Genomic DNA, 144,179 nt, shown 5'->3' on the forward strand with positions numbered 1-144,179 from the left:
GGAAGTGAAAATGTGTGAGGCGGACACGAGAAACAGCTGAGGGTTTGCCCTTTAAACACAAACTCAAAGTAGGTGCTGGAGACTTTCCATCCTAATTTTGCCAACGTCAGATTTACTCCACAATCTCTCAGGGTTTTTTCCCCCCACCAAGAAGCAACTTTCCAACTTGGTCACGCAAAGTCTTGGAAATGGGATTTCCCTCATATTCCAAGCATCCACTCATATTCCCTTAAATCACAGTCTTAACAGACTAAATGGACGGAAAATATTGCCCCTAAACACAGGCCAGAGAGATAGACGTGGGGGCCATCAAAACCGTGGACAACTCTAGACCTAGGTCATAACAAGTATGCGTGATGGTTACTAATATCAACCATTTCACAGATGAGGAAACTGAGTCACCAAGAGGTTAAAGAACTTTCCCAAGGTCACACAGCCAGTAGTGGCAGAACCAGGATTCATATCCAAGCATCTGGTTCTTAGAATCTGTTTGTTTGTTTGTTTGTTTTTGCCATGATTCTCTACTGTGTAAAAATGGCAGGTTGATAATTTAGTCCACAAGTATGGGCAAGAAAGGAGCAAACCAAGGCAAGGACTCTCAGATGAAAGAGAGGTTCAGGTGAATGGGTATGACCTCAGTACAAGCCCTGTGGTCATAAGAAGTTGAATGTCAGGAAGTGCTGGTAACCCAGAGAGTTAAACAGCAGGATTGAGAAAGGACTAGGATCTCGGTAAGCAGGGGTCTCAATTCAGGCAAGAATTGTGTGGCAGGTACAAAGCCAAGGTCATCTCATGAACTAGCCTTTATCTCAAGATAGATGCCCAGAAAATGAGCAACCAATTCTTCATGAACCATATTGGAGATATAAAGGTGACAGGGTGGGCTTCCCTGGTGGCGCCGTGGTTGAGAGTCCACCTGCCGATGCAGGGGACATGGGTTCGTGTCCCGGTCCGGGAAGATCCCACATGCCGCGGAGCGGCTGAGCCCGTGAGCCATGGCCGCTGAGCCTGCGCGTCCGGAGCCTGTGCTCCGCAACGGGAGAGGCCACAACAGTGAGAGACCCGCGTACTGCAAAAAAAAAAAAAAAAAAAAAAAAAAGTGACAGGGTACCTGAAGTTTCTTATAGTTGAAAGATCCAGAAGGCGAACGGAAGGCAAATACCAGGAGTTCCAAGGACAAACCTGGTAAAGCTACATACTGTCTCCAGGCCAAACTGGAGAGCCTGCCCATCAGAGAGGCAGGCCTGCATAGTGGTTAGGACCACATTCTCTAAGACTGAACTGCCTGCCTGGCTTCCCAGCTCCTCCACTTACTAGCTGTGTAGCCTCAGGCCAATTGCTGAAGCTTTCTGAGCTTCATTTTCCTCACTGGGCAAACAGGGCTGTTGTGAAGATTACATAAGTTAGCATAGGCAAGGCTTAGTTCAGTTAATGCCCACTACATAGTCAGCACTAAATCATCCTGGGCAGAACAGGCAAAGAAACCAATACGCAAAGGAAGAAAAAGAAGGGGAAAAAACAAACCAAACTCACACCAGCGCTATCTCAAATGCAGAAGCAACAACATGGTTCCAAACGCTTGCCACCATGGGTATAGAAGTCCCAGGCATGTTAGGAACTAAGTGATCAAATGCGAAAATATCAATAATACCTAACCTGGGGTGTTGTAAGATTACAGATAATGTAGACTGGGGGTAACAGACCCAGATGCCTTCAGGGGTTTGAAGAGGCAACAGTATAGGACAGCAAGTCTCCAGTTTGGATGTGCAAGTAACTTCTGGAGGGCTGGTTAAAACAAGGGCTGCTGAGCTCCACCCCCAGAGATTCTGAGTCAGTGTGTGTTGAGGGGGGTTGCCTAGAAACAGCACCTCTAACAATTCCCAGGTAATGCCCCAATGCTGGGTCCCAACCACACTGTGAGAGCCACTGGCCTAGAACAATAAGGAATGGTGAAACTGGAGCACTGAATATTGCCGTGTAGAAATGTGGCCTCGAGTTACCAAATCTTCAGATGTTTGAAGGAAAAGTCTTGAGCCTGGAATTCTTTGTGCTAGAACCCAGTGCCTAGAATGCTCTGCAGCCCAAACAAAACATGGCAGCCCTTGTGTGACTCCACGTAGAACATTCAGGAAGGGTGACAACATGGGAAGAAGTGGCCTGGGTCCGTGCAGATGGTGACAATGACGGGAGGAAAATCAGCCAGAAAGAAGGACAAGTGGGAGGCTGATCAGATTTAGGACTTAGATGCTCTGCTGCTGTTATAATGTCAAGAAAGTTGAGCAGCTTGTGTTTTTGTCTGAATTTAGAAGCAAGTCTTCTTGAAGACAGTATGTAAATGTGATAAGAGAAAAAAAAAAAAAAAACAACCCTGAAAGCTGTAGATAACATTCTAATAAAAAGAAAGAGGTGGTAGGGCAGGGAGAGAGAGAGAGAGAGATTGAGGAAGGGGGGTAGCATCCTAACCAAAGCACACCTGTCATCTTTTAATGAGAATTTCTGGGACGCCACGTTAGGGATCTGAGAGCGCCAAGCTCCATTAAAAAGATTTTTTTTTATTCTAACTTCCTTTTTTTTTTTTTTCCAAAAAGGCTTTCTGAACACCAAGAAATGCAAGAGTGTCAAAAATACCTCCAGAGATCCAGAAACTTGTTTTCATTTATGCAGGTTTCCCTGAATAGCACTTGCTAATGCAATTCTCTAATTGTTTAAAATATTAATTAAATGGAAGTACACATTTGATTTCTACCGGAATCTTTCCATCGAACCAGTATCATCAGGCTTTTTTTTAATTGATGATCTAATTTCCCATTGTTTTTATGAGAAATATTACCCTTCTGACAGTCAAGGTCTTTGTGTTTTTAACACAAGACGTAAAAATAAAAATTTTTTCTCCAAAATGAAAGTTCAGAAGGGAGAATTTGTTCACATTTTGCTAATCAATTCGCTCAGATACACAGAAATCTCTATTTTGTGGGTTTCTTTTAAAATTTGCATCATTTAGACCAGTTAGAACTAAAATCCAATGATTTCTACTTACCACTTTAATTGAACATTTTGATTAAAATCAGTTCTATACCAGCTAAGTTCAAAGTCCAAACTACACATTTAAAAATGGGGGTTGGTGAATGTTTCACGGTAAGGATTTTGTTTTGTTTGCCTTATGTTCTATATTAACAGTTTGGTTTGAAGGTAAAGATGTAGACCTCAGGAGTTTCCTTCCAGAAGTGGGAATTGAAGGCAGGCACAAAAGACGATGCCCCAAACCCCAATCAGGGAGCTATTTGTAAGTCAAACCAAGGGGTCTGAGAATCTGGTACCACTAGTTTTAGGAGATGGCAAATGATCAGTCCTCCAGTTATCAGAGGACACTTTAAGGTGTGAAGAATCGATTATACTCAATATACCTCAGCGGATAACGGGGAGTTTGGTTAAATTCAACCAGTGCCCTCATTATGAGCACACTTGGCTTGTGTAAGAGACCCAAGGGCAGGGCCTAAGAATCACTGACTCTCAAAGTGGCCTTAAAAGTCATCTCACCCACACTGTTGTCTGTCTCTTTTTGATTGCGACTTATGCCGTGACCACATTCTAATTCTGAGCCCCTTCCTACTCATTAAGTTGACACACGTGCGGCTGTACTGTAATCTCTGATTCACTTAATTACCTATGCTGTGCTCAAGATCCGAGGCCATATACATCAATCGACTTTTTTAGATTCTTTTCCCAAATTCCTAACACTAACACAACATTGGAAATCAACTATACTCCAACAAAATTTTTTTTAAAAATCCAAGGCCACAGTGACTGTCTCCACAGGAATAAGATTTCCGGGGGCTTCCCTGTCCCCCTCAACATTCATTTTCATGTTGCCCTCATCAGCTCTCCTGGACACTCCCATCTTCATGGAATGTTCTCCACGCCAAGCCAAGAGGCCTTCAGAATGGGCCATAAACCCAAATCATAGCCATGGGTGTCTCCTGTCGAGGCGGTATCCATATCCTTTTCTCCGGGGCTCAGGTGTCAGTAGAAAGAATCCTTGAAAACACCACCTCCTGGTCTTCAGTCTCCTACCTAGGAAAGATGTCATGGTCCCCAGCAATGCTTCTCCCCTCTTCCTGCATAGATTTAAAATGACAAAGCTCATAGTACAAGATGGTAAATGTCACCTTGTGGCAAAGATAGTCAAGCTCTAGGAATCCGGTGCATCTTCCTCTTTGATTCTGGCTAACACCATCAATTAATGAGAGCTTAGAGGTGGAGAAGTGACTGGCCCTGGGGCTCAAATGGGGAGTAGAATTCTGTGGAACAGTAGGATGGGAAATGATCAGCTTCCTTATTTTTGCAGTGAAGAGACTGAAGTCTAAAGTGGTGCAAAACAGACATGGCTCTCATCCTTGTTGTACCAGTTACAAGCAGGGCTACCTCGGGAGGACGGCTGCAGCCTCTCTAACTTTATTTACTATTCAGCAAAATGGGGAAAATGATCATCGCCACATAGGGTCACCGTGCAGAAGAAACAAGAGTGTCCTTGTGATGGGCCCCAAGCACCCTGCGCACGCAGGAGATGCTTACAAAGGCAGCTCCTTTTTCATCCGCTTATCTTTTAAGTCAGGGCACCAAGCAGTAAAAGGACCATCTCTTGGAAGCCAGATTTTGGAGCTAAATTTTGGTACTAATACCTGTGCTATTTCACCTTTCTGAGCTGTGACTTTCTTGCCTGCAAATGGGAGATGCGAGGTTCACCTCACTTACTTGACACACAGCACCAGCACAGGGTGGGCACTTGATCAATGTTTATTCTTTTCTCCTTTGAGCTCTTATCCTGGCTGTGGTATGCATCTCTATGTAACCTTGGGAGAGTTATTTAACCTTTCTGGATATGAATTTTCCTACTCATAAAACTAGGGGATTTGACAAGATTCTCTTTGAATTTCTTTCCAACTCTTACATTCTATGATTCTGTGACTTTGAGCCACCCAAGGGATATGGTAATGGGTTACGTTACACAAAAGGCTCTGTAATATGATGAGCTGTAACACTGGCTTCCAGCAAACTCTCCCGCTCTCCCCAGCAGAATTCCCTATTGTTCTACGTGTAATGAATAATCCAACACAACACATGCTCTGTCTGAGCCCTGCCCACGTCCACACTCGGGGCCAGCCAGAGGCAACACTGTAAGGCTGAAGAAGGCTGCTGTCAACATCTCCTCTTCCCCCGGCAATGCCCCTGCCCAGGTGAATGGATTCACTTGCTTGACATCACCCACCAAGGACAGTATCTCATGCTCTGACGACTTTCTGCTCCCACAGCAGCCTCGAAATTCCCCATCCTTTTGTTCCGTTCCTTTGGGACCCAGTGTGCTTCCTGCTCATGTGATGAAATGATTGATTTAAGTACATATCACTTGCTTTAAAAGATACAAAGGTGAACAGGACAGAGTGCCTCTCCTCAGGAGCCTTCAATCTTAAAGTGAGGGGGTCCTGGGGCTTCCCTGGTGGCGCAGTGGTTGAGAGTCCACCTGCCAATGTGGGGGACACGGGTTCGTGCCCCGGGCCGGGAGGGTCCCGCATGCCACGGAGTGGCTAGGCCCGTGAGCCATGGCCGCTGAGCCTGCGCGTCCGGAGCCTGTGCTCCGCAACGGGAGAGGCCACAACAGTGAGAGGCCCGCATACCGCCAAAAAAAAAGTGAGGGGATCCTAACGCACGATTATCAATTGGAAAACATCAAATACAAAAATGAAAATAAAGAACGTTCTTTTAGGAAAGGAAGAGAACATTACTCCCTGAAGTGAGAAGGGAAGGCTTTTGAAAGGTGGCATTTGAGCTGAACCGCAGGTACAGGTAGAATCTGGTAAACAATGACGGAGAATAAGAGCATTATGGGCAGAGAAAAATTATAAACAAAAATATTAAGTCAGAAAGTATACGGTGAGTTTCAGAAACCGAGGATAATCTGACTTGGCTGGGTTGCATGGAAAGAAGCAATGCATGAGGTTGCAAGGCTGCTTGAAAGCCTATCATGAAGTGCCTGGGAAGCCAAGGAAGGATTTTTTCCACAGACAATGGAGAGCTGTTGAAAGTCACGGGGCGAGGGTGTGTCTGGGGAGCAAGGGTGGAGGGGCAGGTCAGAGATTTCCATGAGAAGCTTAATCCCGGAGCTATGCTTGGGAGGACCGGAGCAGAGACATGCGAAGTAGGAGGCAGGCCAGAAGATGTGTAAGGGATCAGGGGAGAGAGGATGAGATCTGAGACTCAAGGAGCAGCCAGGGAAATGGAGACGAAAGTGTAAGTGGGAGAATCAACACGCCTGGGCTGTGATGACACAATGAGGTCAAACGTGTGAGAAAAAGAGACAAAGGATCAACACCTTGATGCCCAAAACACAGAAAAGGGAAGTCAGACAGAAGACTGGGTTTGGGTGGGAAGACCGTGAACTGGGTTTGCCAGACATTGAGTGTCGAGGCCCTTGGGGTAACCAGGAGAGGTGTCTGGGCCCGAATTCAAAAGAGGAGCAGGGCTGAAAGCCCAGACTGGAAAGTCAGCTGAGCACAGTGAAACGGCCGCAGAAGCCAGGAGATTGATTAAGTTTGTAACGCATGCATTGCGAGAGAAGGGATGGGCGCCAAGCACCAGGCCTTGGGGAGAGCTACACGGATGAGGCTGAGGGAGGAAACAGAGAAGGGGTGTGGGCACACGGCCAGAGTGAGCACCGTGGAAGAGCAGGAAGCAAGGGAATTCCAGGATGGGTCAGGGCTGGTGGGTCTGCTTCCAGGTATGTCTTCACTTTAATCCAGAAATAGTGCCTTATCCTGCAGCTCCTGGGTTCCTCTGCTGGGGCAATTATTCAGGACAGGCAGCCCTACCGCCCCTCTCCTGAGAGACTCAGCCTTGCTCTGGCTCAGGTGGGAGTCCCAGCCTTTGTCAGCCCCCATAGAACAACTCTGTGGGTGTTCCCATCGAACAGCTTTAGTGGGTACAAAGAGAGTTTCCTTTCAACAGAATCCCTCCTAGAAGAGAATAGCTTTGTCTGTAGGAAGACCTCAGTGCCCACAAGGAGTAGGTGAGGTGCCGCAGAGCTTATTCACGAGCAGATGGGAAGACATCAGAGGGTGAACGGAAGCTGTTCTGCATAACAGAGGGGGAAAAGATGAGAAACTCTTGAGGGCAAGCTGGAACGGAGAGGCTGAGGTCCTGAGATGGGAGTGGAAATGAGGAAAAGGAATCTACAAGCTACAGTAAGGCTGGGCCCAGGGATGGAGGTGGGCTGGTGGGCAAAGGACATTTTAAGAATTGATATTACGCAGAGGAACCTTAAATGCATATCACTAAGTGAAAGACGCCAATCTGAAAAGGCTATCCACTGCATGATTCCAATCACATGACATTCTGGAAAAGGCTAAACTATGGAGACAGTAAAAAGACTCGTGGTTGCCAGGGGTTGGGTCGGGCAGGGGATACATAGGCAGAGCACAGAAGTTTTTTAGGGCAGCAAGACAGTTCTTTACAATACTACAGCGGTGGATACGTGTCATTATCCATTTGTCCAAACCTATAAATGTACAACATCAAGAGTGAACGCTGGGCTTCCCTGGTGGCACAGTGGTTGAGAGTCCGCCTGCCGATGCAGGGGACACGGGTTCGTGCCCCGGTCTGGGAAGATCCCACATGCCGCGGAGCGGCTGGGCCCGTGAGCTATGGCCGCTGAGCCTGCGCGTCCGGAGGCCACAATAGTGAGAGGCCCGCATACCGCAAAAAAAAAAAAAAAAAAAAGCGTGAACGCTAATGTAAACTATGGACCTTGGGTGATAATGACATGTCAATGTAGGTTCACCAGGTGCAATAAAGGTGACACTCAGGTGCTGGGTGTTCATGGTCGGGGGAGCTCGATGGGGAGAGGGATGCATGGGAACTCTGACTCTCTGCTCCACTTTGCCAGGAACCTAAAACTGCTCTAAAAAATAAAACCTAGTTAAAAGGAAAAAATTGATATTGCTTCCTTGCAATACTTGTTTACACTGCTGCTGTGTAAACCTCTCTTCAATCGATTCTTTCTTCCCTGTCTCCCAGCCCTCCCCCACCAAGACTTTATCAGAGTATACTGAAGCCAAAACGTCCTTGGCATACGTGGATTTCTTTTTCGTCTTCTTTACTATGTGAGAAACTAGTGAAGGGGCTAAGTTTTAGGCACAGAGATAATCCTTGCAAGCCCGGAATCCAGGGGACAGAGGGGACTAGGAGAGACCAAGTCTTAGAGAAGTTACAGAAGTTGGGGGAAAGTTTGTGTTTTCCCCAATGCTGGAATTGGAAGGGTCAGGCACCCCTACTCAGACCTCAAGCCCAGGGAGTCCTCACTGACAGCCTGGTTCCATCTGGAAGGCTCCAGGCTGGCACAGTTCATCAGCACTGCATCTTACAATTGCTGTGATTCTGGAGAACAGGCTGGAATAGAGGAAAGGGCACCACGTGAACTGGGGATGGGCAGACAAGTCCCTTATCTGAGCTCTGCCATGACCACCAGCTTTGACCCTGACCAAGTGCTTAGCTTTCATGGTCCTCTCTGCTCTAAAAGTCTCCACTTCTACATCAGGACTTCCACCTTTCTTTGACACTTCCAAGAGAAAAACATGGTTGGTAAGCAAGTGAAGCAGGATGCAGTCAGCAGGCTTCCCCACCACCGGTGTTATTGAATGTCAGCCTGTACAGCATTTCCCGCCAGAAACACAGGGCTTCCTTTGCTTAAGTGGCAAACACGGGTCCCGCCTGCCCACTCTGGAGGGTTGACGGCGCCCCCAGTTCACCCTGGACCGCTGCAGCAAGTGATCACCTGCGGGCCCCTGCAGCTGCCCGGCAGGCTGGCCAGGGAAGAGCCCAACATCCCTCTGTGAGGCCCAGGGCAGCAGCAGCCCTGTAAGCATTGTGCATGGCGAAATGATCTTCCCCGACTTTCATTAATCTCTCCAGGGCCCCCTGAGGTCAGAGATGTTTAAACAGCAGTGGAGGTGGAACCTGCTCACCAGGCCAGCTCACTCATCTAACTCCCCCAGGGCCGCAGCTGTCCTCAGTCATGGCCAAACCACCAGGTGAATGCACGGTGAACAGCAAGGTGTGCAAATATTTGCCTTTATTCTTGATCAAATAAATCATTTTTCCTTGCCCTGAGCTCTAGGAAAACCCAGCAAAGCTCCTGGACCTGCCCAGGAGCAGAGATTTATGCACATAAAACATACCCTGCTTAAAGGAAACTCAAGGCTGTAGAGGAAGTCCGTTTTTACACACACACAAATTACAACTAGGATCTCACAACTTTGCTTTTCCAGACACACATCTTCGCAAAGCATGTCAGCCTTTGCAGAGCAATAGGTGATGTGATGCAGGGAAATAAAATGTCTTCGTGTGATGGGTTAACATGAGGTTTAGTCTTCAAAACGGCTTTGCCATAGTTATTCGGGGCCATGTCTACCATGCGGAAGTTGCTCAAGGATTTCACGTTTTCCAGAAAGTCCTGAGTCCTGGACCCGCGGCAGTTGGTAGAGCACAGCTTTGTCCCCTCCCTGCAGGAAAACCAAGGCCAGCATTCCTAGGACACCCTGGCAACCAGAGGAAGCCCTGCTGTGCTTCTCACATAGTGTTCTAGATCCTGGCGCCTGTTTTGATACCTTCCAAATGACACTAGGTGAGCTAGAGAACAAGGGGAAGACGTGTAGTCAAATTGCTTTGTGGGCTTCATCTTTACCAATTGTGTGAGATGACTTACTCCAAGAAAGTTCCACTGTTGTCTATTTTGTGCCACCACCTTTGATTGAGTGGGTTTATGTATTCTGGAGCAGTCTCCTACTCCTGCTTCAGAGTGTACAGGGCAGACACTGTGTGGGAATTCGTGTGCTTTGTATGATTTTTTAAATCCCAGCTCTTCCTGTTTTCCCAAATGGATAGTGCAAGCCTGCTGCCTCGGCTTCCTCCTCCCTCTTCTGGACTCTTCTAGAGAAGGAAACGGCAATGATCCACTGCTGAGCAGACACCAACACGTACGGGTCCAGCCTAGATGTGGGTAGCCTGTCGCTGGCACCAACATAATGAAACCACCCACCAAAGCAAGGACTCCCCACACTTGACACAGGTCTGGTCCACGATCACTGCACCAGGGACAAATAGGATCTTCTCTTAGGTTGTGGTTTTAGAATACAGCACGCATCTTACTTGGAACTACATACAGCCATTCTCCACCATGAATCTCCAGCATCCTCAAACCCAAAGAGCTGCTTGGGATGCTCAGATCACTTTACTACGAGGAGATAAGAAGCAGGACACTGGGCCAGAGCCTTCCTTCTCATGCACATTTAATCACTGGTGTCATAGGACTGGCACTCTCCAAGAGAGACGAGTCCGCTCTCTCCAGACCACAGACATTCACCCAGGTTCTCACACTTAAAATTACATTGCCCCATCTCTTTCTCAGGCCCCATCCTTGTGATAAATCTGTCAGAGCTGAGTCTCTAGATCCTTCTCTGACTGGATTCATGCTCCTCCACCAATTCTCTTCACCTCTTGCTTTCTCTACATCCTTACTCTGGTCTCCTCCAAACCTTTTCTCAGACACCTCATGTCTGCCTCGGGGCCAGTGGGGCTGCCTGGCTTCTTCCCTTTCAGCTTCCTTCTAAGTCATTACAAAGTGCCCATGTCCCAAACCCACACTGGCTGCAGCATACTTAAACCATGTCTAGCTACTCCAAAAAAGAGAGGACGGTGATACACCTACAACACACTGGGGAAAGTACACTGATAATCCAGGACAAGTATGGTCATGGTGGAGACAGGCGGATAAGATCTGTAATTATTGAGCATCTACTATGTGCCAGATACTTGTTTAAAACCCTTGGGGCTTCGCTGGTGGCGCAGTGGTTGAGAGTCCGCCTGCCGATGCAGGGGACGCGGGTTCGTGCCCCGGTCCGGGAAGATCCCACATGCCGTGGAGCGGCTGGGCCTGTGAGCCATGGCCGCTGAGCCTGTGTGTCTGGAGCCTGTGCTCCGCAACGGGAGAGGCCACAACAGTGAGAGGCCTGCGTACCGCAAAAAAAAAAAAAAAACCTATTCTTCTTAGACCTGGCAACAGGCAAGTGAGTTAAGCCGTGTTATCTCTACGCTACAGCTAAGGATTCTGAAGTCTCGGTGAAGCTCAGGGAGCTGCAGAAGACCACGCACTAGCCTGACCCAGGTCTCTCGGACTTCTTGTGAGAAATTTCAGCTCACGGATAGGGCACTGGGCCCTCCTCCTCCACTTGACTCCCTGCAGTTTTTCCTGCTGCCCCTGTCAAGTCATGCCTTTCATTCAGGTCAGAAATATAAATTTAACATCCCACAAAATCTCTCACTGGTGGAGGTGGACACAAGGAGCAAACATGAGAAAGCTCACTCTTGAACTTTATATTTTGAAATAATTATAGATGCACAGGAAGTTTAAAGATAGCACAGAAAGTTTCCATATACCCTCCACCCAGTTTTCCCCCATTTGAACCCATAAGGTTTTATATGCAGTAATTGTGCTACTGGTCAATTCTAAATATATCCTAATTTCCATTAAGATTTCTTCTTTGTCCCATGAAATATTTAAAAGCACAATTTTAAATTGCAGACATATGGCATTTCTTAAACTTATTATTTTTCTTACTGATGTCTAATTTAATTGTATTGTAGACAGAAAATGTGGTTTTATGCTATTTTTTGATATCTTCTGAAATTTGCTTTATGGCTTAGGACATGGTGAATTTTTGCAAATGTCCGTGTAAACTAGAAATGAATATATAATCGCTAATTATTAGGTACAGAGTAATGCCCTTTGTAGCTTAGAGCTTCGGGAGATATTTAAGTAACCTATGTCCTTATAAATTTCTGTCCGCTTGACCTAATACCACTAGTGATATAAAATCCCCTAAAGTCATTATGGATTTGTCCAGTCACCTTGTAACTCAGTCAGTCTTTGCTTTTATATATTTTTGAGACTCTATTATTATTTCCATTTTTATATATTTCTGAAGAAGTGTTACTTTTAACATCCCATAGATGCCATCATTATGCCTATTATTCTCTTTGCCTTAGAAAGCATTTGTCCAATGTTAATACAATAGCTTTCTCTTGGTTAGAAGATGTCTTTTTCATCCTAATATTTTCAAGCTCTCCGTGCCTTTGGGTTTTAAGTTTGTCACTTGTACACTGTGATGGACTTTTCTTTTTTTATTCACTCTCTCAATATCCACCTTTCAATGTATGGGCTGAGTCCATTTACAGCGAGTATACAAACTGGTTTTCATATATTCATTTTTACTATTCTATAATATTTTGTGCTTCCTCACCATGGTTTTTATGCTTCTTAATGTTTCCTTTCCTATGTTCTTATATTAATCAATTTTCCTTTATACTTTTATTTCCCTCAGCTACTTAGAAGTTACATATCCAGTTTCTATCTGTTCACCCTCAAAAATTTAACATGCCTACTGGGCTAAACAAGATCTAAAGCTAATCAGTAGCTCTACCCTCCTCCTAAACAATTAGATGGACTCAACTCTTCATTGCGATCAACCCCTTTCGTCACCTCGAGGTTGTAGGCCCGCATTATAATTCCTTCCTTCAGGTGTGAGGCACGGGATCTGTGGTCACCACGTCTCCTGATGTGTGAAGCTGGTCGGAAAGAATAAAATCAACATGCAGAGAGAAACTGAGATGAGAGACAGGAAAATTCTGACAGAATTTGAAATCCTGGCTCCAGTTGTTGCCAAACTTGAGCTGCAACCTTGCCCTTCCTGTGGTTTACTTAATCCAACTGGGAGGAAAGCTTTCTCATCAGTCTTAGACCAAATGTCCTGGGCTTCCATCTGATTGGACAACTCCAGTCACATGTCTTTTCCTTAACCAATCCTCTGCTCATAGGGGCGAAGTTTTACTGGGTTAATTGAGGACGTGGAGAGTGGTATTTTCTCCTGGATGACATCGGCCACATGGGGGAACGATGGATCTCACACACACACACACATACACGCACGCACACACACACACGTGCATGCGCGCGCGCACACACACACACACATAAATGAAATCCTAAACCAATCAGTCAGGAGTCACCTGACCAGGACTAGTTAGGTAATAGGCCTGACAGATTCTTGCCATCCCCTAAAGGAAAGTGACCTTGCAATAACCAACCCGCTCTTTTGCCTAGCATAACTTCCTTGTTCCTGCTCCCTTCTGCCTACGAAAGTTTTCCATTATGTGCAGCTCCTCCAAGTTCCTTTTTGTTAGATGGGATGCTGCCTAATTTGAATCAATTTTTGCTCAAGTGCTTAACATTTTTAATATGCTTCAGTTTATCTTTTAATAGGTAGAAGTCAGACTCTGAGTCTGTTGGGGCAGAAGGATGAGTCCCTGATGGATCATGGAGCTGGCAGCAGCCCTCAAGTGCCCACCTCAAGAACTCGTTAACAGGAGACAGAAGGAGACTCCTTCCTTGCTTAGTCATTGGAGTTCGGGTTTTTCTTTTCTATGTAGACAAATCAAATCCCTCCAATACAGATGTCACCAGCCTATAAATCATGGAAACTCGAGAGTAGGGAGTGGAAGAAAGTGCCAAGGGAGAGGAGATAGGAGAGGACAAAGGGCCTGAAACACCTATATTTAATGGACAAACAGAGGAAGAGATGCCTGTAAAAGAGACTGAAAAAGAGCCAAGATGAGATTGTTGAGAATGAAGAGGGTAGATGTCCAAAGAGGGCCAGAGCAGGGTGTAGGTAGATGAAGCCCTCCCTCTGTTGTGGGTTCCTGTTCAAGGGGATGAGTGAAGAAAGGGCCTCAACAGACCCCAGGGATGAAGAGCTCAGGTCCCCCACAAGCCAAACACTTCAATGTCAGGAAGGCTTAAATGGGTAGAAATCTTGTCCTTATACGAAGCTGAAATCTGCCTTCCTGTGATTTCCACCCACAGCCTCCTGAAGACACACTGAATAAAATCCCACCCTTGACTTCAAGACAGCCCTTCTAAACACTGAAGATGACATTCTTGTGCTTCTCTCCTCCCAGATGAAGATTCATTAATTAACTCTCAAATATTCATCACATTACTGGAATCCCAGGTCTTTTGCAATGCCGGTTCCCCTCTTCTAAATGGACTTTTACCTTGTTAATATCCCTGAGTAGGCACAAACTAAGACAGGCTGATCAGTCCTGCAGACCGTCACCTCCCTGGACTGGCACTGTGCTCCTATTAATATGGTCACCATGGCATGGGTTTCTTCTGGAGCTGATCAGCTGGTAGCCTACATTGAGCTTGAGGCTTCTGTTAAGTCAGCTCATCCATCAAAGACAAATATGTTGACATCTTTTTAAATGACATCCAACCTCTGCAGAAGTAGGCAGAGAGATTAGATCCCAAAAGGCAGTTCAGAGATGTCCCCTGACAGCACTGGGTTACAAATCAATTTTTTTTAAATAAATAAATTTATTTATTTATTTATTTATTTTTGGCTGTGTTGGGTCTTTGTTGCTGCGCACAAGCTTTCCCTAGTTGAGGTGAGTGGGGGCTACTCTTCGTTGCGACGTGTGGGCCTCTCATTGCGGTGGCTTCTCTTGTTGTGGAGCACAGGGTCTAGGCACGTGGGCTTCAGTAGTTGTGGCATACGGGTTCAGTAGTTGTGGCTCACGGGCTCTAGGGCACAGGCTCAGTAGTTGTGGCGCACGGGCTTAGCTGCTCTGCGGCATGTGGGATCCTCCTGGATCAGGAATCGAACCCGTGTCCCCTGCATTGGCAGGTGGATTCTTAACCACTGTGTCACCAGGGAAGTCCCTAGAAATCAATTTTAAGCTCTCATCTATAGTTTCAGGGTGAAGCAGCCCTTAGATGACTCCAGCCTCATTAGCAAAGCAAATGACACATGTCCCACAACTATCCAAGCATCTGAGTTGCCTACTTCCCTTTGGTGACAAAAGACAGTTGGCATTAAAGAGTTTCAAGGAATGGTGCTGGGGCAATAGAACACGAGATGCTCTAAAAATGTCTCCTTCAAAACCATATTCACAGAAACTGGAAGAAACTCTAGAGGTTTACCTAGAGAGGTTTACAGAGGCATGAAAAGACCACAGATTTCATAATCAAAAGATGTGGATTGGCTTCCTGGCCTTACTACAAGGGAAGCTGTGTCATGGGCACACTTAATCCCTCTCTTGGCCTGAAATCCTTTATCTACAAATAGAGATCATAATATCAGCTTCGCAGGGCCTTGTGAGAACTAGGAATGATGAGAGCGCCTGATCCAGTGATAACCGCTCAGCAGACGGTAACCGTATTAGCATTATCTAAGCCAGCCTTCAACCTTGGCGAGAAGTCACCTCTACGATATCCATACTTCACGAAAAAAACCTTTCAGAGTTTCTAGTTATTAACTCATACCCGTCATTTCTTAAGTTTTCTGGAAATCCGTTTTCCTGAACCGGCCATAGAGCTCTGGCAGGGGCCGTCGTGCCTTCAATATTACAAACGACAAGGCAGCCTGGCCACCTCCCCCCAGGCTCCCGTCACCCCCGCATCCTCAGACGACGCCCATTCATCTTTGGGAAGTCCAAAGCAGCAGCTCCCCACTCTTCCCCCACCCCCACCCCCGCGCCGGCTGAGCTACGAAACTGCCAACAAGGCAAATCAAGAATTCATGACAAAGAGCTCGGCTTCTGGGAGTTTCCAGACTATAAAAACAGTTTAGCTCGCATTATTCATATGATCCATGAAGCCCAAGATAAAATCAGCAAGGCAACCGACAATTCTCTTTGTCTGTGGATTTGATTTGTCCATGAAAGAGCCACAGATGAAGAAGTTTCATTCGGAGAGTGATTCCAATAAGGATTTGATGGGAAAGTGATGCTCAGATTCTAATCAAAGCAGGCAAAGGTGCAGTAGCCCCCTCCGTGGTGTGCTTCTGGCAGGTCTCACCATCCAAACAAGTCAACCCAAAGCAAAAGGCTTCCGCAAGCCTGAAAGTGCATGAGAGATCCACTCTTTCAACCTAAATGCTAATCTTCATTAAATGCTAATATTTTTTAGGACCTGACACATTTTGCTTAACAAGCATTTCCGCCTCTAGATAAAGTATGTAAATAAATCCAGGAGTCATTCTTCACTTCTCACTTTTCCTCACCTCCTACATGCAGTCCGCCAGCAAGCACTATACTCCTTACTCCCAAACAACGTCCTGCGGCTGCCACTTCTCACCACCTCACCTCCACAGTCTGAGAGCATCTCCCCAGCTGTGTGCAGTCACCTCCTGGCTGCCTCTGCTCTTGGTTCATTTCACACCCAACTCAGAGTATGTTGTCAAGAAAACCAGCCTCGTTCTTCAAACCTTCAGGGTTTCCCATCACCCTGAGAACAGAATCCAGTTCTGCCGGGGTCCTCGGTGCCCCAGTGGCCACCTCTCCCCCACTCCCGTCTCACCTCCTGCCACCCGCTTCCCCTGAAGCCCATGCTACCTTGCCCACCTCTCTGCCCCCCAAACACGTGGAATCTTTTCCCCTTTGGGACCTCCGCCTTTGCATCCCTTCAGCTTAGCGCCTTCTTCCCCCAGGTCTCATCAAGTCCTGCCTCAAATGTCACCTCCTCAGAGAAGCCTTCCTGGACCAGCTAACCTGACCCTTCCCAACTCTATCAATCCCTGTCTTCTTTGATATGCTGTTTTATTTTCTTGTATGTCTCCATTTCCTTGCCATGATCTGAAATTAGCTTATCTGTCTGTGTTTATTGCTGATGTTCTGCGACCCTCCTCAGCTCTGGAAATGAAAGACGCAGTAGAGCAGGAACATTTTCTGTCTTGGCCTCATGGCTTCCCTGGGCCTTGGGGTGGTACCATGCAGTGGAGGAGAGATGAGCTCTAGGGTTGAAACTCTGTGAGTTCGGATTCTAGACCCATCATTTAGTGGCTCTGATACCCCTCTGCTTTTAGGTCCCATGAGTGCTTCAGCCACAACCCCAATTCTTTGCAAGGATGTCTCTATCCAATCCTTACTGGGGCCTCATGAAATAGGCAGGAACATGTTATTAGCCCATTTTATATGAAACAACCTGGGTCTCAGAGAGACAAAGTCCAAGTTCACAGAGCTATTCATCAGACAGAAAAGGGAAGAACCAAAGCGCAGGAGATGTGGGCTCGTGGTTCCATGCCTGGTTGTTCTTAGGATATTCCCATTTCCAAGCCCCAGAACATTCATTGAGATGGGTGCTGAGGACACAGAGATGGATTAGACATCAGTCTGTCTTTGAGGAGCTGACAGATCTGGAAACAGATCTGTCATTGGGCCGGGCTTCAGGGAGCCAGGCACAGGGGCTGGGGGGAGGGCACCTCACTGGGAATGTGTGGTGTTAGGAGAGGCTTCCCATTCCAGCTGAAATTTGGATTTGGCAAAAGATATCAGGGGAGAAAATGCTGTCCCAGAGAAAATAGCCTGTGGCCTAGACTAAGACTGGGGACCAGGGCAAAAGTATCACAGTCTGCTTGCCGAGTTAATCAGCTCAGAAGATATATAATTATGCGCTAAACGGCCATCCTCCTCTCGATGCAGCAAGTGCTAGAAGGGCAGGAACTGAGTCCTTATTCACGTCTGAATCCCCAGGACCCAGCAAATACCTGCTACTGAATGACAGCAACAATAGCAATAATAGCTAACGTTGATGGAACGCTGACTATGGGGTGCTTAACAAATGTTCCTACTAGCAAGGGCTCAATAAACTTTTTATTTTTTATTTATTTATTTTTTTGCAGTACGCGGGCCTCTCACTGTTGTGGCCTCTCCTGTTGCGAGGCACAGGCTCCGGGCGCGCAGGCTCAGCGGCCACGCCTCACGGGCCCAGCCGCTCCGCGGCATGTGGGATCTTCCCGGACCGGGGCACGAACCCCCGTCCCCTGCATCGGCAGGCCGACTCTCAACCACTGCGCCACCAGGGAAGCCCAATAAATATTTATTATATGAGTGAGTGAATGGATGAGTAGCGAGAGTGGTGAGACAATGTTGGACAGTGAGACAATGCTGGACCCTCACAAGGTCATGGGTCAGGGAAGGGGGGTAGTTCTATCCAGAAGGCAGTGCGGGGGGAAGCACTGCCAAGGGGCTCGAAGCAGAGAGTGACATGGTTTGGGGGTCACTTTTAAAAGTTCGCTGTGGCTGCTACGTAGAGAATGGAGTGGAGCAGAGTGAGAGAGGAGATGGGGGGCGGCAATTGTATACCTTGCAGGATGAAGAGTGGGTGATACTAGAACCATGGAAATAGGCAAGTACTCTCAGAGCTGAGTTTTTAAAAGGAAGAAGATGGTGGATGCCATAAACCATAGATCAAAATACGAACAGTCCCACTGAATAAAAACACCTGGCATTTCTTGAGAGCTTGCTCTGTGCCACACACTATTCTCAGCGCTTTACACCGATTAGCTGATGTAATCCTCGAAACAACTCTATCAGACAGATACAGTTACTCTAGCCAGGTCACCCCGTCAACACCCAAGTTCTAACTAATAAGCTATCTTCCCGGACTGGCCTCTAGTTATGACTTCTGCCGCTCGGGATGAAAGCAACCCTTTATTTCATGAATCTGTCGTCCTACGTGAACGAGGTTCAAAGACAAGGGAAAGAGAAATTGGACCTGGAGGATGAAAAGAACTGGAACCAGTGGACAGGACCAGCTTCAGGGCTATGAACTCAGGTGGTCCCGGAACTCAGAAGGGCCCCTAACTCAAAACAGCCCTGAACGTGGTTACTTAGTTGCATGCACAGCTGTCACTGTCTTAAGATTCTAAATAACTTTTGAACAAGGGGCTCCCTATTTTCATTTTGCACTGGGCCCCACCCACGATGTAGCCAGTCCTGCTGCTGGTGGATATAAGTTGCACACAGCAGATTCCAGATCCACATGGAGAAAGGTTTCTTTTTTGTGCAGAGCGATTGAATTGTGTCCAATTGCGACCTACATCTTTGGTGCGTATATTCATGCCAATGCGGCTACACATCAGAGATGTTGTAGAAATAATTTACTCTTCAGGTAGAGGGTTAGACTAGGTCATCTCCCCAGAACGATCCACATCATTCAGAGTCATGACAGCATCTCAGATTACAGCAAACTGCCTCCTGTGACCAGTCCTTTGCGGCTGAGGATTTTAGCCAGGGGTGTGGACCAGAATCACTTGGCTGAGATGTTTTTCAAGATAAATGTGCCCAGGCTTTACTCAAAACATTGATTCCAAATCTTTTCTTTTAATTTTTTATTTATTTATTTTTGGCTGCGTTGGGTCTTCGTTGCTGCACGCGGGCTTTATTTGCGGTGAGCGGGGCCTACTCTTCCTTGTGGTGCACGGGCTTCTCATTGTGGCGGCTTCTCTTGTTGCGGAGCACGGGCTCTAGGCACGCAGGCTTCAGTAGTTGTAGCACGCGGGCTCAGTAGTTGTGGCACACGGGCTTAGTTGCTCCGCAGCATGTGGGATCTTCCCGGACCAGGGCTCGAACCCGTGTCCCCTGCACTGGCAGGCGGATTCTTAACCACCGTGCCACCAGGGAAGTCTCTTGACTCCAAATCAAGGGACTTGAGTGTGACTGGGATGCCGATCTTTGGAAATGCTCTCCTGGTGATTTTTAAAGGCACCCCTGATTAAGGACCACTCCTAACACAGAGGCTGTCTACGGCTCCTGTCCATCTAGACCCCACTTAAAAGGCACACAGCGCTTTGTTCAGTGGGAAGGGAGTACTGGGCACAGATACCAAGTTGAAGCTCATCAGTTCTTAGATCTTTCGTCCTGCGGTGAAATTACTGCTACACTGAACCTGCCCTGCCTCTAACATCTCAACTATCCAACCCCCCGAACGACTCAACAAAATAGGAAATGACCCCAAAACTTAAAAGGAAGATAGACCCAAAGAAAGAGCATATTTGATCAGTGCCCTCTTCACCACCTCTTTGCCACAAAAAAGCCAGAAAACCCTCTGCCTTATCATCCTATAGACCTTTCCTCCTTCAAGTTTCTTCATTATAATAACATTCTCCTGCAATGGATTAACAGAGTCATGTTGCACGGGTTAACAGAATTCTGCAGGGTCTCCAGAAATAGCCTAGAACTACAGAGAACTGAATAGAGCAGGCGGAGGTAAAAGTTGGCCAGCTTAGTTACCCCTAACCTACATCATCTCAGCAAACTCAGGTGTCTACCCACTGCCGTATATGAGCAGCCACCATGTTAAAGTTTTGTCTCTTTCCAGAAAAATGCAAACAATGTTTTAACGCTAACGGCCACCTGCTGTGTTTTTCTTTAATGTGATTTGAAACAGTACCGTTGCAAATTACATGAATCATCTGTAAGTTTAGAAATCGGCGCCTAATACTCACTGCCTGTTCTGAATGGTAAATAACGTTTTCCGGTTTTCATGTGAGAATCACTGCCAGGAACCTCTTAACTTGATGCCTTGTGATCCTTGAGAGGTGAGCGTGAAACTACTTGCTACACATCGCAGACACACAGAGACCCTGTCTGCATGCTGCAGAACAACAAATGGTTTAGTCAATTCTATGCAAAACTAAAAAGTCTCCCTGGACCATGTGAAACAGCGGCTTGCAACTTGGAAGGTGTTATGGACTAGATGTCTGTGTCCCCTTAGTAAGTACATCTTGAAGCCCTAAGCTTCAGTGTGATGGTATTTGGAGGCGGGGGTTTGGGGAGGTAATTAGATGAGGCCATGAGGGTGGGGTCCCCATGATGGGATTAACACCCTTGTAAGGAGAGACACAGAGAGCTTGCTCTCTCTCTCTCCACCACGTGAGAACACAGTGAGAAGGCAGCCATCTGCAAGCAAGGAGGAGGGCTCTCACCAGGAGCCAGATTGGCGGGCACCCTGATCGTGGACTTCCCAGCCTCTAGAACTGTGAGAAGTAAATGCCTGTTGTTTATGTGAGGTTATGGCTACTGCAGGCAGTGAGTTACCTGGAGCTAAGGCTTAAAGTGGGAGCTTCTTACAGAAAATTGCAGAGGAGAGTTTAAAAGAAGTCGGAGAAATGAGCAGAAATAAGCACGAGTCCTAGTAAAGGAAGCCAGAAGGGGATGCTAAAAGGGACCCCCAAAACTCATGAGGCCAGAATCTGGAGCCATGGAGATAACAGCGAGGGCCACACGCTGACAGTGAACTACAGAACATTTCCTGTCATGGCTGGCCTTCTAAAGGGCCAAAGACGAAACAATAGTCTCTTAGAGTCTGACCCACCCACTGAAGTTGGTGAGATTGCCCTACCCTAGCATGTCATGATTCTCTGCTTCTTTCCACATTCTAACACATTCACACACACGCATGCACATATACACACACAGTGTCCCCACTACGTTGGACAGAGCTATGAAGCGCCCTGGTTTCACACACTGCACATCGGCACACTTCACCAAGACAGACCTTCAGAGGAATCTCTCCATTCTTCTCCTGATGACCCGACAGCTATTCCCCAATCCTGGCACTCATCACCACGCGGTAGCAGGGTGGCCACTCAGGGCTGTTGGACATATACTCTCGGGGCCATGTCCACATACATCACTGAGGTAATCAGCACCTTTTCTGCAGTCCTGTTCCCTGACGCCTGTCCTTCGGTCATTAACCTTAACAATGTCAACGGTGCTCACAACTCCAAGCCTCAATTAACTCACAAGGCAGGCTGCCCTCAGAGACGGGAGCAGTCAGGCCATAACTCAGCCTGGGCACCCACAGTCTGAACTGGATTGTCCCCACCAGTAGGGAGAGCTTGGAGAAAAGCAGAAAGACAAAAGGTATTGGCCTTCCATGCAGCTGTTGTACCAACCTGGTGCCAATATAGCCAGATTGACAGTAAAATACTTCCCTAAGTAATGTGATCATTTGGGGCCACATGTCATAAAAATATAACTAAAACAGTAGAATCAAGGAATAATGATTATCAAAGATTACCTGCTGTCTTAGAAAACTGAGGGACAATTGGAATAGCCTCTGGGTGAATGTCACCCATCCTAATGCACTGGGCTGGACCCCTCATGATTGATCTCTGACCCTCTGAAGAAGCACACAAGCAATTTTAGTATTCTGATTTTACACATAAGAAAACTAGGTTCAGAGACTAGTTTGGCCAGCACCGTGATCGTGGACTTTGCAGCCTCCTGAACTGTGAGAAGTAAATGTCTGTTGTTTAATGAGGTTATGGCTAGGGCAGGCAGTGAGTTACCCGGAACTAAAGCTAAAAATGGGAGCTTCTTACAGAAAATTGCACCCCAACGTTCACTGCAGCACTAGTCTCAATAGCCAGGACATGGAAGCAACCTAAATGTCCATCAACAGATGAATGGATAAAGAAGATGTGGTACATACATACAGTGGAATACTACACAGCCATCAAAAAGAACAAAATAATGCCACTTGCAGCAACATGGATGGACCTTGAGATTCTCATACTGAGTGAAGTAAGTCAGAGAAAGACAAATATATGATATTGCTTAAATGTGGAATCTAAAAAAAGGGTACAAATGAACTGACCTACAAAACTGAAATAGAGTTACAGATGTAGAAAATAAACTTATAGTTACTGGGGGGGTAAGCAGAGAGGAGGGATAAATTGGAAGACTGGGACTGACACACACATACACACTACTATATATAAAATACATAACTAATAAGGACCTACTGTACAGTACAGGGGACTCTACTCAGTACTCTGTAGTGGCCTATATGGGAAAAGAATCTAAAAAAGAATGGAGATAATGCATTTATATAACGGATTCACTTGGCTGTGCACCTGAAACTAGCACAACTTTGTAAATCAATTATACCCCAATAAAGTTTTTTAAAAAAAGAAAACTGCAGAGGAGAAGGTTAAAAGAAATCAGAGAAATGGGCAGAAATAAGCAACTTGCCCTGGATTGCACAGTAAATAAATGGCCAAACTGAGTTTTTGAACCCATGACTATTGTGGTGGACAGAATAATGTCCCTCAAAGACATTCACATCCTAGCCCCTGAAACCTGTGATTATGTTCCCATAGCAAAAGGGAATTAAGGTTGCTGATCAGCTGACTTTAAAATAGGGAGATTATCCTGAATTATCTGAGTGGGCTCTGTGTAACCACAAGAGCCCTTAGATGTGGAAGAGGGAGGCAAAGAGTCAGGGTCAGAGTGATGTGATTTGATAACGACTCCACCAGCCACTGCTAGCTTTGAAGATGGAGGAAGGGACCGTGAACCAAGGAGTGTAGGCAGCCTCTAGAATCTGGAAAAGGCAAGAACACAGACTCTCCCCTAGAGCTTCCAGAAGGAATACAGCCCCTCTGACACCTTGCTTTAACCCAATGAGACCCAAGTCAGATATATATCTTACCAGAACAGTAAGATAATAAATTCATGTTGTTTCAGGTTACTACGTTTGTGGTGATTTGTTACAGCAGCCACGGAAGACCAGTACTAGCATCCAAGTCTAAAGTCTTTTTCTCTTCATTGTGACCACAGTTAGTTTTCTATGACTGCACAACAAATGACCACAAACTTGATAGCCTAACAGCAGTTTTACCTCCCAGTCTTGTAGGTCAGAAGTTTCGCAGCATGGATGGGTTCTCTGCTCGGGATCCTTCAAGGTCAAACTCAAGGTGATGGCTGGCTGTATTCCTTTCTGGAGGCTCTTGGGGAAGAATCTATTATCCAGGTTCTTGGATGATTCAGGTTCTTGGCCGTATTCAGCTCCTGGCAGTTGTTGGACTGAGATTCTCAGTTCCTTACTGGCTCTCGGCTCCTAGAGGCCACCTGCATTCCTTACCATGTGGTCCCTTCCATAGTCAACACCAGCAGCAGAGAAGCTGCTTTGCATGGTGTCCCTCTCACTTCAGGAAGGGATCAGACTCAGGCCCACCCAGATAATCTCCCTACTGATTAAAGTCAACTGATCAGGGGTGTGAATTACAGGCAGACCTCATTTTATCGTGCTTCACAGATACTGCGTTTTGTACAAATTAAAAGTTTGTGGCGACCCTGCAAGTCTATCAGTGCCATTTTTTCCAACAACGTTTGCTCACTTTGTGTCTCTGGGTCACACTTTGGCAATTCTCTCAATGTTTCAAGCTTTTTCATTAATATTGTATTTGTTATGGTGATCCGTGATCAGGGATCTTTGATGTTACTGCGATTCACTGAAGGCTGATGGTTACATATTTTTTTATCCATAAAGCATTTTTTAATAAAGATATGTACATTGTTTTTTAGACATAATGCCATTGTACACTTAATGGACTACACTATAGTGTAAACATGACTTTTATATTCACCAGGAAACCAAAGAATTTCTATGACTCACTTCATTGTGATGCTCATGTTATTGCGGTGGTCTGGAAACGAAAGCACCATATCTGCAAGGTCTGCCTGTACATCTACAAAACCCCTTTGTCATATAGAGTAGCAGAACTATGGGGATAATATCCCATCACACTCAGGTCCCACCCATACCCAAAAGGAGGGAATTATGCACCAGAGGGTGGAAATCTCGGGGGGCACCTTGGAATTCTGCCTACTACAAACATGTATTAGCATATATCAGCTGAGTTCACCATGCTTTACTCCATTACCTTTCTAGGTGAACCATGAAAAACTTTAAAAAATAAAAACACCTGAAGTCAACATTGCCTTGCCTACCAACCCCATTCCACACCCAAATCTCCCACTGTTTTCTCTCTGTGTTTATAGCACTATGCATGCACCGTGTTAGAAACTGAATAATGTTAAGAGCTAACTTTTATTGAGCCCCAGGTTCTGGTCTAAGAAACATGTATCCCCAAAAATCTGTGAGGTGAGTATTAATACCACTCCAATTTTACAGGTGATAAAACTGAGGCACGGAGAGGTTAAGTAACACAATTGCTCTTAATTATGGGGTAGAGCCAGGATTAAAAAGCAGGTCATGTAATTCCAGAGCCAAGCTCTTCACATGTTGCTAGTTTCTTAGCAGGAAGAGGAACCCCGGAGGACGCTTATATTTGTGGATCTGGGGTTGACCGCACTGACTCTGGGAATTTCTCCAGTGTGAATATTTCGTTCCTCCTTTGAGAAACAAACAAGTTCACAGCATGTTCTAAGAAGCCCAGGGAGTAAGGGGAAGATCTGACATAGCCATATCTCCAAATCCAATGAAGAGATACCTCCACCCCCCACCTCCTGCCCCCAGAGTTTCATGCAGGAAAAGCACAGGGACACCTGGTCACACACTTTTAGCAAAAGCCAGCTGTGTGTCACCCCACACCAACCACGCTGTGAGTGCAAAGGGGAGCACAGAAGAGGCAGCAGGGATTTTGCTAACAAATAACGTGTGTGCCTCCCTCCCACACAGGAGGTGGGGCCGCGTCAGGAAACAGTGTGGCCGTGTGCTTTTCCAGATCTATGGTTTCATCGTCTTTCTTAGGGCCCCTGGTGTACTTAATCTATGGAGGATATATTAGAGATTCATCTTCGCTGTGCAGGGACAATCCTGGTGCTGTACTAGTAAGAGCTCACCTGTTTAGACCTGGGTTGGACTTTCAGTCTGAGGGCAGGTGCCACGCCCTGCTTTTCTTTTTATCATCCTCTGTATCACACTTAATAGGGGCTCAATAAAATTTGTTGTTGGTAGGTTGACGTTGTTCTCAAGGGCCACAGAGCCTCCATGCTGCATGTCCTGTTTTTGACAACTGTAAACATGTCTGTCTAGATGGAACCACCTGCTTTGCTCTGCAGGGTCCTAGAGCCATAAAGCCCTAGTCTCCCCTCCCCTTAGTGACTCCCTGTTCTCGGGCAGTGGCCGTGATGGCGCCTCAGCCTTGTGAGAATCATTAAAATCTTCGTGTGCTTTTGATGCTACACCTGACGATGACTTTGTTCCACTTCAGCAGATCTTATGTGATGGGCAGGCACCCAAAGGAATCCATGAGACTCTTCCAGCAGCAAATTTTTTCAAACTATACACGCCCTCTACCCTCATTATCTCCAATACAACCCAATGTGGGAGATTGACACAGGGAGGTTCACCATTTGTAAAAATTTCTATCATGGTACTGAGTCATTCTCAGCAAACTCACCCCCGCCCCATGCACACACACACAGATACAGTACCAGGTTGATTATTCTAGAATCATGCCAGTGATCATTATTAACAAACAGAGAGCTGACACTTCATTCCCGCAAAGGTCAAAATGGAAATTCAATTTAGGAATCTGCGTTGTATCAATCTTCACAGAACAATCTGAAGGGAAACAGTTGAATCTTCTTGGCCTTAAATTACTTTTGAAAATGAGCTTAGTTGGTAGCCAGCATTCTGAATTCATTCAATTGCTATTTTAAAAAATAGTCCCTTTGTCACCTTCACTAAATTGAACTTTTCTTTTTTAAAAGAAAGCTTATTTTCCAGGAGCACCTAAGTTTTCAGAGTTAGTTAAGATTCCATATAACTTTTCCACCCCCTCTGTGAGTCCCAGATATTTAATGTTTTTAAGATTTAATGGATGTAACTCGCTAATCAAATTGGGTATGTTTGGCTCCCTGTTTCTTCCTGGTGGTAGAGGTTACTGGCTGCCTTCCAATATCTTTTCTCTCCTTCTTTCCTAAGAAGCTAAGTTCTCATTGCATTATCTGGAATGCAGATGTGATACTGGAGCTCTAACTGCCATATTGGAACGAGAGGAAAAGGGTCACACACTAGAGATGGCAGATGGAGTCTGGAGCCTGATAACTTGGAGAAGTCACCACTCCAGCCCTGGACTACCATATCCAGACTACCTTAGCTTTAGAGAGAAAGAGTCTTCTACTTTTCTCAAGCCACTCTAATGTTGGAGTTTTCTATTACCTGCAGGCAGTTCTAATAATAACTGATACAAATGATAACTTCAAACATGCCTTCCAGCTTAGATATTCTAGAATTCCAATGTGTTTTTTCTTATTTTACCCTTGGCTTATCATCACATATCAGGGAAAATTAAGCTCAGAGAGGTTAAGTGTCTTGGCTAAGATGCCACAAGAACAGAACCTGGGTCTTTTTTGACAAGTAGGTCTTGTGTTTACCAATGCCTCTGGTGATAAAAAGCTTCAAATGTCAACCCACAAACACATTACCATTCATCTTGACATCAACTCCCCTAATGCTTTTGCATTTGGTTTTTTAGAAAAATGCAGCTTGCTAAAAGCTAAATTATCAGAGCACACCATCAACTAGAATAGCGCTCAATGGTATTCCCATCCATCATTTCTTTTCCGTTAAACTGGTGTGCATCGATTGCCTAGTCTAGAGAATTATGACAATCAATAACTTTCTTCAGAGAAATAGTGGGTGAGACTAAAGAAATTAGCTTATTTTGTAGTGGACAGAAACAAGATGTCAATCAAACCCCTTAAACCTGACCTCAAGTAAGTACAGATGCCAATACGAGAAACATCTAAGTCATAACTGCCAAAGTCACCCTGATGGGAGAAGACTAGCGCTCACACGATGACTAGCTGTGAAGAGGGCATGAGACACAGGATACCTTGTCGTAGTAAGACCTCCTGTCCTGTGGGACACCTCAGAGGACCACCCAGGAGCTCTCCGCCCCCACTGCCACACCTGATGACATAATCCATGGTCTGACAACCACTACTGATGAACAAGTTACCCCAAAACCTAGTAGCTTAAAACAACCATTTCTCACAATTTTGGTGATCGGGAATTTGGGAAATGCTCAACCGGAAAGTTCCAGCTTGGGATCTCTCATGTGGTTGCTTTCAGGTGCTGGCTGAGGCTGCCATCATATCAAGGCTTGATGCGCCTGGACATTCAAGATGGTGCATGCGCATGGCTGACAGTTAATGCCAGCTGCTACCTGGGATCAACTAAACACCTACGCATGGCCTCTCCAGCATGAGGGTCTCAGCGTAGTCAGACTTATGTGACAGATGTCTTTCCCCAGAGAACCATGAGGTAACTTAATGGCCTTTGGTGAGCCAGCCTCAAAAGCTGTAGGCCATCGCTTCACTGCATTCTCTTGGTTGAGGTAGTGTCTTAGTTGTATCAGCCCATCCAGATTCAAGGTGAGGGGATTTAGACGCCATTTCTCAATAGGAGCAGTATCAAAAACTTGCAGTCTTTTTTTGACATCTCTTTGCAGGCCAAAGTTGGGGCGAGGGGGCGTGAATGGGTTCCAAAGTAGAGAAACAAGGGAATGGACTTTGAAAAAATGTTCACTTAAGCTGAATGGCTTTGTTTCTCACAGTGCTCTGGTGTTCTTCCAAGCTGACTTTTCCTTATTTCCTCCTCAGCTTCAACATATACTCTGCTCTGTTGTGTCCATTAACTCCGGTCCCACTTGACTGTGCTTTGGTAACCTGTCATGGTTCCCCAGGCCCTCCAACCCATGTCACTCATCTTCCCTCTGTGTAGCACAGGCCCATTACTCAGCTCCAGGTGGGACATCTGTCTCCTTCAGACAGGCCACCGTCTTAGTAAAGCCTGCCTTCAATGTGTCTTCAAAGCAGAAAGTGAAGTAGACCCCGAATGCAAGGCAGAAAGAGTATTAGAAAGTCTTTGTCAGGCTGTCAGAGTCCATACTGCTTTGCCAGGTAGAATGCATGTAGGAACCAGAGGAGCAGCAAAGAAATTCCATCCTCACTGAGATGTCAGTGCATAGAAGGGACAGACAACATGCAGGCAGAATTCAAGGACATCCTGTGATTGCCCCATGCGGCTAGAAGTTACAACCTCCGTGTGAATGACATCGCCTCCAGGGTTAGACTTTGGCTTCTGAGTCCCCACCTTGATCATCCCCTTGCCTCCATTTCCAGACTCACCTCCCACCACCTACCAAGTTCTCCACGCTCTACCAAACAGAAACAAATCAGAGCCGTGCACAAGGAAGGAAGGATCAGAGAAGCTGTGTTCCCAGAGAAGCTCAAAATTCCCCTGCACTAAACAGAACCTTTGAAAAGCCCAAGGCTGGGCTCACACAGTACCAAAATACTTCAATGTGCTCATCCATTTGTCCCTCCAGTGCATTGGGGGTATGCGGTGGGAGGAGTGAGGACACCAGGGAAGGCTGGCAAGCTAAGTTAGCAGTTTGCCTTTCTTCAAACAAATACAACTGAACAAAATCCTTGATGCTCAATATTAAAGTTTATCACAAATAAAGAAGTATTGCTCTACAAATCATAGATGACACTGTCAGTGCTCTGCCCAGATCCCTTTGAATCCTTTTGCTTTTTCTTTGTGCCTCCACCCTGGCTTCTGGATTCCTCTGTTTGAAATAGCCAGCACTTGCAGCTCTTATCACAAGATGTCGGTGGGCTACCAGAGGTGCCCACCTGGACAGAGAGTGGGTCTGCCTAGGAGCTTACCCCCACCCCCACCCCAGGGGGCTCTCAGCCAAAGGCTGGAAAGTGTGGGAGAATGAAAGCCCAGTTTACCGCCTCAAGACAGAGCAGACTCCGAGGTGTATTTCACACTCCAGAACTCCCCTGAGGAATCAGGCCGGGACTTTGCTTGAAATTGCACCCCTGTGTAGCTCCTTCCCCTTCCCTGCTTTGATTCTCCTATTTCCTTACTGATTCCCCCAGGGGCACATCCCCAATAAATTATGTGCACAACATAGAGAATCCTAAAGATGCTACGAGAAAACTACTAGAGCTAATCAATGAATTTGGTAAAGTAGCAGGATACAAAAGTAATGCACAGAAATCTCTTGCATTCCTATACACTAATGATGAAAAATCTGAAAGTAAATTAAGGAAACACTCCCATTTACCACTGCAACAAAAATAAAATACCTAGGAATAAACTTACCTAAGGAGATAAAAGACCTGTATGCAGAAAACTATAGGACACCGATGAAAGAAATTAAAGATTATACAGACAGATGGAGATACACCATGTTCTCAGATTGGAAGAATCAACATTGTGAAAATGATTATACTACCCAAAGCAATCTACAGATTCAATGTAATCCCTATCAAACTACCACTGGCATTTTTCACAGAACTAGAACAAAAAATTTCACAATTTGTATGGAAACACAAAAGACCCCGAATAGCCAAAGCAATCCTGAGAAAGAAAAATGGAGCTGGAGGAATCAGGCTCCCTGACTTCAGACTATACTACAAAGCTACAGTAATCAAGACAGTATGGTACTGGCACAAAAACAGAAATATAGATCAATGGAACAGGATAGAAAGCCCAGAGATAAACCCACGCACATATGATCACCTTATCTTTGATAAAGGAGGCAAGAATATACAATGGAGAAAAGACAGCCTCTTCAATAAGTGGTGCTGGGAAAACTGGACAGCTACATGGAAAAGAATGAAATTAGAACACTCCCTAACACCATACACAAAAATAAACTCAAAATGGATTAAAGACCTAAATGTAAGGCCAGACACTATCAAACTCTTAGAGGAAAACATAGGCAGAACACTCTATGACATAAATCACAGCAAGATCCTTTTTGACCCACCTCCTAGAGAAATGGAAATAAAAACCAAAATAAATAAAAGGGACCTAATGAAACTTCAAAGCTTTTGCACAGCAAAGGAAACCATAAACAAGAAGAAAAGACAACCCTAAGAATGGGAGAAAATATCTGCAAATGAAGCAACTGACAAAGGATTAATCTCCAAATTTACAAGCAGCTCATGCAGCTCAATATCAAAAAAACAAAAACCCAATCCAAAAATGGGCAGAAGACCTAAATAGACATTTCTCCAAAGAAGATATAAAGATTGCCAGCAGACACATGAAAGAATACTCAACATCATTAATCATTCGAGAAATGCAAATCAAAACTACAATGAGGTATCATCTCACACCAGTCAGAACGGCCATCATTAAAAAACCTACAAACAATAAATACTGGAGAAGGTGTGGAGAAAAGGGAACCCTCTTGCACTGTTGGTGGGAATGTAAATTGATACAACCACTATGGAGAACAGTATGGAGGCTCCTTAAAAAAGTAAAAATAGAACTAGCATATGACCCAGCAACCCCACTCCTGGCCATATACCCTGGGAAAACCATAATTCAAAAAGAGTCATGTACCACAATGTTCATTGCAGCTCTATTTACAATAGCCAGGACATGGAAGCAACCTAAGTGTCCATCAACAGATGAATGGTTAAAGAAGATGTGGCACATATATACGATGTAATATTACTCAGCCATAAAAAGAAACGAAATTGAGTTACTTGTAGTTAGGTGGATGGACCTAGTGTCTGTCATACAGAGTGAAGTAAGTCAGAAAGAGAAAAACAAACACCGTATGCTGACACATATATATGGAATCTAAAAAAAAAAAAATGGTCATGAAGAACCTAGGGGCAGGACGGGAATAAAGACGCAGACCTACTAGAGAATGGACTTGAGGACACGGGGAGGGGGAAGGGTAAGCTGGGACAAAGCGAGAGAGTGGCATGAACACATATAGGTTACCAAATGTAAAACCGACAGCTAGTGGGAAGCAGCCGCATAGCACAGGGAGAGCAGCTCCGTGCTTTGTGACCACCTAGAGGGGTGGGATAGGGAGGGTGGGAGGGAAGGAGATGCAAGAGGGAAGAGATATGGGGATGTATGTATGTGTATAGCTGATTCACTTTGTTCTAAAGCAGAAGTTAACACACCACTGTAGAGCAATTATACTCCAATAGAGATGTGCATATGATCCCTTGAGCAAGGGCTTCTTTGGGGGGCCCTTGAGCTAAGAAACTCATTAAGATGTAAACTCAATGCTTCTTGCCCCACTCTGGCTAGGCACTGTGGACACTTCAAAGATGGACACGCACTGGGGTGGGGGGGTCTGGGCTCACCATGGGAGAGACAGGGAGTCACGATACAGAGCAGAATATTATGGGTACCACGAGTGGCTAACCAGAGTCATAGATCCTAGGTAGATGATGAGTACAAAACTGGGCTCAGAATATGGAGCTGCTGACAAGGAGAGTTTTTATGGAGAACATAAATCTAATGAGAGCCTTGAATGAAGAGGAGGGTAGAAGGCATTCCAGTGGAATGAATTAAGGTGCATTAGTCAGGGTTCTCTGGAGAAATAGGACTAACAGGAAATATATGTAAGGTGAAGTTTATTATAAGGAATTGACTCCCGTGATTATGGAGGCTGTGAAGTCCCACGATCTGCTATCTGCAAGCTGGAGACCCAGGAAAGCCAGAGATGAAGTTCAAGGCCTGAGAGTCAGAGAGCCAATGGTGGGGATTCTAGTCTGAGTCTGAAGGTCTGAGAACCAGGCGTGCTGAGAGCAGAAGATCAGTGTCCTAGCTCAAGCAGTCAGGCAGAGAACAAATGCATCCTTCCTCCACCTTTTTGTTCTATTCATACCCATCTATTCATGGATTGCATGATGCCCACCTACAGTGGGGAGGGCCACCTGCTTTACTCAGTCCACTGATTCAGATACTAAAAGAGTCATGTACCACAATGTTCATTGCAGCTCTATTTACAATAGCCAGGACATGGAAGCAACCTAAGACAAATACTAATGTCTTCTGGAAACAGCTTCACAGACACACCCAGAAATAATATCTAACCAGACAGTTGGCCATCCCCTGACCCAGTCATATTAACATATAAAATTAACCATCAAAGAAGGACATAAGCGGGCTTCCCTGGTGGCGCAGTGGTTGGGAGTCTGCCTGCCGATGCAGGGGATATGGGTTCGTGCCCCGGTCCGGGAAGATCCCACGGAGCGGCTGGGCCCGTGAGCCACGGCCGCTGAGCCTGCGCGTCCGGAGCCTGTGCTCTGCAACGGGAGAGGCCACAGCAGTGAGAGGCCCGTGTACCCCAAAACAAAAACAAAAACAAAAAAGGACATAAGCAAAGATATAACAATAGGAAAGAAAAGCATGGATCAAGGTTCTAAGAGCCTTGCACGTATTAAGCATCTCAGCCTCACTCCAACTCAGTGAGGCAGGGGCTATGCTCATTCCCATCTTACAGAGGTGAAAAGGAGGCACAAAGTGGTGAACAACTTGCCCACGCCACACATCTGGTGGTAAAACCAGGGAGGTGAACCCACAGGTAGACCCAGCCAGGTTGATGCCACGGGCCACGTCTTAGCCACCACACCCAGCTACCTCTCTGTGCAGGGCAGTCTGCCTGGGAAAGGAGCAGCAGAGGTAAATGTTGTTGGAAAGAGCTACTGAGACTGAATTGTGAGGTGTCTGTGTGTCAAATACAGTTGGAATTTTTATACCTCATTCATTCAACAAATATTTACTGAATAACAACTGTGTGTTGGCTTGGTGGGGAAATGGCCGTACACCAGAAAGTCATGGTCCCTTTTCCCCTGGAGTTTACAATCTTATCCAACGAGGTACTTCCCCAAAGAGGGAACAGAAGGAGCTGAAAAAGCATTTTGCTTCCCAGATTGATGCAGCAAAACAAAATTAGAAGGAAAGCTAAAGTTATTTGGGGATCATTCTTAACGTGTCCTTTTTTAAGTTAACTAGGTCAGGGGAAAACAATCTCCTACCTTCTTAAGGTACCTATAGACCTGGAGCAAATCACACTGTGGATGGGTTAAGGTACTGCTGGCTATTGCAGCAAAAACAATTTTTTTTATGGTTTAGTAAAAATGAAGTTTATTTTTGACAGATGTTCCTGGTTGGCCAGCAGCTTTCCTCCATGCAGTGATTCAGGGACCCAAGCTCCTTCTCTTTATGGTTCTGCCAACCCCTAAATTCTTCTCCGCATCCTTATCTGTCTGACAGTAAAGGAGAGAGAGCATTAAAGAAGGTACAAGTGTTTCTTAAGTGATATCGGTCAACTTTGTTCACGTTGTGTTGGTGAGCTAGACTCATCACATGGCCACACCCAGACACCCCAGTGGGCCATGTGGCTGCTTCTGGAAGTCACTTCCCAGCAGTAACTCCACACTATGGAAGAGGAAGCACAAAGTTTGGTGGAAAGGCTAGTCATCTCTGCCCCACACTCTGTTCTTTCCTCTACCCTCACACTGTACTGAGACATCATGTTCAAATAGAATCAATTCCAGGAACACTAACTTCAAGGCCACCTTGAATGTGGGAAAGAAGCCACATTAGGACCACATTCAGTATTGGAGCAGAGTGGCTGGAGGCAAATTGAAGGAATAGGAATTTATTAACCGTAATGTCCAATTTTTTAAAATAAATTTATTTATTTGTTTATTATTTATATTTGGCTGCATTGGGTCTTCGCTGCTGCACGTGGGCTTTCTCTAGTTGTGGTGAGCGGGAGCTACTCTTCGTTGCAGTGCACAGGCTTCTCACTGTGGTGGCTTCTCTTGTTGGGAGCACGGGCTCTAGGCATGTGGGCTCAGTAGTTGTGGCTCACAGGCTCTAGAGCGCAGGCTCAGTAGATGTGGCGTATGGGCTTAGTTGCTCCGCGGCATGTGGGATCTTCCCAGACCAGGGCTTGAACCCATGTCCCCTGCACTGGCAGGCGGATTCTTAACCACTGTGCCATTAGGGAAGTCCCTGTTCAATTGTTTTTATATGACCGTCCCCTAAGCCTACAGTTGATAGAGCCATCTCCTTTACATGCTACCTGCCTGACATACTTCTCCAATGCCAACAGCAGAGATAGACCTAAATTTTGAAGTCTGGGGAAAACTCCACATTCACCCACACACAAATGCTATTTTCTAGTCTGCTTTTCAGACTCACCCTGTTTGAGAACATCTGAGTTCCAGCTGAATACTTGGAGAGCTAAGGTCTAAGAATCAAGATGGAGGAGCATTAGGGGAAGGTACAAGGAGGCCTTATTTTAATAAGGGAGGACCCTAGACTGGGACTGCCTGATGTCTCCTAGCACACCTTCTTTGGAGGAATTTAGATCCCCCTTCCTTCTTGCATAGGGGGCCTGCAGATTGCGTTAGACAATTCCAGAGGCAGAGAGGATCTTCAAGATTACCTATTCCAAAGCCTTTATCTGATAGATGAAAAACTGAGGCTCAGAGGGGTTAAGTGACTTCCTTGAGATCACACAGCTTTGAGTGGCAGAACCCAAGGATGAGCAAACAGTGGGGTGTCACAGACATGGGGTTTGCACTCGGTAAATATAAGTGTCCATCTTCCCTCGGTTTGCCCAGCCTTCTCCCTGTCCTAGCTCATCTCTCCTGCTTCTTATCCAGGCTGATATGACCAACTCTGCAACACAAAACTGTCATTCTGCTACATTCTGCAGAATCTGCTAACAGAATTGTAAAGGTTTATCTCAACGTACACATCACCTTCCTGTCAATTTCTCTGGCAAGGGAGCCAATAATGGATCTTGTCACTGCCAACTCTATCCCATACCAGGGTTATTTGGAAGGGTTGAATTCAGACAAATAATCAGCTAGATTGAGTCTCCTTTTACTAAAGCTCCAAATCATTTCATTTGTGCATACCTAGTCCCATTTCACATTCAAGCTGATTTGGACAGACATGACCATGATGGTTATTGCCCAGAAGATACTCAGGTGTCCTGATCATATTCCAAGTAAACCAAAAAACTGGAGAACCACGTATCAGGCACCAGTTGAAATAACAAGTCACCCAGTGGAACCTCCACCCCAGTTTCATTATGACTGCATCTGCAAATCCGAAAGTGAGGCTGGTGGGGAGGAAAACCCGCAGCTGTTTTTCAAGAAATTAATTTCTATCCCTGCAGTGATCAGTCCTGGGTAAGTGAGAGAATCAAATTATCTAAGTTACTTCTGCTGGGAAGGTTGACTGCTCTGAATCCTGATGAAAAATAACACAATGGTGCTATTTAATTTAAAACCTCCGTCTGCTTCACTTATAATTCATAATGATTATACTTCGCGTTTATGTACTATCCAAGGATCACAGAGAACTTTGATGGCATAAATGATTCATCCTTGGGACCCTACAGAGAAGCAATGCTGGCCTTTCCTTCTCCACAGGACAGTGAAAAGGGAGGACAGAGCCTGGTAACCTGGATTCCCAACTGACTTTTCAACACAAATCAACACTCCCTCTCTAGTTATTTAGAAGTTGGCATCAATTCTGGCCAGACTAATATATTACATAAATGGACATCATGATATCAGGAGTGTAACAGATATAAGAAGTTATGGCTTGCAAATGTAAATCAATAAAGACCATGGGCTTTCAGCCATTTCTTTCTGAGAAAAATGTTTCTATTGCTTCCAGCAGCCTGGCCAACATATGATAGCCTTCTACAAGAAAGTCTTAAATGTTGATCTAATGGGTTCATGCATTCCAGAGACAGAATGAACCGTGTAAAAATAACAATAAACACGTGGTCCACACTTTACAGTTTACAAAGCACTTTTGTATCTATTCCCTCATTTACATACTCCTCTCTTGCATTACCTTATGTGCTTTGCACTCCTGGCTAAACGCAGTGCCCAGCTGCCCTCACTGTACTACATGTGCATTCACACGGCTGCAGGGCCCCTGCAGAGAGGGTTGGCTTTACTCTGCTCAGTTACTAAGTCACCAAGGGCCGCACCATTAGCCACCTTGGCCCTTCCATCAAAGGTCACATATCTCTCCTCTATTCTGAACCAAGAAAAGAATTAATAATAATAGTGTCCGTGCTTTGTCAAATGACTACTCCACAACAGGCAGTTTGTCAGGGCTTCATACACATTAACTGCTGATACAGTCCTCACCCCAGGCTCGCCAAATGTAACACAAAGGCAGTAACTGAGGCATCGACTTGCCCAAGTTCAGAGTTTGGTAAAGGGTAGAGCCATTCAGATCTTCCCCAACGCATAGCCCGTACACCTCGCCCGGGAAAATCAGGACAAGGTGGACTACATACTCGAGAGAAAAGTAGCTACCAGATACAGGCAGACACCAGTCCTGCCAGCCGTGCTCTTGCTTGAGAGCTTCTGGAAACGATGTTCTCCCTCCCTTGGGGGTGACGCTGCTCTTGAGGCCCTGTGTAGTTAGTGATGGACTTCGCAACTGCTGGTACGGCTGCATTAACAGGAGAATGATATCCAGAATAAAGGAGGACAATTACACTACAGGCCCCATTCTTCTGAACAGACATAAAACATCCTACCTAACTAAGAATGGTAATTTCCCAGAACACATTCGGAAGAAAGGGACTAACCTAACGACATTTAAACAATTTGACACAAGGGGGAAAGACCAAAACAAGCTGTAAGAGGAAATTAGGCAGGGTTGTGATGTCTGTCTTCAACTATTTGATGGGATGCCTTAGGGAGAGAAAGCAGACTCGTTCTGTATGTGCCACAGGATAGAACGAAGTTGGAAATTAACAGGCGAGCTGGTTCAAACCCCTGCAAGAAATATGACCTCTTGGACCTCCTGCTACTGATGGAGTAACATTAGCCTCTACTTCCTAGCATTGTTATGACGACTAAATGTGATAATGTATCTAAACGTTTAGCCCCGTGTCTGAACACTGTAATCTATTAGTCATTACGAGGCAGGATCCTTTGCCTTCGAGAGAGAGAGAGAAATGTCAGAAAGTGAGATTTCTTCTCAGGACTAATTTTAGGCCAGATATTTTGAAAAACAAACACAAAAACAGCTAGCCTAGCTGTGGGACAAGGCATTTGATTCTCTTCCTTTCTGCTCCTTCACTGCGTTGAGAAAACAGCCACTCATCTTTTCAATCAACATCTCCCCTCCTTATCTCTCCCTGCTCCAGACTAGGCCCCTGTTACCACAGAAGAATTTCTGAGTCTCTAGCCCTTTAAATAATTGCACATTCCCAAGAACAAGGAATCATTTGTTCTGAACATCTTCCCACAGTGCCTCGTAGCTGAAAGCTTTCTGCTCCACCTTCTGCCTCAAATAGACCATTTGGGATGAAGGGAACAGCCCATTGGGTAACAGACCCTCCAAACCTCAGGACCCCAACAGCCAACTCAGGTTTCCAAGGCACGCTGACCAGAATCTAGCTGGCTTTCTTGGTCTCACCTTCTGGGTCACAGGAACGTTGGTTTTTTGTCCTAAAAAGGGGGATGGAGCGGTGGAGAAAAGCAGAGCCAACAGATGCTCAATGCCCATGAAAAGCTGCTTCCACTGCCCACAGCTGTGTAGCTCCATAGGAAGGAGACTGCCATGATTGTGTGGGGTGACAGCACTTGGGCACCACCGCTTAGTGCCTCCTGTGTGTGGGAAGGACCCAGGCAGCCCCCAGAATCTCGGCCCATGCAGGGGAATGTGTTCCTGGCCAGAGAGGGCCTCCCACCCCGTGAGAAGGCCGGCTGAGGTAGGCAGCACAGATAGATGTCAGGACAAACTGGGGCCCGGACTGAAGGAGAGATGCTGGCTGCTGGTCAACCTGAGAAAAAGGCATTTGTGCCCCCATCCCCCAGCCAAAACAAACGTCTGGCTTGTTCCCCAAACACATTGGCCCTTGTGCTCCTTGGGCATGGAACGCCTTGATCCCTCCCACTCTGTCTGCTCAAAAAGCTGCTACTCTTCCTGTTAAGCTCATAGATTTTCTCTTTCGTGTGACTGTCTTGGATATCCAAGCAGAAATAATCATTTCCTCATCTGTGAGTCCATGGCATTTTATCCATACTTTATCTGATGGCCCTAAGAATGTTGTCTTAGACATAATTATCTATGCGTCTGTTTCTTCCATCAGACTTAGATCTCTTTGAGGTCAAAGTACAGTTTAATTGTCTATGTATCTTCAAGTTTAAATGTGAGAACCTAATTATTTTTGTTTTCCTTTCCCCACCCCGCCAGACTATAAGGTCTATATGGAAGCAGGAGCCATGCCTGGTTACCTGCTTATCCCCAGGATCCAGCTTAGCACGTGCATTTATTTTCTGAAAGACTGGACAGATAGATAGAGGGAGAGATGGGTGGATGGGTGGATGTTTGGATGGATGGATGGATAACGGAGGCATTATAAGAATGGAACCAACAAAAGTCAGAGAAGAAAACCTCACCACTGACACTTGGGATGAAGGGTAGTGTGTCCAGAGAGCCTCACAGAAGAGGGGTTGTCGGTGGTAAGCCTTTAATAAAAAGTAGAATTTTAGCAGCTAGAGTAAGAGAAGGAGGGCTATTCAAGCATGAGACACAGATGAGGGAAGATGCCACGGGGAGGAATGTGTAGAGCAGCAAGGACTCCTAGCAGCTGGAATGTCTAAGAGACCACAGAGGGGGTAAGCTGGGAATGTAGGATTCACGTGTGTGTCACACGGCATCCCGAGTGTCCTGGTATAGAAATTGGACTGTATCACACAAGAAGCAATAGGAGATGCCCAAGGGTTTTATTTCTGTTTTGTTTTAGCAGAAGTACACATACAAGGCATTGTGTTTGGGGGCTAAGGCATTAAGTCATCTCTTAAAACACATGACTGAAGCACTATAGCTGTGGATAGCCCATTACAAGCTGTTGGGGCCACGATTTCCCAAACCTGCTAAGCCACCAGGTAGATGAGAAAACAAAGCCGATAAGCTCTGAAGGCCAAGGTGAGAAGATGAAGCCTGGATCAAGATTTGCTGCCAGCCCGCCTGGGGAGAGGCCGGTGATTAAAGAGGACGGACGGCAAGAAGGGAGGGGAAGAGGTGGCCTCACAAGAGCTTCATCTGGATGGCGGCTCGTCAACCTGGGATACCAGCTTTTCCAAACCACAACCAAGACAGATGCCGTGCAGAACCCAACCTGGGCCCTGCCATTTGGATGCAGGCAATCAAGGCCACGTGTCTTATCCCAGTAGGTTTGTAATCTCCTTCCCTCTGGGAGGTGTCGGCATCTGAAATCTCACTCTTCAGCACCCACAGACACACACATGCATCCAGCTGCCCATTCTCATTGCAATGTCACTTCGACTCTGGGTCTACTTCTGGGGACACGTGCTCCTATTCTGGGTAAGGAGGGGCGACCAAAGAAAGGAGCCTTTCCAGAATGGAGACACCCAAGGTCCCACCTACACATCCCCTCGCACCTATGGGACCCCTGCTACGCACTACTTGCGTCTGTGGCCCTCTGCTCTTGGAGACCACACTACTCCACCAAGGGAAGAGGATTAGGGCTGTTCATTGTTCTGTTTTGATGACAGATGAAGTAGCAAAGTGGAGAGCAAGGCAGAGCCCCCTGCATGCTGCACAGTTTTCTCCTGCTTTGATTCCCTTCTTGCCTTTCCTCCCATCCAGCCTCCATCCTCTCTCTCACCCGTCCTTGCAGAAGCTGAGTGCTACCCTCTCCACGCATCAGTGGGATAAGAGCTGCAAACAGACACTTCTATCTGCTGCTTCTCACAGCCCAGTCTGTAACATCGTTACCTCCATGGTGCCCACAAAAGAAAATGAGGAGGTAGCATGATTGCAGCGATTCTAATTACCGTATGCTAATTGGGCCGCCTTCAGGCTTGCAGGGCGGTGCCGTTTCCCTGAGATGGAATGACAGAAGCCCCTGCACTTGCCTCGCTCTACTTATTCTCCTGTTGCTTACAGAACATTCTGTACCAGGCAGCAGCATGCACAGATACCCCAGGCAGGGAGGAACCACAAAGATGTCTGCCATTGGATGAAAAGGTCCACGTTCCGTGGGACCAAGGCAGGTGCTCTAACCCGAGTCCCTGTATATTGGGGCTTTAAGGATCCCTGAATGCGCCTCAGCCCCCAGGGTATGCAAATTTCCATATATGTACATATATGCATTTATCTGGAGGATTCAAAGCTTTCTTTGGCTTTTCAAAAAGCCCAGTATCTTTTTTTTTTTAATGTGAAAATGATTGGCCTATAGGGAAAAGTGTCTAACTTATCAACATTTTCATTTATTCTCTGCATACTCTTGGGAGAAGCAATCCCCTACATCCCCGCCTCCAGCATCCCCCACCAAAAAAACAAAAGAGAAAGAAAAAGAAAAGAAAGGGAGGATGTAGATTGAGATTGAAATTAGAACAGAGTCAACAATCAAGGGATCAGGGCATTACAAGCAAGAAGCCCATGTCCTCTCTGCAGGGCCAGAGCAGAAATGATTTGCAGCTACATTACAAAAATTAATTTAGTTCAACCCATTTATCTCTTGTCAGGCTTGTGACCTCTTGGTTCAAATTCTAACCAATTTTTTTTAACATCTTTTTTGGAGTATAATTACTTTACAGTGGTGTGTTAGTTTCTGCTTTATAACAAAGTGAATCAGCTATACATATACATATATCGCCATATCTCCTCCCTCTTGTGTCTCCCTCCCACCATCCCTATCCCACCCCTCTAGGTGGTCAAAAAGCACCGAGCTGATTTCCCTGTGCTATGCAGATGCTTCCCACTAGCTATCTATTTTACATTCAAATTCTAACCAATTGTTTTTAAACATAAGCTATACCTTTAATTTCTTGCCTGGGCTACTGCAATACCCTCCTAATTGGTCCACCTGTATCCACGCTTTTTATTTATTTATTTAACTTCCCAATATAGACAAGAGTTGAAAGAACTGGGCAATGAAAAAACATGTACCCACCCACCACCTGGATTTGACAATGAACTTCATACTACACTTGTTCTCTCACATCTCTATCCATCTATCCAGCCTCTTCCTATGCATCACACCTACTTATTCTTTGTTGGTGCTGTTGGTTTGGGTACCTGTCTCTCTCCTGCCTCCTTCCATTTTATTCCCCACACAGTAGTCAGTGATCTTTTTGTGGTATATATATTCAATGGGATACTACTCGGCCATAAAAAAGAACGAGATTTTGCCATTTGCAGCAACATGAATGGACTTGGAGGGGATTATGCTTAGTGAAATCAGAAAGACCAATATTGTATGATATCACTTATATATGGAATCTAAAAAATATAACAAACTACAGTAAGTCCCCTACATATGAACGGGTTCCATTCCAAGAGCGCATTCATAAGTCTAATTTGTTCATAAGTCCAACAAAGTTAGCCTAGGTACCCAACTAACACAATCAGCTACATAATACTGTACTGTAATATGGTTATAATATTTTTCACACAAATAGTACATAAAAAACAAACACAAAAATAAACCGTTTTTAATCTTACAGTCGAGTACCTTGAAAAGTACAGCAGTGCAGTACAACAGCTGGCACACAGGGGCTGGCACTGAGTGAACAGGCAAGAAGCGTTACCGACTGGAGGAGGGAGAGGAGGTGGGAGATGGTAGAGCTGAAGGATTGTCAGCAACAGGAGACGGAGGGCAAGCTGCAATGTCACTCATGCCTGACATTGATGGAACACACGTTCACATCTTTGAAACTTCACAACTTGAAGGTTCGTATGTAGGGAACTTACTGTAGTGAATATAACAAAAAAGCAGCAGACTCACAGATATAGAGAACAAACTTGTAGTTACCAGTGGGGAGGGGGAAGGGGGAAGGGACAATATAGGGGTACGGGATTAAGAGGTACAAACCATTAAGTATGAAATAAGCTACAAATATATATTGAACAACACAGAGAATAGAGCCGATATTTTATAATAACTATAAATGAAGTATAACCTTTAAAATTTGTGAATCACTATATTGTACACCTGTAACTTATATAATATTGTATGGCAACTATACTTCAATAAAAATTTTTTAAATTAAAAATAAAGAAGTCAATGACCTTGTGGAAACAAATCTGATCATATCCCCACCTGAACCCCTCCTGTGGCCCAAAAAGGCTTCACTGGGCTCAATCTGCGACAATGCAATGATACAGGCAATTGAATTCAACTGTGTGTACAACTTACAGAGAAGAGTGCCAAGTGTGTTCGCTATGCCGCATTAAATTGAAGTGCGTAAAACTGGTTAAGAAAAATGTTAAATACACAACACATACGAATAGCACATAAGCCACAGACAAAGAGTCTTTTCAATTAAACCTTCCACTGATTATAAGTTAATGTTTTGGCTTTAATCAGAGTTCCCATGTTGCATTACAGACTAAATATGAATATCCTTCCATGGCAGCTAGAATTCCAGATGTTTCAGATTTGATGAGAAAAAAAATAAAAAATCTCTGTCTTGCCATTGTTTTTAATATGAATTCAGTTCATTCATCCTGCCAAAGCAGTGCTGCATTAGGACAAAAGAAAACATGCGTGTGACTTAAATGCCACTATCACCTTTAGACCAGAATAGGCATCTGCCCCGGAGGTTTCAATATGAGGGTCAGGGATTCGTGCCTTCCAGACGATGCTTTGTCAGGCCTCTGCAGACATTCAGAATGTGATGTGATACAAGTTTTGATTGGAGATATATTAATAGATAAGAGTATGTCACAGGACTTTGTTGGCATATCATTTTATTATTGTTATTATTGAGAGAACATGGAAAAAAAGCTTCCTCCGACAGACTGCTCTATGCACTGCTGCAAACTGAGTCCTGCCTCTGTTCCTGAATTTCTCTGTTGACAGCAAGTCTGGCCAGTCCTATGGGGCTCCCATCCATACCCCCCAGGTGGACACAGAGGAGAGGTAGATTGCGCCCAACAGCCATGGAGAAGGTGGATGGCACATGAATTTGACTTGAATGTCCAGGCGTTAATTCTACCAATGGCTCTGTGGGGTCGGTTATAGGCCTGGACTCACTCTGGGGGTCAGCCTCTGGGGCACCCACCAGTCCACAGTCGACAAAGGTGCTGTGTGATGAACATATTCCTGCTTCCAGGTGCTGTGGACAAAACGAAAGCCTTGGAAAGCCCTGGCCGGTTGTCTCCCTATAGACATGCACTCTTCTTTCTTTTTGCTAGAACTCCAACATTAAATGAGGTGGCATGTCACCTCCACGGGTTGAATTATGATTGGTTTAGGCCAATAAAGCCTAGCTTATTCTTTTTTGCCAGATACATGATTTCCTAGAGTCCCTTGTGCTGGGAGTGGCCTTGAGATCTTGTACTGGCCAATGAACCCTAAGAGAAGTATGATAGGGGAGGATCCCAGGAAAGACTATCCTCCATGATAAAAGGAGGCCCTTTGCTTTTCTTTCTGTCCCTTTGCCCTGTACTGAGCACAGTAAGTGATGGCCTGATGCTTGGAGCTCTAGCATCCGTCTTCAGGTCATAAGGGACTACCCTGAGAATAAAAAGTGATCATGCTGAGAGCAATAGAGCAAAAAGATGGAAAGGGTCGCATTCCTTGATGGCATGGATGGAGGAGCTGTAGCCACCCTGCAACTGTGCACCTTCTTGTTCTCTGAAAAAATTAAATACCTTTACAACTTAATCCTCTGACCAGGTTTTCTGTTACTTGCAGCCCAAAGCTTTTCTAACTGTTGAAGAGAATTGAGCTTAAATACATGATGGTGCAAATGCTGTGTTAGAGTTTTCTAAGTGCTCATCTATGCAGTTCTCCTTTCTTCTGGGTACGCGGAAGGATGATTCTCCCCTGCTGCCTTGAAGTTAAGCGGTATCATGTGACAATACTGACCAATGTGTGCGTGTATGGAAGGGACATATGCCACTTCTAAGCCCAAGTATTTAATTACATCCATGAGATCACCCAGTTTTCTTTATTTCTGCAATGGCAAACAATGAGGCCCAGTATTCCAGCATCAGCCTATATTCCCAAGGGACCGTGGAGCAGAAATCCTTGCCCATTGATGAATGCAGCATGAATTAGAAAGCAAACTGTTGCTGTATGAAGCCACTGAGATTCGGGGGGTTGTTAGTCAACTTGGCATAACCTAGCTATGCTGAATAATGCACATAGTTGTCAATTTTACTTCTAAAGAGTCAGTCTGATGTGATGTACATAGGATTTTGCTATAAATTGATCAGGTCATAGCAGATCCATTGATATGTTTATTAAGCTACTCAACAGTCATCACCCCTTTCTTCATTGCAGATAGAACAGAGATTTTCTTCAGGGTAGCAACATTTCCAGACCCAGGGGATGTCCAACCTCAGACGTATCCAGGCCCACAGTATGGCTACCTCATTCCCTTTTGATAGACACTCATTTCCCCAGATTCCTTTGTAAATCTTTTGGTTAATGAAACATAATGGAAAACCTATATATAAGGGGTGAATATTAGGTTTTTGGGGCTGCTGTAATACAGACTGGATGGCTAAAACAACAGAAATTTGTTGTCTCACAGTTTTGGAGGCTAGAAGTCCAAAATCAAGGTGTCAGCTGGGTTGATTCCTTCTGAGAGCTATGAGGGAGGGATCTGTTCCAGAACTCTCTTCTTGGCTTGTAGATGGCTGTCTTCTCCTGTGTCTCTTCAAATTACCTTCCCTTTGTGCCTGTCTGACTCTGTCTCCAAATTTCCCCTTTTTATAAGGAAACCAGTCATATTGGATTAGGGTTTACCCTAATTACCTCACTTTAATGTGATTACCTCCATAATGACCCTGTCTCCAAGTAAGGTCACAGTCTGAATTACTGGAAGTTAAGAGTCCAACTTTCTTTTTTGGCAGGGACACAATTCAACCGATAACAGGTTTTTTGTTTGTTTGTTTGTAATGCAGGAGCATTACTCATCCACTTCCTTTAGGTTTGGAATGCTGGTGTGAAATGTTATATAGAGAGCTAAGGCAGCCATCTTGTGATCATGAAGGAGGAGACCAAAAATCACAAAGAGGCCCAGAGAGTAACTTATAATAATTTTTCTTATAGTTTAAGCTTCTTTTAATTACAGCCACATATGAACTCATACAGAGACCAGAAGTCCTTAAATAGACTATCAGCTCTGCCTCCAACTTTATAGATAATAATAGATAAGTCATTAAACACTACAGGACACAGTTTTCAACATTTGGTAAAGAAAACTGATACTACTGGCCCTGAATGGACTTACAATACAGGTAGAGAATCAAATGAAATTTGATTACTTTATTATTTATTAATTTATTTATTAATTAAACAGTTAAATATTGAGTATCTCCCATTTGTCAGCACTATGCTAGGTTTAGAAACTATGTTCAAAACCAGGTGTGATCCCTATCCTTTTAGAACTTCTAGTCCAGTAGGAGAGTTAGTCAAATAAGCACACAAACAGCCACCAAACTGAAAGTGAAAAACTAAATTTGATCCAATTATTTAAACACATAAGGAGCTGATGAAGTGCCCTCAATATTGTCTGTGGGTTTTCCACTGAATTCCATCAATGTGATTGTAAAGCATGAGTCTCAGGGCTTCTTTTTTTTAAAGAAGAAAAAGTATTCTCATTGTAATTAAGCATTCATATAATTTATCAGCAAAATGAGACATATCTGAAAGTTAAAGAGGGCACTATTAATAATTATTCCAGGAAAAGGGCGTAAAGCTGAGATGCTCCAAGAAGCAAGGACATTTGGACAGCCAGGTTATGATGGTGATTTGTTTGGTCTAAAAACTAGGATATTAGGAACATGAGGATACAAATTAACAAGTCAAAAATTTAACAAAACAGAACATCTCATTTTGCCGGGATGAGAGAAAATGGGAAGTGATTTATGCTTGATGTGGAGGAGATTGAGAATTACACACTGAAAAATAATTTATTTTTTCATTTTCCCACAACTTCAGTATGTAAACAAAACCCTACATTTCTGGTATGCTAGAAAATTTGTTGCAAGAAAAAGAAATAAGTGACATGGCTGCAGTTTGATGTGTAATAATAGGTTACCATGAGACAGATTGATTTGTGCTGTGCTAAGCTGGTAGAGAACATCCATCCCTGCTGTGGCTTGTAAAAGAAATTTAAAGGCTACCCCTGTATATTAAATGAGGCTAAAATGTTTGATCAATAACTTTTCTTCACCAAAAACAAAAAAGGATAAAATAATCCAAGATTGATTCTAAATACTTAATGCCCACTACCAGCTGAAAGAAATACTTTACAAGCAATATTTTGAAAGTTGTCAGTAAATTGGCCCAAATTGTGAAAGGGATTTTTTTCAAATGTGTTTCATCATATTTTTCACTCGTTTCTAAAACTGAGACCAGCCGGGGATGTCAGAGAAGATGGTGTGCATAGAAACATAGCTTACCAGCTCTGTTTCACAAATGCGTTTGAGACATTTTGATAAAATAGCAAAGTTTTAAAAAAAGAATCTTTAAAAGATACACTGTATTGAGTTTACATGTCCTTTATTTACCTAAACATTCCTTTACATTGAATTAGCATCCATGTTTGTGATGTAGAGTCTATGAATGCTACCCCCCATCTCACACCTAAAAATCTCTCTCCTCCTTTTCTTCCTCCATCAAAACAGCTGCAGATCCTGAAAAGACCACAATATTCTCTACTGTGGGTTACAGCCTGAGTTCATTCTGGGACTGCTTCTTACCATGCAAATAATCTAATCAAGTGATTTAATTTCTACATGTAAAATAGGAGTGATAACAGCTATCTTGATTAAATGACAAAATGGCAGGGAATAGACTAAACACAGTCCTGACACTCAATATTCTCAATAAAAATGACAACTTTATCCTTAGTCCCCTGCCTCCCTTTTTGCCCTTAAAAATTCAATTGACATCCAGGAGGGGTAAAAACCAGAGTTCATTTTTTATTTAATAAATGTTTTATTGACATGTAAGTACACAAATCACTACTTTAAATGATGAACATTTAGAAAGAAAGCGCACCCCATGTAACCATAAAGAAATTAATATCCCTAGACCCTCTCAAAAAACTCCTATCTACTCTTTTTTATCTGGCGTCTTCCATTCAATATCAGGTGTATGACATTAATCAATTTTCTTGATGTGGCAATAGTTCACTTTCATTGTTGGGAGTATTTTATTATATCAGCATATCATGACAGATCTGTCCATTCTTCGCTTGATGAAGATTTAGGCTGTTTCCAATTTTGGCTATTTTACAAAATGGTATTAGGGACATTTTTGTCTTTGGGGTCACAGAGTCTACATTTCTGTTGAGTATGTACTTAGAACAGGGATTGCTGGATCATACAGTTATTGTATTTAGCTCTAACAGTTTTTGTCAGAGTTTTCCAAAGAAGTTAACTATTTACACTTTCAGCAGCGATGTACCAGAGTTCTAATTCCTTTACTTTCCATGTTGTCAATACTTGGGGTTGTTGGTTTGTTGGGTTTGGGGTTTTTTATGTATTTTAGGGTGCATGGTAGCATATTATTTGTTTCTATTTGCATTTTTCTGATGAGCACATTTTATATGTTTATTGGCCATTTGCACTCCATTGTAAAGTGCCTGTTTGAGTTTTCTGCCCATTTTCGTGGGTTTTAATTGTTTTTGTTGATTTGTAGGAGTTCTTTATATATTCTGGATATGAGTCCTTTGTCAGTTATGGGAACTCCCACTCTGTCACTCCCCTTTTCATTCACTCAGTGACACCTTTTGATGAAAAGAAGTTCTTAATTTTATACAGTTCATTGTATCATTTTCCCCATTACAGTCAGTAGATTTTTTGGCTTAAAAAAAACTTTGCCTACCCCTATCATGAAGGTATTCTCCTGTTTTCTTCGAAAAACGTTTTTGTTTCCCTTTATTATTTGATTGATTCATTTGGAGGTTTTTTGATATGGTATAAAGTGGTGTCAAGATTACTATTCTTTTCCATATGGATAAACAATTGACCCACCCCCAGATAATAAAAGACCTTCCTTTCTCTAGGTCATTTTCCTTTTTTCATATATCAGATGACCACTATGACTAGGCCTCTACTCTCTTTTCCCTTGTTCTATTTTGCCTTGAACCAGAACCACATTGTGTTAATTATAGGGGCTTTGTAATAGGTCTTAGTACCTGGAAGTGTAAATCTTCATACTTTGTTCTTCTTCAAGGTCATCTTGGCTATTCTTGGCTCTTTGAATTATCTTATGACTTATACAAAAAAGCTTTTTAAATTCCACATAATAAGCCTTTTGAGTTTTTGATTGGGATTCTATTGAAACTTAGATCAATTTTAGGAGAATTGATGCCTTTACTGTTATAATGCATTAACATGTTATACCCCTCGATTTATTTAAATTTTCTTCAGTGATAATTAGCAGTTTTTTAACATAGTGGTAATGAACTTCTTTTTGTCAGATTTTTGTGTAGGCATTTTATATTTATTACCAAAATTAGTATTTTTAAAATTTTATTTTCTAGTGACCTTATTAAATTTACTTAATTTTAATAATTTATCTGAATAGATTTTTTTTGGATTTAAAATCAACTATGTTATCTGTGAATAATACCATTTTTATTATTTTTTTAGTCCTTACTTATGTCCTTAAATGTGATTTTTATTTTCTTGCCATATTGCAAGGGTTAGGAACCACAGTACAGTGTTGAATAAAAGTGGTGATTATGCACATCCTTGTGTCACTCCTGACCACAAAGAAAATTTTTCATAGTTCGACATCAAATATTATAATCATTAAAGATTTTTTTTGGTCATACTTCTATTTCTTACATGTTAAGAAATTCTAACTTCTATTTCTCCTTTGTTAAGAATTTTTTCCTTTTTATAGCATTGTGAAATTTTATCAGATATTGAATTTTATTAAATACTTTTTCTATGTCTAGTGAAATAATTATATTAGTCCCCTCTTTACTCTGTTAATGTGGTGAATTGCATTGATTTATTTTCCAATGTTAAGCTAACCTTGCATTCCTAGAATAAACTTCTAAAATTCCTTGCATTCCTAAAATAAACTTCTAACTTCACATGGTTCACTATCCTTTTTATATATTGCTGTATTTGATTTGCTAAAATTAAAAAAGTTTTTAATTTTATGCTCACAAAAGTGATTACACATGATTTTTTCTTCTTTCAGTATCACGAAAATGGTTGAACATGAATTTTCCTTTCTTTTGGTAGCAAGATTATGCTGGCCTCATAATAAATTACAAAGTGTTCCCACTCTTCCTATTTCCTGGAAAAATTAGTGTAACAGTGGTATTGTTTCTTTCTCAAACGTTTGCAAGACTTCACCAGTGAAGGCATCTAAGTTTGGAGTTTTCTTTATGAAAATATTTTTAATTAAAAATATTGCTTCTTTATTAGATCTAGGTAGCTTTAATTTTATATTTCCTCTAGTTTCAGTTTTTGTAAATTGTGTTTCAAAAAATTGTCCCTTTCTTCTAAATTGTCAACTTTATTTGCAAGCTGTTCACTTTATCCTCTTACTAATATTTAACATCTAAGGGATTTTTTTAATTCTTAATATTGGTCATGTGTTATCATTCTTTGATTCAAACAGCTTTTTGCACTTTTGTTTGGTTGTTTATTTTTTGTTTTTTTACCCATCTGTTATAGTTATTCTTGGCAGGAAGAGTGGTCTGAGACAAGCTACTCTACCACAGCCGAACATGAAAGTTCGGCTGGGCCACATTTTAGCACTCAATGTTCCAAAAAGATGGACCAGCAGACAGCAACTCCCAAAGGAAAAGAAATGTGTCACCCAGGATGTAACCCCAAGGTCTTCCTGAAATAAAAGATTCCTCATAGTTCTCTCTAAATCCCTAGGAACTAGCATCTTGTGAGCTCTCAATAAGTGTTTGCTAAATTTATGAATAAAAGAAAGAATGACAGCAGCCTGACACGTCACCCCAAGGGGCCATGTATGTCCTGTGGCACAGCAGCAAGCTTTTCCAACCTGGAGAACGCCAGCAGTCAACAGTAGGGTAACATTTGGGCAAAAAGCACATGACATCAGGAATGACAGATTTCATGAGAGCCATTCAACATGGGATCAGAACATGGCCTAATCAGCCTGGCTTCAACATATGAGTTCTTTCAATGCATCTCACCAGAATCAAAGGACTTCTTTCCAACAAAGTGTTGCTACTGTGAGTCTACAATTTACTTCTGGAGGAAAGGAGCCACGTATTGTTCTTTGATTCTGTAACAAAGTGTGGAACACCAGAAACAACCTAAATATCCTTCAACAGAACTGGCCCGACAATTAATAAAGCCTTGCAATAAATTTCTATTCACTTACTTTAAATGACAATGAGGTCGAATATTTAATGACATGAAAAAGCATCCATGATCTACCGTTAGGTGAAATAAGCCAGCCTCAGATAAGTATAGTATGGCTGCATTTTTGTTTTAAAAAAAAGAAAGGCTGTATATGCATAGATAAGTGTTCTGAATAGATTTCAAAATATTAATATGGTTATCTTCAGATCATGAGACTATAGCTAATAAAAGTTTTCTTCTTTGCCTTGTCGACAATGTATAAATGTTTTATAAAAAATATTTCTACTTATGAACAGTAATTTTCAAAAGTTCTTCCTTAAAAAGTGCTGCTCTGTGCTTGCTCCACTGGAAGGAAGGGAGAGGCCCATTTTTGCAGATTTCGAGGATGAATTCTTCTCCCTGTCATTTTATTTATATATTCTTTATTTCGGTTGCTTCTTTTTAAAATTTTCATTGGAGTATAGTTGACTTACAATGCTGTGTTAGTTTCAGGTGTACAGCAAAGTGAATCAGTTATATATATATATATATATATATATATATATATATACACACACACACACACATATATCCACTCTTTTTGTTTTTAGATTCTTTTCCCATATAGGCCATTACAGAGTATTGCATAGAACCTGTGCTATACAGCAGGTTCTTATTAGTTATCTATTTTATATACAGTAGTGTGTATATATCAGTCCCAATCTCTCAATTTATCCCTCCCCGCCTTATCCCCTGGTAACCATAAGTTTGTTTTCTATGTCCGTGACTCTACTTCTGTTTTGTAAATAAGTTCATTTGCACTCTTTTCTTTAGATTCCACACCTAAGCGATATCATATGATATCTGTCTTTCTCTAGGACTGGCCTAGGGATGAGGGTTTTATGAGGGCTGCTGCCAGCCTGGCTGACGGTGGGTGATGCTGCCCTTCACTGGCCGCATTTCACTGTAATGGGCAGGAAGTGCAAGATATGAGGAGCAGCACAGCAGCCAGAGCAGCCCGCCCTGCTGAGCCCAGCCCGGGAGGAAGGAACGAGATGCTCTGTTGCCAGAGGACAGGAAGAGACAGCCCCTCTGCTGCGACTCAGGCTGCCAATTACCTGCAGACACCATCAGCGATTACCTGACCCACATGCAGGGCAGGAAGCAGGGCCCAGCTTGTGGACAGCTGCAGTTTGCCCCCTGTCATAACTGCCTAATGAGCCACGCTGCCAAAATGGTTTTCCCCGGCTTCCCTGTAGACACGGTGTGTTATTATGGTAACCACAGGGGCACGTGGCCTTGCATCAGTCATTTCACTCTGCACAAGCTCTCTTCGGAGGGCATCTGCTCTACAGCAACTGAGAAGCAGCCCATCTGAGAGATGGTGGGGCAGTTTCTGAAGCGCTCCACTGCGGGGCCCAGGGTGCCCCGTGTCTTGCTGTCACCTTCTCCAGCCGGGCCCCCACTAAAGATCTTCCCTCAACAACTTCCCATCCCTTGAGCAGTCAGCCTTTAGGGCCCTGTGGGCTGGGCTGAATGCTGATTCTGCTTCTTACCAGCTGTATAATCTTGGGGAAGGCAACTAACTTCTCTGAGCTCCACCGTTGCCATCCAGAAGATATTAACAATAACAGCTAACATGAACATGTATTCATTTGCTTAATCTTCAGCCCCACCCCTTGAAGTAGCTGACATATAGTTTGTTCCACACTTCAGTGATGAGGAAGCAGAAGCAGAGATGTTTGTGGAATTTCCCCAACTCACACCTATTCATTGACAGACCATGTGGTCAGAACTGGACAGTCTCATGCCAAAGCCTGTTCTCTTAATACTATGCTAAATTGCTTTTCCTAATAAAAGTAACACTTACCTTGTACTGTTGTTGTGAAGATTAAATGATACTTTTTGAAGAAGTATCCAACAGGGCTTTTGCAGAAAATAACCAATGCTTGTGAATGCATTGGTTAGTTGATTCAAATATAGTCTCACAAAGGACAAAAAGATTCCAGACCCATCCAGACACCAACTTTTCAACAAGTTGTCAAGCCCAGGTATCACTACATAGCAGCATCTTTGGAACAGCCCTCTTCCCAGAGACTCCTTGGGAGCACTGCCTACTTAGGCTGGAGATTCTCAACCTGCCATCTGAAGCCTTGCCGAGCAATATTTTTTGGTTGTGGTTGGGAAAGAAACTAAATAAAGCAAACTTTTAAAATTACTTTTGGTGCTCACAAATTAGGGACCAGGACAGCTCAAATCTCCCAAGGATATGTCTCCTTGTCGGTGTTTGTCTTTGCTGGTGACACCAGGATGCCCTCCAAGTGAGCTATATGATGGAGCCACCACTGTCCCTCCTTCCCAATCATCCCCACTCACGGGGCTTTGGAGCAGCAAACATGGGGAGGGCCAGAAATGCAATGAGAGGTCGGTCCTTGGCAGGTAAAGCCGGTAGGAAGAAGCACACCTAGAACCGTTACTGGTGGAATGAATTGGAGAAACGCTCATGGTTTGAGGTTGGCGCTCACTGCCAATAGGTCACAGGATAATCTAGGCAGAAGGATCGACAGAAATAAGCACATCATATTTAGGTAGACGTGGGACTGAGGGAGCTACTCCTTTGTAATTGTGACAAAACCCCATGTTCCAATTGAATACTTCATCCCAGTGGTGCCCGCATCCAGGCACACCCCCAGTGGTTAAGAGCTGCTGCCTTCAGCTCTGCTTGTGGACAGTGGCTCATCAAGGTGACCAAAGTCAGAGCCATTTGTGCTTCCATCCAGTGGACCCTACAGAGGCTCCCTCTGAACAAGTACCTGGCCTTCCACGCTCATGTTCTGTCCTTTGTCCTCCGTTCAGTGAAGGCTCTTAGGGAAGGAGGTCTGTTATTCCTCTTACATCTCTCTCCTCTCCCACAGTGATGACTCATAAACAGCAGTGACAAACTGAAAGCCCAGCTCCTCCTGTAAGAGCGAGGGCAACTCCAAAAGTACCCACTATTCAGAATAACTTCCCATCTGGTTTAGGGGACTAAATTGCATCAGGCTGGCTGATTATCGAAGCAACTAGAAGCACTACCAAGACAAGAACAAGGGCAGAAACATATCCAAACCCCATCAGCAAACATTCAGCAAACAGGCTAATTATAAAACCTACCCCTTATTTAATACTTTCATTGTGACACATTCCTTATAAAGTACTGAATTTATAACATCTCATCAATAATCTCTACAAGATAGTTACTACCACCCCATTATACAGATGAGTAATGTGAGACCCATAGAGTTGGAGTAACTTGAACAATCTCACAGAACAAAAAGTGCAGTGTTGAAATTGGAACTTCTCCAAACAGAGTACCTAGTGTGTTAGCGGGCTGAGGCCAGGGTCAGACCGTCAGTCATAAGTGGTGTGGACACGGTCCAAGCAAGTGCTGTTTTTGGCACTGACCACAGGTTGAGGGTGAACAGGCAGAAGCACAGATGCAGCTCAGGAAGGATCCCTCTGTCGGGTGACAATTACATTCCAATTGTCTCTATCTTACCCCTACCATTTGTCTCCTACTGAATTCAGGGAGAGCACAGAGAAGGGTATTGTCTAATAAATTTAAATGGTAGCGATGAATTGGAAGCCAACACAAAGCCGATACTTGCAGATGGTTGCATTAGTTGTAATATGTGGTTGTATTATTCAAGATCCTTTATGTGACAACTAACAAGTAACCAAATAAATCCCAGGGCCCATTTCTGCATGCAGTCCGGTTCCAAGAGAAACAGTTCAGAAGCCAACGGCATTAATCAGATCCCAACCTCTATGTGCTTCTCTTAAGGAACCTGAAGAGCTGCTAAGGTATGACTCACTGTAAGACTTTTAAAAAAAGGAAACCTTTATTCTCATCTCCAGCTCCCTCATACTTTTCAACTGCTCAGGAACTTCACTCTAATTGTAAATCAACTATACTCCAATAAAAACTTTTTAAAAAAATCATTTGTACACCTTAGAACTTAAAAAAAAAAAAAAAAAAAAACTTCACCCTGGAAAACCACCGTGGAAAAACAAAACAAACAAGCTTTTCAAAAGCCCAGAAAGAGTGACATTTGTCCCTGCCTCTCATCCCTCATCTGCTATCTGCTCGGATCACCTTCCTTATTCTCTGCCCCTCTGACACCTTCTCAGTACCAGGAGTCCAGGGTGGGGGGGGGACTCCCACGTAGCACCCTCTCCAGGCTTGGATATAATGAACACAAGGAGACCACAGAGAAGAGGAATGTCTCCAGGATCTGGAGTCCAAGGACACCCCTTCACTCTCCACCCAAAGAGGTGTGCACAGCCTGTGCACAGGTGTGTGTGTGTGTGTGTGTGTGTGTGTGTGTGTGAAACAACTCTCATGGAAAATTTCCAGTGAGTAAAATTCTCCATTTTTGTTACTAATGGAAGCCAATTCAAACCAGCTTAATCTTAAAGGAAAGATTGTTTTGATTGATTAACCGGAACCACACATAGGCCAGGGTGATGCTGGCCTAGAGTAGGCCAGGTCCAAGGCCAAAGAGCATCAGAAATCCATCTCTCTTCTCTCGCTCTCTCTCCCCTTTCCCTACACTCTCTCTTTCTCCCGCCTTCTCTCTCTCTCCCATCTCTCCTTACTGCATGCAGTACATACGGCCCCAGGAGCTCTGTATTATGTCTCTGCAGCTTTGTGTTCCAAGAGGGTGGGAGCTTCACACCCAAGATATCTTTTCTTGCCCCAGAGGAGGATTTAGATCGGTCTTGTCTGCATCATGTGCCCATTGCTTGGACAAATGACCGTGACCATGGGGATCAACACTGTGATTGACTCAGCACGGGTTACATACTCACCCCCATTCACAAGAAGCAACGGTGTGTGTGATTAGCTCCCCAAGCCCACTAAACCCACAGATGTGGTCTCCAAAAGAAGAAGGGTGCTGCCTAAGATGAGCAAGGGGAAGCACTCATTACCATGACAAATGGGGAAACCATGGCGTTTCAACCCTGGACTCATTTACTAGGCTCAGGCTAGTAGGGAAAGTTGCAAATGCCTAAGTACCCAAACAGGATCCAAAAATGTCCACTTGGAGCTTGCAATTTCCTTACTCAAGATTTTTCAATGGCATCTCCATGGACTATTTACACATATTAATCTGCTTTGCTAGGAATCAAGCTACCCTCTGCAGTTTGAGTCAACCCTCCCGTTTTCTCGCTTGAATCATGCATTTCAAGTAAATCGTTTGATACTCTGCTCCATAAACAATCTTTGCACCTTCCCACCTCTGAGCTTTTCCTTGTGTGCTTTCCTCTGCCTCAAGTAACATTCCTGCTTCTCTACATATTCACCTCCCACCTGTTAGTGCCTCCCTTTGCTAGTTTATCTGAAGCCCCCTTAAATGACAGCTGGTCACCTCTGGCAGAGAGCAGCCCTAACTCCAGCCCCCGGTGTTCCCTAGTTCCTACTCCTCTCTTCCACCCCGCTGCTGAAATTCCACTGTGTCTGACAGCTTAGCCATCCCAGAGATAAGAGGATCTGTCCCTTCTGGCCAATAACCTCCCCTCTTCCCTTCTGAAGTCCCAAAGCACCACTTTATGCCACATGCTGATTTGTTGATTAAAAATGAGATGATGCATTTAAACATCCACACAGGACCGCTTTCATTTCCAGTCATCATAAATAATAATCACCATTACTGTAATTGTAACAGATCTCAATTCCCCTGCTAAGCTGGACAAATATTTGTCGAATGAGAAAATAATTGGATGAATAGATGGAAACTAATGAAAATAGTGGATATGTTATTCTCATGTTGGAAATCTTAGGATGGATACTTTGTATATTTTTTTAATTTAGACATATTTTTAAAAATTAAAATCCCTAAACATTTGAGAGGACTACTGCTAGGGGCTTCACCAATTCCTCAATTTGCTAACATCGCTCAATTTATCAATGGCATACTGTTTTTCCATGAAAAGCACTATAGTCTCTTTTTTTTAAAATGTTATTTATTTATTTGGCTGCATCAGATCTTAGTTGCGGCACAAGGGATCTTCGTTATGGCACACGGGATCTTTCATCGTGGTACGCGGGCTCTTCATTGCCACGTGTGGGCTACAGAGCGCAAGGGCTCAGTAGTTGCAGCACGCGGTCTGTCTAGTTGTGGCACACGGGCTCTAGAATGCGCGGGCTCAGTAGTTGCCACGCACATGGGCTTAGTTGCCCCACAGCATGTGGGATCTTAGTTCCCCGACCAGGGATTGAACCCGCGTCCCCTGCATTGGAAGGCAGATTCTTAACCACTGGACCAACAGAGAGTCCCCTGATGTACCTTTTTTGATCCATTTTTCCCCAAAGTAAAACAATGTTTCTTGTTTCATGAGCGTTGCTGGTACAGGGCTAAGAGAGCAGAGAGGAACAAAGAAAGGGGAGGTACCCATGCTGCTGGTGACCAGAGGTGTGTCTGGCTGGGTGAATTGCTCCTGTCCTACTTAACGGAATTCAACATATAAATCCAGGTCTCAAATTCCCATGGAGCCTCAGGTTCGGTGAAAAGTATTCAAAACCACAAATGTCACGGTCCTCAAATGCCAAGGGTCTACTATAACTGCAATGTGCCTGGCACAAGGCCTGGATCTAGTAGATGTCCAAAACATATTTAACTAAGCAATTGTTCTGTTTAGACACTTCTGTGAGAGGGACAATTCACTGGTTTATATCTTGAGATATATATATATATAGAGAGAGAGATGTAGAGATAAAGATAGAGATGCACACACACAACACATATATATGTGTGTGTATAAAATTTTAAATATCATGTATATATGATTTTAAATGCTCTCTTACAAGTTGGATTTATTTTAAAACCTTCCATTGTAGTTGGGTTAAGGATGTGATCATCTTTTGCTTGCATACACAACTTCACCCCAGATCAGATAGAAAGGTAACAAAGCATTGTTAAGTCTATGTGGAAGAGTTTTAACTACCACAAGAAAGCATGCAATATTTATTCAAGTGTCTGTATTTCCATTTCTGAATAGAGGGGAATTAATTTTCAGCCTCCTCAGATCATGAGCAGCTTTAGTTAAGAGTTTTGGAACAGGCTAGCTTTGATGAGACGAGCTGCATTAAGCACAGATGACCATCCAGGGAATTTACTAAGCTGGGATGGATTCATGCAAGTTGCCAGCACTAACTTTTTACAAACTCCTTCCCTGATAATAACAGGGGAGAGTAGACACGGACTTGAAATTTTGGGCAGTAAAATTAGCTTTAACATATGACTCATTTTTTTTCTTTCTAAACATACTAAGGGGGGAGGGGAAAGCAACCTAAAATCATTTAAGGCCTCTCTTACAGGAAAAGCAGGCAATAGTTGGCTACACATCAGCACGCCCCAATTCTGTGTTACATCTTAGACCCAGGATCTACCCTCTGCTAAAGTATCATCCTGTCCGCATCAACAAAGACTCTCCATGAGTCAAGATGACAAGATCCATTGTTATAAGGAAGTGAAATGACAATGGGACCAGATAGGCAAGAATGCCCATTATTATTCATAGCCTCCTGGGGAAAAACCAGCTCCACTGTAACCATTTCCTTTCCTGTATTCAAGTCCTTCTAATTCAGAAACTTAACAACATAAACAACATCACCTCAGGGAAAAGGCTGCATGTGTTGTGTATACTGTGTTGTTTGGAGTCTTGGTTTTTATTATTGGAGTAGAAGACAAGGCGTATGCGTTTAGGGTTAGGCTCCAGCTCCAAGGTATCATCTGTGCACCCTTATTTTTTTTTTAACATCTTTATTGGTGTATAATTGCTTTACAATGGTGTGTTAGTTTCTGCTGTACAACAAAGTGAATCAGCTATATGTATACATATATCCCCATATCCCCTCCCTCTTGAGCTTCCCTCTGTGCACACTTCTTAATCTCCTTGTGCCTCAGTCTCCTTATCTGTGCAACGGGGGTAATGACACCCACACTGCAGGTTATGTAAAGATTAACATGCATAATTATATGGAAACATATCTCGGTGCCTGACACAAAGATAGCTGAGAAATAACAGGTTATAACCCTACAGAAGTTATTTGTAAACTATGTGACATGAAAACTCATTCTTGGTTATAACAAATATACTAGATGGCACCAAAAGTTCTAGCTGGAAAGTGAAAAGTTCTGGTAAATGGGTGATTTGGCATCTTGTAGATGGAAAACTGCAGCCAACTGCTACCTGCTGTGGTGGAATTCAAGGTGGCCTCAGCCACACTGGCTTTGCCCACCGCTTACTACACACTGTGGAGACCAAAGAATTATTCATACTGAGTTCATTCTTACCAATATTCTGAGGCAGCGGTATCTACTCCTGTGATGGAAATTCAGATGAAAGGTTTTATTTCTGTAAGCACACAGATCTAAAAAGAGTGGACTTGGAAACTTTATAAAATAAACTACTTAAGCTTCTCTTTATTTTGGTATTTTCTTGCACTCAAAACAAATCCCACAGGACAGCCTCATTCCCCTTCCCTCCATTTTTTAGCAGGTGGGAGTTCTTTCAGTCTCTTCTTTGATTACACACACACACACACACACACACTCATCTCTACACAAATACACAAAACCTAAAGAATACTAGAATATATGGTGTTCAGTATCACTAATCATCAGGGAAATGCAAACCAAAACCTCAAGGAGATATATCACCTCACATCTGCAAGAATGGTTGTTATCAAGACGATGAGAGATAACAAGCGTCGGTGAGTATGTGGAGAAAAGAAAACACTCATTTGCAGTTGGTGGGACTTTAAACTGGTTCATCCACTATGGAGAACAGTATGGAGGTTTCTTAAAAGATTCAAAACAGAACTACCAGACAATCCAGCAAACCCATTTCTGGGTGTATATACAAAGGAAGTCAAAACAGGTTATCAAAGAGATAAATGCACACCCATGCTCACTGCAGCATTATTCACAACAGCCAAGATATGGAAACAACCTAAGTGTTCATCAGTGGATGAACGGACACAGATGTGGTACATTTATACAACAGAATACTATTCAGCCACGAGAAAAGGAAATTCTGCCATTTGCAACAACCTGGGTAGACCTTGAGGACATCATGCTGAGTGAGATAAATCAGAAAGAGAAAGACAAATACTGATTGAAATCCCTTACAAGCAGAATCTAAAAAAAAAAAAAAAACTCCAAAAAACAGAGTGGACCAAGGGCTGGGGATGGAAGAAAAGCAAAGATATTGTTTAAGGGCAACTACTGGCAACTATTAGATAAATAAGTCCTGAACACCTAATCCACAGTATAGTGATGACAGACAACAAAACTGTATTGTAAACATTAAACTTGCTAAGAGACGAGATCTTAACTGTTCCCACCACTAGAAGAAATGATAATTATGTGATGATGCGATAGAGATGTTACCACACCAATCATATTGCAATACTGTAAATGTGTCAAAGCAATATGTTGTACACTCTAAACTTATACCATGTTATATGTCAATTATATCTCAATTTTTAAAAGTATATGAGAATATAAAAGCTCCTCTGATGTTGCAGCATTTTGCTGAATAGGAGCAGACAGTGTCAGGGTTCACCCCTGACCCCCACCCCACCTCACTCACGGTGAGCATCCCTGAACCCCAGGGCCAGGAAAGAGCCCCCCGGGCCGGTTACAGGCTGCTCTGCCCCTACTCACGCTCTCGGCCCCTCCCTGCTTGCCTTTGCCCACACAGCCTCATTCACCAGCCAGTTCCTCGCAACCGCTGACACCCAGGTCAGCACCAGGGTCCTGTCTTCTCTTCCTGCACACAGCGGCCACTCACTCTGGCTTCCTCCTCCCCAGCGGGATGGCCTAAGCCTGCTCTGTGCTCAATCCCGGTGCCTCACGGGGCCATAAGACTTTTAGGAACACCTACCTTGGTTATGAGCCACCTTGGAATACCTACCGCTAAAGCAGTTATTGGATCTTGAATGCAATCTCAAAACAGTTACATCTGAATGACGTAGGAAGTAGAAAAGGCCCCTTCTACTCACAGCCAAATGCCATCTTATGGTTCCTTACCAAGTGACTGGAATGTCAGGAATCTTTTTTTTTTTTGGCGGGGGGAGGGGGGGTGAGTCATGCTGCTTCTGCAGAGTACCCCCATTAACACGTATTCCACAAGGGCTCAGGGACACCCAGCTCTTTGCCTGGATTCTATATTTTTTTCTGATTCTAGAACCTTCTGGCCAGCTGTGCCCTCTCCCCCACGTGATGTCCAACCAGTCTGGTCCCTGCCCTCCCTAGGCTCACCCTCATCAGCAATGCCCCACACAACCACTCAGTCCCGGCTCTGTACCCTCGGAAGCCCTCGTTCTACCCTCAAGAAAGCTGCCGTATGAGTCATTTTTTCCTGGATTGTTCTATGCCTGGATTGACATCTTTGTCTTCACTGGGGCCGGGAGAACCCACTGCCGTCCCAGCCTTCTTGAGTGAGGGATGCTTCCCTTACCCCACACTCCAAACTGGAGCAGGAAAGACAGTGACAGTCTGCCACCCCACCACCACTACATCCAGACGACAGATCTCTACACTTTGCAGCTCTTGCCATCGGTCTGCCACCTCAAGACACTTCTTCACACCCCCAGCATCTATGAGCTTGTAACATCCTCCCCCGTGTTTCTGGAGGGCTGGCTCACAATCTTCCTCTTTGCTCTGCTTGCCCCACTCCCACCTCCCATCATCTTGGACAATTTCAAAATCCTTGTTAAGAACCTGTCTAATATCCTGGCTTCAATCACCCGAAATCTCTAGTTTAACACTATTCTACTACAAGGCTCTTCAACCATGTACAAATAAAACTTCACCTTGGAGCTTCTAGCTAGGCTGAACTACGTGACCTTCAATCTCTCTAATGCCCATCTCTCTTTTCAACTTCCTGTCTTTTCAGTTCACCTCTTTTTCACACCCACTGACCTTGCTGTATGAACACAATTCTACCTCTAGTCCCAGGGCACCTTTATGTTTCCACCGAGTCAACTTTCTTTCCTTTCTTATGTGAGCAGGACCTCAGAATCAACCATGCCTCTTGCAGTCATCAACATCCCAAGACGCTTGCATCCTCTTGGTCACCTGCCATGATCAACAATACCACTCCTGCTGCCCATCGGCCACCCCTCAGTGGCCCATAATATCAATCACCAGAGTATAAACGTGCTGATCAACTCCATTGCATGAGCCCTCTACCCTCATCCACCCTCATGAGCCCTTAAACCCTCTGCTCACCATCTGTTTATCCATCTTCAGTTAATTCTCAAACTCATCCCTTCAGTGTCCCTTTCAAAGTGTTTCCACACTCACTTTTTACTCTCTGCTGAGTTTGCTTCATCCATCGCTTGCTTCTTCCCCTCCATTTTCAGAAGTTCATCTGTTCACTCATGGCCTCTGCTTTTCTTCCTACTGACCCTTTATTAATTAATTGTTCTTTCTCTTACATGTTCAGCCTTCCATCTTTTCTAATGAGGCCAAAGTTGAGTTCATCACCTCCATCAACCTGCTTATCCCCCTGCACATCCTACCCCCACTGATCCCATTACAATGATCACACAAGTTAGAAAATGTATCTTCAACTCTGTCATCTCCCTGTTTGTTCAGCCTGTGGCCAAGACTGCTAGCTTGCAAAACCCACAGTCCCCCTCTTCCTGGACATACAGTTAGACTACATTTCCCACACTCCCTGGATGTTAAATATAGTTGTATGAAGGAGCTGTAGCTAATGGAGTGTGGATGGAAGTGATGTGTGTCACCCCTTGGCCAGGAAACTTCCCACGCAAGTTCCTCCATACTATGGTAACTTTAGGCTACATGAAATTGAAATGATCCCCAGATGCACCTTGGAAGCCACATGTTGAAGACAGCAGAGTCTCTGTTAGTAGAAACCCTCAAATGCCATTGTGGATAAGGGCAGCCTCTCCAAACTGTTCATCCACCCAGTACTGTGACATGAGCAAGAAATAATCTGCTGTGTGGGGACCATGGTATACTTTGAAGTCATACTGATTTACCTCTAATAACTAATACATTCCCAATTGTCAAGCACTGTTGGTTCTACTTGTACAGCATCTTTAGGATCAGTCCCTCCTTCCTAGACCCACTATCACCACTGCAGGTTTCAGCCTTAATCTTTTCTGTCACAAGGTCTATCACAATGGCCTCTGAGTGCTCTCTCTGCCATCCATGTCTTGACTCTGACATCAATCCTCCCAGCATTAAGAATAAAGTTTCTAAAACAAAAATCTGCTACTTCATCCTGCACCTCTAGAAGCCTTTCATGTTCACAGAATAAATCTCGTACTGCGTAGCATGGCACACAAGGTTGCACATGGACCTGCCCTAGACTATCTTCAGACATCCATTTACTTTGGGGCAAATGCAAATGGACTGTCCGTCACTTTTGCCTTTACAAATGCCATTCTTCGTAGCCTTAACTATAAGAAAAGAATTAACTATTAGAAAAGAGAATTTTCATTTGTATGACACTTGTTTTTCTTCCCTTTTACACCTGCCATTGTGGACTTGTCCTGAGGTAGGAAACAGATGGGTCCCTGGGCTGGACAGCTTGTTTTTGTCAAGCGAAGTACAATTGAAGCTCTGCTCTCACCCAGACACACCAAGGACAAAGCTGGTGGCAGAAGCTGAGCTCTGCTGAAGTAAAGAGATAAGATGACCACTCCTGAGGTCAAGGAAAACTTCCCTGTCTGCACATGAGCCCGAAGGCTCCTTGAGGGTCAAAAAGGGAGGGGGAGCCACGCCATAATAAGTGTGGACACGCACCCTCAGTCCTCTGAGGTGGGATCTATCTTAGCAAAAAGTTGCGCACACATCTTGGGGAGGGTCCTAGGACCAATCAGGTGTGAAAAAGAAACAAGATAATTAGGGACTTCCCTGGTAGTCCAGTGGTAAAGAATCCACCTTCCAATGCAGGGGATGTGGGTTTGATCTCGAGGAACTAAGATCCCACATGGTGCGGGGCAAGTAAGCCCATGTGCCACAACTATTGAGCTTATGCACCTCGAGGAGAGGGCCCGTCTGTAATTCCAGAATCTCATTTTCCACATTAATACTGTAGAGCCCATTTCCTTGGTAGAATCTCAGACTATCAACTCCAGTCTACAGATAGCCACCATCACTGAGCTCAAAGATACTAGTGTCTCCATCACTAGTGCATCCTCTATTAAAGAAGTGGCCTCTGGCCCTCCTAGGTACAAAGTCAGTTAGTAAATTTTCAAGTCTTACATTGTAAATCCATTCCAACCCCCTGAGCATTCCAAGAAAGTTTAGGTATCTCTACTTTGTTACTGTAGGCCACTGACATGACCAGGCTTCGTAGAGGTATTCATGTAAATATTAGAACCAGCTCCAGATAGCCTTGCCAAAGTATTAAATTTGAATTCACAAATAAAGTACACTAAAGGAATGTGACAACTGCCTGCCACTTGTGATATGCAATTTCCTTTCCCTATAAAGGACACCGTCAGGATAACTGGTAGACTTTGTTTTTTGTGGGTTTTTTTGTTTTAATTTTATATTGGAGTATAGTTGATTAACAATGTTGTGTTAGTTTCCGGTGTACAGCAAAGTGACTTTGAATAAGGTTAATATATTAGCTAAAATACTACATTAATGTTAATTTCTTCATTTTGATAATTTTACTGAAGTTGTATGACAATGTTTTTGATTTAAAGGGCAAATGATCTCTAACTTACTCTCGAATAGTTCAGAATAAACAGTATGTATGTATGCATGATGGGGAGAGGAGAGAGAAAGAAAGGAAAGAAGAGGTAAAGGAAAGGAGGAAGGAAATGGGGAGCAGGGGTAAAGCAAATGTGGGAAAATATTAACACTGGGGAATAGGAAGTTTCTTTGTATCATTTTTCAACTTTCTTAAGTCTGAAATTATGCCAAAATAAAAGATTTTAAATGTTCCGGTCAAAAAAAAATAGGAGAGAGCCCACGTGCCGCAAACTACAGAGCCCACGCGCCCTGGAGCCTGCGTGCCACAACTAGAGTAAGAAAAACCACGCGCCGTACAGAGAAAGATCCTGCACGCCTCAACAAAGATCCCATGTGCCGCAACTAAGATCCGACGCAGCCAAAAAAATATAAGGAAAATAAATAAATTAAATATTAAAAAAAAAAAAGAAACAAGATAATTAGCCAAAGGTAAACAAAGACCCAGAAGGACCCTCCTATATAAGTGCTTTCAATCACCTCTTTACTGCACTCCTCATTCAGAACGCCTGCACTCCTCTCCAGGTGCGTATTTCTGCCCAGCTTCTGACTTAAAAAAATAAACCGTTTCTCTGTGTGCTCTCCCATACGTTGTGCTGTGTCTCCTATGATAAACTTTGTACCTGTTTTTACAGATTTTGCCTCCTTGAAATATTCTTGCTTTCAAACAGGGGAGAGAGCCAGGGCCACTTTGCTTCTAGCCTCTAGGCCCTGGTGGTCTAGTGGCTAGGATTCCTGATTTTCATCCGGGCTACCCAGGTTCAGTTCCTGGTCAGGGAACTAAGATCTCTCTTCAGGACTGCTCACTGCTGTCTCTCTGAGATCAGTTCTAGGTGGAGGATTGAGACAGCCATCACCCCTTTTCAGTAGATGCTTGCTAGATAGAGCTTGGCTTCCAGCCTCTCTCTTAGGCCCTTTACCCTGCTGGTCTTCAGATGGAATGCAAGCTGCCCCCAAGGAATTTCCCGCTGTGAGAAGCAGGGCTGGGGGAACCCTGAGGTCATGGCCACTCTAGAGCCTACTCTTCACTCCTGAGCATCTGTCTCCAAATGCTTCATTCCCTCTCTGCAGCTAGCAGCCATCCATTTCCTCCTTTGAAAGACAATGCCAAAAGAGAAAAAATTAGGTTAAGAGAAAGAAGACACAATTTATAAGAGTCTTTCCTTGTGTATTTCTTGTTCCTTCTACTTAAGACATCGTTACCCATGATTTGTGCATTGACACCCTCTGATATGGGAAAGTCCTGTATATAGGAAGGAAATAGACACTTTGATGGATGTCTTCTTGTTTTTCTGTCATTCACTTAATAACATATCTTATTCCAAACCATGATAGCAAGTAGTTTTTAGATTGCATCTTGCAGGGGAGAAAATATGTTAGGAATGGTCTTTCTCTGCATACTCTTTTCTTTGGTACCGTTCAGGAGGAAAGATATTCACTGATTTACTTGCGAGCTGAGGTGGAGGGTGCCCTTGGATAGACTGTGGGGGCAGGGCGGGCACCAATCTGACTGTGGTTCATTTGTCTGAAATGCAAACATGGTCATTGCCTATGAAATAAGCTGACCCTGCAAACAAATTCCATCCAGGTGTAACATTTTGTATGGACCTCGAAGATCTTTGATGTGTTTCCTTACTGGTATTTTTCCACTGTGAAGCGTCCTAAATTCCTTAGAACTTCCAAGGGTCAGAGTGAAATGTCTATGGTCCTGCCTTCTGGTATTCTGTCTTCCTCCTCCAATTCATGTAGTCGTCAGGCATCACTAAGTGTACCAGGGGCAGTGTACCAGACATATTAGGGTGAACTGGGGTGCAGGCTCTGCATTCAAATAGCTGCACATCGTGAGGAAGGTGGATTATGCAAATAGAGTTAACAATCGATGTATAGATAGCATCGCATCGGGCAGGGGCCTTAGAACACAAGGGCAGGGGCATGAACTCCAAGCTGTGCACTGAAGGATGAGTAGGAGTATCTGGGCAAACAGAGTAGGCAAAGGATAGCCCAAGCCGAGGGGAGATGACGTGCACTGCGACATGTCATACCAGAGGCTGCCATGCCCGGAGGTATGCACGTACCTCCAAGAGCACGAAGTGACAGAAGTGGCAGAGGGAAAGAAAGAATACTTTAAAAATAAAAAGAGGACAGAGACTTCTATTCTGAGAACAGTACATTTAGCAAGCACTGTATGTCTTACATTGTATGCAAGCATCTTAATTTTTTTTTTTTTTTGCGGTACACGGGCCTCTCACTGTTGTGGCCTCTCCCATCGCAGAGCACAGGCTCCGGACGCACAGGCTCAGCGGCCACGGCTCACGGGCCCAGCTGCTCTGCGGCACGTGGGATCTTCCCGGACCGGGGCACGAACCTGCGTCCCCCGTATCGGCAGGCGGACCCCCCAACCACTGCGGCACCAGGGAAGCCCCAAGCATCTTACTATTGATAGAACTTCACTGACTAATCCGAAATTGATTTAATTTTTTAAATTAATTTATTCGTTTGGGGCCGCACCCCGCAGCTTGCGGGATCTCAGTTCCCCGACCAGAGATTGAATCCAGGCCACGGCCGGAAAAGCCCGGAATCCTAACCACTAGGCCACCAGGGAACTCCCTCTGATTTTAAAGATATGTATGGACCCCAGACAGCAAACCTCAGTTCAGAAGTGAGAGTGCTGGGCCCGTCTACTCGATATATGTGTTCCCAGCACATATATAAGATACTGTGGTTAGTTCCACATCAAGGCTGCTTGGCACAGTGGCTAGGGACACACTTTCAGTAGCTTAGGTTTAAATTCTGGCACCCCAGGTACTAGCCAGGTGAGAGCACCTAAACTCTCTCCATCTCAGTTTCCTCATCTCTGATTTGGAGATTACCATGGCGCCTACCTCACTGGGTTATCATCAAGAGTAACAAAGCTAATTTATTAAGCACCTACAAAATACCCTGGAATATAGGAAAGAACTGTATACTTTCTAAACGTATTAGTTTGTTAACTAAATAAAATAGATTTTATTGGAAAGCTTATCAAGAAATGACCCCTGCCTTCAGAACCTGAGAATAAGAGTTATAACCTGATTCTAAAGGACGGCAACTAGCTATTCACTAAACTGAGCCATGAAGAGCGGGCTGTGCCTCCAAATCAAATCAACTTGCTGAAATGAACCCTGAGATTACTGCTGCTATTGAAAACTGCTAATTTGGGGAACCTGGTAAAAGTTGGTCCTCTCTAGACTAATCTTCATTCACAGTAAAGAGCAGCAATTCTGAGATTTTACTTTGAGTAGGAAAGAAAGGACGAGTAGAGGGAGTTAAATTTCCTCCCTGGTCACAGACTGTTTTCTGTGTAGGGATGAAAACCATTTTAAACGTCCTCAATTTCAAATTCTTCCTCTTTTTCCGTTCTCTCTCCTCACTCATGAGGTACTGATCACAAACTTTACAGTTCTTTTAGTTTAAAGGACAAATTTTAATGCAGAGTAAAAATCGGCTGGTATTTAGAGTTGCTATTTGTTAGTTTGAATGTTAAGTAAATTTTTTAGAAATTAAAAAGCTCTTTTTCTTCTCTGACCCCTTGAGCCAGGTAAAAACAAGGATAAAAAAAAATTTTTTTTTTTAAAAGCTGACTTCTTTTAGTCAGTACTTGCTCTCACAAAAACACTGACTATTTGCTGGTGTTAACATTTTCTGTCATCACATCAGCCATGTGGAGGCTTTGACTGATTCTAGGAAAACAGCAGGATGGGGGCAGGGTGTTAATTTCCTTGAACAAATCTGGTTGACCCACACCCTAAAAGGAGGTTCCAGGGCACACGCAAGCCTCCTGCTGTCACTGAAAATGCTCCATCCAGCCTCAACAGACACTGTTTCCTAGGGTCCTGGGGAGACCTTGCTGGGCAGAGTCTGGCACCAGTCTCAGTGTGCCCGACATCCAGGGAAAGGGCATTCCAGGGTTTCCCCTTCATCCCATTGGTTTGGGGTGGACGGAGCTTTCTTTCTTTATGTTCCACCAACAGAGGGAAGAGGTGGGAATAATCATGTCAAAAATAAAAGATATTACAACCACTGCTTCCTTCTCAAACTGGGTCCCGACAAGGACTACCATTGAAAAAAAAAGTCAAGTTTTCAGCCTGGTGGCCGAAGACCCACATAGGTAGGATCTGAATGTATCAGTTCTAGTGGTTCCATTAAGAAGAAATTATGTGCACTTTAACCCAAATTAAAAGGTTACGCGGAGTTACAGCAAGTAAGCTTTGAACTTCAGACCTCACACAAATCAGAGATTCTTACCTCCCTCTTGCCAGGAGTTGTGTTTAAACCTCCCTGCCTCCTCTGAGCCTACAATTATGCCCTCCTTCAACCTCTTCAGTAACAAGCTCTCAAGGCTACCCTTTCAAAGGGCAATCGCTTACAAACCACAGAGGTACACAGCCCTGGACTAAAGGATACTGTTAAATATGACTTTGATTTAGTGGCTCTGATGTTATCTTTTGTGCTGTGCGAGGAAAAAAAAAAAAGCAGTAATGTTTTATCAGCAGCTACATAGTAAGCACATTGTACACTTCAATTAGATTCCCTTTATCTAGCACATCCTTCCTTAAGTGAACTGCTGCCTCGTGTTTCTCCCATTCCCCAGGCAGGCACACGCAGCCCATGTTGAGGGTTCTAAGATGCTTTATTAAACAGAAAATTAATATAATGCTATTGTGTCAGCTGGCAGCTTCTTGAGAGTAAAAGACTTTGCAATATTTTATTATCAGAACCAAATTCCAGCTTCTGGGAACTGACAACCTAGAGACTTTCATATCCATGCTTTCCCAGGAGAAAATTGCATAAGCCCCAATGTGAAGCTTTGGCTACAACCACATGGAACCAAAACAACAAGTGATTATATGAATTAAGACAAACACGTGGCTCTTTCCTAACCAAGCATAAAACTGGTCTTTATATGGTGTATAAACTGATGGGAGTTGGAGGATTTGTGTAGATTTCATTTGTTTATTCAATAAATGTTTAAATGAACCCCTTCTATGCCCAGCACTGTAGGTCCTGGAGAGAGGGGAATGAGCCATGCTCTGGACTTCAAGGAACTCACTGTTTAGTAAGGAGAAAAACAGGAAACAAAAGAATTATAATACCATATGTGGCGGTTGCTGTTGTCATTATCATTTACCCAATATTCAATACTTCCTCTCATTTTTCTTACTAACAGATGCCACTTGTGCTTGGGTTGGTGATGTGCCCAACTCTACACTCACTTTATCAGTTTCCTTTGTAGCTAGGAGTAGGCTGGTAACACAATTCTGGACAACAAAATATAAGCTGATGTCGAATGGGATATTCTGGGATAGCTTTTGCCTGCTTGAATAAAGAGGACAGACATGGCCAGTGCTGCACTAATTTCCACCTTTTGCATTGAACATAGATGTGATGCCTGGTGCAGCAGCAGCCATCTTGAAACCATGAGGTAACAAGCATGCAAATGAGAGCTAATGCTCAAAGCATGGAAGATAGAAGGACAGAAAAGTCCTGGCTTCCTGATGACAACACTGAGATCCTGAGTCAATGCCAGATACCACCCAAACCTGGATGTTTTGTTAAATAAGAGACATCAAAGAAACACTTTTTTTTTTTTTTTACTTAAGCCATTCTTCATCCAGTTTTCTGTTAATGTATAGCTGTATTCCTAATAAAGACTGGCATAAAAGCTAAAGATGTATACAGGTTACAGAGGAAGGTGTGAGTAACTATTCTTGGGTTGGGAAAGGTCAAGGAAGGTCATACGTCCTCCTTGGGAGGATATACTTCTTCCATGGAATGACATTTAGATCAATTTCAGTGGAAGCACAAAGGTTCCCTTGAGGGGGTGTGGTGTCCAATGGAGAAGTGCAGACTAGACTGAGGGACCAGCACATGTAAGGCTGGGTAGCATGAAAAAGCAAGCATGCTGGGGAACCAGAGCGGTTCAACATGAAGGAAGCATGGGTTTGGGGAAGAGAAAGTGTGGAAGTGATGGTATGTGAAGACGGAGACATACGCACACGGGAGCTAGACTGTAAGGGGCTTTGAAAGCATAGGAAACCAATAAAGGTTTTAAACAGGTGAGCGATGTGAGTTTGAAAGATAACTCACTTCCATGGAAACATGAAAGAGAAAGGGGTGGGGGTTGGGAAGGTGGCTTGAGAGAGATCAGTTTGAATATAATTTTATAATTATCCAGAACTATTTAAACCCTGGAGCCAATGAGCGGTTTTTATAGTATGTGGGAGAGAAACAATATTCGTATTTCAAGCCCGGCGCATACACTATCTTATTTAATCTTTCCTTAACCCACTGAGTTGGGCGTGATATATCCTTTTTACAGATGAGAAGACTAAATGTACGGAGCTTAAGTAGTTGCCCAGGTTCTCACAACTACGGATAGGAGGTCTAGTTCCTAAGGCCACGTGGGTCTGGTGTACCACCCTGCCTGACACCCCCCGCTCCTATGTGACAAGGGAATTTGCCCCCAACTGGATGAGGGGTTACAGGTCCCCAACACAGGGACCCAGAGATCACAAACACGGTGACCTGGAAACCAATCTCCTGACCCTAAGAAGTATCATCCAGAGGAAGGACACGGGTAGACTGATCTTGTCGGCATGGTCCAGGCGTACATAGGCTCTGCCAAAAATAGATCTGCAGGGAAATCCCTCTTGATAAGAATTCCCTAAATCTGTGGGAACCAGAATCATTGTCTTCAAGCTTGTCCAAGATAGATCACCTCGAGACATTTATTTATTTAATATATATATTTTTTAATTTTATTTATGTTTGGCTGTGTTGGGTCCTCATTGCTGCCCGCGGGCTTTCTCTACTTGCAGCGAACAGGGGCTACTCTTCGCTGTGGTGCACAGGCTTCTCATTGCGGTGGCTTCTCTTGTTGCGGAGACGGGCTCTAGGCGCACAGGCTTCAGTAGTTGTGGCGTACGGGCTTAGTTGCTCCATGGCCATGTGGGATCTTCCCGGATCAGGGCTCGAGCCCGTGTCCCCTGCATTGGCAGGCGGATTCGTAACCACTGCGCTACCAGGGAAGCCCTCAAGACATTTTTTTAAATGGTACTACTCATAACAAACCCTTTAAGAGTAACTTTTCCCAGTTGCCAGGCACTGTTCTAAGAGCCTTACATACATTATTTCATTTAATCAACAACAGCATCACGTGGGAAAACCTCCAAAGCAGGGTTTTTATGTTGCGCATTAAACCGCGTAGAGGCTGCCGATATGGAGTGGTACCCACCAGGGGGAAGGGAGGGAGCTGCCCGCCACCTGCTCCCTGCTATTTAAAACCTCTGCAATGGGGGTCAAAATGTGTATTCCTTCAGGGCAGAGCCTCCAGAGAGAGGAACACAGTGGCTGAGCCGGGCTGAAGGGAGAAAAGGAAAACAGCCAGCATTTATCAGGACATATTATAAGACTGAACTGGAGCTGGTCCTTTGAAAGCCCATACAAAATTGACTACACAGTACCCACCCCTGAGCTAATGCTATCAAGAGGGCTGTTTAATGGCGTTACCCAGGAAGAATCATGGCAGTTTTGCTCCTGCCCAGCGAGGAAATCCATTTTCACTTAGGACATCAACCAGGAAGTTCCACAGCCAGGCAAATGGAATAAAGCATGGATCCCCTGGCCCCACGTGGGCAGCACACAGGTGATAATTCTGATTGCGAACATTTATCAAGTACATATACATGCCAGGCACAGCCCAAAGCACTGTATGTTTGTTATCGCGTTTGATCCATATGAGGTGAAAATGCCATCTCCGGTTTACTGGTGAGGAGAGGGAGACAGAGGGTTTCAGTAACTTGACCAAGTTTATCCAGCCGCTGAGCCGGGGGTTGGGGGAGGGCTACAAGATACAGAGTGGTCAGATCCATGAGAAGGGAGGCAGAGCTAATAAACTGTAGGGTCCATTCTTGGAGTGGTTAATAGGAGTCATATCAAGTCCAATGATGGCCAGTAAGGCACTGGCACAAGCCAAACGGATTGGATGCTGGCCGTGGGCACCCACCAGAGTTGGTAGGTGTTGAATGGCTGAATGTGTGCCCAGGTGATGAGCAGGCAGCCAGCATCAGGCCAAGTATTTCGGAAGGAAGCCAAGTTTCCCAACAAGAGCACAATAAAGATCTAGCTCTTGGAGCAAACATTGAACAAGTGTTTAAATGAAGACTAAACATCTTTACCAGGCTTTATTTTATTTCATGGTGCTCACTAATTCTTTCACTCAATCAGTAAGCATTTGTTGAGCACCCACTGTATACCAGGCATGGCTGTAAATGCCTAGAATACAACTGGGAATAAGAAGAGACAAAAATCCCTGCCCTCATGGAGTTTACATTCTAGTAAAGAGAGAGAGAGAGACATTAACCAAGAAAAAGTAATAACTAGGTAAACTATACTAGAAGATGATGTGTGTTATACAAAATAAAATAGGGACAGGTGGATTGGGAGTGCTGGGACTAGGGCCAGGGCCCCAATGAAAAGGTAACATTTGAGCGACGCTTAATGAAGGTGAAGAGCTTCTGATCCAGGCGTTGGAAACAGCCAATTCACAGATCCTAAGTGAAAGCAGTGTTTGGGCTTCATGGGGGAAGAGAGGAGAATCCAGCAACACCAGTGGCAGGAATAAAAGCCACTGAACATGGCGCCCTGGAGTCTAGGGGATGGGGCTCATGTCCCAGCTCTACCGGTTCTGAGCAAGTTCTTCACCTTTCTGAGTCTTACTTTCCTCATCTGTAAAATGGGAATAACAACTGTAGCTGCCTCACAGGTTCTCACGAGGATTAAATGTGACAATATGCAGAAAGCGCTTAGCACACTCGTGCAGGGCAGGTAGTGAGCCCTCAGCGATGTCAGCTCCACCGTGGACTCTCCCCTCAGCACCTAACCCCGTATTTTCACTTCCGTGGTTACCTGTTGCCCCCACTTTACCTGAGGGGCAGGGGCTGTGTCGTACTTAACTCTGAATCTCCAGACCCTCAATCAGGATGTGGCACGGGGTAAGCCCAGGGTGTAGGGGGGTGTGGAAGAGGGGACTGAAGATGACCCAGCAGGGAAACGGTAGGTAGAATTGTAACTCCAGTACTTAATAATGCAAGTTATTGGCCGTTGCGTTGAGCAATATAAACACTCTCTAAAGATGAGAGTTGGGTCAGGTGTTCCAGACCTCAGCCTGGAGGGGGAGATGTAGCCAGGGACGTGGAAGAACCACCGAAAACAGACACTGACTGGAAGGGAACCAAGTGAACCAGGCCTGTGAGGCCCTTTACGGCTCTTGGACAGAGGTATAATTTGTGAGGGGTCCAGGGCCACTGCCATCCATAAAGCAGGAGAAGTTGGAGCCTCCTTCTCCTCTGCAGTGTGCCGCCCGAGTCTCAGGGCCAGGGTCTGCCCAGCGCGACTTCCTACAGCTTCGCATCACTGCACAGAGATGGGTGCTAATGAGCTGGAATTCAGCTCATGCCTCGTTCATGGGATTTCTCTATTGCCAGTGACAAAAACAGGTACTTTTTTTTCCCCCTGGAAGCCTGAATCTGTGCTTTTCATGTATCTCTGTCCTCAAATAGCCTGGGAACAACTGGGCTTGTGTGTTATGTGAAGAACAGAACAGGAAGAGGAGCGAAGGAAAATCTTTACTCAGTGGGAGGCTGGACCCCACACCCACGACGGGGACATGGCTTGTGCACAGGCTCCCGGGCACCACGCTCGGGCAGAAGGGGCCTCAGGAGCTGCCGTTAATTCCCGAGCCTCTCCTGCAGCCAATTTTAGTCCAACTCCTTGATTTAATTACACTCCCACGTACAATAGGAAGCTTGCATTCTCTTATACACAATGAATATTAAGCTGATAGACCTGTAATTTCCTCCGCCAGGCGCACTCCCATTTTTGCATATTGATGCCACATTTATTTTCTAATTTTCCATCCTCCTGGTCCTGTGCTCACCACCTTATCCCCATAATAATTTCTATCAGCAAGCACATACATCCTCCTTCGCTCTCTCCTCCGACCCCACCCAGATAGCGAGCAGCACACACTTGAGCAATCTGAGCCCCCTTTTACACCTGTCACAGCAGTGGAGCAAGGTCTGCGCTCTGGGCTCTAACTGGAGGCCACATGGCTATAAATGGTCAAGGACAGTCAGTAAATAACAGAGCTGCAGGTGGGGTTCTGAGGGTGAATGGGGAGATGGGAGACATGTGCACATACTCACAGACATGAGAGCTAGCCTTCCTCAGGACGGCCTCCCTCCATAAGGTGTCCGGTACCTTTAAGGTATTCAGGGGACAGCAACATCTTGCCAGGGAGGGAATAGGAATAAAAGTCAGGAGCAGGTTGGGGTGTCCAGCAAAATTCAGCCTGGCTCCCACGTGTCCTCTCCTGGCAACGGTTTGTAATTCTGTAAGTTCCCTTGGTGTCTTGGTCAGTACAGCCTGCTGTAACAAAGCACCACAGAGTGGGTGGCTTACAAACAACAGATGTTTATTTCTCACCGTTCTGGAGGCTTGGAGGGCATGCTTCCTGGTTCACAGACGGCTGCCTTCTCACTGAGTCCTCACATGGTGGAAGGGGATGGAATGGGAGCTCTCTAGAATCTCTTTTATAAGGGTACTAATTCCATTCATGAGAGCTCCATCCTCATGACCTAATCACCTCCCAAAGGACCCACCTCCAGATACCATCACATTGGGGATTAGGTTTCAGCATATGAATTTTGGGGGAGGAGGGCACATTCAGTCCATAGCACTTGGCTTTAGTCTTATGTAGTAGCCTCCCTATCATTTCTCTGGAACCCTGTCTCAGGGGCAGCTCACTCTAGGCTCCATCCAATTTGGTCTCAGGCTCCCAAACCTATGCATGTTCTCTGATTCCATTTGAACACCCCCCCCCACAGTTTTGACCTTGCTTTGTCCAATTCCTGGGTCTGTTCTCACCCCAAACCTTCCTCTAGCACCACCACAGGCTCTGACTCTTCCTTCCTTCCCCAGGAACATTTCAGGGGTCTGCCGTGTCAAGTACTGGGCTAGGCCCTGGTTGAATGGGCACTTGGACTCTGGCTTCAGGCTCATGCTCCAGCCAAGCCCTAGGTCCCCTGCTATCCGCAAGGAACCTCTCCACCAAAGACAGGCAGAAGAAAAGAAAGGACGTTCAGAACTATTCAGTGCAGGCAGCTTTGCCTGCATCTCCCAATAGTTAGCCTTTGTGTTGAACCATTTGGACACTTCTAACTTGCTTGGTCCTCAAAGAAATTCTTCATTCATTGGCCCTGTGGAGGTTGATGACCAGATGAGCTGCCTGCTTACTCTTCCATATAGGACACTGGATAACACTGTCAGAGGTTCCCTCCCTTTGAGAGGATGAGTGACACCATGCACATCCTCCCATGCATCACAGTTCTCACCCACACAAGTCATTCCTTGAAAGGATTGGGGAACAGAAGGGAAGCAAGCCCCATGGATATCAGAATCTCCATGGAGACTTGTTTTAGTCCCCATCAACAGTTTCTGATATGTACCCTTACTGAGACTCACTGACAGACAACTGCTGTTTACATCTGCAAAGTTTAATAAGAAACTTAAATGGACATTTTAATAGAGATGCATCCCTCTGGAGGAAATACAGATATACTTTGGAAACCACATGAAATGTAGATGGCTTAGCCTACTTAAATTTTTAACCTTAATTTGAGTGCCATGTGCTAAACGCATAGTGCATTATTTCATTTCCTCTTCACTAGAGCCCTACAAGGTAACTATTGTTTTCATTTTTATTTTATAGATTAGGAAATTGGGGTTCATAAATGGTGAAGGATCTGCCCAGGTCCCACTGGCACTAAGTGGCAGGATGGAGATTCAAACTCAGAAGTCTTTATCCCAAAGCCTATGTTCTTAACCACTACGCAGAAAAGACATCCAGGTGTGATCAGGTGATGGTACAGACTGCCCACTCATCCCTCAGGACAGTGCATGGCAGAGCCAGCAAAATTCGGAGTTGGACTCAGTTTGAAGACAAAAATCTCCATTTTATTAGGCTTTCCAGAGGTCCTAACAACAGATGACCAGATCCACAGGGCCCCTTATTCTTTGGGGAGGGGGAGCTTCACAAAAGCCTTCCTGCACATCAGCAGTCATCGCATTCTCTCTCTTAGAGGCAAGGGTCCAAGGGAAGCCATTCTCCCACCTGGGGCCATGTAGGGCACCTAGAACTGACCAGAGACTAGGACAATCTTAAAGCCAAAGTCGCTCAGTTAGGCAGCCTGGGGTCGACCTTCACTCTAAGAGGAAGCCCGTCAACCAGCCAGCAGAATTCTCGCTACTGGACACAGCGACTTTTTTCACCAGTTCTAACGAGTTCTTACTCACTTATTGCCCTTCTACAGGCTGAATGTAAATACTGTCTTTCTATTATTAGTCTTTGTTTAGACAAACTAGGAGTTACAGTTTAGGTTGGGGCTGGCTTTCCTTTACACACTCATCCTGAGCACACTCTGGCCACCCCGGTTAGACTGAAAGACATGCCAGGCTAATGGGATTTTCTGGTGGTCCCCAAATCTCCTTAGCAACACATTTATAAAGGCTCTTAGACTAGGTTGCGTCTGCAGCTGACTAATTCCATCCATTGTGTGTTGCTTCATATTGGTTCCATTTGGAAGAAGATCTTTCCCCCTGTGATCCTCAATTATCTCCCTGATAAAATGGGGATCATCATTTAGGAGGAGGAGGATGAGGAAGATGAAGATGATATGATAAGTGACCTGTATCATAGGACTTCTGTATGTGAAAATGTAAACTGTCAAGTGCCCAACTGCAGCAGGTGTATCTAACAGACTATATGATAAAATAGAGCAAACACTGAACTGGGAGTTAGATTTCATGCTATTTCCGAGGCTGGGCACATCACTTAACATTTCAGTGAAATGTTCTCCCACCTGTGAAATGCAAGCCACGACCCTTGCCTTTCCCACTAGCAGAACTATTATGGAACCCGCGTGAGCATTCTGGAAAGTCATTTGTAAACTGTAACATGGTGCGCAGGCATACAGGACAGCCAAATTCACCAAGGAGGTTTCTTACGTGAAGAAATCATATGGCAAATCCTTTTGTAAAGCAAATAATCTCCTGCTCACATATGCCTCGTAAGTCCAAAACACACTTAGATTTCAATTTTAAACCAGCTCAAATGAATGTGCCACATGTTCATACTGAAGTGAACTTTACTCAATGGCTGTTTGAGAAATGAGTGAATGAGTGAATGAGTGAATGAATGACCGAATGATGCCAGGTATAATGAAGAGATGGCTCTCTTCTTATACCACCAACTCCACATGAAGTTTTTTTTTCCATTTTTTTTACTGAAGTATAGTTGATTTATAATGTGCTAATTTCTGCTGTACAGCAAAGTGACTCAGTTATACACATTCTTTTTTTAATATTCTTTTCCATTATGGTTTATCCCAGGAGGTTGGATATATATATAGTTCCCTGTGCTTTACAGTAGGACCTCGTTGTTTATCTATTCTAAATATAATAGTTTGCATCTACCAACCCCAAACTTCCAGTCCATCCATCTCCCTCCCTTCTGCCCCTTGGCAACCACAAGTCTGTTCTCTACATCTGTGAGTCTGTTTCTGTTCCACATGATGTTTTTCAATTCCTCCGTCTAATTAGCTTCGTGAACCACCAAGCAGCGTAAATCTTTATTGGTACTAAGAGTATCTGAATTATTGAAAAATCACTCTTACTACAAAGTTTTATTAAGAAGTGTGACTCATACAGTGTTTCTGTTAATCGAACATCGAGTGAAGGCAATACACCCAGATGCAGAGAACTCACCAGGTGAGCAGTAGAGACTTGGCTTCTGCACCCAGCCTCACAGCTGTCCTGGGTCTCTGTCCCCACCCAGCGCCCTGAGCTCTGACAGCTGTAAGGAGGACCCTGCCAGCTTCTCTTGTGGTCAAGCTGCCACCTCTTTTCTCCACCCACGGCAAGCCCTGTCCTTCAATGTCCGGGCTGCAGTCTCTTCACACCCCATTCAAAACCACACAGTAAACAAACAAACAAAACAAAAAACACACAGTAGATGGTTCCTGCTTACTCTGCCAGCAGGAGAGGAAGCCATACCTGTCTGATTTCCTGGGTGCCTGGTACTGTGCTTGCTTTGCCTTAGGGCATTCTTCCTGTCCTTTACCCCACAAGGACATCCTTCCTTCTCAGCCCCTGAACCCCACACCTTGTGTATGACACCTCTATATTACAGGATGCTATTCTCAAGTGCATTTTCTGGCCCTTCCCTAATACTGTAAAAAATTACTCGACTGGAGATTTGTGTCCAGTTCTCAAAGAACTTCCCTTAAAAAGCTGCAATAGGAGAAAGCCTAGTTCAATGGTAAAAATGATGACTAGCTTGGATGATGACCAATTCAGATAATTGGCCATAGACCTCTAATCCTGCTGGCATCCTTCTGTCACTTAGCAGGGAACCAGCCGATCACTCCATCAATACATTTATTTTGTCAGCTGTCACTGTGTGGCGCCCACACGTCTCAGCTGGGTAACTTAGGCTGAGAAATGGAAACTTGACGATATCAGAATCATTTCATCCCTATCACGTGCCTTTCTTGTCAGTGGGTTTCAATGCATTTCTGCCTGGCTTGGCAAATCTAAGCCATGATCTTGCTTTTAGCTGCTGGGTCTCTTTAATTATTACTACCAATTCCAACCAGCTTGTGTCAGTGCGTTTCCAAACTACATTAATTCAGTAAGTTCCACCCACAAGATTTCTATTTATTCTGTCCCACATCCACCTTTATAAACACACACACACACACACACACACACACACTCTTATTCATTATCACTTTGAACTGGTTATTTCTTCTTAGCAGCAAACACGTACACGCATTGATTGATTTTCATGCACAGTTTTTCTTTAGAGTAACTTTACTCCTGTCAGAAGGAAAGTACTAGATTCTTGATAATGTTAAATAACTAAACTATTGCCTATTCAACCCTGAGTCCTTCCCATTGGGCACTATTAAGTTCACAGGCTATCAGTCATCATTTTGAGATGTGAAGCAAAAAAAAACTCCAAAAAATGGTTCTCAGAGAAAAGCTACCTCTTATTTTTTTATAACCCCCGAAGTGAAATGAGGACATCAGACATCTCATGAGAAAGTGATCATGAAATAGCCTGTCCCACCCATCAGGACTAGGGATGCACCACTGGCCTCCTCCCTTTATAGGGCCCTTGCCGGCTGGTCTCCAGGTAAACAGCGCTTCTGAGCATTGCACCAACTAAAGTGATTTTGCTCTGATGTCGAAGGCTGGGCACCCAGGTGTGGAAGGGGGATGAATGTGAGTTTTCAGGTCAGGTCTGCGTTCAAACCAAGCCCTGGAACCAGTGATCATGGATAAGCTTTATCATCTGTATAACGGGAATGATAATAGGGCTGTCAGCTGGGTTCAAGTTAAGTAATGCACACACACAAAGGCCCAGAACAGAGCCTGTTACTTCGTAGCACCTCAAAGGTATATGCTACACCTGCTGCTGCTACTGTTATTAGCCCAGCTCAGCCATTACCCACGCATATAAACTGTAATACTTCTTATTTTGAAACAATCCTTGGACTCCTCACCCCTCTCAAAGAACAACGACAAATAGTGTAGAGATGCTACTAGCTAACTCCCAATATATATCACCCTCTTCTTTAATAACATAATCATGATTTCCCACGAGCTATATTGTCAGCCACCTGGAAGAGTACATTCCACAGCCTCCCTTGCATCTACGTGCAGACACAACCAGGTTCTGGACAATAAGATATAAGTAAAAGTCATGTGAAATTTAAAAAAAATTTTTTTAATTTCAGGAAATATCTTTAAAAGAAGGAGGCATTCCCTCTTTCCTTCTACTTCGTCCATCTTGTTACCTGGAACATTTATGTGAAGACTGGTGCTCTAGCAGCCATCTTGGATTATGAGCAGCAGTCCCCAAATTTTTTGGCACCAGGGATAGGTTTCGTAGAAGAAAATTTTTCCACGGGCTGGGGCAGGGTGGGGGGATGGTCCAGGCAGTAATGCGAGCAATGGGGTGCCGCAGACGAAGCTTCCCACGCTCGCCCGCCGCTCACCTCCTGCTGTGCTGCCTGGTTCACAGTAACAGGCCTCGGACCAGTACGGGACCGTGGCCCGGGGGTTGGGGACCCCTGATTATGAGGACAAGCCCATAGCCTAGGAATGCAGAGTACGAGGACTCTGGGTCTCTGACATCTTATAATGGCTTTACCATTCATGGGCCACTTATTCCTGGACTTCTTTTATATGAGAGAGAAACCCATTTTTACCTTATGTAAACCATCAAGTTATTGGGGGGTTTCCTGTTATAAACAGGCAAACGAACTCATGTGCCTGATTTCTGTCCTCCCCATCAGCTCAAGGGCCAGTTGGGCTCCGACTATTTCTTCTCCTCTTCCTTCATTTCAAAGAGTCTAAGGTCCCAGGATAGACGTCCCCATTCGCTGAGTTTAGATCAGGTGCCTGACTTTTCTCCATCAGGGATGAGGGACACTGAATTGGAGGAAGGAGCCTCCAGAGACTTCTGGACTGACTGACCACACCTTCAGGAGGTGAAGGTAATGTCCCAAAGGGAAATGAGAGCGCCACTGACACAGGTCCACCACCAAACCTTCTCTTCTTCATTCTCCCACTGAGCAGCTTGTCACTTCTGAGACCGTGGCAGGAGCAGTAATTAGTGTGTTTGTGACTGAGTGCCAACATCTCTGCCTTCCCAAAAGGGACGAACAATGCTTTCATCCTCTAGGGGTGGGACAACGAGGCACGTATTTATGGCACAGAAGAAGGTTAGAGGCTTCTTTGTTCCAATATTTATCGTAAGTCTCCTAATGCCAGGCCTATTCTAGACACTGAGGACACAAGGATGCAGGGTTAGCTGTCCTGCCTGGTACCCACAGCCTCGAGGGAGATGCACAAGTTGACAGACAAGTGTGTGATACACGCCAAGATAGAGACCTGGCTGGGAGTTCACAGAGCAGCATGTAACCCAGGCTGGGGGGAACTGGGGAGGAGGAGGGGGGAAGAATAATTTCCACAGTGAGTCCAACTTCGAAGCAGAATAGGAGTTGGGGTAAGCAGAGGGCTGAGCAGGCTGGAGGCAGTGGAGGGAGGGAAAGCAGAGTGGGTCTGGGGAAGCACAGGTTACACCACTGGTCTTACTGGAGCCCAGAGTGTGAGGGTATGTCATGGGCCACGGGGAGTTGCCTCATGGGATATGGAGCAGAGCCTGGAATTTATTCTGTAACCAAGGGAAAGCCATTGCAGCATCACAATCATGAGGAGCAACGTGATGAAATATGCATTTTAGAATGATTAGAATGATGACTCAAGTGTGGAAAATGGATGGCGGAGGAGGGGGCCAGAATCAAGCCCCAGTAACTGACCAATCAGGAGCCTGCTGAAATAATATAATCAAAAAGTAACGGAGGGGCTTCCCTGGTGGCGCAGTGGTTGAGAGTCCGCCTGCCGATTCAGAGGACACGGGTTCGTGCCCCAGTCCGGGAAGATCCCACATGCCGCGGAGCGGCTGGGCCCGTGAGCCATGGCTGCTCAGCCTGCGCCTCCGGAGCTTGTGCTCCGCAACGGGAGAGGCCGCAACAGTGAGAGGCCGGCGTACTGCAAAAAAAAAAAAAAAAAGTAACGGTACCCTGAACTGAGAAGAACACCGCTTTACAGATAAAAGTACAGCAATGTTCTTCTCCCAGCCAGTTCTTTCTGTTCCCCAGTGAAAGCCAAAAACAAAATGCTAAATGACAGGCATGTCTGCATGTATCCAGGGGAACAGAAGCCAAGTGTCCAGATTGCTGGGACCCCAGTTGGTACTCTAGCGGAGCATCCCAAAATTAGCACATGCTCAGTGCTTCTTTAGACCATCTCTCTGGAATGTCAATGTTTTCCAACAAGCCCATCCTTTGTCAGGGGCTGGAAAAGTGACCAATCAGAATGGTGCTGTGGGTTATACCAGTATTTTGAATGAATGAGAGAGGGAATGAATGAATACATGAATTTAGCAATTAATTGCATTTCTGAATCAGGGCCACTCTGGTTTCCACAGTAAAACTTCAGGGTGAGGAGATTTTTGGCCATTTCCCATTTCTGCCTCTCTTTCTTAAGTACTTCTTAAAAGGACAGGAAAGTGTTACTGAACCATCCCTGCCTCTCCACTCCATGGAAAGAATTGAGCAGTTATCCTCCATCAGAAACAGTGTCCAGGGTGGGGGTGAGACAACTTATAGCCTGGAATTTTAAATGATCTTAGAGTCTTTTACTGACAACAAGGCAGATAACTGGGGAAATGCACTTCTGTAAATGCAGAGTAAAAGTTAAGCAGATAGATAACATATGGAACCTGAATTATCAAACACCTTGTTAACTCTGTGAAAAGCTTCACTGAGCTGTTGGTCTTCACTTCGGAGCCCTGGGAGAAGTAGATTTTTTCCAGGTATGGCACTTGTCCTGGTGGGAATGAATTCAGCAAAGGAAATAATGTGCCATACGCCTAGCTAGTCAGTGCTTTTATTTATGCTGAATTGTCCGTAATGAGTTTCTTCCCTTTCCATTCTGCCTCTTAACCTCTTGAAAGAAGACAAGGAAAGCTTCTGGGTGAATCAACATTCAGGGCTAGCAAGCAGATGCTCATCTGCACCTCATGTTTAGAGAATTCTAAGAACATTCACCAGCGCCTCACTTTCCCTTCCACTGTGATCAAACACATTCATTAGCACTTTTGGGCCTGGGGACCCTGAGATGCCCCAGAAAATTTCCAGGGGCCTTCCTGCCACCCTAAGGACACACAGTGTTTGATCACACAAAATGATAGCACAAACGAATAATGTTCAGCCAAAAAGTACCTATGGACCACCTCAGACCCATGAGGATAGCTACTATAAAAATGAAAATGAATAAAAAACAGAAAATAGCAAGTGCTGGTAAGGATGTAGGGAAATTGGAACCATTGTGCACTCTTGGTGGAAATGTAAAATGGTGCAGCCACTGTGGAAAACAGTATTGTGGCATCTTAAAAATTTTAAAATAGAACTATTGTTCTATATGATCCAGCAATACCACTTCTGGGTACATATTCAAAAGAATTGAAACCAGAGTCTCTAAGAGTTATTTGTACACCCATATTCATAGCAGCATTCTTCACAATAGCTAAAAGGTAGAAGCGACCCAAATGTCCACTGATGGATGAATATGTAAGCAAAATGTGGTATATATATATACAATGGAGTATTATTCAGCCTTAAGAAGGAAGGAAATTATGACACCTGCTACCACATGGACGAACCTGGAGGACATTATGTTAAGTGAAATAAGCCCGTCACAAAAAGACAAATACTATAGGATTCCACTTAGATGAGAAACTAGAGTAGTCAAAAATTCATAGAGACAGAAAGTAGAATGGTGGCTGCCAGTGGCTGAGGAGAACAGGGAATGGGGAGTTAGTGTTTAACGGGTATAGAGTTTCAGTTTTACAAGACGAAAAGAGTTCTGGAGATGGATAATGGTGATGGTTGCACAAAAATGTGAACATAGGTAATACCACTGAGCTGAACTGTACACATAAAAATGGTCAGGATGATAAGTTTCATGTTACATGTATTTCACCACAATTTAAAAAAAATTAAAAAGCATCTATGGGCCTGGAAGAGAGAAGAGGTACCAGAGTCAATGCAAAGCACATCAGTGCATTGTGACTATTTTTAAACCTAAGGGGCATGTGTCTTCTCTTCTTCTGCCCTCTCAATCCCTCCCTTCCTCTCTCTACCCTGCTGACTTTGGACATGCAGAGACCATCCGGTGTCCTCAGAGCTTGGGAGCCCTCTGCTCTACCTCCTCCCTCACCACTAAGGTCACTGTCACCAAGACTTCAGCCACCCTCCTAGTTCACAATGAGCCCCAAATCGAAACTCCAGATTCCTCCTTTCCACCAAGCTTCAGACCCACATTTTCACTTGCCCACTGGAAAGGTCTCCCTGCAGGTCCCACAGAGAACTCATTCTCTCCCCAGACACACCTCCTTCTGAGTTCTGACCTTAGTGAATAGTATTACTTCTTCAGCAGGGTCCTGGGACTCTTTCTTGAACCATCCCTACCTGCCTGCCTCTCCTTTTCTCAGCTCCCAGGCATCATCCTTTCATTTCTATCACCAAAATGTTGACTCTCTTCCCTCCATCAGCCCCTTCCAAGTGCCCTGGCCACCCTGTGTCACATTCTAACTGATCCCTCAACTTTCTCTATTCTCTAAATTCCTACGTTCAGTTTTCTACACACCTTTTTAAAAACATAGATGTGACAATTCACTCTCCTGCTGAGAAACTTTACCAAGGCTCCCCATTGCTTATAAGAGAAACCACCTCCAATGTCCCAAGGCAGAGTGAGGTAGTTTCAAATACCTCAGGAAATAAACTAATTGGCCCAGCTTTGACAATTTCCGGTCTAACCACTTGTGACATGAAGGCTGTGGTCATTTAGGAAGAAGACAGCTGTGGGAAGCAGAATTCTAAAGATGACACCCCAAGATTCCTGCCCCATGATTATTAAATCAAACATGAATCGAGTGACTGCTGTGAAGGGATTTTGCTGATGCAATTAAAATCCCAAATTAACTAAACTTAAAGTAAGAGATGATCTGGGTGGGCCTGACCCAACCAGGTGAACCCTTAAAAGAGGGAGCTTTTTCTGTAGCAGAAGAGGGAGTCAGAGAGAAATCAAATCGAGGGAAGGATTCAACGTACTGTTCTGGCTTTGAAGATGGAGGAGCCACGTGCAAGACCAGAGACCAGCCTCTTGCAATGCAGAGTGACCCACCCCCCCTAAACTCTGCCAACAACTGAACGAGCCTGGAAGCAGCATCTTCTTTAGACCCTCCATGCAAAAGCCCAGCCTGACCAACACCTCCATTTCAGCCTTGTGAGACCCCAGGCAGAGCACCCACCCAAGCCCACCCACATATCTACCTAAAGTACCGCAGGCTAATGGATGTGTCTGGTTTGAAGCAGCTCGTTTGTGGCAATGTGTTACACAGCAATAGGAAATGAATACGGCCCCTCTCTGCATGTCTCATGATGGGGGCGGAGAGGGCTTCCCGGAGGGCAGGATGTGCTGAGCAGACAATTCCCTAAGTAGCTGTTCCACCCACCAACCCACTTTAAACAGTTCCATGGACCTCTATCTGTCCTTCATTACTTTCTCTGCCCTCCATCAGATTCACTTGGAACTTCATGGACTTTTCAAAAACAAGCATTAAAATTGTAATTACTTTTATCCTAATCTAGATATTTGTCAGATTGCCAAAGTCTAATATATCATCATCTTTCTCACACATCCTTGTATAAGGTTGTAATAAGCTTCACAAATTAATATCAACTCCTCCCACTACCTCCATCCCCCATTTCTCTCCCTCTCTCTCTCTCTCTCTCTCTCTCCCTCTCTCCCTCTCTCTCTCTCTCTCACACACACACACACACACACACACTTACTGCATGATCACATTATGCCTTCATCTCTTAACTGGAAGGAGATAAATGGCCATTTTCAATAAGAAAATAAGAGTATTCACCCTTAACCAGTATCCACACTGTCCGTTAATTCTGATTTCTGAACGTGAACTTTGGAATCACTTAGAGCAAAATGTGAATCCCAGATGCCTCATTTAGTGGCTAAATGACATCTCTCAGTCTCAGTTTTATCATCTGTCAAATGCATACAATAATATCACCTACCTCATAGCATTCCTATGAGGATTAATTTAAATAATGCTCTTGGAGTCCTGAGCAACTGCCTGGCGTGAAGTCTGTACTCAGTAAATGGGGCCATTACTGTCGCAAAGGAGAGGAAAACGTGATCCTTTAAAAGTAAGGACATTAGAACCAGCTCAGGCTCACTCAAGGCTAGGTGCCCACAGTAGCTTGGTTTGGTTAGGGTTTTGAGTTTAGCCTGGTCTAACTAATTCTCTCCCTGACTCTGAGTCCATCTTTCTGCCATGGAAACATTACCAAGAAACTTCCAGCTACTCATTTTTGAGTTACCTGCAGACACTTGGTTGATGAGGAACAGAGTAAGGAATGCAGATAGGAGCCATCACAGCATCTCTTCCGTCTGGTGCATTCCACAGTGAAGCCCAGGATCCTGGGTGCTAGAAGCACGCAGCAAATACACCTGCACCCATCAGGAGGTGCTCCTCTGGGCTGTGACTGCTGTATCCATGGTGGATGTCAGAATGGATTACCGAAAACGTCAACAACAAATCAGCAGAGACTAAATGGACACAAAGAAGTGCAGAGTGAGCCAGTAATTGCTCTGCATCTGAGTGTTCAAAAGAAAGAGCTCAAGGGGCTTCCCTGGTGGCGCAGTGGTTGAGAGTCCGCCTGCCGATGCAGGGGACGCGGGTTCATGCCCCGGTCTGGGAGGATCCCACATGCCGTGGAGCGGCTGGGCCCGTGAGCCGTGGCCGCTGGGCCTGCGCGTCCGGAGCCTGTGCTCCGCAGCAGGAGAGGCCACAGCGGTGAGAGGCCCGCGTACCACAAAAAAAAAAAAGAAGGAGCTCAAGAACACAGAAAATGCAGTAGAGCTTGCCATGGTATGGGGGGCCTTTGCTACCAGCAGCTCTTGGGACCTGGGCAGAGTCCAAGGCATACTGTGGTCCCAAGTGTTCTTAGCCTGGCAGTGAAACTGACCTGCTTAATATCATACTCATTACCTCACTTTTGTTACTTTGATTTTTCGTACTGGAGTCTAATCAAGGGAACTTTGTGAAGGAGGGCTGTTATATAATTTTCAAGGATTTGGAAGAATTTAGAGCTACCTTTCAAATTCAGGTCCTGGGTATGTTATTTTATTAACATTATTAAACTCTCTGATTCCAGTCTGCTCTTTGAAACATGAGAACAAGTGACTCTCCATGGAGCTGTCAAGATCAAGCGAGAAAACATACAAACGGCACCTAGCACGCTGCCTTTGACACAATACGGTAGGTGCTTGCCAAGTGATACCAGCTTGTAGGACTGCATTTCACACTGGATGAAAACTTCCCCCATTATAAGATTCTGCGATGTCTTATAGGCAAGTGTGTGGATAGGTTTTGAGTAGATAAACCCCTGAACTCTCAATGGACCCACTAGTGGATTCCAAAACAAACCTAATCTGGAACTTTCAGTTGGGTTAGAATGGTGGGAAATGCATGCTGCCTTCATTGAAGGAAAGGGGGAAGGGATGGAGAAAATGAATAAATGGGAATGCTTTATTCTACAGACAAGCTGAAAAGTGGTTTTAGGGCATGAGAATTACCCAGACATGCACAGCGTTCTACCATCCTGTAAGGACAAAATAAGATGACTGAATGTGCCCACATCACTAAGAAAGGGAATCCAGCAACCTTGTCAACTCACTGGTCTAACCAGTTCTCTCCCTTTGTACAGACTCCTTTGTACATGTGCTACTGAGAAAGCCTGCTACAGGAGGGCAGGGTCTGAAGGAGAACACCTGGGGGCATTGCCTCTCCTGGAAATTAAGTGCTCCAAAGGGAGCAGGCAGGTACATTTCATCTCAGACAGGAGGTCTCTACGTGGGGTTTGTAATCATAATTTTGGATGGAGGGGAAAGAAGTACATCTTTAGTTTTCCCTTTACCTCTAACTGAAATCTAGTATTTCCTTCAATTATGGATGCAGACAACAAACTGCAGTAGAATTTGCATTGCCTGTGACTTTACTCCTGATAAAAATCACAGATATTTACATATCACATCACGTCTGTTGCAGATACCACAAAATAGCAATTATGCTCATCGTGACTTAAAATTAGGCTCATTATTAGGCTCACCACTAGAAAGTGTTACCTAAGGTGTTAATAAAAGAAACAGATCCATTACTATGACACAAATTTGTTTTTGTAATATTGTGATAAGTAGTTTAAGCATAATTGGTTTCTTCTTTGACCTAAGTTATTTTATTCTTTAGAAATGGTTTTCTGGGAAGGGGTCTATAGGGCTCACCAGACTTCCAAGGGGCCCATGGCTTAAGTGGGGGTAATGAACCTGCTGCCTGAGCATTAGGACCCAGTGCTGTAGAATGTGTCCTGCCCATGAGAAAAAGGGATTCCTAAGGAAGAGTGTACACTCTGCACCCTGGTGAGGAGGACAAGAAATCCTACAAGGGAAGGAATAAAAGGAATTGACTTGGTAGAGCACCCACTTCATGTCACATACTGTATTTTATTTAAATACGGTACTCCCTAAGAGCAAACGCATGAAGTGAGAACAATTTCCCCCAGTTCACAGATGAGGAAACTGTGGCTCAGAGATACACAGTCACCCTGCTAGGAAGTGAAGGCACCAGGTACAACTCCAACCCAGGTCAGTTTGACTTTCTACTGTCTGACCATGGCAATGACAGTGAGACGAAACTGCTGGACAAACGGAGAGTTCAATGCACCCAGCAGAGAAGAAGCCACCTTGGGTGGTCTCGGAGGTGTACCACCTAGAGTGCCCTTCATGAGAACCTGCTGTGAGGAATCCAGCTTCGGCACCTTCAGCTCCTTGACAGCATCTGCTCTGAGGACACACCCTCCCCAGCTACTCCCAGTGATTGAGGAGGGCTAGGCCATTCCTGCCTGCAAAGCAGGTCTCCTCCAATGGACAATCTGCCTGCAGTCCAAGGCTTCTCCTATTCAACTACATCCTCCTTCCTTCCCTCCATCCTTTCACAGGGGCCAGACTGGCAGTCCAGTGTGAAGGCCCTCTTGGCCTATTCCTGCTCACTCTCCCCTTTACCCTTCACAGGTATTTCCTTCAATCAATTTCTGGGATGCCTACTTCCATCTTGATGTCTGCTTCTTGCAGGACCCAAATTAATGCAGCCCCCAAGTCTGGCAAAAGCTACAACCCTATCCCCCTCTGATGGGCAATCAAAGGAGAGTGTGTTTCTTATGACAGATTCATGGGCCAAAGAGGGACACCCAATCTCTCCTCCTAAGGACTGTCATCTGGGGAGTACATCATGGGAAAAGAAACACACGTGGCACGGGACAAGGCTGTTAAGGCTGAAAACAGGGTAACTATACCAAAAGTCAAGACAGTGGCTACACTGATGGAGAATATTTGGGGGAAGGGGGCATGAGGGGTGATTTCTGGGGTGCTGGTAATGTTCTGTTTCTTGAGCTGGGTGCTGAATAAAGAGGTGTGCTCATTTGCTGACAATTCATGGAGAGGTTCACTTGTGATCAGTGCAGTTTTCTGTCCATCTATTCCTCATTAAACAGTTTTTTAAAAACTAGGTATATTTATAGTACTTAGCACCTCTCCCAGTGAGGTGGGATTTGAGGGGCTGCTCTCTGTATATATAGGATGCAATGTATTCATTGACTGGCGGGGGTGGGTACTCTGCACACGAGCTCCAGGGATCCCTGATGTAAACTTGGCTGTGGTCCTTAAAGAACCTTAAGGCTATTTATCTTGGGGTCCTGAGTTGCTAACAGAGGTTCTAGACTTATTGGCTATAAATGCCCTTTATAGCCAAATGTCAGTTGAATAAATAAATGACTTACTTATGTCTTGACATTTTGGAGATGTCAGAAAGAGAAGAAATAGGGAGTTCTACAATCCTCGGTATTGCCTGCAACAGGATTCAGTGCTTGACTTTGAAAGCATGATGTGTAGCTCGCTGAGAAAATGAATCTTCCCCGGGTGGAGAAATGTGGATATATGTTTGACAAATCAATTCCTTTCTTGGAGGAGGAGAAGGGAGACTCCCACAGAGGTCGGGCAGCTAAATTACCAGAGGCAAAGCAGAGCAGTGGAGGTCTTGCAGAAGCAAGGAGGCCCCTCATGCTGACGGCTGCACAGGGACTGGCTGGCATCCCCTGGTCGGCTGGGCACTGCAGCGAGCCTCTGAAATTAATGACATCCTCACTTCCATGAGCAGGGCCAGCCTCCGCCTTCAGTCGCACCAGTTCAGAAACATCTCAAGGCTAAAAGGCATGCAGTGCTCTGCTAAACAGGAAAAGTGCCCCCACCGGATCACGGGAGCCCGGACAATGGCTGCCTTTCTCCTGTTCATTCTGCCAACCCTCTGCCCCGGGGGCCCCCTGCCTCTAGTGCCCATGACTGAGGTCATTTACCTCTTCTTTCCAGGCAGAGGGAGCTAGTTTTGTGGTACCCAGGCAAGTTATAGAGAATACGGCTTCAGCTCAACAGCAGCACATGAGAGGCAGTGAACTGTAAGAGTTAAGAGCATGGGTTAAGAGTACCACTCTACCACTCAGTAGTATGACCATAGGCAAGACTGTGACCTCTCTGTGCCTCAGTCTTCTCATCTATTAAAATAATCATTTGTTATAGTCCTCACTTCAGAGAATTATGAGATTTTAATTAGTACATAGAGAACACCGTAAAATAAAAAAAGTGCAATTGATAGACATCAGCTATTATTATCGCGGTAATCATTAGTGATGTCCACCAAATATTTCTTGCTCTCTGTATCCAGGTACCTGTCACATGGTAGATTGCCCCAGAAAGGTAAGCTATCCATGAGACTTGTTTTAGTCAATGAAATGTATCACGTGTCATTTCTAGACAGAAGCTTTAAAAACTGGTGTGCAGTTCACCATATTCATTTTTTCTTGGAAAACATGGCAACATGGAGATGAACCTTCCTTCTTTCTGAAGGCTTGAGTGGGGAAGATAAAAAGCCAAGCTCCCAGCCTACCTTAGGTAGACCTGTAGTATGAACAAGAAATACATCTCCACTGAAATGTCACATTTATTGGCCGCTTTGACCTCATCTTGTCTTTTCTACCTGAACAAAAAATGGTTCCTAAAAATGAGGTGCTGCCATTAACATGAACCTCAAGATGTGGCATTAACTTAGGATTCGGGGCGTCGGTCTGTCGTAAGGAAATCATTATTGGAGGCTGGAAGGATGGCAAACTCTGATATGCATGGTTGAAATATGTGGTAAAACTGTCACCTGTCACTGTAACCCAGAATACAGGTAATATTTGGTGGCTCTAGGGAAGTGAGTTACAAGACAAAAATCTGTGTGTTGACTGCAACTGGCTTCATTTGGCCAGGTGATACAAGAGGGTAGCTCAGCAAAGAAGCAACCAGTTTGCAAGCAGAAATAAATAGAAATGCAGAGTCCCGAAATTCAGACACTTGTAGATTTAGAACAGTAAACATCAGAGGTAAAGTTGAGAAGTACAAAAGCCAATGAAGCCTTTGCAGCAAGAATCAAATCAACAGTGTAGCCTCATACCCGTTGTTGATGCTTACGAATGTCCTTACAGCTATGCTTGGAACTCCGGCACCACACAGGGAAGCAGAAGAGCTTCTGCACCTATGGTTCAGAGCGTGTGGACTCACTGTGGCCCACGCCCAATTCTAAGACCCAGGGTCCTCCCAGTGTCCTGGCCCGTATCTGGTTCCCTGTCTTGCCTCACCTCCTGCCTCACAATTCCCAGTGCCCGTCTTTGCCCTCTGTCCAAAATTCCAGCTTTTTTAGCTCCCTGTCTTGCACCCCCGCCCGGTGCTTCTGGGGATCTTCTCCTGAGCCCTGGTCCTCATGATTCTGTCTCCACCAGCACCTGTCAGGCCCTTGAGACTCAGCAAACCTGACACTGTGAATACGGCCCTGACCAAACAATCCTGAATCTGTGACATTTGCTTTAACTCTCCAACGCGCCCTGACTTTGCTGTCCTTCTGGGCTTCCTCTAGTGGTCTTACCCAAGGACTTGCCAGCTGACAAGCCACACTTGGACATGGTTTGCACCAGCCCGGTGTTCCCCAGGAGCCCCAATTGGGACCTTACCTTTGTCTAAACTTGGTGCCCAAAGCTGAACACCATAATCCAGATGGGATCTCACAGGGCAAAATGCAAATGGACCATCACCTCCCTTCCCTAACTCTTAACTCCTATTAATGCAACCTGAGATGCCACTGGCTCTTTTCTTAGCTTTATGCCTTTCAATGAGCCTACCTACCTGCCCTTCAGCACAGAGCCAGCACCCCCAGGAACTTCTGCTCTTGGCATTGTGACTTTGTTGCACCCACATTCTGAACCCTTCCCTTCCTTGTTTATTGACTCTGCTTCCAGACTTCAGATTCCCTCTGCTCCTGGCCACAAAGCCTCTCCCTGAGCTCTTCTGCTATGACCTATGGCTCTATTTCCAGGCCACAATTTTCACTTGTTCCTTGAATTATAGCTGCTTCCAGCAAGTGAAACACCCCAGCCCAGGGCAATCTGGCCTATGGAACTATCATGAGATGATTCATGTGGCTGGCTTTCCCACTGAGCACACCCCAACTCAGAGGAAAGAAGTTGGACTGCTGCTGCATTGTAGGCTCAGAAGGCACTTTTGCTCAACAAAAGTGCCCAGGTGTTTTTCACATGAACAGCTTCCAAGATGCAAAGATCCCTTATCCTATGTCTGAACATTTCATTTGCTGCAACTACATATAATTTTAACAACTTATTTCAGAGCCATTAGCCACAAAATTGGATTAACTAAAATCCTTTATTAACACACTGTCAACAGTAAGTACAAGTGGTCCTCTTCTGATTTATTTCATTAATATCTATTTATATGCCTACTCATTTATTTTTTTAAATATAGTGAAGTTTCACGAACCCGAAATTGAACCCCAAAAATGAGACAACTAAATATAACGTACATCTACTTCTATGTTCCTTCCTGATACAATTGGTCTACAACTAGTGCAAGAAAAGGAAAATTGCCAAACGTGTTCTTGGTCAGTCCATGTTCACTTTACCTGGTCATTCCTTTCCTTTCTGATTATAAACAATTGCCAGATGCCTGCCTGATCTGACCTTGGGCAACTTTGAACTTCTGCCCTCTCCTGACCTCATTGTTAGCCCAGGGATCCTTGATATTTGGCCACTCAGTACCATGGGCCTGGAGCAGCATTACTTTGCAAGGCTCAGATTTGCCTTGCACACATTTAGGACTGACATCTATTCTACTCCCCCATGGTTTCCCTCCTGGTATTTTTTTCTTCCTATTTCCACAAAACATTAGTTTGCAAATGTCCCATTTTAGAATGCTTTTCGTCTTTAGAAAAACCCACAGTTCTGTTCTTTTGAATCTGGAAGTTAAAATGTAACATCCATGTTCCTAGCCACATGAGAAATTACATCCTGTTGTGTCACCTCTGATATTAAGTCTGCCTGGCTCATACACCTGCACAATTGTCAATTGTCTAATTTTTTCTCCCAAAGACACCTTAACATCTGCTGGGCTTTCAGGCAACTCATTACAGGAATTCAGCACCTGGGTTGCCTGTGGAGTGTCTGCTCAGTTTTCCCTGGGGTTCCTAAGGGGCTCTATGCTCATCTATTCATCAGAGAATTGATACGGGCAAATCTCATAAATGTCAAAGGAAAGTGCATTCAAGATGCTTCCTTTGGTACATTTTAAGGGCAACAAAGCTCATTCTTAAAAGGCTTAAAGGCAATATATGAAGGGTAATACCATAGCAAGTGTTTACATATAAAGAAAAGGAAAGAGAGAGATAAAGAGAAAGAATGTGGGAGGAATAGAGACGGGGGGGGGGGGGGGAGACAGAGAAAGGGGGGAAGGGAGGGAGGAAGGAGGAAGGAAGAGAGATAGAGGAAGAGTAAGCTGTCCATTGAAATCTACTCATGAAACTTTCTAGACTTTGCAATGCAGAGCCACATGGCAGGCCTTGTGAAGAACACCCCAAGAGTATGAGGGTCCACTACTGTCATCAAGCTTACAGTCACATGGTGGGGCGGGGCCAGGAAACAAATCTTTTGAATTAATCAAAGGGCCATCAAAAGAGTGCAGAACCCTTGGATTGGTGAAACTACTCATTGGCTCGGCCCCATAAATATTAGCAGTTCTGTGTACAATAGAGGAATATGGGCCATAGATCACATTACACAGTTGGAATGTGATATCAATAAAATCTTATAACTGTTAATAAATTTTCATCATAGGCAAGTATTCTGAACAACAAAGTTATTGGCATATTATGCAGTTGGCCCAGAGTAAGCAGATGTTTCGATGTGAAATAGGTCCGTATGAAATCTTTTACAACATATTACCTTGTACAACAATAAAAATTCTTCTCTGATTTGTGACCACTGAACAAATATAATTTTAAAATAAGGGACTTCCCTGGTGGTCCAGTGGTAGAGAATCTGCCTTCCAATGCAGGGGACACAGGTTCGATTCCTGGTCAGGGAACTAAGATACCACATGCTGCGGGGCAACTAAGCCCACGCGCCACAACTACTGAGCCTGTGCGCCTCAACTAGAGAGCCCACCTGCCACAACTACAGAGCCCACACGCTCTGGAGCCCACACCACAACTAGAGAGAGAAAAAACCCACACGCCACAACTAGAGAGAAGCCCGCACGCCACAATGAAGATCCCGCGTGCCGCAACTAAGACCCAATGCAGCCAAAACTAAATAAGTAAATCAATAAATATTTTTAAAAAACCATAATTCTTAACTTTTAAAAAAATAAATAAATAAAATAAAACTTTTCTGCTTTCCTCTGTGCAAACTGCCTACTTCTCACCCCCACCCAAAAAAACCCTCAAATCTTTCAGCTGAATTATTCCCAACTCTGTCATCCTACCATTCAGCAGCCATGAATCTGCAAGTGTCCTCGCCTCTTTCAATTATCCAACATAAACTTGCACCCAAACTCAGAACCTCACACCCACAGAAGTCAGTCTACATAGAATTTTTAAAAGGAATTGGAACAATCCAATGCCATTAAGTGGTTTTGAAAATTGAGTGGATAAACCAATCAATCAACCAAGGAATTAAGAAATTAATGCAAGCGCTTGGAATCCGGTAGGAAAGAAGTGAGGCAATTTGAATTGGGCACACTATCAAATCCAACTTTCACCAGTAGAAGCAGAACGCTTCTTTTTAATTTTTTTTAAATAAATTTATTTATTTATTTATTTATTTTTGGCTGTGTTGGGTCTTTGTTGCTGTGCACGGGCTTTCTCTAGTTGTGGCGAGCGGGGGCTACTCTTCGTTGCGGTGCGTGGGCTTCTCATTGCCGTGGCTTCGCCTGTTGCGGAGCATGGGCTCTAGGCACGGGGGCTTCAGTATTTGTGGCATGTGGGCTCAGTAGCTGTGGCTTGCAGGCTGTAGAGCGCAGGCTCAGTAGTTGTGGCGCATGGGCGCAGTTGCTCCGCAGCATGTGGGATCTTCCCGGACCAGGGATCGAACCCGCGTCCCCTGCATCGGCAGGCGGATTCTCAACCACTGTGCCATCAGGGAAGTCCCTCCTTTTAATTTTGATTAAAAATTAAACTGTCGCCTGCCGATGCAGGGGACGCGGGTTTGTGCCCCGGTCAGGGAGTATCCCACATGCCGCAGAGCGGCTGGGCCCGTGAGCCATGGCCGCCGAGCCTGCGTGTCCGGAGCCTGTGCTCCGTAATGGGAGAGGCCGCAACAGTGAGAGGCCCGCGTACCGCAAAAAAAAAAAAAAAATTAAACTGTCACCAGAACAGTTGGTCTTCAGTTCTACGTCATTTCCTCTTCTGCAGATGGAGAAAATGCTTTCTAGCGACACACTTATGGTGACCCCACGGAGTACAAGGTAAACAGACTGTGCTGCTGGTTTCAAGAAGTTGGCTTCTTGACATTTAATGTGAAGGCAGGGAAACCCTCAGACAGCTATGGAATCAAATTATGTGTTAAGTGCAATTTTTAGTTTCCTGGATATGAAATACTCACTGCTCTACATTTGAGGACTCACATGTAAGTCCTAGTATCTAGAAAGATGTCAAAAGATAAGAATCATAAGACGCAATCTAATAGTGTGCTAGTTTTGAGGCATAATCTAATTATTTTATAATTTGTCATGTTTCTTTAAAAGGTTTGATAAACAGGCTTTTTTTTTTCCTATTCAAGTCTTCCTTCTTGTTCTCCTTCTTGTTCTAAACAGAAGGAACAATCCTGATGATTATGAATGAGAATACATAGTCTCTGGTGGGATCAAGGCTTCTAATTCTATTTCATCCCATTCATAAACCATCCTAGGTAAGCTACCGGTTGAATACGAGTCCTGAATTATTCAGTGGAAACTGCACTGAAATATCGTGTGAAATAAGGGAGAGCCTGTAATATGCATTTAGTGTTCTTCCAGGCTGCTGTCCTGTGTCCTGCCTTTCTAATCCTTCTCCCTACCCTCAGCTCAGCAATTCCCTTCAGTGGCATAGATACGTGCACACATACCCATTCTAAATAATCCCTTCCTTGCTTTACAACACAAGGAGGTCTCCTTTAACATACCTCATTCCCTAATAAAATCGTTTTTTAGAGCTATTTCTAAAATAAAGAGTTGCTTTCAAGGAATAATTATACATAGTACCTCATTAATTGGGACCCAGCCTCAATAATTTTACATACGTAAGAGTATAAAAATGCCGTATCTGGTCCCTTATGAGCACAAATAATTTCTACTATTATCACAGTCATCCTTCTATCCTGAGGGTATGGGTGGCCCATTTCTAAAGCAGGTGTGTTTAAAAGAGCTTGGTTTACATGCAACCAACTTAAAATGAATTAGCAAATGAAATCCAGGGATACCTTTGAGTAAGAAAGAAGACTACAAATGGAGTGAGGATTGAAAACATAAGATATGTTTGAATCCAACAAAGGTTAAAGAAATGATTTTGCTCTGTACTTTCTGATAGAGTTCAATGAACAGATTTATGTCATATATGGGACAGTGGAAAGAGCAGGGAGATGATTTGCCCAGGGGAAGAGGTAGAGCTAAAAGGCCAGTGTTTGGGAGTCAAAGAAGGGGGAAGGTAGGAAGGAGGAGGAAGGAGACAGAGGGAAGAAGAATCAGATCACTATTTTAAATATTTGTAGGAAATAACATATTAGAAAACAAACTGATGAAGCCCCAGAGAGCAAAATTCAGAGTAAGCATAACCGTTTCAAGGAGCAGATTTTTCAGCTCTCTACAAGAAAGTATTTCCTAGTCATCAGAGCTAAAATGAGATATGTTATAGGGTACTGGGCACCCCATCAGATGAATTATCCAAGTGGAGGCTAGTTCACCATCCTTCCTGGCTCTTCTCAAAGAGATTGCCCTAGAAACTCAGAGATTCTAAGACAATGTGATCACCTCAGTAGCACATGCCTATGATAAAATCCATAACACAAAGGAGATACAGTCCCTTCTTATTACGTTCAGTAGTTATGTTCTCTCAAGTCACCATGAATGATAAATCATTGCCCCTAGGGGAAATACAGGGCTGGGTTCCTGTGAGCCTCTGGTCACAACATTTTCGCCAACTAATCAATACATAACCTTGTTAATCCCAATCTCCTAATTTATCACTTCCCCCCACATTTCCCCTTTGGTAACCATAAGTTTGATTTTGAGATCTGTGGGTTTAACATATACACACTACTATACATAAAATAGATAACTAGCAAGGACCTGTGTATACAGCACAGGGAACTCTACTCAGTATTCTGTAATAGCCTATATGGGAAAAGAATCTGAAAAAGAATGGATATATATTTATGCATAACTGATTCACCCTGCTGTATACCTGAAAATAACACAACATTGTAAATCAACTATACTCCAATAAAAAAATTTTTTTTAATAAACAGTTTTATATAAAAAATACATAACATTGTCTTAAGTGTGTTTCTGTTTAAAGACACCCTATTTAATATATAGAATTGATTCTTTAACATTGAACTCACAGCCAACAGCACTATCACTCATGCCTAAACAAGGCCTATCTAACACACATATTCTCTTCTTAAGGCACATCACAGCCTTCTCACACTTAGGACCACTAGACAGCTCTTCATCTCTATGTTCAAGAAGCCAGGGAAGTCACCCCCAAACAAGCAGAAAAATGCAACAACAACAACAAAAGTGGCACTAGAGAGAGTGAAAAGGACACTTGCTTACAGCATGAGCTACAACAAGAAGGCAGAGTGTCACTTTGTTCAACCTCAGCTGGGGACGTATTGCGTGACTCAAATTTTTCACCTCTCTGCACATATCCGTGAATGACTGTGAGAGGTGCACAAGTATCGATTTTGGGGTTACAAATACATTTTAGCAAGTAGGTGAATTTGCAAATACAGAATCCACAAACAATGAGGATGAACTGAACTTATAAGAGAGGGGAGCAATAATGGGCAAAGCGACCAGGACAGGGCTCTGGACAGTCCAAAACTCGACTTCCAATTCTAAAACCTCCTTTTACACAGCAGGACACAGTGGAGTTTGCACCTTTGCCTGGCCATAGCTGTCTACCCCCCGGTCACAGGCTGGGCAGGCAGCCCAAACCACAAAGGTTAAGTGGCTTTTCCGTCTGGTAACAGCTGAAACCTTCTATGAAAATCGGAAGAGCTGGTCTCAAATGACCCCCTTTGGATGGACTTAAGACTTCCTTTTGGAGTCCTGCAAGCCAGTGGCCCTGACTTGGAGATGAGAATCAGTGCCAGAAAGGACTTGCTGGTCCCCTGAGTCCTCCCTGGTATACAGTCCTTTACACTTTCACAAAGAGGAATTATGTCACTATCACAAAGATACACAATCGCTCTCCTGACCTGGACCCTGTTTATCTCTCCAGGCTCATCTTTTGCCATCCCTCATTTATATTGAGGTCTTGTTTTTTGTTTTCCTCCAGCTTCTTCAGTGAGTCAGGTTCTTTTCAAGAGCTTTCAATGATGTGTCTCGCTTTGCCCTTCTCCTCTCTCATCTCCTGAGTATCTCTTACTTCTTCAGGAATCAAGCATCATATCACCAGCCAGGGGTCTTTTAGCTGAAGTCACAGAAACCCTGACTCAGCTGGTTTAAATATAACAAAGATGTATTACATCTTAAAACAGGAAGTCTTTAGATAAGGGAGTTCTCAGGTTGGTGAATTCAGCTTCTCAACAATGTCATCAATGACCCTGCTTTGCCCATCTTTCTGCGCCCCCATCCTTTGCCTATTTTGCTCCTTTGTGGTCGTAGATGACTGCTATGGTTCTAGGCAAAACACGAGGTCACAACAATATCCAGGGGAAGAAAAAGGGTCTCTCAGTCTCTGAGTGCCTCTCTTTAAGGGCAAGGAAATATTTCTCAGAATCCTCTATCACACTTTCTCTCAATTCTCAGTGACCAGCATTGTGTAACAAACCCATGCCTAAATCCATCACAAGCAAGAGAGGGATTACCGTGATTGGATTAGTGCAGATTACAGGAACAGAATTAGGTCTGCTAGAAAAGAGGATGGTGTCAGACTGGCAACCAGTACTATTTTCTACTATCCCCAACCCCCTGCATGTTGCTTTAGGGAACCATGTGCTGTCACTGCTCCCAATTTTGCCCCCTCTTAGAAATCTGAATCCTCTATATTGTGATTGACAACTCACTTACATATCAACCCATTAATCTTAGAATTTCTTAAAGTTAGACATGATGGCTTACTCACTGTTACATCCTAGAACCTAGTACATACTTGGGGCTTAAGAATGAATGAATGAATACATCAATGACTGTATGGATGACAGCTACTGGGTACATGGGTAAACAATAACTTTCTAATGTAGCCATTCTTTCTCCCATTCTACACTTGGGAAAACTCCCCTTCAGAAAGAACAAAAGACTTTTCCATCACCATCATGGTATGGAGCAGAGCCAGAACTTAACTTCAGAGTTTCTGGCTCTAAACTGAATCCAACAGAAATGAGGAAAAGAAGGCCAGAGTATTAAATGGCCTTCCCAGCATCCCAGAGTAGTAGTGCTTGGAACTCTTTATATACATATATATATATATATATATATATATATATATATAAAATTTTATTAACATGTCCGAGGACCATTTAAAATTTTGAGTATAGACACACACATAATCCTAAGACTCTTCTTTTCCACCTGACTCAAATCTTACTCTGACTTCAGCTTTTTCATCCCGGAAACATTTATATAGCAAATGGACTGAGATCTTTTGAGGATTCAGCTTGCAATCCCGACAAATTAAGGGCCCTGAAGAATCAATTATTTTTACTTATCTTCCAGGCTGAAGGGGAGAAAGCCCTACATTTCTGGAACTTTGGCTTTGAAACCTCTTGAAAGCATTACAGAAAAGCCAAGGGAATTAGACAATAAGAATTCTTTCAAAACAGTAGGATTTAAAGGATCTTATTACCTACTTTATAATCTTACCTTAAGGCTGTAGAAAGTATTAATTGGAGCAAAGACATCCAAAAGGGAACAGCTACTGTAAGTCATCTATATTGTTGAAGTCTGTCTTTATCTCTTTAATTTGTTATATTGCCTCACCCTTGGCATCTCTTTCAGATAAACCTATCCAACTCCTGACTCCCTGGTGTTTTTTTTGTTTTTTGGTTTTTTCTAGGCACAGACAGGAAAAATAAAAAGAGCTAGGCCAAGAGAATCAATGGCACTTTAAATCACATTTCCTGCCCTGTTCAGTGGTTGATCCCTTCAAGGAAAGTGGGTTGGAGAACAGAGCAGGCTCTAGGCAAGTAGAAAAACTCCAAGTATCTCTAGAGGTAGCTTACATGTGGCCTGAATCCCCAGCTTTCAGTTCTTACTAGAAATAATATACTGTTTCTCTATGGAAAGTGTGAAAGACTTTAAAATAGGTTGGAAACTGCTCAGATAAATAAAAGCAGGATGTGCTAATAGGATCCTGTCGTTCCTCACTGACTGTGCCTTGGGGACCATCTTCATCCCACTCATACATTTTTGTAGCAGGACTGGAAATACTTCTTATTTTTTATTTGAAGTGATAATCTTTGGCAAAAAAAAAAAAAATGTCATAATCCCATAGAAAATGGCAGGGGAAAAGGGAGTTCTGATCTTCATAAAGGGAACAAAAAGCAAAATCAGCCCATATTTTAAGGAAAATGGGTCTTGGTATCATTTCCTCTCCCAATTTGTAAAAGGTTTCTGAGTGCGTTAGGCTAGCACATAATTCCCTTTTTTCAGAAGTGCTACCTTTCTGAGGGCAATCTAGGGTACTGAAATATTCCTCAAATTGCAGTCCTTGTGTCAATCAAAAAATGCTGATTCCTGGGTGCCTCTCCCAGATCCTCTGACTCTGAAGCTCTGAGCAATAGGGCCAAAATTCAGAAACGTCTGAGGCTCCTTGGGTGATTCTTAGGCATTCTAAAGTTTGAAGACCATAGGCATGGTAAATGAATTCATGGGTTTTGGAGTCAGAAAGAACAGGATTTGAAGGCTGAAAGCTTAAAAAAGGAGAAATCAACCAGTATGTGGGAAGGAAACACATTTCATTTTTATTGGTTTAACTAAAACAAGGTATTTATGAAGCTAGGTGGCTCCAAAATGTCAGTTTCACAGAACTTTATAGATCACAACCAACCAGCCCTATTTAATAAAGAGCCCACTGCCCTTCTAGGACAATGCTGTATTCCGTGAAACTGACTTGCACAATTTTTGTTTCCTTCTCAACTCCTGTCATTTTATCATAACTTATGATGTGGGCCCTTCCTTTTGATTCTCACCAGTTCTGCATATGTCTACATCGTAGGCTCTACAGAATAACAGGTGTCTTTGAACAGTCACTTGGATTCAGACATTTAACCTCACTGATTATTCTGACACGTTTTGACAGATTCTAAACTAAGAAATAGCCAAAGGGCTGACCCCCAAACAAGGCCTGGGTTCGGGGTACTGGCTGCTTTGATCGGTAGGGATTCCAGAGTCTATTTTCTGCGTCTCGTTGACACTCAGCAGAGCCAAGGCCCTCATGCATAGTGGTGAACTGGGTTAAAGAATGGATCTGGGTGCTTCTTAAACTCGCTCTGATTGCAGCCAGAGAGAACAACTTGAGCGAGCTTAAGTAGGTGACGATGATGATACTGAGGCAATTCAGAGATTCCAGTGAAAATCTGAACAACCAACCCAATAGAAAGATAGGAAGCCAGGGCTGCTCTCAGGTTTTCAGCAAGCAGAGCTGATAGGTCTTTGTTCTGGGATCCTGGTCTTTCTTTTTTCTTTTTCTTTTCTTTTCTTTTCTCTTTTTTCTTTCTTTCTTTCTCTCTCTCTCTCTCTCTCTCTCTTTCCTTTCTTTCTTTCTTTTCTCTTTCTCTCTCTCCTTCCTTCTTTCCTTTCCTTCCTTCCTTCCTTTCCTTTCTTTCTTCCTTCCTTCCTTCCCTCCTTCCTTTCCTTTCTTTCTTTCTCTCTCTCTTTTTCTTTCTTTCTTTCTCTTTCCCTCTCTTTTTCTTCCTTCCTTCCTACCTTCCTTCCTTCCTTCTTTCCTTTCTTTCTTTCTTTCTTATTTATTTATTTATGGCTGTATTGGGTCTTCACTGCTGCACGCAGACTTTCTATAGTTACAGCGAGCGGGGATTACTGTTCGTTGCAGTGTGCAGGCTTCTCATTGCAGTGGCTTTTCTTGTTGCAGAGCACAGGCTCTAGGAGTGCAGGCTTCAGTAGTTGTGGCCTATGGGCTTAGTTGCTCCACAGCATGTGGGATCTTGCAGGACCAGGGTTCAAACCCATGTCCCCTGCACTGGCAGGCGGATTCTTAACCACTGCGCCATCAGGGAAGTCCAATTCTGGTTTTTCTTGACTCTGCTCGCAACACTCACTCTCCCAAGAGACGGACTCCAGTGACCTCCCCTCCAATCACTTTCCCCCTGGTTTGATGTGCCATGGCCAGGAGGGAAGTGTCACACAGTGGAAGCATAGGTGTTCTGTGAATGGGGTGGCCCATTCCAAAGAGCAATCCCAGGCAACCCATGGTCTTAAAAAAATACAATAAAATGGAATTGAATGTAAGGTTCCAGCAGACTGGCAAACTGTTGAGGGCAGAATCTATGCCTGATTTATCCCCCCAACACCTCTTATAAAGGCTCAGTACCTGGGAAAACTGGGTTTGGACTCAGATTGTCTCAATTTGAATTGCCAGTCTCCTTACCAAAGTTACTTACCTGATTTTGGGTATGTCTCAACTCTCAAGCTACTCTATTCATCTGTAATATAGGATGGTACTAGTACCTAACTTCCAGGTTATTGCAAGCATCCCACCCTTGTTTTGACGGGACTATGTCCGATGAGGAGACACCCTAAATATCAGACTTCTTAATGGCCTCAGCTAGTTGGGGCCATGGAGTTTTATTTAGATTTATTTAAGGGTGGCATTTCCTGTACGTCGGTCACAGTAACAGTAATTCCTCCCTGATACATACATACATACATACATACATACACACTAGTATCATTTAAGCTACTGCCTGCCCCCTGACGTGGGCTTCATCACTCTCTTCTCAGTGGGAGTAATTCCTGCAGCAGCTCCTGTTCAATGGCGCTGGACCAAGCAAAGCTTGTGGTTGGGGAGGAGCAGTGATTGAATCCGTTAGGTGGCTTCAAACCCACATCCCTCTGTGCCCACAACTGCAGAATGAAGGTAGAGTCTGACTGGAGTGAGCCCATAGCCCCTGCTTCCCCCACAGAAAGCCAGTGGATCCTGCACACTACAGAGAGGACCCAGGGCTTGTAAGGTCCAGGAACAGAGAAGCCAGGAGAGGCCATTGGAAAGAAACCAGCAGCAGAAAAGATAGGCAGAGAGTAAAAGGGAGGCTCAGACAAGACCCAGAATAACCAGCCAGGGAAGGCTTAGAACAGCAGCATCACAAAAATAACTCCAACTCAAGATCCTATTAGGTGTATTAACAGTCATTAAATTTTATGATGATTGAGGTACTGTGCTAAGCCCTGTAGGTACGCTAATCTCACCTAACTCCCTAAACAACTCTTCTAAATACTATTAAGAACTCCACCCTATAGAAGAAAAAGCAGAGCACATAATTCACCCAAGATACCCAGCTGATAAGCAAACAGGTTACTTGCCTCTTGAAGCAGCAAATCTTCACTTGCATCCCATGTACAGCTAGAGCTGACCTAGGACTTGGGCAGATTTGATCCTAACAAGGAGAAGGGAACACTGGCTGGGGTGAGGGTGCCATGGGGCAGGGTCAGACCCCTCTGACAGTCTCTCACCCCTTCAGGGATGTCAGGAGAGGCAAACAGCATTGATTCAACGTACAGTCACTACTCGTGATTCACTGTAATCACGTTCTATAAAGTCAGCGCAAATACCGAACTAGCGAATACTGAATCATCGTTCCTGGGAGAAATATATTTTCATCAACCAATCAGTACGTAACCTTGTTTTATCTATGTTTCTGTTTAAAGACACCTTATTTAATATGTAGCTGATTCATTAACATTGAATTCCCAGCCAACAACAGCATTGTAACTCTGCCTGAACAAGGATTATCTAACACATGTATTTTCTCCATAAGATACATCCCAGCCTCCTTGCACTTGGGAACACCAGACAGCTCTTCAGCAGTATGCTTGGGGGCCATTCGAAACAGCAAAATTGCCGACCAAAATCACAGAAATGTGAAAAACGTGACACTAAACAGACTACAAAAGGGACCCTTGTGGACAGTCTGAGCTGGGCAAAAAGCGTGTTGCTTTGATCGACCTCAGCCGGGAACGTATGTGTTGGGCAACTCAAATTTTTCTCAGGGTCTATGCACGTCCACAAATGCCTGTGAAAGATCGAGTATTGATTTGATGATTACAGATAAATCTTAGCAAGTAAGCCAATTCACAAGTGTGGAATCAATGAGTCATGAAGATCAACTGTAGCTTCTCCACTAGCCATGCTGCCTTGGGCAGGAGAAGCACCTGAGCCTACTTCTTCATCTGTAAAATGGGCCTAACACCACCTTCTCCCAAGGTTGCCGGGGGTTGTGAGGGTCACGCAGGGAAGCAGGCCATGGCTGTTTGTGAAATGGGCTCAGAAAGCTGTCACTCCCTTCTCCCTCTCTCCAGGGACATACGTGGATTATCTCTAATCCCTACACTGATGAGAAGCCTCAGCAAGGCTGAGTGAGTGCTCAAGGCCACACAGCTTAAAGGCATCTGACCCAAGATGCTCCTCAAGGAAGAAGGACCCGTTTGAAGTCCTCCCATTCCACTGCTCAAATAACTGCAACATGAATGGACTCAGTTGTCCATATTCTTTTTCTTCCCTTCTCCTCCTCAATTCCTCTTCTCTCAGCCCAGGAAGACTGGCCATAGGGAGGAAGAAAACAAGTCAATTAGTCTGGGCTGGGCAAATACCATCACAGAGCAAGCCTGCCTGTGGGGAGTTTATGGAGTCAAGTGCAGACATTGAATCCCTGCACATCACAGCACTGAAGTCATCTTTATCTTTTAGCTTCTTCCAGGCCATTCATTCACCAAATAGACAAACATCTGCATTTTTGTAGATAAAATGAATGCAGAAGGAGCCATTTCCAAAGATAGATGACTGTCCTTTTTCCTTCAGCAAAGTTTAAAAAGGTAAAAATTATCATATTATGGGCATGGTGGTCATGGAGAGAAAATGAGGCCACTGCTCAACGGGAGAAATTGCTCTCCTTACTCGGGAATGTTTTAGCATTAAATTAACTCTCCTATCTCCTGCCTGCTAATAGGAAAGCTTTCACCTCTCTGTTTGGCAGGGAATCTACATTTGCATTTAGATGGAGCTGTTGTAAAGATGGCTGTGCACAGGGGCCTCCATCCCTTATTTACAATGGCAGCAGAGTGATAAAATGATTATCACATAAGTGGTTGTTTCACTGCTTTTGATAGAGCTGGAACCAGAATGGGAAAGACTGTCATGTGAATTAGTCAATGAAAGGAAAGGATAGTCATTTTCCACGTGGTGAGAGCTCCCTCCTGTCTGCCAGAGCAAGGCAGCCCGGACACTGGATGCCTGTAGAAAGAAAGCAGTGGCTGCTGCTACTGTTGCTACTGCTGCTTCCTGGACAGATTCCACAATACGGTTTGCCCCTCACAAAGATACAGTTTGCATCTTTTCACACCTCATTTGAGGAAGGCAACACGTGGATTGTTGTTCCCATATTTCAGATGAGAAAACTGAGGCATGGGAGTGGGGTGCCATGATTCTCCCTTAGCCATACCTAGAGAATGAGAGAATTTGAAAGAGATCCGAATCCCAACACAATGCACTATTACCAACAAGCCTCCCTAATCAGCCATCCATCCATCCTCCCAGCATCTTCTTGAGTGCCTAGAATGGAAGGTACACTGAAGTGGGAATCCAGAGAACTAAAAGCCATTCCGATTTCTGCAGCTAACCGTGTGACCTTGGGCAGCTCCTCCCACCCACACCTTTTTTTACTCTCAAAGTTTTTATCTGTAAGAGTTAAGGATTTGGACAATGTGTCAGAAAGAAAAGCTATATCTCTTGTCTGAGTGTTGCAGGTTCTTCTAACATACAAGAACCTGTCTTGCAGACTAAGAAAATGTTCAGCTGTCAAGGAAATGAGTCCATTCCCAGCTCTAGAGCAGTGTTTCTCAGACTTAAGCTGCAATCAGAATCACCTGGAGGGCTTGTTAAAATCTCTGGGTCCCAGAGATTCTGATTCAGTAGGTCCAGGATGGAGCCCAAGAATTTGCATTTCTAACAAGTTTCTGGATGATCCTGATGTTGCTGGTCTAGAGATGACACTTTGAGAATCACTACTCTAGAAATAAGAAAGTTCATACCATTGCAGGAAGGACTCTGACCGCTTTTTGTGCCATAACTAGAGCTTTGTCCGTTCCTACTGTTTTTGCCCACCTGTGATGACATCAAATGGTGCAAGCCCAATCAATGAGATATCTCACCATCCATGTGCCCTTATTGGCTAGGGAAATAGTGACCACAGTAACAGACCACACCAACATATGGGCAACATGTGAGGAAATGATCTTGAAATGTGTCAATGGAAAAATTCTTACTTTGCCAAAACTATAAAACCAAGTCAAGCAAGGTCTTTGGAAAGCTGGTCAGCTTATATGTGTTGCTTGTCTGTCCTGTAATCAACAGCAGTATAACTTCCCTTCATCAGGCGATAGATTCAAAAATAGACAGATTTGATATATAGGATGGATAAACAACAAGTTCCAACTGTACAGCACAGGGAACTATATTCAATATCCTGTGATAAACCATAATGGAAAAGAACATGAAAAGAAGTTACATATATATATATATATATAAAACTGAGTCACTTTGCTGTACAGAAGAAATTAACACAACATTGTAAATCAACTATGATTCAACACACTTAAAAAACAGTAGACAGATTTGGACCCAGATCAACCAAATGGATCCAGAGGAAGAATGTCCAAGAAGACTCAGGATAACCCAGGATAACATCCAAGGAGACCTTCACAGCAGCTTTTGTGTTGTCCCTCTAGACCCAGAAAACGGTCATGCTAATTGGTGTCTGTCTCACTGTGTACAAGCTGGAATCCACTCACACATCCCAGCCTGGGAGGCAGTTACTGAAAAACAAACTCCTCATGTCTATAGCTGGGCATCAGGAACCCCCGAAAGATTAGGATAATGAGATGGTCTCCAAGGCTTCCTACAGGAATTAAATTCCCTGTAACTGAGCGCCCCAATGTTTAAGGTGGCTTGTTGCTCCAAAGAGAAATCCCCATCATATTTTAGATAACAAAATCATCCTTAATTTTAAAAAAAACAGTTGCTTAATAAAAACCGGAAAGCCCAGTTTGCTTGAGCAGATCGTGTTCTATCCATGAACCCCATGAAAATAAGAGACAAGAGGAACAAGGTGGACAGCGGTGGTATCAGCTCTCTCAGAGGCTACCTTTTCCCTGCCTGGGGCAGACACTGCTTATGTCTGAGCAATAAACTAGGGAAAACTTCCCATCATCCACACTTAAAAAAAAAAAAAACAAAACAAAAAAACCAGAAAGCCCAGAATGTCCAAAACTGGTTCTCCCCAATCTATATTCTTTGGTCTCAGAACGGCATGCACCCATCGCTGCCCCCGCCCAACACGCACACACATACACAGGATTCTTATACTGGATCCTTATCTCTCCCATGTGCTACCCCCTTGGGCAGGTACAAGGACTCAGCTGAGCAAGGGCTGATAAAAGAGGGAAAGGGAGAGGAATGACTCATGGTGACTGTGTCCTTATTGGGCTAAGCACTTGACATATACTTTTTAGAGTCCTTGTACTGGATTTGTTCTGTATCACGTCAGCTAAGATGGGATTGTATTTCCCAGAATCCCCTTCCCTGCACAGCTCTGTGTTAGTGTGACCACAGCAAACATTTCATGTGAGATTTGGAAGTGGACCTGAAGTAGCAGCCATATTCCTTATTTGCTTGCAAGGTCGGTGCTGGGCACCAGGCAATGTTTCAGCTCAGGTGCACTGTCACTCATCCCTGGATAGTGAGGGAACTCGCCAGACACACAACTAGTAAATGGTGGAGCTGGAATCCCAAACTTCAGGGTCTGACCAGTTGGGTAGTCCAACCTCATCTGGCAGGGGGAAGGGTGGGGAAGAAGCCTTCTGGAAATGCACCATCTTTAGCCTGAAAGAAGATAGAAGTTGCCTCTGTTTTGTGTTCTTTTGATTAAGATAGACATAGAGATAACATGCAAGAGAACTTTAGCTCATCATCTACTGTGTATAAATAATTGCTGATCTTTAAGCTGAGATCTCAGTGCTCATTAAAGCATCCTGCCTTGATAGCACTCAGAAAACGGGGTCGGCAGAGATGCCTGGGTAAGTGAATGAGGCTGAGTGGCCGTGCTGGACTTGGGGGGAGGGAGGGTTAAAAGACTGCCACCTGCTACTGCTGTTTCACCTCTGGCCCCCACTGTGGAGTAATGACCCCTGAGAGAGGACGGGGAAAACCGGGCAGTGTGGAGCGTGGAAATGTCGATGAAAAGAAATCAGAAGGCTTTTTCTTTCATGTTTCAAGTATCAAATTATGCTTGACATTTGAATTTTCCCCAAGGCTCACTTCCATAAAATCATGCCAAATTACCCTGAAAGGGCTGGAGCTTCCCGGAGAGACTTTTGACTGTAATCACACAGGTTTCCCCCATTGTTCCAGACACTCTGGAAGGACGTGGAGGAGAAAGGGGCGGGGGAGGGCAGGTGAGGGAGGGCGGGCTAAGGGACAGCGAGGTGGCTGCAGTTCTGGTCAGAGACCCACCACCGTGAGACTGGGCACTGAAGCAGCTCCTCAAAATGCAGACACCCCGGGGGGCTGGGAGAGCGTGAAGAGACCCAAACACTCCAAGGCAAAGGGACATGTAATAATACTCATATTGGCTAACGCTTGTGGAGGTTTATTGCAAGGCAGGCATTGTGCTGGGACCCCTACTCATTTGAAATTCATGACAACCAGGCACTGTTATTATTCAGTCTTTGAATATGAAAGCTGAGACTAGAAAAAAAGTAATTTATCCTGGTCTTCCAGATGCCAAAACCTGAGCCCAGGTGCTACTATACTGCCTGAATGACCAGGTGTAATGCCAGTGCCAAAGGAAGAGGAAAGGAGCAAGGCGGCGCCAAAATATTCTTGGATATCAAAGTATCAACAGACGTGCTTGTCTGATGGAATCAACCACATCACCCAGTTCCAGGGGCTTCATCTAGACTAGCTTATATGCACTGACTGATCAGAGAGCACTCGTTCTATCACATCATTCTCCTGCCGGACACATGTCGATGTTGGCTGGGAGTGGACACCAGGTTGGGAAAAATCTTTAAGGCCAGTAGATCACTGTTGCAAGAGGCGTTGGCCCTTCCAAAGAGGTCCTTCTGGATCTTGCCTGGGAAGCTGCACCTGCTTCCTGTGGACTCCTTGCTGGCTTTGTTCTCTGAGTCGCCCACAGACTGTGGTGTGCATTCTTGTTTTCACTGTACTTTGTTCTTTTGCTCTTTCCAAGACGTGCACTTTCCTCCCATACAATGACACCAGCTTAGTAGCAGTCTCCATCATTTTCTCACCTGGACTACTGCTGAAACCTCCTAACAGTTCTCCACTCCAACCCTTGACCCTTCTGCATTTCTGCCAAAGAGATCTTTCTAGAAGCAAATCTGATTGTACCTATTGCCTGCTCCAAACCTTCCCATAGTTTTCGACATCTTCCGGGATCAGGCCCAGGTGCCTCATGGGCTGCACAAAGACCATCCAGCTCTGCTCACTGGGGCCCACCTCTCTCCAAGCCCTGCTATTTCCTCCGTGCTCCATCCACTGTCAGTCATCAGCACGTCTACAAATGCACAGTGCTTTCTGTAATCCCCGGAACTTTGTGGGCCACCCTCATATCCTCAGGCAGATAAATTCATGATGGGGGGAGGAAGTGTGTTCCAGGTAAACCCATGCACATTCTTCACTTCTCACTCACACGCCACACGCAGGCATCTCTCTCCGAGCAACAAACAACACAAACAACCGCCTCCACCTCGTTTCTAGGCCCACGTACTTGGTGGTTCCCTGGGATTGACAGAGGTGACTGAGTGGGAGTTTTAGCCACATGTGACCATTGAATAGGCAACGCATGGAACCAACTAGCCATCCAGGGGTAAAGTTCTCTACCAGGAAACGATTCTCTAACAGCATGGAAACCACAGCTGACACTATAGAAAAAGCCAGCTCTAGCTTCCAAGTTGTGGCACTCCAGAGAAGAAAACTTGAAAAATACTGTGTTCATTGCCCAAGTCAGACGTAGCTCAGCTTCACAGCAGAGACAACACCGATGAGGCAGTGAACCATGTGCCCATCCCCCCAGCAGGTGGATGCCAGCATCTTGCTCAGCCACTGTAGGCTTCCTCCATGCTCAGCTGTATTAGTTCAGTCTACATGACATGCATCTTTCTACTCCTGCCTAGAAGCCTCTCAGAACCCCAGACCAACTGGCTGGACCCTGACCTTTTGGCAGCGGATTTCACAGAGAGCTGGGCCCCCAGCTATCTTCTGCTTCCATTCCCAATGAACTATAAGCACTGAGGTGTTCCCAGCCTGTGATTTCTTAGGTCTTCCTGCCTTGGCCTCAGCGCTGACCCAAATCAAGCCTACGTCTCCAACGCCCCTTTGAATACCCAAATTTGAACTTCTACTTCTATCTTTCTGGGACAAGGCCTATACCTGGACCAGTTCATCTAACCTGAGGCTCACCCGTTCTTGGCATCTTCCCCTACCTTGTCACTCAAAAAAAAAAATTTCATTTTAATTTTATTATCTCTCTCTCTGCAGGACACACTGAGTCAATTTGCAAATTCCTCGTGACATCACTCAGCTTGGTGCTTTATAGAGAGTAGGTTTTCAATGAATATTTGATTTGAAACATTAATAGTTTTAGTTCACAATGATGAATTGACTATGGGCTGGAGATTATCACTACTAAAAGTTCCCAGTGGATGAGTAAGCTTAGAGGCGATGCCATGGCCTGGCCAGTTCTGCCCCAACATGGGACTCCTTTACAGGAAATCTCTGCACTGCAGCTCTCCATTCAGCTAGCTAAGACTTTCCAGGAGCTGCACCATTGTCTCAAGCTCTTCCCACTTTATCTCCCTTCCTCCGCTCTCCTTTCATGTGCATCAGGCCTGCATGATGGCCTGACAGCTTTCCCTGCCCACACCATAAAAGTCTCAAGGCGCCGCAGGCTCCCCCATTCAGCCTTCACAGGTAAGCTCTTGCACTTCTAACTACATGTTGGCATCCCTTTCCTGGAGGGTCTACACTGATACAGTATCACTCCACAGATTAGGACACTGGGATTCAGAGGTTAAATGTCATGCCTTAGGTTGCAATATAAGAGGATACGCAACAGAGAGAATTTACATCTTCGGAGATGAATATCATAGTCTAAAGCATGACAGCTCTGTCCCTGTTAGTGGATGAATTGTCCAAGATTCCAGACAAGGATGGTTGAAGCTGAACTTGCTATGGTTTGGGCTGGGCGGACATGAGAACCAGAAACATTCGGGTCAGTGCCAGAAACCAACAAGCAAGCAGAAGGTCCAGTCTGCCACCCTGGGATGAGACAGTCAACACAAGTATCAGGAGATCATTCGGAATTGTAAAAGGAATGTTTTGGAAATTCAAATCCTGAATGACAATCCACAAGGAAACAGGAATAAGGAAAATGGGGCTATAGCCAGGGTCATGCTCTCAAGGAGGTCCACTGACCCAGGCCTCTCTCACCTTGGGCTGCCTGTACAGGTCTCCACCTCCTGACATTGCAGAGGTAACCCGGACAGATGGCAGCTGAGAAAAGCCAATTTCCCTCTGTGCCTTATTTCCTTCCAGTTGGAGCAACAGGGTTCAAAAGCACAATATGGATGACTATTGCTGAGCTGACGTTGCTTGGTCATTTTCCAAGTTGATGGGACTTTGAGAGTGGTGCGTCATTTATAGGCTCACGAGCCAGACAGAGCAGAAAACAGAGACTGGCATTGAACACCACCTCCCACTTCTTCTTCAAGGTTTCCTAACACTTCAGAGTATGGGGTGCTCTTTTTAACATCAATAAAACCCGAAGAGCCTTCTCCTCCAAAATGCTAGTCATTATGCCTTTTATCCATTGTTTGAGGAAATGGGTAACAACTATTATGAATGAGGCAATTCTTTAAAATAAAATCTGTATTTCATGAATCTTAACATTTACAGAGATTAGAAAATCGGTAATACATAGACAGGCAAGGTGTCTTACCTATTTGGTCATAAGACAAGGCTTTTCTGAATATAATTTTCACATATATGGTGTTATACTGGATCCTGACAACAATATAGATGATCCCCATCTTACAGAAAGAAAAAATCGAGGCCCAGGGAGATTGAATGAGTTGATAAAGGCCACTTGGTGGAATTTGGTGATATGCAAAGTTTTTTCCACTCTGCCAGAAGGGTGCTAAGTGTAATGTGTCTGACTCCTTCCTGGTCATACATGTAGAAGACAATGGACCTTCAAGGGCCTGAAACAATATTGCCTGGATTTTAAACAGAAAATGGTCGATTTTCTAAAAGGAAAGTATTACCAAGTCTCCCTGTCAACCTCTCTCCCTACCCACGCTGTGGTGGCTGTCCATCGCTGGCCTGGCTGCCCTCCCTCCGTCTACACGTCTGTACAGCTCAGAATCCTGTCCATCCTACCCAGTGTGAATGACCTGAGATCAGCCATGGTAATCTGGTCTCTCCATACCCTTAAGGTCCAGCACAGAGTAGCAGTTCGATAAATACTCCTTGACCGTGGAATAAATTGATCTGAGAGGACAAGTCAGGACAGAATCTCCATGGACTGGAACAAATACACAGAGTAAATCCAAGTCTCTAATTAAAGTGCTGAGGCCCCTGCACTTTGCTCAGACAGAAACGAGGAAACCAAGGGACAGAATCCAGACCCTGGATCTGTCAATCAATGACAGCCCATCAGTTGACCATAAGATAATGAAGACCTGATCTTGTGGTCGTCAAAACCCAGCGGGTGTTGTTCTGAACATACCAGCATCATCAATTTTTACAAAATGATTTGCAGGACTCTTCCTGCGGCAGAGCGAGTTTGAGGAGGCGGCTCGCCGGGGTGAGGCGTTTCGGGTGCGGTAACACAGACCCTGGAGCCAGATTTGCTGGGTTTGTACCCCAGCCCCAACATTTAAGCGCTCTGTGGCTTTGGGCAACTCAGGTAGCATGAATCTCATCATCACAGAGAAAACTTCCCTGAAAGCTCACTGCAGAGCCGCGGGGCAAGCCAGATTCCACTATGGCAGCAGCAGGGTTCATGGCGAGAATCACAGCTTGTGGGCGGTCTCGGTCTTCCTGCAGCTTGTAGACCCTCAGGCTTAGGAGGTGTTTCAAGCACACCACCTTGAGAGAGTAAGGTGTTCTTGAGACCATCTGTACTGAACCCAGTTAAGACCTCTATATAAACGTTTAAGATTCTGGCAGCACGTGCAGAGACCTACTCTTTTAGCCACAGGCTGCTGGAGACAGCCTCGTAGACAAACTGCTCCCAAGTCAGCCTGTTTCAGCTGAACAGCTATTGTAGACCCTCATAATCTGACTTCATCATGGAGACCGCCACATTCACTGCTGTGTGACTGACAGAATCTTGGTGCTCTGGCTGGGTGTCAGGCCTGAGCCTCTGAGGTAGGAAAGCCGAGTTCAGGACACTGGACCACCAGGGACCGCCCGGCCCCATGTAATATCAATCGGCGAGAGCTCTCCCAGAGATCTCCATTCTCAACGCGAAGGCCCAGCTCCACTCAATGACCAGCAAGCTCCAGTGCTGGACACTCTATGCCAAACAACTAGCAAGACAGGAACACAACCCCACCCATTAGCAGAGAGGCTGCCTAAAATCATAGTAAGTTCACAGACACCCCAAAACACACTATCAGAGGTGGTCCTGTCCACCAGAAAGACAAGATCCAGCCTCATCCACCAGAACACAGGCACCAGTCCCCTCCAGCAGGAAGCCTACACAACCCACTGAACCAACCTTACCCACTGGGGGCAGACACCAAAAATAACAGGAACTATGAGCCTGCAGCCTAAGAAAACCAGACCCCAAACACAGTAAGTTACGCAAAATGAGAAGACAGAGATGAAGCAGCAAGGTAAAAACCCACCAGACCAAACAAATGAAGAGGAAATAGGCAGTGTACCTGAAAAGAATTCAGAGTAATGATAGTAAAGATGATCCAAAATCTTGGAAACAGAATGGAGAAAATATAAGAAATGTTTAACAAGGACCTAGAAGAACTAAAGAGCAAACAAGCGGTGATGAACAGCACAATAAATGAAATTAAAAATTCTCTAGAAGGAATCAATAGCAGAATAACTGAGGCAGAAGAACGTGACCTGGATAAGTGACCTGGAAGGTAAAATAGTGGAAATAACTACCGCAGAGCAGAATAAAGAAAAAAGAATGAAAAGAATTGAGGACAGTCTCAGAGACCTCTGGGACAATATTAAACACACCAACATTCAAATTATAGGGGTCCCAGAAGAAGAGGAGAAAAAGAAAGGGACTGAGAAAATATTTAAAGAGATTATAGTTGAAAACTTCCCTAATATGGGAAAGGAAATAGTCAATCAAGTCCAGGAAGTGCAGAGAGTCCCATACAGGATAAAGCCAAGGAGAAACATGCCAAGACACATATTAATTAAACTATCAAAAATTAAATACAAAGAAAAAATATTAACAGCAGCAAGAGAAAAACAACAAATAACAAACAAGGGACTCCCCATAAGGTTAACAGCTGATCTTTCAACAGAAACTCTGCAAGCCAGAAGGGAGTGGCAGGATATATTTAAAGTGATGAAAGGGAAAAACCTACAACCAAGATTACTCTACCCAGCAAGGATCTCATTCAGATTCGATGGAGAAATTAAAAGCTTTATAGACAAGCAAAAGCTAAGAGAATTCAGCACCACCAAACCAGCTTTACAACAAAAGCTAAAGGAACTTCTCTGGCAGGAAACACAAGAGAAGGAAAAGATGTACAATAACAAACCCAAAACAATTAAGAAAATGGTAATAGGAAAATACATATCAATAATTACCTTAAATGTAAATGGATTAAATGCTCCAACCAAAAGACATACACTGGCTGAATGTATACAAAAACAAGACCCATATATAAGCTGTCTACAGGAGACTCATATCAGACCTAAGGACACATACAGACGGAAGGTGAGGGGATGGAAAAAGATATTCCATGCAAATGGAAATCAAAAGACAGCTGGAGTAGCAATTCTCAAATCAGACAAAATAGACTTTAAAACAAAGACTATTACAAGAGACAAAGAAGGACACTACAGAATGATCAAGGGATCAATCCAAGCAGAAGATATAACAATTGTAAATCTTTATGCACCCAACATAGGAGCACCTCAGTACATAAGGCAAATGCTAACAGCCATAAAAAGGGAAATGGACATTAACACAATAATAGTAGGGGACTTAACCCCACTTTCACCAACAGACATATCAACCAAAATGAAAATATATAAGGAAACACAAGCTTTGAATGATACATGAAACAAGATGGACTTAATTGATATTTACAGGACTTTACATACAAAACAACAGAATACACTTTCTTCTCAAGTGCTCATGGAACATTCCCCAGGATAGATCATATCTTGAGTCACAAATAAAGCCTTGGTAAATCTAAGAAAATTGAAATCATACCAAGTACTTTTTCCAACCACAATGCTATGAGACTAGATATCAATTACAGGAAAAAAAATGTAAAAAATACAAACACATGGAGGCTAACCAATATGCCACTAAATAACCAAGAGATCACTGAAGAAATCATAGAGGAAATAAAAAAAAATATCTAGAAACAAATGACAATGGAAACACGATGGCCCAAAACCTATGGGATGCAGCAAAAGCAATTCTAAGAGGGAAGTTTATAGCAATACAATCCTACCTCAAGAAACAAGAAAAATCTCAAATAAACAACCTAACCTTACACCTAAAGCAATTAGAGAATGAAGAACAAAAAAACCCCAAAGTTAGCAGAAGGAAAAAAATCATAAAGATCAGATCAGAAATAAATGAAAAAGAAATGAAGGAAACGATAGCAAAGATCAATAAAACTAAAAGCTGGTTCTTTGAGAAGATAAACAAAATTGATAAACCATTAGCCAAACTCATCAAGAAAAAAAGGGAGAAGACTCAAACCAATAGAATTAGAAATGAAAAAGGAGAAGTAACAACTGACACTGCAGACATACAAAGGATCATGAGAGATTACTACACGTAAATATATGCCAATAGAATGGACAACCTGGAAGAAATGGACAAATTCTTAGAAATGCACAACCTTCCAAGACTGAACCAGGAAGAAATAGAAAACATAAACAGACCAATCACAAGCACTGAAATTGAAACTGTGATTAAAAATCTTCCAACAAACAAAAGCCCTGGACCAGATGGCTTCACAGGTGAATTCTATCAAACATTTAGAGAAGAGCTAACACCTATCCTTCTCAAACTCTTCCAAAGTATAGCAGAGGGAGGAACACTCCCAAACTCATTCTGCGAGGCCACCATCACCCTGATACCAAAACCAGACAAAGATGTTACAAAAAAAGAAAACTATAGGCCAATATCACTGATGAACATAGGTGCAAAAATCCTCAACAAAATACTAGTGAACAGAATCCAGCAGCACATTAAAAGGATCATACACCATGATCAAGTGGGGTTTATCCCAGGAATGCAAGGATTCTTGAATATATGCAAATCAATCAATGTGATTCACCATATTAACAAACTGAAGGATAAAAACCATATGATAATCTCAATAGATGCAGAAAAAGCTTTGACAAAATTCAACACCCATTTATGATAAAAACGCTCCAGAAAGTAGGCATAGAGGGAACTTACCTCAACATAATACAGGCTATATGTGACAAACCCACAGCCAACATCATTCTCAATGGTGAAAAACTGAAACCATTTCTGCTGAGATCAGGAAAAAGACAAGGTTGCCCACCCTCACCACTATTATTCAACATAGTTTTTCAAAGAAGAAAAACAAATAAAAGGAATCCAAATCGGAAAAGAGGAAGTAAAGCTGTCACTGTTTGCAGATGACATGATACTATACATAGAGAATTCTAAAGATGCTACCAGGAAACTACTGGAGCTAATCAATGAATCTGGTAAAGTAGCAGGATACAAAGTTAATGAACAGAAATCTCTTGCATTCCTATACACTAATGATGATAAATCTGAAAGAGAAATTAAGGAACCACTCCCATTTACCACTTGGTGCTTTGTGACCACCTAGAGGGGTGGGATAGGGAGGGTGGGAGGGAGATGCAAGCGGGAGGGGATATGGGGATATATGTATACGTACAGCTGATTCACTTTGTTATACAGCAGAAACTAACACAACATTGTAAAGCAATTATACTCCAATAAAGATGCTAAAAAAAAAATGATTTGCAGACCGACTACACTACTGGGCTATGCAAACCAAATGCCAAACAATAAACTACAAAACAGGGGGAAAATCAGACAAATGGGTGTTTTGAGCACCATACAGAAAAAATAATTTTCTCTAGCCATAGCCGTCTGTGTATCGAGATACAACAAACCATTCTGTGCTTTCATTCTGAGCAGACAGCACCGATTAGTTGCTTAAAGTCTGTTTTTAAACTCAAAGGTCTGACATTCCAAAGCATAAATATTGTGGGTTTGCATATCATGGCCTGGTGTGTTTGCAGTGTGGCAATTCCAGGCATGTCAGCAATTCCCCACAAAAGGGAGAATTGAAGGAATGCCTTTCTAGCCCAAAGATTCCACATTCACATGCTTGCCTTGGCATCTACCTTCTTCTGGATGGCTTGGGGGAGGTGATGTGACACTGTGTCCTATTTCAGAACTCACAGCAGCAGGACCTCGGCCTGGACCCAGGGGAAACTTGGCCATCTGGTTCACTCTCTTCATTGGCCTCTTGTCCACCGGGAGCTGAGTACTGGGCCGGGACAGAGCCAAGGTTTTCCCATGGAAAGGTGTCATGAGGGAAGGGGCTATCTTGGGGAAAATCAAAGAGATCTTCCTGGGGATTGCACTTAAAAAGTTTTATCCAGTGTGGAACTACTTCCCTTTGGCTGTAAAGCTTCTGTGGGTACTAAGAGATACACAAATCCAAGCCACTGCAACTTTATAGAAATATGGCAGCCAGTTACAATGATAACGAAAATAGCTGACATGAATTGAGTACTTACCAACTGCTGAATTCCTTCCATGCTGTCACAGCTTGTAGCCAGCCCAGAAAAGAAGCCCATAGCAGGGAGTACAATAGCAGAACCTGAATGGGAGGAGGAGATACTAATGTGTGGGAACAAGGCGAGGAGGCATCCCAGAGATGAGCAGCAGCAGGAGGCTGCTAGACCCTCCACCTTTTTCCATTCAACCCTCCAGCCACGCTCAGAGCAACTCAGACCAACTAGGATCTTTCCAGCTGTGACCTCTGTGCTGTTCTCTGTTTGCTACCTTGAAAGCCCCGCTCACCCCACTCTGTCCTTCTCTGCCTGGGAGGCTCCACCCTCCACTGCCCTAGGCTGCCTCAATTTGTTCTTTCTCTGTGCTTCCAAAGCTCTCGGAGAAGCAAAACATAGTTACAATGCAGTGTGCTGTCACCTCATCAGAACAGGAGCTCCTTGAAGGCAGGGACCAGGGATAAGCCATCTTTGGTCCTTGACTAGCCACGAAATTGATACTCAGTAAATACCAGTTAAAAGACTAGACAAACTAATGGTATAGTACACAGCTTCATTATTGGATACAAGAAAAGGTTCCTCTGACATTCTATAGGCTCCAAAGCACTACAAAATTATAGGCTAATAAAAATTTAAATTAATGAAACAATGCTGTAATTAAAGAATTCATTTTTTTTTCATGCCCATCCTCTTCAGGGCATGAAGAGATACAACACAACAACTGCTTAATAGATCAAATTGCTCCTTGATATTCTTTTTCTTACCCTTGCTACCATTCTGGTCTCTGGTTATTTGTCCACATAAACTTGTTTGAAAACTTCAAAATTCATTGAAACAGGCTAACAGCAGGTAACCAGTTAATGACTACTAATAGTCACTTTAAAAACTACCCATTTTCGAGCTGATTTCAGCTCAGACCTTGTTGGGTTTCCTGGTTATTAAGGGAGGCAGTCTGTACATAGTCACAGCCTCTATAATTATTCCCAAATGCAATTACATTTCCAACAGGAAATCCTTCTCTAGAAGTCATCCCCAGCCTGAGCAGCTGGACCACTAAGTTCGTGGAACACTGGGTGAAAAGGCCAAAACCTCGTTTCCATTCCAGTGGTGACTCCAAAGTGGCACAGAGCTCTGAAATGTTAATAGTAGAGGGATTAAAGATGAGTTTTTCTTATATATGTCTGCTTCCCATTCAGCATAAGGAGGATTGTGCTATTTTGATTATAGATTTGATTACAGATTATACTATAGCCATAGTATACATGAGTATACCATAGATATAGATAGATTTGATGATAGATTGTACTGTACCATAGATTATACTATTTTGTAATTATAAAAAGTTATATGTAAAATGAAGACAAATTAAATTTAAAAGCATATTTCTTAGTTAAGAAGCAAGATTCAACAATTTTTAAGTGTTAAGTCAGAAAGACAAACCAGAGTAGGAACGTAAGATGAATCCAGGACTGAATCTAAACCAAACATACATGCCTCCAAGACCATGCACATGTTCTGCATGGAACACGTACGTGGCTTTAAGGTTTCCAGCAGCCAATGGTGAATAAGGATACCTGAGCAATTCCCCAGGTCTGGCTTCAGACAGGAACAAACCAGTTAGAAAAGGTCCACCATTTCCTGACTCTGGGCCCAATGGAAATTTCTCATTGGGGTCTTACACGAAGGCTGGTTCTGCTAGTGGCGAGGTGAGTTTTTCTAATGGCCTGAGCTGAGCAGCCAGGTCTCACAGACAGCTCACCATCACCCCTTGGGTTTGCCAAGCCAGGAGCACACATCCTCCAGGGCAGAGCTGCCCCAGGTCCGCTCTCTCCATCATTTGTAATCTGCCCCATCCTCTCATGGTCCTTCTGCTGACAATTGGTCCTCCTCTAGTTTCTCTCCTGCTCAGTCCTCCCAGTTTAACCCAACATTTAGCTACTTGCTCAGCTTCGCATCCTAGACTTGGCTCCTGGGACTCAGCTGAGCCTTTTCCCTTCGTGGTGGTGAAAAGCTTCTGCAGAGTGGTCAGTCAGTCTTCAAAGTCCCTGTGCCTGCCTATGGCCTGGGTCTGGTCCCCCTCTCATTGCCTTCCTGCCCTTCTCACCAGTCACCCTCGGGTGAAATCAGAGAAAACAAACAGCTGTTGCCCCACGTAATCAGATGGCTGTCTAGAGCAGTCTCCTCAAAGCTGGTGCCTCAATCAGCGCCTGTCTACTCGGCCCACCAAGAGAGAAGGGCAGAAGCCAACAGCAAGCTTGCCAAAACTCTGATGGCGTTGCCAGGACAGTCAACCATGGGAGCGCTGGACTTGCTCCTTGTGCAGACTCTAGACTAGCTCAGATGTGGCTGCCTCAGGGTGACTCACATGTGGGCTGAGCTGCCTACCAGTCATATGCTGGAGGATCACTTATCAGTGCCTGATGGATCGGGAATCTTTAGAAAGGTCTTTCTCCAAGTTGGTTTGGAAGCACAATCTGGAGCCTTGCAACAAGTCTCTTGTCTAAGCATAATAGCACCATCAGGGATTGAGTTCTTACTACTTTCCAGGCACTGTGTGAGACAAATTGCACGTGTTTTCTCATGTAATCACACCCGCGCCAAGAGGCAAGTACTACTGTCATAATCCCCATTTCACGACTAACACAACAGAGTCCCAGGGTAGTTCTGCATCTTACTCTGGGTCTTGCAGATGGCACGGGTGAATCAGGAATTCAGACCCAAATCTGTTGGAATCTGAAACCCATACATTTACTATTGCCCTTCACAGAGCAGCAGGGCAATGTCTGCTGAACTTAAGGAATTGGCAGGAAACCTCAGGCTGTTTCCCCTTAATGAGGAGGAAGTAAGAGGTAGCTACCTCCCCTGTTTTCCCTACCTCAGCTCTTTACAGTTGGAGCTCGTTATTCCTGATTTAAAAACAGTTGTTCCCATGGCAACCCCCTGGCAGCCTCTCTTAGCAACCATAGCCATCTTTCACCATTTTCACGAAGTTGGTCAAATACAAATTGATTTTTGAAAGAGTTTTCAGAGGCAAAACCAAACTGACCACTTGACCAGTGCTTAACTTCTTATCCATCTTTAAAAAATCAGGGCAAGTTTTGAAAACCACTAGAAAGTGGTTTTTCTAGTGAAATGGGTAAAAAAAGGAAACACCCGGCTTTGCAGTCCAGGAGAGTGTTCTAAACCTACACAGCAATATGTAAACTCCCAAGTGTGAAATTTTCCTCTGGTTGACAAAAGGTTCACAGATTAAGAGTATTTACAGATTGTATTGGTTCTCTGCTGCTGCTGTGACAAACTGTTGCCAATTTAGTGGTTTAAAAAAGCACACACACACAAACTGAATGTCTTACAAGTCTGTAGATCAGCTGTCTGACATGGAACTCAGCAGGCTAAGATCGAGGTATTGGCAGCGTGCACTGCTTTCTAGAAGCTCTAAGAGAGAAGCCCTTTCCTTGCCTTTTTAAGCTTCTAGAAACTGCCTGCTTGCCTTGCATCCTGGCCACCTTCCTCCTCCTTCAAAGCCAGCGACATTGAGCTGAGTCCTTCTCAGGCTGCCGTCTCTCTGACAGCTCTGCCAATTCCCTCTTCACCCTGTAAGGACCCTGTGATTACATCGGGCCCTCGGATAATCCAGGCTAATCCCTCTATTTTAAGGTCATCCGATAGACAATCTTCATCCCATCTGCACCCTTAATTCCTCTTTGCACCTCTTTAGGATGTGCACATCTTAGGGGAGCTATTTTTCTCTCTACCACAGTGGATAAGCAACCTATGCAGCTTTTCCTAATGAGCAAGAAAATCGTGGGGGACGATGGTGGGGTTTCTACCCTAACTCCTCCTCCTTGTGTCCAGAGCCTCCCTGCATCCTCACCCTGGTCCAGAGCCTCCCTGCATCCTCACCCTGGTCCAGAGCCTCCCTGCATCCTCCTCCTTGTGTCCAGAGCCTCCCTGCATCCTCACCCTGGTCCAGAGCCACCCTGCATCCTCACCCTGGTCCAGAGCCACCATGCATCTCTTTGGCCTCCTCCTCTTGTGTATTCTGGCTATCGGCTAAAGTACATATTTATGAAGAAAAAAAAAATATGGCCCAAAGTCTTTTCCCCAATCTTTACCCCAAACAGCAATGGCTCGTGCTGAGCAAAGGGCTGTGGAGCAGGACTAGGCCACTTAAACATTTGTTACATGGAGTTGGGAGCTGGTATTGGGGCGACTACCAGACTGCCCTCTAGGGGAGGACAAGCTGTGAATGGGGAGAAGCTCAGACTCAGAGCTGCTGACGTTTGCAGTCGACGGTGATGGATGCTGGATAAAGGGCTGACTCCATGAAGTGTAAACCTTCCCTGAAAAGCTGCGACAATTATCCCATAAAGACATTTATGTAGCAGGACAGAAAACAAATCCCCGCCGTAATCAATACAAACAAACTGAAAGCCATAATTTCCTGGGGAGAAATGGCTTCCAGTGCTGGCTGAAGAATGCACAGAATGTCATCAAGTCCTGTGCCGGTTCTGTGCTGACACCATGGAGGGAAGTGATGGGGGCGAGGGACCTCGGGAGCCCCCCGCCCTAGCTGGAGAGGGGAGACACAAACTCCTGAAAAGCTAACTTACAATAGCGAACACGCTATGCGAAGGGCCGAAGAACTGGGAGCTGCTTTCTAAAGAGTCAGAGGAGTTTGGAAGAGATGGAGTCCCTGTGGCCTGGGGGGAGGGGAGTGAGGGGGTTGGCAAACAGAGGGGAGGAACAATAAGTGGCCGGCGGGAAGTAGGGCTCTGCTGCTTGCCAGATGTGTGACTCGGGAAATGACTTCACCCCTCATGCCTCAGTTTCCCTGTCTGTGGAAAGGCAGTGATATCCGAACTTTTGGGTTATACCTGTTGCAGCAAGACCTCGAGTACAGTGCCGGGAATGCAGTAGGCATGCTCTGTATTGGATTTCGTTTGTTTCTTTTTGTTTTTTGTGGTAAGAACACTTAACATGAGATCTACCCTCTTAACAGATTTGTAAGTGTCCAATCCAGGACTGTTGACCACAGGCACAGTGCTATCTGCAGGTCCCTAGAACTCATGCATCTTGCATAACTGACTTGTATGCACCTTGACTGGGAAGTCACTACTCAGCACGTTGGTTCTGGTGCTGCAGCTGGGATTGTGAGAATACCTAAGTCTTTGTAGAAATGTGGGAATGAGGCTGTGCCCGTAAAGCTTTGGTTAGCCAGCGAGGAAAGAAAAGAAGGGGCTACAAAGGTGAGGCAGTGAGAACCATTCAGAACAGGAGGAGCCCAGGCGGGTGGTCCGACTTCCCTCGCTTTAGGGACAGAGCCTCTGTTCAGCAAAGAGGTCAGGATCATGCTGCACAGTGGTCCCAAAGGCTGCCTAAGAAACCCTCCAGGAAGTCCCCATGTGAGTGAGATCAAAAGAGAGACACCAGGCCGTTTGCAGCTGGCACAGAGAGAGCCCATTTCCTCACTCATAAGGTAAGGATGACAGTCACCTTCCTCAAAGGGCAAGAGTGAGGATTAAGTGAGGAACTGTCTTTAAAGTGCTCAGCACAGTGTCTGGCGTATAGTAAGTGCTCAAAAAGTATTAACTATTATTATTTCAACGGGTGTGTGATCATCTTTTCTAGTGGTTTTCAAATGTGTTTCTGTTGATTTCAACAGTGAAACATTTTTCCCTCCAAGAAACCTCATGTGGTAGAAGAGGGTAGGCCTGGTTGGTATGGGGGGGGGGGGTCAAGGCCCAGAGCCTGCCTTGCTTGGCCTCCTTCCTCCCCGCAGGGCACCTCCCTGGAGGAGGGCCTCTCTGTGCTCTTCCGAGCTGGGCTGGCCCCAGCTGCTCCACTGGGAGGCCCACAGAGGAAGGCACCTTGGCCAGGGTCCACATTACTGCCTCTCCACCTGGAGCTGAGTCTGGTTTCCAAATGACCAGTTCATTGAACAGCCAGTTTGCTGAGTCAGTTTGATAAAAGTCAGCATGCTTGTCATTCCACCAAATGCCAAGTCATCAATGACCAATTTTTCAGTTTCCCAAATCATCAAAAATGTGCTCCAGTTTTAGCTACTTATTAAGTTCAGAGCAATGCCTACTGGACCTATGGGCGGTGCTGTGGGGAGCCGGAACTCCTTAGCTAGGTGCCTTCTCATCCTCAGCATAGCCACCTTCTCTACCACCAGGAGCCTCTTCCCCCCAGGTCCCTGCCCTTGGATGCTGTGTGTTTGCCCACCCTTACCCTCGGCACCTTGGTCTACCCTGCCCTGCCCTCTGCTGCTCAGGAACCCCAGGTGGGATCTGCAGCCCAGGCGGTGTTCTCAGCTGACCCCTCTCTCCACCTTCCTCCAGCAGAGGGGGGCCCCTCTGATCCCGTTCCCTGGGCTCCAACCACCACGGGGCACTTAGGGCCCGACACAGGACGAAGAGCTCCTAAAATCTTGTTCTGAAGGCAGAATGAAAGCTGCTCGCCTAAAACTTCCCCCAAATCATCTAAACCTTTTGTTTGAAAAACTCAACCAACAGTTTAAAATAAACACAATTTTAGTAAACTTTGCAAATTCTTTGAATTTGTTATTTGGCAAGTTAGCCATAATGAATTCTCTGTTGGCAGACTGTTTTTTGGAAAACTGACCTAAAACTGGAACTCAGGCTCCAGATTTCCAGTCCTATTTGCTTTCTTCTAAATAGTATTTCTCAATGCTCATTTGTAAACACAATCAGTATGTCTTTACTGGTAGGTTAAATTTGGTTTCTTTTTTCTATTTTTGGCAACTTTGTTTTTGCAAAATGCATTTCCTCAATTTTTTTCAAACTCGCTTTCTTTTTTAACATGCAGTGTATTTAAGATGTTAATGGCCTCATTTTAATTTGCACATATTCTTGTTAATAATGAAATCTGCTTAATGTGAGTTACAACTAAAGGTCTGTCAAGGTAATTCACAAACATTTAAAAACTCTGTAGCAATTCTTGGAGGACTCCCATTAATATGTTTAAGGACTTTCAATGGATATACTAAGTGGGCCTTGGTATTAATAGAAATACCAAACAAATTAAAATTGGACTCTTCGTAACAATTGGGAGAAAATGAATATGGGAATATGGACAGCCTTCAGCATGCAACTGAATCTAGTTGTACGAGTGCCTCCTACACTTTAAGAGTATCTTTACTGAATAACCGTCATACTAATAAGTATCACTGAAGACTGGTATTGAGTCACCTGACTTCACTATTTTCTTTCAGGAATGCATAAGAGCATGACATCAATCAAATTTAAAATAATGCAGTCCTCATTTGGCATTGATGTTAGCTGCAATCTCTATTTGCAGCGTATAGCACATTTTCATGTGAGCAATGTAATTTACAAGGAATTAAAATTCCAGCCTAAAAGACATCTTAAAATCCATTCTCAGGCCATGGAGAATATCCCGATGATCCACGAGAAATGTCAAAATGATCCCCCATTTCCACAGTGGATTACAACATCGAGAACAGTGCCCATCGCTGCAAGGATAAATCTCTCTTCAGGTTTAATCTCTTTGAGAATTCGGTTTATACTAAAATAAAAACACTTTGCTGTGTTTTTGTATGTAAAAAGCAGGATTTAAAGTGGAGATTTAATACATTATCCTGTTTAATCTTCACAACAATCTTTGGCGGTAGGTATTATCATCATGACTCAAAAGACCAGACACCTGAAGCTCAGAGAGCCTAAATGACATTCCCAAGTTCACACAGCTAATGAGAAGTAGACCCGCATTAAATTTAAGTCTCCTGGCTCTGAGCCAGTAAGTTAAAACAACAAACATAAATCGCATATCATATACATAGACCCTCCTCTTTTTTCTTTCTTCTCCCAGGTTTATTGAGATGAAACTGACATAGAACACAGTGTAAGTTTAAGCTGTACAACACAGTGTTTTTATATATGTATATATTGCAAAATGATCACCACAACAATGTCAGTTACCACCTCCAGCGCCTCACAGTTACAATCTCTGGGTGTGTGGTGAGAGCTTTTAAAACCTACTCTGTTAGCAACTTCCAAGTTTCTAATACAATACTGGTAGTTATAATCACCATGCACTACATCACCTCTCCAGAACTTACTCATCTTATAACTAGAAATTTGTATCCTCTGACCACCTTCACCTGCTTGCACTTTGTCTACGGCGGCTTTGCCTTACAAGGACAGAATTGGGTAGTTGCAACAGAGACTGTATAGCCCGTAAAACAGAAAATATTTATGATCTAACCCTTTGCAGAAAAAGTTTACTGATGCCTGTGCTGAAAGCAAGGGCAGAAATAAAAGTCAACTTCCAGCCCTACAAAATAGAGGGGAAAAAATAACAAAAAACAACCATATGGGAATCAGGGACTTGAGTTCCCGTCTAAGCTCTGGGACGGGCTTAGTCTTATATATTGGACAAATCAGTTCCCTGTTTGGACCTCAGTCTCCTTATCTGTAAGATAAGAAAGTTAGATTAGATCAGTGATTTTTAAACCAAAGCTGTTTCCCTCAATGCCATCTATAGCCGTGTAAAGCAAATTAAGAGAGACCTAAATGTCCATCTACAGATAAATGGATATAGAAGATTTGGCACATATATACAGTGGAATATTCACCATAAAAAGGAGCGAAACTGAGTTATTTGTAGTGAGGTGGATGGACCTAGAGTCTGTCATACAGAGTGAACGTAAGTCAAAAAGAGAAAAAAAATACCGGATGCTCACGCATATATATGGAATCTAAAAAACTGGTACTGATGAATCTAGCGGCCAGGCAGGAATAAAGGCGCAGAGGTAGAGAACAGATTTGAGGACACAGGGGCAAAGGGTAAGCTGGGATGAAGTGAGAGAGTAGCATGGACATATATACACTACCAAATGTAAAATGGATGGCTAGTGGGAAGCTGGTGCATAGCACAGGGGGATCAGCTTGGTGCTTTGTGACCACCTAGAGGGGTGGGATAGGGAGGGTGGGAAGGAGACGCAAGAGGGAGGAGATATGGGGATATATGTATACATATAGCTGATTCACTTTGTTGTACAGAAAAAACTAACACAACATTGTAAAGCGATTATACTCCAATAAAGATATATATTTTAAAAAAAAAACTTATTCGGGTAAGGGCTGGGGCTGGGGGCTGCACTCATAGCTCATCATCTCCCAGTCTTTCCCTGTACTCAGGGGCTCCTGGGGGGTCTCACAGTCCCCCACAGCCCCAAACACAAAGGCCACTGAGCTGACCACTCTCTGAGCCCTTCCAGAGTCAACGTCCATGATTCTGAATCCATGGCACCTTGTAAACCTCCCAGATTTAGAAACCTCCAAATCAAACTTCATCTTTGAGAATTTTCTTCATAACCAAACCAGCTGAGACAGACTGAAAAGGAAATACATACATGTATACAAACATACACGCAGACATGCATATATACATACAAATCAGACATTTCCCCTCGTTGGCCGTAGGACAGCCTAATGTGTATCCTTCTGCTTACTGGAATAAACTGGCACTTTCTGTGATCTGTCTTGGGCATTTTAAAACACAAAAGCAGAGTGTTAGCTTTGGGGGGCTGTACAACATGAGGGACTGTCACTCCAGTGACAGAGCACTCCTCGGGACAGTGCTGCTTCAAAAGTCATCAGGCAGGAAACAACATTGTGAGTTATTTGTTGCCTTGAGCAGGGACTATTCTGAGCAGCTCAGAGGTGCACTGGAACTGCATCAAAGAGTACTTTGTTCCCTTAGTAGGGGGCTTCTGAGAAACAGAGCTGGCCAGAGGTCCTTCACGTCCTGAGCTCTGGACCAGAGGTCAGGGCGCTGGCACAGCCGTCCCTCTGGCACTCTCCCTGTACCTGTGACGAGTTCTCTGGGCTCTCTGGGGTCTGGCTTCCTCATCTGTGACCTGAGTAGGCTGCACCGGATAATAACTGTGTGTCAGGCTCTGTGCTAAGGCTTTGCATACATAGCTCAATTAATGCTCAAAAACCCTCTACACACATCACATCTCCCTTTTATGACAAATGTAGGAAACTGAGTCTTACTAAGTTAAGTAACTTACTCAACTTTACACAGCCAGTCAGTAGGACAGCAAGGCTTTAAACTAGCTATAGGAAGCAGTTTATCAAGATGGTTAAAGTATATATGTATAACTGAATCACTTTGCTATATATCTGAAACTAACACAACATTGTAAATCAACTATACTTCAATAAAAAAATTTTTTAATTAAAAAACATTTTAATGGTTAAGGTATGGCTCTGCAGTCAAACAGCTTCTGTTTGAATCCTGGTTTTGCCGCTGATGGGCTGTAACGCTAGTCAGTTTGTTTAAATACTTTGATTTCTTTTTCTATAAAATGAATATGAGGGCACTACCTGCCTCACAGAGTTTAGAGGATTAGACGATTTTTACAAAACACCTGGTAGATACTGAGTCCTAATTATGGGCACTATTACTATCATCTGGCTAATTCCAAAATCCATGTTACTAACCACCCTGTAAAAATGGAGCTTTCCTCCCTATCTCTTCTCTTCTTCTCTTAGCAATGTCACTGATGACCTACATCAGGCCGAGGCCAGGGATTGGTCAATTCTTCATCCTCATCCCACCCCTAATCTCTCAGCAGCATTTGAAATATTTTCTGTCTAGTTTTTGGGACACCACATTCTTCTATTTTTCCTCCTGCCTCAGAGGTCACTCCTCAACCTCCTTCACCAGGTCCTCCTCCTTTTCCGGACTCCTAAAAGTTGGAGATCCCCAAGGTCCTATTCTCATGCCCTTCTCTTCCCCATCAACACTCTTTTCTTAGGTTATAATGTGTGACCCACAGCTTCCAATGAGCTGACAACTCTCAAATTCCTCTGCCCTCCCTGGACCTAGCCTCAGAGCTCCAGATGGCTTCATGTTTCTACTTGGATATCTCAAAGGCATCACAAACTTAATGTCCTAACAGAAATGCTGGTTTCCTCTCTATTTAAATTTCTGTCCTCCTTCCAGCCCATGTCAATAAATAGCACCACCATTTACCCAGTTGCTCAGACCACAAACCTACTCTTAGTTCCTCTCCTTCTCTTACATCCATACCAAGTTCCTCAATAAGTTCTTTTTTCTGTACTTCTAAAAATATACATTGAATCTGATATTTTTCACCATGCTCACTGCTACAAGTCTAGTCCAAACCACCGTCATCTGCTTTCTGGGTATCTCTGACAGCCTCCACTAAACCTTGACATGCTTCCTTTTGAGCATTTAAATACAATTTAATTTGTTTCCTGAAAGAAGTTACTGAATTTTAACCCTGTTTCTTTAAGGACCACAGGCTTGAAAGCTCTCAACTGGATAGAGTTAAGCCATGTCACTTTGGTTTTCCTGTTTTAAGAATGGAACAACTCATGAATGAAGTCAACTTGGTCATTTTTGCAAACTGGAGGAGCATTTGAGCCCAGTTGCTCCTCCATCCACCTCCTCGTCACTCTGCTTCCACCACCTGACCCTAATCAACGAAGGTACAGGCTGAACTTTGCTGGACTGGCTAGCAGTCATCTGTTCATAAATGATGTGGTCATGAGAGTCCATGCTGGAATCTCTGGCCCGGGGGTAAAATGAGTGACCTGGAATCAATTAAAGACTATGCCAGGACAGAGAAATCGACCCCATGTGACAAGCCAGGTTAACAACACATGTCCAGGAAGGTATGGTAAACTCAATTCCAGATGAGCTGAATGGAAAGCCCACGGGCTCCAATTAGAAAGGCTCGGGAGAACAATGAACAAGAAGGCAGTGATTCTCTGTGTTGACACTCATTCAGCAGGTATTTTTAGGATCCACTACTATGGAACCATTTCAAATCTATGTCAAACACAGTTTAGTTATCACAGAATCAAACCACATCAGGCCACAGAAGACTAAACTTCAGACCTAATCTAGGGTCAGAGGTATCTCATTTTGAGGCTCAAAACCTCTAGGTGGTTGATGAAGGTAGTCTACACATGATTTTTTAATACATGTTTCCAGAAAACTTAGCCAAACTCATACAATGACTGCTGCAAAAGCCAATTGCTTTAAATATCTTGGCTTTTTTCTGAAATTACATCAACTCAGTTACACACCACTCACATCGGGATCCCTTCCTCTACTTCTGAGATTAACAAAAAGGAAAAGACAAATTTTTACTTATGTTAAAGTACAATTCTCAGGATTTTAAAAACATAACTCATGCAAATATAAAATGAACACTTGTCAAAGATTTTATTCTACTTGTTAATTACTGAGGGAACCAGTGAGATGTTAAGACTGGTTCAAACAGCATTTAAGGAAACAGGTCTTTATAGGCAATTAAGTAAAGGGCTATTAGGATAAAATTTCTGAACTAGACACAAATCCTTTAATGTCCACTAGGGCAGGAGGCTTTAAACTTTGGATTTCCATTGAACAGAAATCATTTGCATATATACTGGACAAAAGTCTACAAAGTTAACATGTAACTTCACTAAATTTGAAAATTTTACCAATATCAATCAATAAGAAACCCCTCTAAATTTGGGTGGGCCTGTGCTCCACTGAAAGGACATGTCACCCCGTTTTTTGGCCTTATTTCCAAATTTTGGACATCTCAGAAGTCTCTCTACCGCCCTCCTCATATCATAAATAACTTCCAGAGAGGCTGGTGTCAGTATGTTTGGGTGGCTTACTCATATATGTGCGAAAAAAGGGTCTTCAGTAACCATACATGCCTCCTTGAATATGCTCTATAGCCCTTCAGAATATAGAAACTTCTGTGCAGAAATTTTTATATGGAATCTTGGACTGGACTTTTGAAAACCTCTATTATTTGTTCTTCTATCCTAAGGCTAGGAAATAAGTGCAACACACTCTCTCTACCAGATTTTACCTGGTGGTATGTACCTGTATTGGGGGATGAATTCCTCTCTTCTTGAGGTCCCCAAATTAGTGAAGGTCCCTGGCCTAGCAGGAGGTAGGCTTCCTTACTAACTGACACTGGGATTCTGTAAACCAGATACGAAGCTGGTTTTCTTGGAAGTGATTTGTAGGCAATGGCTCCACATAGCAGGTCAGTAATTGTATTAGTCAGGGTTCTCTAGAGACACAGAACCAATAGGATATACATATATAGGAAAAGATTTATCATAGGAATTGGCTTACACAATTACGGAGACTGTGAAGTCCCACAGTCCGCTGTCTGCAAACTGAAGATCCATGAAAGTGGGTGGAATAATTCTAGTCTGAGTCTGAAGCCCTGAGAACCAGGGGAGTCGATGGTATAAATCCCAGTCCAAGGGCAGGAGAAGACTGATGCCCCAGCTCAACAGGCAGGCTGGAAGCAAAAGGGGGTAGATTCTTCTTTCCTCTGCCGTTTTGTTCTATTCAGGCCCTCAACACGTGGGATGATGCCCACCAACACTGGGGAGGACAATCTAGTTTACTGAGTCTACTGATTCAAATACTAATCTCATACAGAAACACCCTCACAGACATACCCAGAAATAATGTTTAATCGAGGCACCGCATGGGGTAACCACAAAATAACCATCAGAGTAATTTTCCTTAAGATTGGGTCTGTCATACCTAATTAAATGAGAATCCTCCTCAAATGTGACATCCAGTCATGACCTTGGCTGCACAATTGATTTGTCCAATTATATTCCAGTAAAAAAGAGGACAGATTCTAATGAGCCCATGCCAAAACTGTATTGCCATTAAAAAAAATAAGGAGATATTCAGTAAAAACATTTATTTTTGAGCTCTAAGGAATTAGTTAAGAATCAGATACCATTAAAAGTTTTACTTAGTTTAAAAGCAAAGTCTACTAAATTGAGGGTTAGTGAAGAAGGAGAAAAGGCTTTCTCATATTTTCTTACATGTCCATAAGATATAGAACATTAAAACACCATCAACAATATTGCAAACAAACAACTCAAGTTAAATTTCCCTCATCAGTCTCTTCAGTCCCATATAATTGATTCTCATTCTGCTGGGTGTGGGTAAGCAGTCTGCTTTCACGTGGTAGGCTAAAAAGAGTCCTTGAAACCTTGACTGTCTACTGATGCAATCTGAAAGTTGGTTCAGCTGTGTCAGCTCAGAAGCATGTGCCTTAGAGCCTATTCTTAGACATATCAATAGTTTAGAGTATTTGGTATAATCCCTTTCCAGGAGGTTCTGAAGCTGCCCTTTTGTTGAAGAGACAAATTCTAGCCTGTAGAATTTGGGGCAAGCCTCAGAAGAAAGCAGAGACCTCTTTGATTATGAAACTGAATGACCCTGGTTAATTTATTACAGTAATCAATAATGTCGGAATGGAGAAGAAAATTCTATATTGGGGTAGAGTGCATATCCATTTCATCAGAGTTTGATTGCTGTTTCCCCTGAGGCTAAGAACACGTTGTGGAGAGCAAGAGTACTGACCAATCTCCAGGGCGTTCCTATAACGTGTACAACTTCTGAGATATCTGAATTAATATCACTTCAACTATGGAAACTTAACCTAGGGAGAGCTGAACATCCCTTTTGATTTGACAATTTTTCCCATGCAGCTCTTATGCTAATGTAGAATTGATTTAGAGGTATGGAGCAAACCAAAAGAAAAACCTAATTATGTCTAGCATCTGTTTTTATAAGGCAGAATAACAAATCTTTATGACTCCCAGGGGACCTCTTGAAAATCTAAAATATTGTGTTAGATGTAAAAAATATCCTGGGAATGTCACTTTATCTTTCTCAGTTTAGATCCAAACTTGGGCAAAATCAAAAGAGTTATCAAAGGAGATTTAGTCACTTGATTAAGACGGGATCATGGATTCCTGAGGGAAACAATTTGGTTACCTATTTAATCAAAGTGACAATATAATGCTTTAAAGGCAACATGATTATAAGGAACCTGAGCTTGTGTACAGTGAAGAATCTTTGCTCTTTGTTGTTGTCGTTTTTAAATAATCAAAGACATGATAAAGTCAACAAAAAGGCTAGAAAATTATCCTAGTGAGACACACAAGCTCTACTACTAGGCGGATAAGAGCTGTAAAATCAATTTATCATTTTAACAAAGAGAAAGCCAAATTCAAGTAATGAATTAATATAGTTGTAGCATAAGTTTTCTTTTTTCTTTTTTTTAACATAATCTTATGAATAGGCCCATCAAAATTGAGCAAACTTTGCCAAAATTTTAATACACTTTGTATCCTCTTTTCAGACTCTGGTATTATAAACCCAGACAAATAAAAGCTGTTTATTTGTTCACTAAGCTCTTGTATTCTGGAACAAGCTGACATTGTAGGACAAATCAACACTCTTATTTTTCTTGAAAAACAAAATGTAATCCCATTGCCTCACATACATAGTTGTATTTCTCGATCACTACTGCTCCTGGCATAGCTTTAAGCACCAATATTATTTTATTGAGGTGTAATTTACATCATCAAATTCACCCTTTCATAGTGTACCATCCTGGAGTTACGACACGTGACATGCATTCCATCACATAACTAACACCACCACCATCAAGGCATAAAACAGGTCTTCACAAATACCCTCAAATCCCCTCACACCTCTTTTAATCAGCCCCTCACACCTCACTCCCAGCCCCTGACAACCACTGATCTGTTTTCTGTCCTATACTTTCACCTATTCCAGAATGTCCTATAAATGGAATCCTACAGTATGTAGCCTTTTGAGTCTGGCTTCCTTCACTTATCATAATGCATTGAGCTTCATCCACGTAGTTGCAGGTCTCAGGAGTTTGCTGAGTAGTGTTCCATTACATAGACGTACAAGAGCTTGTTTATCCATTCATAAGTTGAAGGACACTTGGATTGCTTCCATTTTTGAGCAATTATGAATAAAGACTCTATAAATATCCGTGTACAAGTTTATGCATAAACATAAGTTTTCATTTCACTTGGGCATATCTAGAAAGGGAGGTTGCTGGATTTTATGGAAAGTGAATGTTGAACTGCCACATTTTCCAATGTGACTATACTATTTTGCATTCTCACAGAAACATATGAGGGTTCCAGTTGCTTTGCATCATGGATGGAGAGTCATTCTTTTGCATGTGGGTGTCCAATTGCTACAGTATTTGTCGAAAAGACTATAATATCTCTAGTGTTCCCTTTGTACCTTTGTCAAAACTGATTGACCATATATGGAGGGGTCTAAATCTGGACTCTGTTCTCTGTTTCACTGACCTATGTGTCTATCCTTTTGCCAATACCACACTGTTTTATTAGTGTATCATTATAATAAGTGTTGAAATCAGGTAGTGTGAGTCTTCCAACTTTGTTCTTTTTTAAAAATGTTCTGGTTCCAGACTTCCCTAGCAATCCACTGGCTAAGACTCTGCACTTTCAATGCAGGGGGCACAGGTTCAATCCCTGGTCAGGGAACTAAGATCCCATAGGCCACGTGGTGTGGCCAAAAAACAAAAAGTTTTTTTAATTAAAAAAAACTTTTTTTAATGTTCTGGCTCTTCTATATTCCTTGCCTTTAATATTAGAATCACCTTGACGATTTATACAGAAGTCTTTCTGGGTTTGACTGGGGCTGGCTTGAATTTATAGATCAATTTGGGAAGAACAGACATCTTAACAATACTGAGTCTTCCTATTCACAAACACGAATTCATTTTGGACCTTCTTTTATTTTATTGATAATTGTACTATAAATTTCTGCATATAGAAGTCTTACATAATTTGTTACATTTATGCCTAAATATTTCATGGGTTTTTGGTACCATTGTAGATGGTATTTTTTTAAATTTACAAATGGTCATTGCTAATAGACATAAAAATACACTGATTACTATATATTGACCTTATATCCTGCATCCTTACTAAACTCATTTATTAGTTCTAGGAGCCTCTGTGGATTCTTTGGGATTTTCTATATAGACAACCATGCCATTTAAGAGTAGAGACATTTGTTTTTTCCTTCTAATCTATATGCCTTTTATTTCTTTTTTGCCCACCAACACTAATCATAACTTTTAAACAAAATACTTCACTTTAACCAAAATTATTTCACAGAGAAAACTGGGAGAAGGGAAGTTGAAAAGTCATTCTTGTACACAAACATTTTACTAAATTATCAAAGTTCATGAATACATAGAACAGAACCATCTATAGCTGCACACTTCTGTGCTCCTTCTTAATGTGATAAAAATGAAGAAGTTTCCTTAACATGATCCCCCAAATATAGCCACTCTTTAGCATATAAAAATAATTAGTAAAATATATAAATTTAAAAGTACACTTAGTCATCAATGTTTAATTATCCATTCTTAGAAAGTATCTAAGTAAACAACAATTATCAATTAACTCAATTTAATATTAATTCAAGTTACCTAAAGATGTTGGAAATTATGTCCAAGCTGACAGACTACACAGCATAAACACTGCTATGAAAACATTTTTCAAAATTATCATTCAATTTAGTTAAACAAAATTTACATTTTTTTATAATCTTAAATGCTATGTAGGAGTAATGTTAGTTTACTTGATCAGTAAACCAGGAAGTTAGGAAGTTCATGAGAAAAAGCACCAAGATCTTCATATTTGTAAATTCAAGGGAAACATATAAGTTATTGCTTATTTTTAAACCAAAATAATTGAACCAGTCTGATTTTTCTAAAGATTTATCTTAATTATGTGAACTTGGATTCTTATACTAATGTGGTTATGAGCTAACATTTTCATTAAGAATCATTTTTAAAATTTAGTACTTTAAACTGTAGTTTACTTATTTTCTGTATATTGGGGGAATATGAGATTTATATAAGGTTTATCAATTTCTGACAACTAGTCAGATCAGAGCTCCTTTATTTTAAGACATAATAATCTAACCTGGAGGTAAGAAAACATTTCATACTTGTACAATGTGATATCAAGGCCTTTTGTGAATCACAGACACACAGCCCTCCTGACACACAGACAGCTCATAGCTTCAGTTCTATAGCTTCAGCCTCAAGTCAAAAATAACCACAGAAACACAAAAATTCACCAGTTCAGATCTCAAAGAACTATTCTTTCCAGTGAGCATGAAATTCTTAATTGATTTGTGCTCACAAATAGACAAACATACAATTTTTTTTTTTTAAAGTTTCTCAAACCAGAATATCTGTCTCACCTGTCAGAGAATAGATCTCCATCATCCATTCACAAGAGACCATAAAACCAAAATCCCAACTCTTCCTAACACCAAGGGGAATAACAAACCAGAAACTAAAAAAACACATAAAATCTATAGACATGAAAAACAGAAGAAATCTAGAGAAATAGAAAGCCAGCAAAGTTAGAGTTCTGTTGCCATCTGGGATTCACTCTGGAAGCAAGAAAAGACGTGTCTGGGCTTACACAGCCCTTGAGATGCGTTTCTCAAGCAACACAGTTTAATCGGCTCTGTCAGGTTAGTCCACTTGGGCATCTCTGTAGAGCAACCTACAAAAAGCATAATTTTCAAAAAGATAAAATCTTGACTCTTGTGTAAATATAAAATGAACACATGTCAAAGATTTTATTCAATTCATTAATTAATGAGGGAACCAGTAATGTACTAAGACTTGTTCAAAGAATACTTGAAGAGCTAGGTATTTAAAGATAATTTACTACAGAAATGTTAGGATATGATTTCTGGGTTAGATACAAAACCACTGAAAGTTCAACAGGCTAAAAAACTGTAATATTTGGGGTTATCAGTTCAATCAGACAGAAAGTATTTGTATCTCTACTGGACAAAAAAATCTCCAAGTTAACGTATAATGTCATATAGTCTGAATCTTTAACCAACAGTAAGCAGAGTTGAACAAAATATACTCCCCCCCTTGGGTGGGTCTGGGGACACCCAGATGTTCAAGGGACATGCCACTCGCTTTATTTCAAAGCTCTGAATAATTTTTCTGAACACTAAATAAAAGCTGTATTACTTGGGAGATGAAAGCTTCATGCCATTGTGTTCTTGGACAGCAAAAATAGTCAAAGATTGATTGCTCTTGATTGATGAAACGATATCCTGTTCCCTTTACCCAAGACCACAAAGCTACTGCAGATCAAGGCTGAGGCTAGAACCGAGGATTTCAACGCCCATCATTCTACATACATTGTTTGAAATACTACTCTCTAAAGAAGGTTGATTGGTTCAGACAGTTTCAAGACAGATCAATAAAATGAGGGAAGTAGATCCTCAATGCTAATGTACCCATTAGAAGAAGCTGATTGAGGTAGAGAAGATTAAAGAGAGAGGACCTCTTTCTGAAGGGGTGGAAAGAAGTTCCAAGTTTGAAGTTCGTAACAGTAAAATGCCCAGCATAATCCACCCCCACCCCTTGAATGCCTCCTTCCAACGATATTGCAGATCCCAACCTGAGGGAATCCCATTTGGCTAAGTTCCTGGCCTGTTCATTGACTCCGGAAAGCCAGTGGGGGGATAGATTTCGATCCCAAAACGTGACTTGTGGATTTAGTTCTCAAGCCCACTCCACCCACCCCCTGCAGCATGGCCAGAGGAGTGGTTTTGCTGCTCTGCTCTGTTTCCTAGGGTCCCTTAAATCACCCTTGGGTTTTTCAGTTTAACCTTCTCTCTCTGCTTTGAAAACAAAATGAAGATGGGCAGGAAAGTTTCTACACCCCTAGGACTATGTTTTCCAAACTGCTGGAACATATACTTTTAACCTTTATGTAGCAAAATAAAACACAGGTACAGATAACCAAATGAAACGATGCTAGTGAATAGTTACAACATGAGCCATCTCTATAACCACCACCCAGGTCAAGAAACAGAACTTGGCCAGCCTCCCCAGAAACCTCCTTCCTGCCTCCAAAAGTTACCTTGCTGGACCATGTTTTAAGTGGAGTGGAACAGAAAATATTGGTAGGTGTGAAAAAGAGCTAAGCCTTGTATTCTAAAACTTCTGTTCCATATAACTTTTATGTCAGTACTGGGACACAATTTCTTATTGCGGGTCACAATAAAAAACAGTTTGATAGCCACTGCCATCAGTAACACCCCGCCTACCAGATCACCAGCGGGGAAAAGAAAATGCCACGCTTTTGTTAGATCTCCTGAAGCAAGGGCAGGTACAGGCTTCACATTTTACAATGACTGTAGCATTTTCTTTTCCCACCTATCAGAACATTTTAGAAAACATAAAATATTTTTAAATAAGATGAAATATCTGTCCAAGTTATGCAAAAAAATGAATATGTAATATTATAAAGAAAGCAATTAATCCACACTTAAAACTAATTGCCTAACCCAGTGGGTCTTTAAATTATTCATTAGTGCTATTTAAAAATAATTGCAGTTTATGAGGAAAACCCATTATGGATTTCTTTTAAGAACTAAAAAAAAAAGGGTTTCCTTTTTTATTTTCCAACTGCTTACAGCTCTTGAAACCAACCCATTTTTAAACCAGTTTAATAGTCTCACGATCCCCTCCCCAATCTAATCAACTTTAACGTTTATCATACCAACACTTCGTGAGGGTCCCTGTAATAGATTCTGAACTCATGGAGAGGACAATGATATTGTTCTAAAAGAATATGAGAGGTGTACCCAGAAAGGAAGAGAAGAAGACTTTCAGAGAACAAAGCAAGAAATCAAGATGTAAGCGTTTCTGCAGATGAAGTTTTTACTGGTTCCTCCATCTCCAACCAAGTGACCTGGGGTTTCCCACCGTGTTTGCTCCTGTCAGCCAGGGCTTGTGAGTCCTCCCTCTTCTCTCCTCATTTACTTCATGCCTCAAGTTCCTTAATCTCTGTTTCTCTGGTTCCTTCAGAGGACACTCAGAACCATGGCCATGAAATGGTAGGACTGGAAATGACTTTTGTCAAGTTTAGTGCCTTTTACACTGTGTTCACCAGCACCCCAGGAGCTCCCAGTGGGAAAGGGCTGCTGAACCAGCAGGGCTCTGTGATTCCCCAATCCCACCCCGACTCCCCACTCCCCAGACTCCATCAGAAGAGCCTGCTTTTTGGGCTTCCCTGGTGGTGCCGTGGTTGAGAGTCCGCCTGCCGATGCAGGGGACACGGGTTCGTGCCCTGGTCCGGGAGGATCCCACATGCCGCGGAGCGGCTGGGCCCGTGAGCCATGGCCGCTGAGCCTGCGATTTTGGAGCCTGTGCTCCGCAATGGGAGAGGCCACAGCGGTGAGAGGCCCGTGTACCGCAAAAAAAAAAAAAGAAAGAAAAAAAAAAGAGCCTGCTTTGAGTCATTTAAGATTCCATTTGAAGGAAGTGCTTTCCTGCTAAAAACAAAACTTAAAAGTGACTCTCACGGTGTACCTAAGAACACCACATCCCAGAAAGGGGAAGCAACTTGCCAAAAGTAGGACAGTCAGTTACAGAACTGGGAACAGACCTGGCCTCCTGACTCTGGGTCTAATGATCTACCCCCTCCATCAAGTGAGGTATGCCGAAAAGAACATGAGCCTTGGGTCCAGAATGATGTGGATCTAAATCTGATCTCAGCCACTTTCTAGTTATTTGTCCTTAGAGTTACTCTTTTTTGGTAAGATATCTGAGCCTCGGTCTTTTCCTCTGTTAAAAGAGGAAGCAGCTGCATAGCACAGGGAGATCAGCTCGGTGGTTTGTGACCCCCTAGAGGGGTGGGAGGGAGGGAGACGCAAGAGGGAAGAGATATGGGGACATATGTATATGTATAACTGAGTCACTTTGTTATAAAGCAGAAACTAACACACCATTGTAATGCAATTATACTCCAATAAAGATGTTAAAAAAAAAAAAAAGAGGAAGTAAAAATACCAGCCTTGCATAACTGGCTAAGCTACTATAAATGAAAACACCTTATATATAATACACACATACTAAGTGCTCAGGTGCGAACAGCATCTTTATCATCAGAGATGTTCCATAAGTACCCCACTGAGAATGTGCTTATGACAGTCATCACTGTGCCAAAGATGAGAGCGTGCGTGCACGCACGCACACACACACACACACACACAGAGTTATTAGGACTGTAGACAGACACAAAGAAGACCTTGTGGGCTACAATTTCACCGATCCCCCTCTACCTTAACAGTGTAGGTCCATGGACACCCCATCCTCTTGGAGTCCTCCGACCCACACCAACACCTCTTCCTTCTTAACCTTGCTAAAAGCAAACAAAACTGGGGGTGGGGGAGGCAAAATAAGCAGAACGTGGACTTCTGACCATCATGATAAACATCAAGTTGTAATGGTAAGCAAATAAACATAGCTTTGGGGCTGGACGAAAAGATGGAATCTGGTTAATTAAATTAATGACTAGAGTGAAACATAGCTTACTGACACCTGAGATTCATGCCGCCTTCCTAGGGTAACAATACTGTGATTTTTATGGTCTTTCTTTCTGGAGCCAGCTCTCCCATTCATTGTTCTTTGGCTTGATTATGACTGACCCCACCCCACTTCAGAAGTGGACCCTGATTAGCTGAAGCCAGTGGGCGTGTCCCATGCCTCTGGCCACAGCAATTGGTTCTGGGATGGGACATAACTCAGGGCCCAGAAGAGAAAAAAGATGTTTGATGGAACTATTGGGAGAAAGCATCTCTCTTCAGCTGATTCTGATTCTCCTTTTATTTAAGTCTTTGATATTCTGTTCATCATGGGTTTTTGCGTTATTTTTTTTACACGTAGCATGAAAATATTATGTACCTTGATTACTGAGTTTTTTTGATGCCCACTTAAATTTTGCATCTGAGGCAAATGCCTCAATCCTCTCAGTCTTGTCCTGGCCCTGGGGGGATGTGGGGCTCACAGTTGCCATAGATATTTCTTTTTTTACCTGAGGAGAGACTTGGGAAATGAGATGGGGCCACCACATGGAGCTTTGGGAGGCAGCCATGGGAAGTACATTGGACCAAGAGAAGCCAAGTCCCGGTTATCTGAGCTACTGGATCAAGCTTTGCCTAAAGTTTAGTCCTGCTGCTTGACAATTTACAAGAACAGTAAATTCTCTTTCCTCTGACCTATAACGAAAATAATGCAAACTGACATGATAGCTAATTACAAGGATTTCACCTCTGAATGTCTTGCGGAGAGTGTTTCTAAATATCTCAGTAACACTTCCGCTCTAGAGACACGTGGTCCATCAAAGAGAGCCAAGTGTCTTTGCTGGCTGTGGTCAATTTTCTGAACAGCAGCTTTCACTGTAGAGTAATATTTTATTCTATAATTTATTAAGCCCCTTTTACACACCAGGTACTGTGTAAACACTCTGTATACCTTATTTCCTGTAATTCTCACCCCCTCAAGATGATATCAGGTCACACTATTATTATCCATATTTTACAGGAAAGGAAGCCAAAACTGAAACAAACAAAAAAAAAGCAGCATGTACAATGTCACGGGAAAAGTGGCAGAGGAGGGGTTCACAGCCAAATCTGCTAGTACCAAAGCTGGTGTTCTTAATCACCACCCGATACAGTCTCAAGATTTGGAAGGAAATACCGTTACAGATGCTCAATATGTATTTGAGGGATGTATGAATAAATTTGTTACTTAATTAGTTGAAAGGTGAAATGTTAGCCATTTTGATATCTACTCATTTCATTTCAATTTACCTCCCTCTACAAATAGAGTGTGAAACAGCCTCTTTAGGTTAAGTTTGGGTTAATAGAAGTTTTTCTATTAAGGACATGATTCTCAGGAGTTGCACATCATCAACATTTTTGAACATAAATTGATGAAAAAGCACACACAGATGGAATAATGGCTCTACATCTAAAGAAGTTCCATGGCAAAGTTGGTCTCCTCACTTCAAAGTTTCGGGGGGAAATCAAACCAGATCAAGGACTTCAAAATGTTTTGTAAACTCTGAGGCAAATATACGGTTAATTATTACTATGTTTTTATGTTTATTTTCTTGAGGCAGGGACTCAGTATCCAAAAAGCCTAACTGAATGCTGAATTTCTCTCCCTCTATGACCTAGAGCAATCATTTGATAAACGTTTGTAGGACAAAATCAGTGCAATCTTAAGCAATAAATTTATCTGACAAAGGTAAACATCACAGTACAGAGTTCCAGGTTTTTAGCATTCTTAACCAAAGCAATAAATAAACAGACTCCTCCCAAAGCAAAGACGGAAATATAATTATTCAGTCTCTCCGTGTCAGATTTGCCCAGAAATTGAAATATTGTTAGCAAACACGGATTTAAATTTTGTGCTCCAATGAATTGGTAGATCTCTTAGTTTATTGTTTTGAATCTTCTGCATTCTACCACAGGGAAATTATGCAAACTCTCACACTACACGAAAAGAATACTGAAAATTACAGAATTTGCCACTTAGCTGGAAGATAATTTCATGAATCTCTTTTGATCTATTGGCATGGTAGACTGTGTGCATTTGTGTCGCCGCTATTCTTAAGACCCATGATCTGATACATGCACTAACTGTGCATGAAACTGCAATGCCCAGCCAACTGTTCAATTCAGAAATAAAATTCAGGTGGTTTTCTGTGAGGGACTGGCTGCTGAACAGACTTAAGTCATCCTAGAGGCCAAGGTTGGAAATTCACTGTCTGCTTCCAACTCTACCAGACGGTCAGAAGCCCTTGGAAAGCTTTATGAAATAGAAACCCTAGGTCCCATCCCAGGCCCGTTGGATGGGCATCAGAGCCCAGGGAATCTGCCTTTAAACACACCCATCAGGTGATTCCTCTGCACTGCCAGACGGAGAACACTTCACGTCCATGACCCACAGAAGAGGCAGAAATAATGCAATCCTTTACTTTGTCTGCATGACACTTAACCTAAATACTTTCATTTTGTTGTATTTATTTACTTACTTATTTTGTATAAAACTTGTTGGACCCACTCCCCC

This window comes from Delphinapterus leucas, chromosome 15 (assembly GCF_059928025.1).
Source record: "Delphinapterus leucas isolate spDelLeu-1000000601 "Yukka" chromosome 15, BTC_Dleu_Yukka2, whole genome shotgun sequence".
NCBI classification, from domain to species: Eukaryota; Metazoa; Chordata; class Mammalia; order Artiodactyla; family Monodontidae; genus Delphinapterus; species Delphinapterus leucas.